General features: G+C 52.5%; 1 protein-coding gene across 2 annotated transcripts; it reads right to left on the bottom strand.

Moving 5' to 3' along the window:
• Positions 1-41,275: 41,275 nt before the first annotated feature.
• LOC125352075 (synuclein alpha interacting protein) lies at positions 41,276-103,422 on the bottom strand. 2 transcript variants are annotated; one of them, XM_048347279.1, is made up of 11 exons: positions 103,319-103,422; positions 93,231-93,303; positions 79,708-80,546; positions 76,151-76,330; positions 69,482-69,595; positions 61,815-61,940; positions 58,247-58,416; positions 52,946-53,038; positions 51,250-52,246; positions 49,605-49,675; positions 41,276-41,555 (listed from the first exon to the last, which is right to left on the bottom strand). In XM_048347279.1, exons 1-11 carry the CDS (start codon positions 103,373-103,375, stop codon positions 41,471-41,473), a joined length of 2,805 nt encoding a protein of 934 aa, XP_048203236.1. In that variant the 5' UTR covers positions 103,376-103,422; the 3' UTR covers positions 41,276-41,470. The 2 variants fall into 2 exon arrangements, with proteins under 2 accessions (XP_048203236.1, XP_048203237.1); XM_048347280.1 differs by lacking the exon at positions 76,151-76,330.
• Positions 103,423-143,064: the final 39,642 nt, after the last annotated feature.

The following is a 143,064-nucleotide window of genomic DNA, read 5'->3' as shown; positions in this document are numbered from 1 at the left end:
ATATTGAACAGTATTTCTATGGTGAGATAGTGTCCTTTTTTTGGCCTCATAAGGTATGCTATGATTTAAGAACATATATTTTGACCTTAGTTCTTATAAGAATCAGATACTTTTCTATATATTATATTTTAAAGGTAGTTGGAGTGGATCCTTGGGGAAAAAAATTTCTTACTTCATGTACTGGACAAAGTGATCTGAGCCACTTCCTTTGGTGATAACCCGGAAGCGGTTCTGTGGGCGGTGACGCCCCGGCTCTTCCACCCTTGATGGACAGCTCATGCCTCCCCTTCCTGCCGATCTTAAACCTGATTGGCTCCTGTGCCTTATATGAGTGGCATGTACTTCCCCAATAAACGAGATCTTGCGCCGACTTGACTCCCAGGCCATCTGATTGTCCTCTGGTGAGGGAGGGCTGGGTGTGGGCGGCCTGCCAACCCTTCTCTTTTCTTGGCTCGTCTGGTCAGAGCGTGCCTTCCCCGTCTCTCTCATGGGGGAGCAGGGGTGGGGGAGGCGGGGGCGGGGGGCTAAAGACCCCGACAGGAAAGCCCATGAGACTGTTGTCTCTAAGTACTAAGAATCCAGAAGTGGAGTTGTGGCTCAAGTAGTAGAGCACCAGCCTTGAGAGAAAAAGTAAAAGGACAGCACCTAGGCCCCGAGTTCAAGCTCAGAACTGGCACACCATACATACACAAATCTAGAAAATGCTCTTGGAAGTTGCTCGTGGAAGGGGTTTGAGGTTGAGAGTTGGTAGAAATAGGGAATCCAGGAGCAAAGAGAGAGACAGCCACCTAACTTTGTGGCTGAACTTGAGGTTATAGGAATAAAAGGAGAGAAGAGATGGTAAGGTTTTGGGGTTTTGTTTTGTTTTGTTTTGTTTTGCAGGCAAACTGGAAAGAATTGGGTAGTCAATTTGATTTTGTGTGGTAGGGTATAGAATTCTATTTTGATTCCCCAGTTTCTGACACCACCAACAGAAGGATACTAGCATTATTCCTAAAAATAATAGAAAAAGAAATGGCTAGATATTAATGGCAGTATTTACTAAAGTATAGAATCACTCAAGGATTTAGGGGCAGGGATGTTGATGCTTTGAAGTCGACCAAGCTTCAGGTATGTGGTAGGTCGCATTTCCCAGAGGGGCCTCCAATTTTAATCTCCTTGACACTCTTCCCCCAGTGTGAGGTACGGGGGTCCATGTCCTTCCCCTGGAGAGTGGCTGGGTCCTGGGGATTTCCTTGACCAGGATGGTGGAGTTGATACTGTGTGACCTCCAAGGGTAAAAATCCCACGCATTGGTAACCTGGCTCTCTTGTTTACTTTCAAGCAGCCATATTGGGAGGAAGTCCAATGGAGCAAGAAGAGAGGTAACACGGAGAAGTCCTCTGTGAGTCTTCCATCGAACAGCAGAACGTAGGTCCTAGACCAAAGGAGCATCAACAACTCGCTCTGTGAGTGATGACATAGCCACATCATTCCACGTGTAAGCCACCAAATGTGTATCTTGCATAGTCTCAGGTAGGGTTCCAGAGACACTACATGATAGACCAGCCATCTCTGTGATCTCTGTGGTTCTTGTTTGTTTGTTTTAATTCTGACCAGAAGAATAATCATAATGAAATTGCTATTTCACATCACTAAGTTTTGGAGCGATTTGCTCCATAGCAGTATACCTGTGAGATGGCATCTTTAAAAGTGTTCAGCATGGTAAAACAGAGAGATCCTAGCTGTACTCGAATCCAGGTTGTTCTGCTTTGGGGCCAAGTAAATTCAGGCGCTTTCTGAGTTGTCGTTTCTTCATTTATGTACTACAGTAAAATGTACTAACTACCCTGCAGGATTAGTAAATGATATTAGTTGTTGTACCAGATGCTTCATGTGTGTGTGTGTGTGTGTTTAATATATATGTGTGTGTGTGTGTGTGTGTGTTTTCTCAGAGTAATACTAACAGGGTTTGTATGTCCAATCCAGAGATAAGGAACACTGGGGTTTAAAGAGATTACATCATTTAAACCAAATTATGCAGATAATAAATGTGCTGAGAAGCAGGATTTGCATGTCTGCTGATGGCAAGGAATAGATCAGGACTCAACATATGGGAATGCTAGGTAGATGGAAAATGTTATTTTTGTTATTTTGTGTATATGCCTACACTGGGGCTTGAACTCAGGGCCTGGGTGCTGTTCCTTGTCTTTTTTGTTCAGTGCTGGCATTCTACCACTTGAGCCACAGCTCAACGTCTGGCTTTGGTGGTTAATTGGAGACAAGAGTCTCACAGACTTTCCTGTCCTGGCTGGCTTTGACTCGTGATGTTCAGATAAATGTGAACCACTAATGCCTGACAGAAAATGTTAAACTTGGATAGTGGGGTTCCCCTTTATAGGCTGGACCATAGCCTGGTTTACAGACGGACTGACTCTCCAAGGGATACGGCCGGGGTTAAGCCTGACCTTTGGTCGGGAGACTTTGGTTTGGCTATCTGTTCAACATCCCCTTCTCTAGGAAGACTTAGGCCGGGCACGGCAATCACATTTACATGACCGCAGCACCCTCTGCTGGTCCCTAGAAGAAGCGACCCGTGCTGGGAGCTGAAGACACATGACTGGGGTTGTGTGCTAGTTCAACCTTTCCCTCTGTGGACCTGTGATCCTGCCTCTTTCTACCTCCCCATCTCCTTAAGCGGACACTGTTGGGTCCTTCATTTATTTTCCATTAGAAAGGCTTCTGTGGTCTTTGAAAGCTTGTGATGTCTCAAGGAGAGGTAGGCCCAGTCTCCCCTGGGTTTCCTACGCTCTTCTCTGTGCACCCCTCCCCAACCCCCTCATTCAGAGCCTCCCCTCCCCCACTCGTTCAGAGCCCTCCCTCCCCCGCCCCCCCCCCAGCATTGTAAGGATGCCACAAGCATTGCATTCGCTGGTGAGAGAGAAGACAGGGTGAAACACCTCACTGATAGGGATCTTCAGGGGAAAAGCTTAAAAGATTTTGTGTTGATTTTTAGTGCCAGTAGTGGGGTTTGAACTCATGGTTCGGGGATCTTTAGGTTTCTTTTGCTCAAGGCTAGTGGTCTACCACTTGAAATACAGTTCCCCTTCCGGCTCTTTGGGGTGGCTGATTGGAGGTAAGAGTCTGATGGACTTTCCTGCGTGGGCTGGCTTCCATCCTCCGTTCACAGATCTCTGCTCCCCAGCAGCTAGGATTAAAGGCAGAAACCATTGGTGCTTGGCTTTTAAAGTTTTGGTTTTTTTTAAACAATCTACCAATCAAAAATGGCTTCTAGAGAAAGGGTTAGAAATATATTCTGCAGAATCTCTTGACTGTTCATCCCAGGAATCGAACAGGCTAGTGTTTGGTGGCACTTTGTTAGTAATCTTTTGAGCAAGCGGTGGTGATACGGAAATGATAAACATATTGATCAGTCAAGTCGCCACTGTGTCTGAGGGTTTAAAGAGATTATGCTTTGTCAGGGGCTTGGCGTACAGAAATAACGAACCATCACCTGGACAACACGGGACGTCCTCCCCTCCCACCCTCCTCTCTTCCTTCTCCAGGTTGGGCACGGGCAGGACTTTGGGCTGAGTGGCTGTGTGCGGATAGCAAGAGAAATTACTTTCTTGGCCTTTCTTTTCAAATTAATAAAAATTCACCCCAACTTTTCATTGATCTCTCGTTTCCTGCGAAAGGGAGGAGAAAGGGCTGCGGAGTCGTGGAGCTCAATTCCGGCGCTGACAGGAGCTGTCGATAGCGGCCTGGCGGGCATTTTCTGTCTTGTGCAAGTGGCATTTTTACCAGGAGGGACCGGGTGGCAAAGTCCTGGTGATGGATGGGGTCAGGCAGGCGCTTCTGTGGCGGCCTCCGGGATGGCGGTATTTCTGTAATCATTTCGTGTGTGGAGGTCGGTTGGTTAAGAGACGGGAAGGGTGCCGTCCGGAGCCCAGGAGCCCCGTCGGACGCCTACCTGCGGGGAAGCCATGGGCCACGGGTGTTCAAGCCCCAAGCGGAATCACAACGGCAGGAGGGCTGTTGGCCTTGGGTGTGAGGGCCACGCGTGCACGCTGGGCCCTGGGTGGAGCACCGGGGAGCTGAGTCCTCCCTCCGAGTGCCAGGCGCAGACGAGGAGCGGGCTGGTGAGATAGGACCGATCTGGAGCGGCAGGCGGGCAGCTGGGGCTCCTCGTGCTCCTCACGCTCCGGCTTGGCACCCGGGCACTGTGCCCACGGCTGAATCAGGTGCTGCGTCCAGCCTGGCCTTGGGCATCCCTCCTCCGCCCGGCCGTCCGTCCTCGATTCCACGGGGGCTGGGCGCTGGGCGCTGGCCAGTGAGGCATGGGCTGAGAGAAGGCGCTTTGCAGACAGTCCGTCCCTGCGGAAGCGCCTAACACCGACGAGCGCTGCAGCCGCACGCGTGAGAAAAGACCAGCCTTCCCCAGAGGGAGCCCAAACGAAGGCTGACTTCACCTTTTCCAAAACCAGGCACGGGCCGTGCGGAGCTGAGCTCTCCGGCGTCAAACGCGAGAACCCCCCCCCCGCCCGACGCAGAAACCCTTCCCGAGGGGAAGGCGTCCGCGGAGCAGGTGTCTCGTGGCACCAGGGACCCATCTGCTGGGATCACAGGCAGAGGCTGCGAGAGTGGGTGCTGACCCGGGCTTGAATTCCTCACGCAGGGAGGTGTGTTACAGGAATTACTATGATTATTGTGCTGGTCCAAACTCAGGGCATCGGCGATGACCTTGGCTGTTTTCACTTTAGCGATGTCCTTGTGCTTTTTCAGTTTAGCTACAGGTACAGTGGTGGCACTGGCATGTTGGTGGTTAATTGGAGATAAATCCTCAAGAACTTTCCTGTACTGGCTGGTTTTCAACCTTGATTCTTAGATGTCCACCTCCTGAATAGCTAGGATTCCAGGCACGAGCCACGGGCACCCACCTGTTTGTTTTAAGTCACTTTACTCTGGAAACAATTTGTTGTTCTGTAACAGAGCACTAATACAAAGGCCACAGAAGAAGGTGTGTGTGTGTGTGTGTGTGTGTGTGTGTGTGTGTGTGTGCTGGGGTTGAAACTCAGGACCTGGGGCACTGTCCCTTAGCTTTATCACTCAAGGGTGGCATTCTGCCACTTTAGACACAGCTCCTGCAGAAATAAATTTTTATAAGATCACATGCCAATACCAGAACAAATCAAATTTCCATCTAAACTGATAGTCTAGACTTTCCTCTCTTGGCTGGCTTCAAACTGTGAGCAGATCTCTGCCTCCTGAGTAGCTAGGATTACAGTGCGCAGCACCATAGATGAATTTTTTTTTAATCTTTTATCCTTTCTTCAGTTTCCTGGTATAAAAATAATTTTGGAACATGATATTTATTAAAAGCATAAGGTTTACATTTATTAGGCTTTTATGATGATTTCAGAAATGTCTGTTGAGAGACTGAAAATCTAGGTTCCCTAGCACAGAAATGGGGCGCGGTGGGGGGGGGGGCGGAGAAGGGCTGAGATGTAATTTTGATGGCATTTGGAGCTAAAAGAATAAATTGAATGTTTTGGTGTTCTTTCCACTATTATTCCCTGCTGTGGAGTGAAAGCCAGCATTCTGTGTTTTGTTTTGTTGTGTTGTGTTGTGTCTGTATTTCAGCTTGAACTCGGGCTGGGTACTGTCCCTTGGCTTTTCCCACTCAACACTGGCACGCTAACATTTGAGCCACAGATCCACTTCTGGTTTTGTTTTTGGTTGGGAAGAGTCCCTTGCACTTTCCTGCATGGGCTGGCTTCGAACCATTCATCCTTGGATCTGAGTCCCCCCAGTGAGCGGCCAGAATTCTGCCCCTGCTGGTATCCACGAAGCCCTGTGATTAGGCACAATGGACGCAAACGACGGTCCAAGAACAGGCCGCAGGTAACAGAGCTCACAGGCAGCTCCGTTGTCTCTGCCAGCTAGCTCTGCAGCGTTTACACTGCTGTCCTGGGGTTGAACCCAGGACTTTGCACTTGCTAGGCAAGCACTCGGCCAGTTGAGCCACACTTCTCCCCCTTTTATTTTTGTTTTGTTTTGAGATAGGGTCACTTTTGTCCAGGCTGTCCTTGAACTCAGGATCTTACTGTTTCTGCCTTGGGGGTAGCTGGGGATACAGACCTGCCCCTGGTTACATACTATTTTACAGGTCTGGAAAAATAGGAAAGTTCCCTACGGGGAGATTCTATCAGCTTAGGAGAAAATTTGATTTGCTCTGGTATTGGCATGTGATCTTATAAAAACTTATTTCAGCAGGAAAAAAAAATCATGAACTGGGTACAGAATATGGATCTGGGGCAAAACAAGGACTGGGAAACCATCCCTCCTCTTTACCTGAAAAATCACACCAGGTGCAAAGGGGTTCTAAGTGTTGTTGTAGAGTGCAGAACTACAGCACAGACCCGTAATACTCTCTATTCAGGAGGCTGAGATGTGAGAATCTAAGTTCAAAGCCAGTCCTGGCAGGAAAGTTCTGGTGTCTTATCTCCCGTTAACCAGCACTGAGTGGAAAGCCAAGGGACAGTGCCTAGGCCCCAATCCCAACCCCCCAGTACCGGCACCAACAAACAAGCAAGCAAGCAAACAACAAAAGAGAGCGGAAAGCTAGGTAATGGAGGAGGATTGTAAAGAGGATGGTTCAATCTAGGGCTGGCACTGGCTTACTGATAAACAGTGAGAGCCTAACCAAAAATCATCTCCTGAAGCATCGAAATGGTACCGAAGCAAACAGCTCTGTTCATGGGGAGAAAGCGAGCCTCAGACAAACACAGAAATAAACTAAACAGTGAGAAGTATTGGCATAATCATGAGCACTTTTCACATAAAACAGAATGATTTCTGCAAATTATACTTTCTTAGCAAAATGTGAATGCATTATTGTTGAGGCTTACCTGAGTAGTCAGGAGGTAAATGAGGCTAGAATGAAACTAGATAGCCTGTCTGCAAGCCCTTTGCAACTTGCTCTCGGAATCATAAAATTTGTTTGGAAAACCAGCGCTTATAATAAACATTTGTTTTCTCCACTCCTGCTCTTCATCAGCAATCTCCGTGTATCTGCGCAGTAGCTATAGAGCCGAGGCACTGCGATTCTCGTTGGGGGTTCACTGTTAACTTTCCTGGGGCATTTACCACACTGTAAATGTGTTCTTCCCTTCTAAAAACATGAATAGAGTCAAATTCATTTTCCTCCTGTTTTAGTGTATACTAATTGTCTAATGTGTTTGTGCAACATTTCCATAGATGTATATAATGTACTGTGACCGTGTACCTGCTCTATGACTATTTCATAGTTTCCGTTTTCTGAACAATTTTAGTGGGTTTTCATTACTTTTATACATGCATACGAGGTATTTCAATCATATTCTCCTCCTTACCCTCTCTTTTTACCCTCCCCTCTGCCTTTGTCCCAGTAGTTCTTAGTTTATGCTTGTGTCATTTTATATTTCTGATCTTTTTACGCAGTAGTTTGTCTTTTTCGGTCTGGTAGGTTCAAAGCCAGCCTGGATAGAAAAGTCCAGGAGAGTCTATCTTCAAAGTAAGCAGGACAAAGCACGACTGAATTTGGCTCGAATTAGGTAGAGCTTCAGCAAGGAACAAGAAAGCAGAAATTCTCTTTGTGTGGTAAAAAAAAAAAAAAATCCTACAGACTTGCCTTGAAGATGTTCAGCTCCTTGTCATAAAAACAAACAAACACATGTTTATCTAGCGTTGCTTTTGTGTTTGTGTCGGAAAGGATGGGTCTGGCCTAGGAGTTATGCTACCCTTCCTGTCTTGTGCCTCCGAAAGCGACGTGTTTTCCTAGCTCTCGCTCGCCGAAGGCGGCAACTAGCCTCCTAACTTCCTTTTGGGGTTTCTTTTCTTCTTGTTTGTGTTTCCAGCGCTGGGCCTCGGGGGAGGCACAAGTACTCCACCGCTGAGTTCCAGCCTCTGACTCTCTGTTTTCTTTTCTCTTTGGACGGCACACTGCGTTATGGCCCCCGATGACAGGCGCCCGGGAAGCGGGAGAGGGCACCAGGAGGCAGCCCAGCAGCCCAGCCCAGCCCAGATGCCGCGGGCTCTGTCTCCCTCTGCTGACCGCTGGCTCCTCCCAGCTCTGCTCCTGCGTGGACTTGGGCCACCCTGTGTGCAGGGACCTCCGCGGAGAGAAAGAAGCCAGTGCCTGGCTAAGGATACTCTTAAACATTAGGGCATATACAGCTTTTCTGACAGGAGAGAAGAATCGGGCGACGAAGGGCCTTAGCTAAGCATGGCTAGCGGATGAAACGCGCATCTGGAGTCTGTTTCCACCTAGGAATTTACAGCTGGTGTTTCCAAATCACATCCTAGGAAGAATGAAATGCAAGAAAAACAAGGCGATTCTCAGGTTTTTGTCCCTGGGAGAACTTAGATGCTTCTATCTTAGGGAGATTGACTCTTTGAGCCCAGATCTGACTCCAGTACTCTGAAGCCACTTGACGTTAAAGTTTTAGTGTTTATTCTGAGCCTGTTTCCTCACGTACAAAATGGAATCCGTTGCTTCTCATCCTCACTGAAGCTCTTGTGGCTGTTTAATGGGACCACATGAAACCAGGTTTTCCGAGCCTAGCCCCAAAGTCTGAGGGTCCCAATTAAGTCCGGCCACTTGCCCCCACGGGCTACACAGAGAGACGTGTGAAGGGCAGAGAAAGGAGATTTATCCTATGGCAGCCATGGGAACGTGCTCTCCAGTCATGTTCAGAGGTACAGACACGGGCTTCAGATTAAACAGGAGAATTGGGGAACGCAAAAGGAACAAGGCGTTCACCTGAGTTTTGGGTTGTGCGCGCGCGCGCACACACACACACACACGCACACACACACACACACGCACACGCACACACACACCCCGACCACTTTGTTCCGAGGAAGTGAATGTCGCATATTACCAACCCCAAGCTACTGAGCTTCAACCTCTGCGTGACGTGGCCCAAGGTCAAGGCGAAAAGCTTGCCCACGAAGCGATTCCTGGAGCCACGAAGTCGTCAGGGAAGGGGACTCCTCCCTGCAACTGTAGCTTCTGAGTTGGTTGCATCCTGGAATTGCTCGAGGAGCTCCAAACACAGCCACACCCCCCCCCCAAGTGTACTGAGACGGCTTCACAGGCTCGTGTGCCCCCCCACACCCCCGCCATGCGTACTGAGACGGCTTCACAGGCTCGTGTGCCCCCCCACACCCCCAAGTGTACTGAGACGGCTTCACAGGCTCGTGTGCCCCCCCACACCCCCAAGTGTACTGAGACGGCTTCACAGGCTCGTGTGCCCCCCCACACCCCCAAGTGTACTGAGACGGCTTCACAGGCTCGTGTGCCCCCCACACCCCCAAGTGTACTGAGACGGCTTCACAGGCTCGTGTGCCCCCCCACACCCCCAAGTGTACTGAGACGGCTTCACAGGCTCGTGTGCCCCCCCACACCCCCAAGTGTACTGAGACGGCTTCACAGGCTCGTGTGCCCCCCCACACCCCGCCACGCGTACTGAGACGGCTTCACAGGCTCGTGTGCCCCCCACACCCCGCCACGCGTACTGAGACGGCTTCACAGGCTCGTGTGCCCCCCCACACCCCGCCACGCGTACTGAGACGGCTTCACAGGCTCGTGTGCCCCCCCACACCCCAAGTGTACTGAGACGGCTTCACAGGCTCGTGTGCCCCCCCCCACCCCGCCACGCGTACTGAGACGGCTTCACAGGCTCGTGTGCCCCCCCCACACCCCAAGTGTACTGAGACGGCTTCACAGGCTCGTGTGCCCCCCCACACCCCAAGTGTACTGAGACGGCTTCACAGGCTCGTGTGCCCCCCACACCCCCAAGTGTACTGAGACGGCTTCACAGGCTCGTGTGCCCCCCACACCCCCAAGTGTACTGAGACGGCTTCACAGGCTCGTGTGCCCCCCCACACCCCCAAGTGTACTGAGACGGCTTCACAGGCTCGTGTGCCCCCCCACACCCCCAAGTGTACTGAGACGGCTTCACAGGCTCGTGTGCCCCCCCACACCCCCAAGTGTACTGAGACGGCTTCACAGGCTCGTGTGCCCCCCCACACCCCCAAGTGTACTGAGACGGCTTCACAGGCTCGTGTGCCCCCCACACCCCGCCATGTGTACTGAGACGGCTTCACAGGCTCGTGTGCCCCCCACACCCCGCCACGCGTACTGAGACGGCTTCACAGGCTCGTGTGCCCCCCCACACCCCGCCACGCGTACTGAGACGGCTTCACAGGCTCGTGTGCCCCCCCACACCCCAAGTGTACTGAGACGGCTTCACAGGCTCGTGTGCCCCCCCACACCCCGCCATGCGTACTGAGACGGCTTCACAGGCTCGTGTGCCCCCCCCACCCCGCCACGCGTACTGAGACGGCTTCACAGGCTCGTGTGCCCCCCCACACCCCAAGTGTACTGAGACGGCTTCACAGGCTCGTGTGCCCCCCCACACCCCGCCATGCGTACTGAGACGGCTTCACAGGCTCGTGTGCCCCCCACACCCCCAAGTGTACTGAGACGGCTTCACAGGCTCGTGTGCCCCCCACACCCCCAAGTGTACTGAGACGGCTTCACAGGCTCGTGTGCCCCCCACACCCCCAAGTGTACTGAGACGGCTTCACAGGCTCGTGTGCCCCCCCACACCCCCAAGTGTACTGAGACGGCTTCACAGGCTCGTGTGCCCCCCCACACCCCCAAGTGTACTGAGACGGCTTCACAGGCTCGTGTGCCCCCCACACCCCCAAGTGTACTGAGACGGCTTCACAGGCTCGTGTGCCCCCCCACACCCCCAAGTGTACTGAGACGGCTTCACAGGCTCGTGTGCCCCCCCACACCCCGCCACGCGTACTGAGACGGCTTCACAGGCTCGTGTGCCCCCCCACACCCCGCCACGCATACTGAGACGGCTTCACAGGCTCGTGTGCCCCCCCACACCCCGCCACGCGTACTGAGACGGCTTCACAGGCTCGTGTGCCCCCCCACACCCCGCCAAGTGTACTGAGACGGCTTCACAGGCTCGTGTGCCCCCCCACACCCCAAGTGTACTGAGACGGCTTCACAGGCTCGTGTGCCCCCCCACACCCCCATGCGTACTGAGACGGCTTCACAGGCTCGTGTGCCCCCCACACCCCCAAGTGTACTGAGACGGCTTCACAGGCTCGTGTGCCCCCCACACCCCCAAGTGTACTGAGACGGCTTCACAGGCTCGTGTGCCCCCCACACCCCCAAGTGTACTGAGACGGCTTCACAGGCTCGTGTGCCCCCCACACCCCCAAGTGTACTGAGACGGCTTCACAGGCTCGTGTGCCCCCCACACCCCCAAGTGTACTGAGACGGCTTCACAGGCTCGTGTGCCCCCCCACACCCCCAAGTGTACTGAGACGGCTTCACAGGCTCGTGTGCCCCCCCACACCCCCATGTGTACTGAGACGGCTTCACAGGCTCGTGTGCCCCCCCACACCCCCATGTGTACTGAGACGGCTTCACAGGCTCGTGTGCCCCCCCACACCCCGCCATGTGTACTGAGACGGCTTCACAGGCTCGTGTGCCCCCCACACCCCCAACGCGTACTGAGACGGCTTCACAGGCTCGTGTGCCCCCCCCACCCCCAAGTGTACTGAGACGGCTTCACAGGCTCGTGTGCCCCCCCACACCCCCAAGTGTACTGAGACGGCTTCACAGGCTCGTGTGCCCCCCCACACCCCCAAGTGTACTGAGACGGCTTCACAGGCTCGTGTGCCCCCCCACACCCCGCCATGTGTACTGAGACGGCTTCACAGGCTCGTGTGCCCCCCACACCCCGCAACGTGTACTGAGACGGCTTCACAGGCTCGTGTGCCCCCCCACACCCCCAAGTGTACTGAGACGGCTTCACAGGCTCGTGTGCCCCCCCACACCCCCAAGTGTACTGAGACGGCTTCACAGGCTCGTGTGCCCCCCCACACCCCCAAGTGTACTGAGACGGCTTCACAGGCTCGTGTGCCCCCCCACACCCCCCAAGTGTACTGAGACGGCTTCACAGGCTCGTGTGCCCCCCCACACCCCGCCATGCGTACTGAGACGGCTTCACAGGCTCGTGTGCCCCCCACACCCCCAAGTGTACTGAGACGGCTTCACAGGCTCGTGTGCCCCCCACACCCCCAAGTGTACTGAGACGGCTTCACAGGCTCGTGTGCCCCCCCACACCCCCAAGTGTACTGAGACGGCTTCACAGGCTCGTGTGCCCCCCCACACCCCCATGTACTGAGACGGCTTCACAGGCTCGTGTGCCCCCCCCACCCCCAAGTGTACTGAGACGGCTTCACAGGCTCGTGTGCCCCCCCACACCCCCCAAGTGTACTGAGACGGCTTCACAGCTCGTGTGCCCCCCCCAAGTGTACTGAGACGGCTTCACAGGCTCGTGTGCCCCCCCACACCCCCAAGTGTACTGAGACGGCTTCACAGGCTCGTGTGCCCCCCCACACCCCCAAGTGTACTGAGACGGCTTCACAGGCTCGTGTGCCCCCCCACACCCCCCAAGTGTACTGAGACGGCTTCACAGGCTCGTGTGCCCCCCCACCCCCAAGTGTACTGAGACGGCTTCACAGGCTCGTGTGCCCCCCCACACCCCCAAGTGTACTGAGACGGCTTCACAGGCTCGTGTGCCCCCCCACACCCCCAAGTGTACTGAGACGGCTTCACAGGCTCGTGTGCCCCCCACACCCCCAAGTGTACTGAGACGGCTTCACAGGCTCGTGTGCCCCCCCCACCCCCAAGTGTACTGAGACGGCTTCACAGGCTCGTGTGCCCCCCCCACCCCCAAGTGTACTGAGACGGCTTCACAGGCTCGTGTGCCCCCCCACACCCCCAAGTGTACTGAGACGGCTTCACAGGCTCGTGTGCCCCCCCACACCCCGCCATGCGTACTGAGACGGCTTCACAGGCTCGTGTGCCCCCCCCACCCCCAAGTGTACTGAGACGGCTTCACAGGCTCGTGTGCCCCCCACACCCCCAAGTGTACTGAGACGGCTTCACAGGCTCGTGTGCCCCCCCACACCCCCAAGTGTACTGAGACGGCTTCACAGGCTCGTGTGCCCCCCCACCCCCAAGTGTACTGAGACGGCTTCACAGGCTCGTGTGCCCCCCCACACCCCGCCATGCGTACTGAGACGGCTTCACAGGCTCGTGTGCCCCCCACACCCCGCCATGTGTACTGAGACGGCTTCACAGGCTCGTGTGCCCCCCCATACCCCCAAGTGTACTGAGACGGCTTCACAGGCTCGTGTGCCCCCCCACACCCCCAAGTGTACTGAGACGGCTTCACAGGCTCGTGTGCCCCCCCACACCCCGCCATGTGTACTGAGACGGCTTCACAGGCTCGTGTGCCCCCCCACACCCCGCCATGTGTACTGAGACGGCTTCACAGGCTCGTGTGCCCCCCCACACCCCGACATGCGTACTGAGACGGCTTCTCAGGCTCGTGTGCCCCCGCACACCCCGCCATGTGTACTGAGACGGCTTCACAGGCTCGTGTGCCCCCCCACACCCCGCCATGCGTACTGAGACGGCTTCACAGGCTCGTGTGCCCCCCACACCCCCAAGTGTACTGAGACAGCTTCACAGGCTCGTGTGCCCCCCCACACCCCCAAGTGTACTGAGACGGCTTCACAGGCTCGTGTGCCCCCCCACACCCCCAAGTGTACTGAGACGGCTTCACAGGCTCGTGTGCCCCCCCCACACCCCCAAGTGTACTGAGACGGCTTCACAGGCTCGTGTGCCCCCCCACACCCCCAAGTGTACTGAGACGGCTTCACAGGCTCGCGTGCCCCCCCACACCCCCAAGTGTACTGAGACGGCTTCACAGGCTCGTGTGCCCCCCCACACCCCCAAGTGTACTGAGACGGCTTCACAGGCTCGCGTGCCCCCCCACACCCCGCCATGCGTACTGAGACGGCTTCACAGGCTCGTGTGCCCCCCACACCCCCAAGTGTACTGAGACAGCTTCACAGGCTCGTGTGCCCCCCACACCCCCAAGTGTACTGAGACGGCTTCACAGGCTCGTGTGCCCCCCCACACCCCCAAGTGTACTGAGACGGCTTCACAGGCTCGTGTGCCCCCCCCACACCCCCAAGTGTACTGAGACGGCTTCACAGGCTCGTGTGCCCCCCCACACCCCCAAGTGTACTGAGACGGCTTCACAGGCACGTGTGCCCCCCCACACCCCCATGTGTACTGAGACGGCTTCACAGGCTCGTGTGCCCCCCCCACCCTGCCATGCGTACTGAGACGGCTTCACAGGCTCGTGTGCCCCCCCCACACCCCCAAGTGTACTGAGACGGCTTCACAGGCTCGTGTGCCCCCCCACACCCCCAAGTGTACTGAGACGGCTTCACAGGCTCGTGTGCCCCCCCACACCCCCAAGTGTACTGAGACGGCTTCACAGGCTCGTGTGCCCCCCCACACCCCCAAGTGTACTGAGACGGCTTCACAGGCTCGTGTGCCCCCCCACACCCCCAAGTGTACTGAGACGGCTTCACAGGCTCGTGTGCCCCCCCACACCCCCATGTGTACTGAGACGGCTTCACAGGCTCGTGTGCCCCCCCCATGCGTACTGAGACGGCTTCACAGGCTCGTGTGCCCCCCCACACCCCGCCATGTGTACTGAGACGGCTTCACGGGCTCGTGTGCCCCCCCCACCCCGCCATGTGTACTGAGACGGCTTCACAGGCTCGTGTGCCCCCCCACACCCCCAAGTGTACTGAGACGGCTTCACAGGCTCGTGTGCCCCCCCAAGTGTACTGAGACGGCTTCACAGGCTCGTGTGCCCCCCCCCATGCGTACTGAGACGGCTTCACAGGCTCGTGTGCCCCCCCACACCCCGCCATGTGTACTGAGACGGCTTCACAGGCTCGTGTGCCCCCCCCACACCCCCACAAGTGTACTGAGACGGCTTCACAGGCTCGTGTGCCCCCCACACCCCCAAGTGTACTGAGACGGCTTCACAGGCTCGTGTGCCCCCCCACACCCCCAAGTGTACTGAGACGGCTTCACAGGCTCGTGTGCCCCCCCACACCCCCAAGTGTACTGAGACGGCTTCACAGGCTCGTGTGCCCCCCCACACCCCCAAGTGTACTGAGACGGCTTCACAGGCTCGTGTGCCCCCCCCCAAGTGTACTGAGACGGCTTCACAGGCTCCTGTGCCCCCCCACACCCCGCCATGTGTACTGAGACGGCTTCACAGGCTCGTGTGCCCCCCCACACCCCCAAGTGTACTGAGACGGCTTCACGGGCTCGTGTGCCCCTCATACCCCCAAGTGTACTGAGACGGCTTCACAGGCTCGTGTGCCCCCCCACACCCCCAAGTGTACTGAGACGGCTTCACAGGCTCGTGTGCCCCCTCACACCCCCCCCCAAGTGTACTGAGACGGCTTCACGGGCTCGTGTGCCCCCCCCACACCCCCAAGTGTACTGAGACGGCTTCACAGGCTCGTGTGCCCCCCCACACCCCCAAGTGTACTGAGACGGCTTCACAGGCTCGTGGGCCCCCCCCACACCCCCAAGTGTACTGAGACGGCTTCACAGGCTCGTGTGCCCCCCCACACCCCCAAGTGTACTGAGACGGCTTCACAGGCTCGTGTGCCCCCCCACACCCCGCCATGTGTACTGAGACGGCTTCACAGGCTCGTGTGCCCCCCCACACCCCCAAGTGTACTGAGACGGCTTCACAGGCTCGTGTGCCCCCCCACACCCCGCCATGTGTACTGAGACGGCTTCACAGGCTCGTGTGCCCCCCACCCCCCCCCCCCAAGTGTACTGAGACGGCTTCACAGGCTCGTGTGCCCCCCACACCCCCAAGTGTACTGAGACGGCTTCACAGGCTCGTGTGCCCCCCCACACCCCGCCATGTGTACTGAGACGGCTTCACAGGCTCGTGTGCCCCCCCACACCCCCAAGTGTACTGAGACGGCTTCACAGGCTCGTGTGCCCCCCCACACCCCGCCATGCGTACTGAGACAGCTTCACAGGCTCGTGTGCCCCCCACACCCCCAAGTGTACTGAGACGGCTTCACAGGCTCGTGTGCCCCCCCACACCCCCAAGTGTACTGAGACGGCTTCACAGGCTCGTGTGCCCCCCCACACCCCCAAGTGTACTGAGACGGCTTCACAGGCTCGTGTGCCCCCCACACCCCCAAGTGTACTGAGACGGCTTCACAGGCTCGTGTGCCCCCCACACCCCCAAGTGTACTGAGACAGCTTCAAAGGCTCGTGTGCCCCCCACACCCCCAAGTGTACTGAGACGGCTTCACAGGCTCGTGTGCCCCCCACACCCCGCCATGCGTACTGAGACGGCTTCACAGGCTCGTGTGCCCCCCCCACCCCCAAGTGTACTGAGACGGCTTCACAGGCTCGTGTGCCCCCCCACACCCCCAAGTGTACTGAGACGGCTTCACAGGCTCGTGTGCCCCCCCACACCCCCAAGTGTACTGAGACGGCTTCACAGGCTCGTGTGCCCCCCCACACCCCCAAGTGTACTGAGACGGCTTCACAGGCTCGTGTGCCCCCCCCACACCCCCAAGTGTACTGAGACGGCTTCACAGGCTCGTGTGCCCCCCCACACCCCGCCATGCGTACTGAGACGGCTTCACAGGCTCGTGTGCCCCCCCACACCCCGCCATGCGTACTGAGACGGCTTCACAGGCTCGTGTGCCCCCCCCAAGTGTACTGAGACGGCTTCACAGGCTCGTGTGCCCCCCACACCCCCAAGTGTACTGAGACGGCTTCACAGGCTCGTGTGCCCCCCACACCCCCAAGTGTACTGAGACGGCTTCACAGGCTCGTGTGCCCCCCACACCCCGCCATGTGTACTGAGACGGCTTCACAGGCTCGTGTGCCCCCCACACCCCCAAGTGTACTGAGACGGCTTCACAGGCTCGTGTGCCCCCCCACACCCCCAAGTGTACTGAGACGGCTTCACAGGCTCGTGTGCCCCCCCCCACCCCCAAGTGTACTGAGACGGCTTCACAGGCTCGTGTGCCCCCCCACACCCCCAAGTGTACTGAGACGGCTTCACAGGCTCGCGTGCCCCCCCACACCCCCATGTGTACTGAGACGGCTTCACGGGCTCGTGTGGGGCGCAGACTCGAGAGCACTTGTCGCAGAACGCCTCTCTGCAGTCACAGCAGCTTAGATGGCTTTCTGTACACCTTCACGCCAAGTCTGGCAACCCGGGAACACTGATAACAGTGCATTTGAAGTAGGAGCAGCTCCAGGGGTGAGGGCTTCCGCGCCGTGTGGTTCCCTTCCTGACAGGGCCCTGCCCCTGCTCCGACGGCCTCTTCACCTGGGGCCGGTCTGTGCGGGGCACTGCAGGGGAAAGCCCCCAGGCTTCCGCGTGCTCTAGGCCCTGAGCCCTTCCGGGAAGAACTGTAGGGCCAGGCAAGGGCTGGCTCGCAGCCCCTGGGGGTTGAGGATGACAGTGGGGAGACACGGCAAGCCAGGGATCCCTGGACGAAGGGCAGGGGCGGCTGGCGAGCGCAGAGGCGCCCGGCACAGCCGGGAGCCCGGGGTGACCCCGCAGTGCCCCTGGCCTGGCCTCCCCCGTCCTCTCTGCCGGAGCCCACGTTACTGGGGCTCCATGCGCGACTCTGCCGCTGGCCACGTGGCCGGGCTGTCCTGATTCACACGGCCCCGTGCCGCGCGGGGATCGCTGTCCGTGCGGAGGCTCGAGGCGGGACTTCGTGCTGCTCATGGCTGTGGAAGCGACTGAACGTGACTCCCGCCGTTGGGCAGTAGGGCGTTTGGGGAGGGGGGCCCCCGGGGGGCCTGGGCCTTCCTCATTGGCTGTGTCCAGTCTGGAGCGTCCGTCTTGCCTCCCTGCTCTCGGGAAGACGTAGCCAGGACACCGAACCCCCTTCAACTCTCATGTTACCCAGGAAATGTATAAACGGACAAGCTACCCGTTTAGCTCCAGTCCAAGGAGAACCAGAATCAAGTGGAAATACAGTCACAGAAAAGAGAGCGCCGCTTGAGCACCTCCCCTGGGGAAGACTTCCAGTTTTCCCCGAGAAAGACCGTTCAAAGGCTTCAAAGTTTTTCATATTAATGAACATCTTATCTTCAGCGTCCCACGGATCTCACAGCTGCCACTGCTTTTCTTCATAACTGGAAACGCTGCCGGTGGGGGAGTTGTGAGGCGTGTGCTCAGTACAAACGAGGGCGTGATTAGAGAGCAGCTTGGGTGCCAATCAGCTTCCTACTTCTTACAGCGACAGACGCTCCCTCCTTGGGGTTCTGGGGGCTACTTTCTATGGGGATCTTGGGGGAGGGAGGGTAGACACACATCTCCTTCGGCAGTGCTGTGGGGATCGTTTGGAACCACGTAAGAAGACGTGATGTCTTTTAGCCTTGAAAGCCAATAGAGTGTAATAGTCAAGCCACCAGCGGTCTTCGAGTGTAAGCGAGAGAGACCTCATTCCGCGTCCACAACTGCTCACGGGTTACACCTTAGGATGCTTCCAGATAACGCGTCTTAGAGAACCTCTCCTTCGTGGACCCCCACCCTGGTAAGAGAGCTGGAATTTCCATAGCTTGGCTCTCTCCAGCTCCAAAAGGCTTTAACACCAAGGACGGCAAGGGTTGAATTCAGATTGAACCCCAAAGCCAGAGGACACAGGGCCACTCGTGTAAGTTACAGCGTTTCGGTGCTCAAGGCAGCCGAGGTAAACTCCACCCCGGCTCTCGAGATCCACTTGCCTTCCATGTCTGTTCATTTTAGGCCCTTGGAGAGATGGAAGCGTCTTCCCACCTCTTCGTGTAACCTCCCCTCTCTGCCCTTTCAGCTCTCAGGGTTCCCACATTCGGGATTTTAATCTTTCAGAATTGTCATTTTCAGGGATTTAGGGTCTAGGAATTTTAATTGGTTTGGATTTCAACATGGGGGATTATGGTAATTCGAGATTGTGATCAGCACTGAGTTTATAAGCAGAACAGTTTGCTCTGCTTAGGATCTGTGACTTTTGCTAAAGGTGTATGGTTGTGTAGCCTCTGTTTGTGTATTTTTATGTTGGTACTTGGGCTTGAGCTCAGGGCCTGACACTCTTGTTTGGCTTTCTCTGTCAAGGCTGGTGCCATGTGAGCCACAGCTCAACTTTTTGGTGGTTAACTGGGGGTGAGAGTCCCATGGACTTCTCTTCCCGGGCTGACGTTGAAGCTTGAGATGTGAGGATCCCCTAAGTAGTTATGAGTGATGACAGGCTTAACTGGTACCCAGCTTTAGGGCTCTGCTTGGACACTGGCAGTAAAATGCAATCTCGAATTTAGGTTCACTGGTTGCTTCAAATTGTTCTTTACCCTCATTCAGTCATTTTCAGCTGCTACGAATGTACCAGGGCCTGGGGATATAAGACTGCTGACGTGGCCTCGCCTTCAGAGACATGATGTTTTGGAGAGGAGCCAGCCCCGTACAGGGGAGGCTGCAGTACCAGTCACCTGCACAGACTCCGCTCCCGTTTGTCTGCTCACCTGGTATCATAGAAGCCGGACTGGCATGTCAGTGCTGGCTTTACGGGCGTAGCCGGCACACGTCTCCGTTCTGCTGGGGAGACGGGAGAGCACGTAGAGAGAGCACCAGCACCGAGTGAGGAGACGTGGGCCAAGGAAGAAGCGAGCCCTGGAGGAAGGGGCGCCAGGCAGAGCCCTGCAGCCTGGGTCTACTGCGGGGCGAAGCTGCACCTTGGACGGGAGCACAGGGAAGACGCGGCTTGTGCAAGGCCCTGGCCTCCTCCTGCTCTGGAAGGTTCTGGGAGCTTCACTGAAGGGGACAGAGGTTGCTTAGCAGATTGATGAATGACGGGTTAATGATGAGGAACATGCACGAGAGAACATTTACACAACTGCAGTCCAAGACAGCTCCAACCGGCACAGAAAAGGGGTTGTGTGCACTGCCACGGACCTGCAGGGCAGGAGGACTGGCTTGTTAGTCAGGGGAGGGCAGGGAGGGGGCCTGGGCTCGGGTACCCGCTTCCCCGCGCAGAGCCACCGGCCTGGCCCCAGGTGCTGACAGCCGGAGGCCGGGGGGCCGCGCCCAGCCTTGCGGTCCCAGGTGCTGGGGTGGCCGGCCGGGCGGGGCTGGGGTTTCCCCGTCGTGGCCGTGGCGGAGGCTTTCTGGAGCTGACGCCCATGTTCGTGCAGACGCGCCGGCCCGGCTCTCCGTGCCGCCGCCGGGCTGGGCCTCCGAGCAGGGATGGGCAATCGGAAGGACTGGAAATGCTTCCGCTTCCACTCATCCCGTTCCCTCCTTTCCTCCCTGTTGCACATGGATGGAAATCTCCACCCCAAACCAAAAGGCTGTGTGCATCCAGACGCCAGCCGGTGCTGCAGACCTCCCCGGGGTCCCGAGAGGGGAACCGCGGGAAGAACGCAGGGTTCGAATCCTGACCTTGCACTTACCCTAGATCACTTCTGTTCTGGGTGATTCCGGGCTTCTGAGGACAGGAAGGCGGCTGCTCCCCGAAGAACCGTGGCGTGGCTGTGTGGACGAAGCAGCTGCTCTACCCACCTGCGCGGACTCGGACAGGCTTGCTGGGGCGTTAGAGGGCGGGTCAAGCTGGGTGCTGGGGGCCTGCACCCGTGACCGTGGGACTCAGGAGGCTGAGACCGGAGGACCCCACTGGGAACCAGCTTAGGCAGACAGGGCCTCCACGTGTGGCCTATCTCGAATAAACGAGCCCAGATCCAGAAATGGGCTCAAGCAGCCTGCCGTGAACAAAAAGCTAGGCAGGAGTGCGAGGCCCCGAGTTCAAGGCCCAGCGTGCAAACAAAGAGGAGCTGTACTTTTTTATTCTACTTAGTTATTTATTCCCTCTCTCCTCGCTCCCTTGTTTTCTCTTCTCTCCTTCCCTCCTTTTCTCGTCCCATCTTCTCTCTATCCATTCTTCTCTAATCCTTTCCTTTGTCTCTCCTGTCTTCTCTAAGACCTACTATTCTCTACAACTCTATGATAGCACAGAAGCAGGACACACAATAACTAGAACCTAATAAAAATGGAAATTAATTTTTCTGTTTTACTGGAGTAAGCCCATATAAGTGCACAGTTCATCCGTCCTCCCTTCCTTCTTCCCTCCCTCCCTCCTCCCTCCCTCCCTTCCTTCCTTCCTTCCTTCCTTCCTTCCTTCCTTCCTTCCTTCCTTCCTTCCTTCCTTCCTTCCTTCCTTCCTTCCTTCCTTCCTTCCTTCCTCCCTCCCTCCCTCCCTCCCTCCCTCCCTCCCTCCCTCCCTCCCTCCCTCTTTCCCTTCCTTCCTTCCATTCTTTCTGCCAGTCCTTGGGCTGACAGGGCTCAGGGCCTGAGCACTGTCCCTGGCTTCTTTTTGCTCAAAGCTAGCATTCTACCTCTTGAGCTACAGCGCCACTTCTAGCTTTTGCTATATATGTGGTGCTGTGGAATTGAACCTAGGGCTTCATGTATATGAAGCAAGCACTCTACCACTAGGACAAGCCCAATTCCCAATTCCCAGCCCAAGTGCACAGTTTTATATACAGAGAGAGACAGATAGATAGATATAGATAAATATATACTTGTATATATGCATATATTTATATATCATATTTATAGACAAGCTCTTGAGTCAGCTGAGGCTGTTCAAATTCTCAATCCACCTGAGTGCTGGGATTACAGCTCTATACCAGTACACCTAGCAAGAGGTTTTTGTTTAACACCCCCACCCCCACACACACCAAGATACTTGAGCTTGAACCCAGGGTCTTCTTCATTCTGGAGGAGTGCTCTACCAATATGGAACTTCCTAGGCCTTCGAACACCAATTGTACAAAAAAAAATGGTCAAAAGGTTATTTTTTAAAGACACTTTAAATAGAGTTTTATTCAGAAACAAGAGCTGTTGAAATCATATTTTCAGAATGGCAATTGAAACTTACATGGAATAAATATCCTTTGTCACTATTTGAAAGAAATATCAGATACAGTAATAAGTAGCATTACCCAAAAAGCAGAAGGCATAATGTAGCCCAGAAGCCTTCAATTTTAAACAATAGACTTTCAAACTTCTTTAAACAATAGCTCAGAATGCGATAGAGTTCTCTTAAATAAAGATTATAAAAATCATTTTATGAGATGGGAACATTTTTTTCCAGGAGCAAAGCTTTCTACTCAGTTGCTTTCTATTTCTGATTTACTTTGCAAGTGCTAAGACATTCCAGGCTGAAGGGAATTCATGTGCAAATACCACAGATCTTTGCAGCCAAACTTTGGAAAATATGAATTCGAAGTCTTTCTTTTTCATTCTGTGAGGATCATTATGTGCTTTTCTTTTTTCCTCTAATAGAAGAAAGTGTAGATTTTCATTTTATTTACTATCTCGAAGTCACTTTCCTATTTCTATCATATTGCGGAAGTGCTATCTCAGAAGCAAACACAAGAAACTGGGTGATGACAACCAACCTATATTTTAATGTTTTATTCCAATTCCTTTAGAATTTTTTTATTGTCAAGTATTAATCTCTCTGACCAAAAGGAAGACTTAGCCTTGGCACAGTCACTTCAATGCCGTGTCAGCATACTGACAGCATACTGAAGTTTCTTTGTGTCTGTTGGGCCAAAGGATGCTGCCTTGTGCCAGGAGAATCTCCCCTTCCCCCATACAAAGTCTCCCTGAGGAGACTGGTTTGCACAGCTGCCTTTAGTGATAGCTACTCATTATAGATAGGATAGCTTCTTTTTAGCAAATAGCAAACTCCCTTCTCAGTAATCAGGATAGTTTCTTCCCATAGTAAACAGAGAAGTCTCCTCTAGGTGCATAGAGCCCTGGTCAAGGTACGGAGCAAATAGTAGCTAGGTAGTAAATAGTTTGGCCCTAAATAAGTAAACTCTCTTCGAAGCGGTAACATTTTGTAGTAGATAAACTTCTATGTTAGTGTCCTTCCTCCCAGAAATGGCGTTCCTCAAATTCTTGTAGTTATAATGGATAATATGCTGTGTTAACCTTTGCCCTGAAAATTGCGAGTTGATTTCTAATGATGTATAAACCCTGGGCCTCCTGAAATAAAGTGTGCATTGGTTCACTCGCCTTGCGTCCCCCGTGTCCTGACTACGGTTGCAGTTCCCGGGTCCAACAAAGATGGTGTACAGGGGTTACAGTTACATCCTTAAGGCAGTGAATACATTTCTTGTCATACTTGTTACCCCCTTTCTTATTTTTCTCCCGCCCTCCCTGCCTCCAACCCACGCCCCTTTTCTGTTCCTTCTTCTTCTCTCATTTCTTCCTTCTGCCCTTGAGTTGCTTGGTCGGCTCTCATCAGTGTCCTCTGCAGCTGTTGGGCCCCCAGTACTGATTTTCTTCCACCCACTTTCCACTCACTGTGCCCTCCTCCCGGCTTCCCTCAGATGTGCCCGTGTGTACACCCTATGCGAGACTAATTAACATGAGGTCCTTTGCTTCCTGACCTTTGGAGTTCTTTTCAGTCTGGAGGTTATTTTAGGTACATATAAAGCAGTGTTTGGACTTTACTTTTCGGTGCCTTTCTCTAAAGACTGACCTTTTTTTCCGTCTCTCTGTGAATTGGTATCTTGGGTCCCGTTTTCTTTGTCATGCCTCTTTGTTATTTAATTCTAACACCTGCATGTCAGGGAGACCAGGAGAGAGTCTGCCTCTCTGTTCTTGGTCTTGCTCAATGTGATTTATTCTATCCCTGTCCATTTCCCTGCCAATGTCATTATTTTTATTTTATTTTTTTTTAGAAATCGCTATGTAGTATTCCATTGTGTACAGGTACCACATTTTTTGGATCCATTCATCTGTGGAGGGGCATCCGGGTTGTTTCCATATCTTGGCTATTGTGAATTGTGCAGCCATGAACATGGAGGTGCAGGTGTCCTTGTCATATCCTTGATCCTGTTGTTCAGGAGGATAGATGCCTAGGAGTGGTATGGCTGGGTCATAGGGTAGGTCTATGCTGAGTTTTTTGAGGAACCTCCATACTGCTCTCCAGAGTGGCTGTACTACTTTACACTCCCACCAGCAGTGCAGAGAGTTCCTCTTTCCCCGCACCCCCTCCTGCATTTGTTGTTGCCTGAGTTCAGAGTATAGGCCATTCTAACTGGGGTGAGGTAGTACCTCAGGGTTGTTTTTATTTGCATTTCTTTTATTGCATCCAGGGATGCTGAACATTTCCTCATGTGTTTCTTTGTTATTTTTATTTTTTCTTCTGTGAAGTCTCTCTTTAGCTCCCTTGCATATTTAGTGATTGGTTTATTAGGTTTGGAAGGGATTCCTTTCTTGAGCTCCCTGTACATAATGGATATTAGGCCTTTGTTGCATTGCTGGTGAAGATCTTTTCCCAATTGGTTGGCTGTTTTTCTAGTTTAGTGGCTGTGTCTTTAGCTGTGCAGAAACTTTTTATTTTGTAGTAGTCCCATTTGTTGAGTCTCTCTCCTAACTGTTGTGCCCCTGGGACTCTATTCAGGAAGTTCCTGCCTGTGCCTATAAATTCTAGTATCTCACCTACTCTGTCTTTCAGTAGTTTCCGGGTTTCAGGTCTGCTGTTGAGGTCTTTAATCCATTTTGAGTTGATCTTGATGCATGGTGATAGGCTAGGGTCCACTTTGAATTTCCTACATGTGGCTGCCCAGTTTTCCCAGCACCAGTAGTTGAAGAGGCTGTGTTTTTTCCAGTGTATGTCTTTGGCTCCTTTGTCAAATATCAGCTGACTGTAAGTATTTGGTTTTATTTCTGGGTCTTCTACCCTATTCCATTGATCTTCAGGTCTTTTTTTGTGTGTGCCAGTACCACACTGTTTGTTATTATGGAATCTGTAATAAAGTTTGATCTCTGGTATTGTGATACCTCCTGTGCTGCTTATTTTGCCTAGCGTTGCTTTGGCTAGTCTAGTCTTTTGTTGTTCCATATGAATTTTTGGATTGTTTTTTCTATTACAGTAAAGCATGTCATTGGTATTTTGATGGGAATTGTATTGAATGGTCAAACGCTTTTGTTTGTTTGTTTGGTTGTTTTGCATGATTGGTTAGTTTTAGTTCTTTAGTGTGTTCAGTACTTAGGATCCAAGGAGGAGCAAAACAGACAGCCTCTATAACAAAGATGTAGAGAATCTCAGAGAAGAGAGAACAGATATAAAATTGTCATGAAGATTAATTAGAAATTGATTAGGGCAATGCTAATATAGAGAAAGTGGTCATGAAGAACAAGTGGAAGGATAGGAGGAGAGAGGAAGGAAGGAAAAAGGAAAGAAGAGAGGAAAGGGGAAGGGAGAATATGGAAAGAGGGCAGAAGGAAGAAAGAAGTAGGGAGAGAGGAGGAAGGAAAGATGGGAGGGAGGGGAGGAGGGAGGGGAGGAGGAAGAGGGAAAGAAAGGAGGGAGGAAGGAAGCAGGGGAAGGAGAATTCTAGGAGACAGTCTACATTAAATAGGTTAAATTATAAATGACGTGACAAGACAGAGTTTTAGGAATGTAGAGCCCCTGCGAGCATAGATTAGTGAGGGTAAACATCGAGAGACACATGAAGTGTCTAATGGAGTAGAAACAGAGGCCCCCGTGTAGCAGAGACATTTATCAGACAACATTCTACCAAACACGAACACTTGAGTCGCTAGAATGTTCTTCTCAGCTTACAAGTTATCAAAATGATGCAGCAAAACAATAAACGCATTGCTCTTCACAGAGTAAGAATACAAACACAGCAGCCCCTCTCCCACTGTGCTGTGGGGATCACGGAAACCGTGTTGCTGCTCAGTGTCGTAAGCAGTTTGAGAACAGAGGAGTCGAAGAGAGGCTGGAGGAGGGAGCACTCTGCGTGGTGTGAGCATTCTGCGTGGCGTGAGCACTCTGCGCTCTGTGGGGAGCACTCTGCGTGGAGCACTCTGCGTGGAGTGAGCACTCTGCGTGGCGTGAGCACTCTGTGCTCTGTGGGGAGCACTCTGCGTAGTGTGAGCACTCTGTGGGGAGCACTCTGCGTGGAGCACTCTGCGCTCTGTGGGGAGCACTCTGCGTGGCGTGAGCACTCTGCGCTCTGTGGGGAGCACTCTGCGCTCTGTGGGGAGCACTCTGCGTGGTGTGAGCACACTGCGCTCTGTGGGGAGCACTCTGCATGGTGTGAGCACTCTGCGTGGCGTGAGCACTCTGCGCTCTGTGGGGAGCACTCTGCGTGGCGTGAGCACTCTGCGCTCTGTGGGGAGCACTCTGCGTGGCGTGAGCACTCTGCGTGGTGTGAGCACTCTGCGTGGAGTGAACACTGCGTGGAGCACTCTGCGTGGTGTGAGCACTCTGCACTCTGTGGGGAGCACTCTGCGCTCTGTGGGGAGCACGCTGCGCTCTGTGGGGAGCACTCTGCATGGCGTGGGGAGCACTCTGCATGGCGTGAGCACTCTGCACTCTGTGGGGAGCACGCTGCGCTCTGTGGGGAGCACGCTGCGCTCTGTGGGGAGCACTCTGCGTGGCGTGAGCGTTCTCACGCAGTGCTCCGGAGCCCAGTCTCGATTCCATGTCCCCGAGGAGGAGGAAGATCAAGTGGCACCGCGTGGCCTGCCTGTCGGGCAGCGCTGTTGCGTGTTGCCCGGTGTGTTTTGCCCCGGGTGGCTCTCCACCGCTGGGGGGTGGGGGCTTCTGGATCTCGGCTGGTGTGAGACTGTGGGGAATGTCTGCAGTGTGATCCCCGCACCGAGGGAGCCGCTTCCCCGCCGCTGGCAACGTCTTTGCGCGTTGGTTCAATTCCTGTTGGTATGAGGAGAGGAGGTGTTTATTAGTGAAGGCTCACAGTAAAGATGTGTCGCGTGCGAAATAGGAATTTTTTTGTGTTTGTCTAGGAAGTTTTCCTTGCCGTTATAAGGAAAGGCCAACAGATGAAAACGACCACTGCTTCTTCGTGAATAACGTTCTGCCGGGCTCCCCTCTCCCCGGAAAATGGTTCACGGGGCTCTGACGGCTCCCCCGTGCCCCGGGGTGCTGTGCTTCCTGGGCCCCCCCGGGGCCTGTGCGGTGGCCCGCAGATCCTGTTTGTCACTCGGTGACGCAATCTCTGATCTGTGGTCAGCACCGCACCCCGGGGTCACGGGCGCCGCGTTTCTGGGGTGTCCTCCGCAGCGGCTGGTTCCTGGGTCCACCCGGGATGGCGGAGCTGCCCCTGGCCTGCCAGGCCCCGGGCCGGGAGCCGGGGGCTCCTCTCCGGCCTCGCCCGGAAGACTCCGGGGATTGTGCACGAGCCACGCCACTGCCAGAAGCTCAAGGCAAGACGTGTGCAACGAACAGCGGCCTGGTTAGAAGAGACGCGGGGGGCCGGATCGCCCCGTCCCGCGTGGGCCGGTCCCCACGTTCACGGCTAAAAACCTCCAGGCAAGTCCCCCGGGACACGAGTCACCCCGCTGCTTTGGGGGGTTCCTCGTCTCGCTCCAGCCTGCTTTCATTTTGTGATCTACTTCGTGATGCGTCATAGCGGGGACTCTGTGATATCGCCAGGGGAGACTTGGACGTTTGGGGTGACCTTTCGACGCCTCTGTGGGGTTTGGCAGGCGTGGGGCAACCATAGCCTTGGCCTTGAAAACTCTTTCTTTCCGTTCTACGTTCCCCCCCGGCCCCCGCTCCTCTCCAGCCCTACACGCGTGCACGGCTCTTGCTCATTTCCGCCTCCGCCTCCTATCACTCTGCCTCGTTCACGGTACGCGCTAGCCACAATGCCGTTGTCCTGTAAATATGCCAAGCTCACCACCACACCCGCAGCGGTGCGTTCCGGCTCCTGGCCCCTCCCCGTTCTCCTCCTCTGTCTCCACCCCCCCACCCCCTCTGTCTTCTTCCCTCCCTACTTCTCTCTTTTGGTCTAGAGTACCGTTTCTAGATTTCTACCTAGTTCATTTCTCCCTTCATTTACATGCCACCAGTGGTGTATGTCTGGAGTCTAAATGAGGCTAATTTAGGTACAATATGAGGAAGTACTAGGATAGTGAATCATGGCTTACAGAACCTACAATCCCACACTGAGAACAATTCATGGAGCTGGGGCAATAACTCAAGTTACAGCGTTCCACATTTTTTTTTTCTCCTTTACGAAAACAGAGAAAGAACAGCTTGGAGCTTGTGGTTCAGCTGCTCAAGAGGGGGAGACCAGGAGGACCATAGTTTGAGGCCCGCTTGGGCACAAGCTCAAGATCTCATTTCAGTCCGTGGCCAGGCCTGGTGAGGTGCACCTGTCATTGTAGCCATCCCAAAACGGAAGCCAGCGGATGGCAGTCCAGGCCGGCCTGGGGACGCATGCTCTTTGCTGTTTTCAGAAAGCAGTAAAGGTAAACGGGGCCGGCAGAGTGACTCAAGAGGCAGAGCACCTGCCTAGAAGGCCTTCAACCCAACCCAAGTACCACGCCAAAGAAGAACAAGAAAGACAAATGTGTGGAAGTGAGCCTCAAGGGAGAAAATGAGCAAGCGGTACTCGGAGTCCTGTCTCTAGGTCTTTCGGATTCTGATCACACACTAAAAGCTTAATAGTTTGTAGTTAGGAATAAATGATTTCAAGCAAAGAGCTGAAACTTGACAATGTCTTCCAATGTCTTTCCAACGTCTTCCTAAGTTCTTTAAATATTTTAAAATCCTAGAAATGTTATCCATTTCATAAAATAGAGTGTCCCATCCACATTCCTGAGACCCTGGGCTAGGAAGTCCTGTTGGGTGCCATAGACACAGATGGGGAGTTTAGGCACGTGGTGAGCCTGTTATTGAGCCCACCTCACTGGAAAGAATCAAGAGGATATAAAGAAGAATTTGAGCATTTCACTAGTGAAAATCACATTCAGCCGGGCGCCAATGGCTCAGGAGAGATCCTAGCTACTCAGGAGGCTGAGAGCCCAGGATCACGGTTCCAAGCCAGCCCCGGCAGGAAAGTCTGTGAGACTTTTGCCTCTCACCCCTAGAAGCCCAGAAGTTGTGCTGTGGCTCAACGTGGTAGAGTGCTAGTGAGCGCAAAAGCTCAGGGACAGCACCCAGGCCCTGAGTTCGAGCCCCATGGACCAACAGCAGCCACAAAGTCACATTGAGTCACGGCGCGTGTGTTCTTGTGTTCTGCGCCTTCCGCAGCAGCCTTGTTGGCAAGTAAGTCGAGAGCTTTGCGAGTTAACCGCCGTCAGCAGCAGGCTGCAGGGGAGGGCAAGCTTGCGTTCTGCCTTCCAAACCACCCCGTTCTTTCTGAGCCTGCTTTCACCCCAGTTAGGTGCGCTCTGGCTATCGAATTTCCTCCAGCTGTCCTCTGCCTTCTGCGCTGCGGCCTCTCCCCGACGGCTCCACTGATCCGCACGGAGATTTGCCCTGCTTCTTCCTCGCCGAGCTAGCACGTGCCCCATCCCAGGAGCTCCCGTCAACTGCGCGCTAGCCCAATCGATTCAAACATTGATATTAAAAGTTCTACAAGGTCTAAAGAAAATTCGCAGTTTGGAAAAAAAAAAAAAGTGGTCCAACGGCATACCTGGTCCTCGAGGATCTGCAATTAGTAGTTAGGCTTATACACAGACACAAGTGCACACACACACACACACACACACTCACACACGTTTACCTTCTTAGGAGAGGTCACGGGGAAGAGCCATGGTTGTCTACGTGTCAAAAACCTCATGCCCATCTTGAACTCATTAAGTTTGGAGGCACAATTATTGACATTTTTTTCTAATCAGACTAAACTAGCAAATAATGGTTTTCAGACAAAGGGATTTCCCACCCACTGCAGTTTTTAAGGTTTTGTGGCACAGACCACAGTAAATATTCTTGTGATTTAGCAATATACTTAAGCAGTAAGAATTCCTTAGTCATCTTGACCTGGAACCAGGGCAGACATCTTCTTTGCTTTACCATGAAAGGATTTGCGTCCTCAATCCTGGGCCCCAGAAAAACAGCTTGAGCTTCTACTTCCCTGACACATCATCACAAAGAGCGAAATTGCTCCTCACACAGACACAATCTCCTCCGGAGACTCTGGATCATGTACAGGGAGAAGATTCTAGAAATGCTCTTTTTATTTGTCTAGGGCCCTCATAACCTAGTATATTAATGATGAGTGACATCTTTGCCTTCTAAGCTGCTTAAATTTGGAAAAAGGCAGTGATGAAGAAAGTAGGGTCAATGGTACCTCACACAGGGGAAACTGAGTCCAGCTAATGGCCCAGATCTAGTGGCCTGTGAGTCGGGGCCACCGCAGGGTTTGCCCTTGCCTTGGGTGTGAATGAGAAGTCAGACCAGCATTTTGGGGGGCCGGGGACAGGGATCTGCCTCGTATGCAAAGCCAGATCTGAGATCCTTCCGGAGGATTCTAGCGCAGTTCAGGGGGGTGTCCCCATCCCTAGGGACAGAAGAGGCCCTCCCTGAGCCTGTAGCACCCAAGAGGGCCCTGCACAGCCCTGGGGCAGAAGTAGAACACCCTTTACCAAATATTTTAAGAAATCAACTTCCTTCAGGAATCAATAGTAATCAACAGGTAATCAATAGAATGCACCAACTTTAACAGTCCGATGAGTTGAGAATCTCTATATATGCATCTGAATAATAACAACCCCGGTTCACGATACAGAACATTCCCAGCACTACGGGAACGCGCCCTCCGTGGTGGTCCACCCACTCTGGTCTGATCTGCACACTGGACGCCCACTGTTCTTGTTCCCGCTGGGACAGATTGCTCTTGTCCACTCTGAAAATGCGGGGGGAAACCACGCAGCATCTTTCTTCAGCATATTTACTGTGTTCTTATAATTAAAAATCATTTTATGTATCATTGGAGGAATGGCTCAATTGGTAAAGCACCCGCTGTGAGCAAGAAAGCCAAATAGGGCATCCAGGCCCTGCGTTCAATCCGTCCCCAGGACAAGCAGAATAAAATCAGTTACCAGAATTACACATGGTGGATATTTTATCGGTGGCAAATGATTTTAATTTTGCTCAAACTTAATTTCTCATTTGTTTTTCATTTATTCCTTAAAATATAATTCATTGGCTGTCTGTAATGTAACAAGATCGCTTAAGCTGTATCTTTCAGAACCAATTATTTTATCTTATGATCGTTCAGTGGTGGAACAAGGGAGTTGCCATTGAACAAAACAGTTTGTGAATGCGGCGCATCTTGATCAAGGTCACCCCTTCAACATAGAATCAATTTTAAGCAATTTCTTCGCAAAGATAGCCCTTCTTCTACATCTCTTGGTGTATTATCACAAATTTACTGTGTTTTGAGAAACGTACACTTATTAAGAAATATTTCGACAGCCTCCAGGAACAGGGAAGAAAGGAGAGGCGGGCAGGGAAGGGGGAAGTGTCTGGAAAACAGCCTGCCACCTCCCCGGCCGACAGGAAGCTCATGGCGGCGTGCACCCCGCCCTCCTGAGCCCTGGGCTGTGTTGGGCGTGGGCCTCGGCCTGAGGTCTGTGTTTAAACGGAAGCATGATGCCCCGAGCCTCTGTGCAAAGGTGACGTCCAACGTCGGGGCTGGTGCTCAGAGCGTCCGCACACCCCGTGAAGGCTCCTCCTTCCCAGGGGAAGGGGGCACACCCAGCGTACCCAGATCCTGCTTCCTCGGCCCTGCCATGGCCCAGGGGTGAGGACAGGGGCCCAGCACGGTGTGATCAGAGCCGCTGTGGATGGGGTCATTCATCCTGTGAGCTCAGACGCGCGCTCTCTGCTGCCGTGGCTCACCTTGCTGTCGTCGCTGGACAAAGCACAGCCCACTTCTCCAGGTGTTTGTTTCTGCAACCCCCAAGTTTGCAGGGTAGAACCTGCGTGAGGAATAATGCGAATCAGGCGTAAATACAGCTCTAATTCGCCATTCCAAACCCTGGGACAATGGACGCGGTATTTCAGCATATGTTCTCAGTGCCAGACTGGTGTGTTGTTGTGGCCCCTGCCATTTCCTTCTCCAAGAAATTGTACATCTGCCAGAGTTACCTCCCGCAGGAAACAGAGAAGCGTGCCAGGGACCGCCGGGCTTTTGCTTTTATAGTCAAACATTTATTATTCTTACTGTATCTCTAGAACTATAGAACTATCTAGTCACATACCTCTCAGAATTTTTTATTGCTCAGTTTGAAGGGGCCATTAAAGTTATAGCTATTACCTTTAATAGTTTTTCCTTATTTCTTTTCTTTTTTCCTTCCTTCCCTTTTTTCTCTTCCTTCCTTCCTTCCTTCCTTCCTTCCTTCCTTCCTTCCTTCCTTCCTTCCTTCTCTCTCTCTCTCTCTCTCTCTCTCTCTCTGTCTGTCTCTCCCCACCTCCTCTTTTTGGATGCTGATGACGGGTTTGAACTCAGGGTCTGGATGCTGCTCCTTAGCTTTTTTTGCTTAAGGCTTCGCTTCTGACTTTTTGCTGGTTAATTGGAGTGAAGGCTCTCATAGACGTTTTTGCCCTGCCTGGCTTCAAACTGCAAGCCTAAGATTCCAGCCTTCTGAGTAGCAAGGAATGCGGGAGTATTTTTTAAACAGCAGTTTTCCACAGCACAGTTAAGTGTACGTGCTGGGATCCAACGACGCCTGTGGGATGTCTGCCATCTAGCGCCCATCCTGCCCCGGCAGAGAGAACTCTAAGTACCAGATCCATTTCCTGATTCTTTGTCATCCTAAGCACAGAGTTTTCTCTGGCAGGACAGAAGTGAAGTCAGTCTACATAAAATATGCTACAGAAAAGACGAGTGGGAGAAGACAGAACAAACAACGACGAATCAAGAGAAATGATGGGCAACTGTGAACTGAAAGGCATTGTATTGGCATAAACATAAGGGTGGCAGATGAGTTTTAGTAAAAAATTACTATGGCATTTGTAAAATTTGGATGTCCTGTGTAGTTCTTAAGACTCTTCAATAAAGGGGTTATTTGGAAATTACTTTTGGCTATGGGGACTTGGTTCTCGACTGCAAGCCGACCCCGGGACTGTCTGTGTGACCATGTGTCCCAAGTGTCTAACGTCCCAGTGGTGTTGCAATGGGGTTTTCTTATTCACATGGCTTGGGCTGTGCTTGCATTCTAGTCGGTTGCTGTTCACGAATCCGTACGCACTGGCCACCTGTTTAAACAGATTGAAGGTTGTTCGTTCTGGCCTACAGTTTCTGTGTACTTCTTTTCAAAAGCTCCCAGACTTGACAGTTGAAACAGGCTCTTCTGCTCGCTTTCCTGGTTCTATTTCTCACTGTTTGGTTTTTCTGGGGTTAGGAAACCCACATTAGAGGTCATGCTGCTTCAGGCTCTAGGATTTGATTTCTTAAACACTTCCCAGGTCAACCAGAGTGCTCGAGTTTACTACTCTGCAAAGCCCAACCCTTGCCGACGGAAGACGAGAAGGGTATGTGTAGATGAAAGTGCTTGATGTTAAAATCTGATCGTTTGTTGACATTTTATTGCTCAATGCAATTTCTTCTACCCTGCAGGGCATTTTGTTCAATGCTTTCCCAAGAGCAGCAGGATGAGGCTTCAATGCAGTTCCAGCAACAATGCGCTTATTCGTGTTTATGTAGCCACACATCCCAAGCCTTGTATAAAAAAGAAGTGTGCCTCTAAACACACTGAGAAGAGACAGAAGGTTACGTTAACAAGCTATACGGGACGTCACACAGGAGTACGGAACTAGACCAGGTAACTCCCACGTGGGAACTAGCAGGTGGAGAGGTGAACCTGAAGTGGCTACGTGAGAGTTTAGTTACACGATAGTAAATTCATTCGAACATCGCTGTTGCCGGTGGTCTGATTTTGCTATTGGACGCGTATTTGTCCTTAAGAACTGGCTGTGTTGGTGTGGTGCTTGAGAGCGTTGAGTTGTTAAACAACCGTCAGAAAGACAATACATGGCCCCCAGAAATTTGTGTTTCATGCTTACTCCATGGGTGACAAGGAATAGGAGATGTTGATTAGCCTTTCTAAAGTAGCTTTCACCTTACTGAACCACATACACAGCAATAAGCCATGGTTTTATGAGGAGATACATCTTAGATCTTTTTATGAATTGCTAAGTCTTACACTTGAAGAGTTAGTCTTTCTTGTAGCAACTCTTCTCTGCTTCTGGAATGGATGATATTCTTCTTCTTTGACATTTGTGCTGGACCGGGAACTTGTCATGGCCAAGTGGGGCTGTCCAAGCAGGAGACTGCGCGCCTGTGGAGACCCGGGGCTGGAGGAAGACCCGCCCGGCGTGGTGGAGTCCCCGGCCCGAGAGCAAGGTGACGGGAAACGCAGGCGTGCAGGCAGAGCTGTCAGAGTGACGTCCTTGCGGATGCTTTCTCACAGGACCCTCTCCCAGCCCAGAAACCAACTCCCACCAGAGCCGCAGAGCCAGGGGGCTGCAGGGGGCTGAACTCATGCCTGGTAAAGTGCTGCTCCTCGCTTGAGGCTTCCTCCCACTGCCGTCCTGTGACGCGCATTGAGCCGCAGAGGAAATCGTCAGCACGGGTTTTACCTTTCCTTCTCTTCTGCGGGCTGAGGGGCAGACCTCAATGATATTCTCGCTGAGTTTCCCCCAGGCAAAGACATTCCCTTAATTGGGTGGCCAATGCGAAGCCCCGTTACTGAACGTTTTACAGAGGGCGGGCTGTGTGTTCATGGAAGTGGGGCGTCTGGAAAACAAAGGGAGTGGGAAGAGGAAGCTCAGCCTGCAAGCGTGTCTGCAGAGGCTGAAAGGGAGTCAAGCGAAGCATCTTGGGGCCCGCTGAGCCAAAATAAATTCCAGAAAAATGGTCCTAAGATCAGAGGTGCGACTTTCCCTGCCTGTCCGCGTCCGCGTCTGCGGAGCCCTCTGCTCGGCCCTCAGCGGGGCTGCTGCTGCTCTCTCCTCTCTCTCCAACTTCACGCATGTTTTCTGCTGGAGGCTTAACTCAACCTGGCAATTGCTGTGAATGGGAAATGGCAGGGTTTTCGTTTTTTGTTTTGAAATCCTAAGTCTGTGTGTGCAGATACGGCTCAAAGTGGCAGTCTCAGCCACGATCCCAGGAATCCAGTTAGAAGGGCCATCCATAGAACGGTTCCCTTTGTGGACCCTTGACGGGGTTTGGAAATCGTTATAACAGCGACCGAAATCCTTCCCATGAGCCACAAAAAGCAACCACCATCAATCACAAGGGCTAGAAGCTTCTCAGCCTCACGTTACAGCCTTGTTAGGTACTCACTGTCTGTTTTAAGTTCAGTAAAAGTGAGTATTTTAAAGGTCTGCCTCTTTACATGTTGAATTGAACCTCCTTTGTACAACCGCTTAAAGATACTTAATAACGTTTTAAGTCTCTTTAAATACAGGTAAGTGTAAAAGAAATCAACGCAACGAGAGGGCAGCCAGTCATCTGCTTGTGAGTTCTTTATACTAAAAATGAACATCAATATGGGCAACAATGAAGCGAAGGAAAGGAGTGTGTGTTATTCACCTGTGAAGAGCAAGAGTTACTCAGGTAAGGGACAAGGGGAGGAGGAAGGGAGAGAAAGAACTGTGAACGCGCAGGGCAGATTCGCTTCCATCCTTAGTGAACTTTTTGTTCTTTGAGAATCCAGACGGTGTGTTTGAGCTGTGCTCTAGGGCGCGTTTCTCAATCACATTCCACGTTCCCCACCCCACCCCCTTCCCCCAACGTTCCCCACCCCACCCCCTTCCCCCCACGTTCCCCACCCCACCCCCTTCCCCCCACACCACGCAGCCTTTGTCACAGAGCCGGAGCCGGGGGAGGAGACAGAGCTGCTTCTCCATGAAGCTGCTTCACGGGATCACCTCTGCTATCCCAGAGCCTCACCTGCTCCTACCCGCCGGGGCCCAGCCTCGGGGGGGGGGGGGGGGGCCCAGCAGGGGAGGAGCCCGAGACAGCAGACAGCAGGGCGAGAGCAGGAGGAAAGGCCAGAGGAGGGACCGGGAAGGATGTCAGCTCAGGTCATCTGAAGACAGCCATCAAGGGGGGCCAGGCGCACGGGAGATTTATGGGAGGCCCGCTGGGGTGGGGGGGGAGGAGGGGGGAAGCCCGGGCAGATCCCACGCAGCGATGCACGTCTGGTTCTGTGGGAAGATAGGGAGGAAGCGTGGACGAGGCAAACTTCTGAGCGCGGCACGTTTTCGAGAAGGTTTCCTGGGGTGGCAGGGACTCCCGGGCCCTCCCTGGGGAGGAAGATGCGCCCCGGGGTAAGGTCTGTGCTGGGCTTAGCTACTGACTGAGGAGATGGGGTGTCGTTGGGATGGATCTCCTAATGGAGTTGGAGGGAGCTCTGGGGCGTGCGACTCACAGCTGTTCCAGGAGGGCCGCGCGGCCCCAGACCGCGGAGGACTCCCCAGACCGCGGAGGACTCCCCAGACCGCGGAGGACTCCCCAGACCGCGGAGGACTCCCCTCAGACCGCGGAGGACTCCCCTCAGACCGCGGAGGACTCCCCTCAGACCGCGGAGGACTCCCCTCAGACCGCGGAGGACTCCCCAGACCGCGGAGGACTCCCCTCAGACCGCGGAGGACTCCCCTCAGACCGCGGAGGACTCCCCAGACCGCGGAGGACTCCCCTCAGACCGTGGAGGACTCCCCTCAGACCGCGGAGGACTCCCCTCAGACCGCGGAGGACTCCCCTCAGACCGCGGAGGACTCCCCTCAGACCGCGGAGGACTCCCCAGACCGCGGAGGACTCCCCTCAGACCGCGGAGGACTCCCCTCGGGATCTCGGCTGGCTGCAACCCGTCGCTGGGTCAGAGCGAAGGCTGAGCGCTCCCAGAGCTCCGAGGGTGGCGGTCCGTGGACGCGGCGCCCGCCTGCCTGCTGGGCACCGGGGCCCAGTTCCCTGCCGGCCTCTGCGGAGCGTCGGCTCCACAGACCCCCTGCCCACCACGCTCAGCGCCGTTTCCCCATTGTCTCAAGAAGATCGCCCCCGGCCCCCACCACCCTCACACCTGACGTCCGAGTGGGTGCGAGTTCCCTGTCCTCCGCAGACAGCACGGCAGCCAGCGGCCTACGTGCGGAATTAGTATCACCTTGCAGGGAAAAATTAAGAGAATGAGCAGGATTCTCAGGGGAGAAAGAGATAATAGGAACCTTGATAGTTATTTCAACCTACTTATTTTCAGAAGGTCCAGAAGTAGCTGATGAGAGAAGACAAAGATATATTTCAATGGAGGAGATGGTGGGAGCATTAGCTATTTAGGAGGCTAAGAACTGAAGATCAAGGTTTGAAAATAGCCTGAGCAGCGAAGCCCAGGAGACACTGATGTCCAATTAACAAGCAAAAACCCACAGGGACGCCGTGGCTCAAGTGGCAGAGCACCAGTCCTGAGTGAACAGAGCCACGCGTGAAGCCCTGAGTTTGAGACCAGGTATGTACGTGTGCACGCGCGCGCGCACGCGCGCACACACACACACACACACACACGTACGAAGGAAGTGGAAGTGGAAAAAACAGGTATTCTATTCTAGCCTAAGGATCGCTACTGCGATTGAATGGAAACGATTTTTATTTTGTGGCAAGCAAGACAAAAAGGCAAACACAAGTTATATAAGGTTCTTATTAGCTCATAACAAGAAGCATGCTAGTTTGTCTCGAGAGGCTGATTTCTCTCCTAACAGGAACTCCATGAGGAATTTATTTTATGGCCTTTTATAGAGCCATTCGTTTCTTAAACACTTGATGGTTTCAAGAAGTTTTGTGAAATATATGGAAACATTTTCCCAACATGGCTATTTTTATATTGATTTTTGATAAATGCCATAGTGCAGAGAGGATGCTCTATGGAGACTCGGGATCTATCCCAAGTCGGCGATGAAACAAGGTTAATGGGTCACATCTGGGCCTGGAGCTGGAGGAAGGAACCTAGTAACGTGTGTTTCAATAACAGTGACCACAGGCTGCTAGACTGAGTATCAACTTGACATCATTAGCAAACAACTGAAATTATATTCACCTAGAACGTTAACTTGGGCTACATTTTTTAAAATGAAATTAGTCTAAATAGTTCTCCATTGGCGCGCACACACACACACACACACACACACACACAGAGTTTGATTTGATACTGGGACTTCATAATAATAAAATGGTCTGAATTTCATGTATGTATCCAAAATGGATTTGAATGTTATTAAGAGAAAACTACTGTAAGGGAGGTAGTGTTCTTAAGGAAAGACTCCTTGGATGGAGGAGTCAGTTTAATTATCAAAGACACCGAAACAAATTTCTTTGGGACGTGAAGACTTGAGCGATGAATTCAGGGGGCGGCATTTCCTAGAACTGCAACCTGTGAACTTCACTTACCTCTCGTTGGCAAGACTGGGCCACGTGGTCATTTGCAGTTTCCAGGGCATCTGGGAAGGTTGATCTAATTTCTTAGATCTCAAACTGGTAGTAACTTTTGGGTTGTTTTGTTTTATTTTTCAATCCAAATAGGGTGTTTAGCACAGGGCTTGATTCTTAGCATGGGCTCCCTTGGAGTTGGTGAGCTTCATCAGCGTACAGAAAGATGCTTTTGGGGTGAGTGCAGTGGCGTCAAGCCTGTAAACCTAGGTCCTCGGGAGGCAGAGATTAGGGGGAGGTCACCCCTGGGAGAAAAGGGTCTGTGAAGCACTACGGGAAAGACGGCAGTCCAGGCCGGTCCCGGAACAAAGCACGATCATATCTCCGAACATAACCCGTACAAAAAGGTCCAGTGCCATGGCTCAAGCGGTAGAGTCTCGGGACCGATACTCACAAACTGCTTTGTCGAGTGGAAACCCATTTGAACAACTAAAGACAATAAAAATATACTTTAAAAAAGAATACCGAGGAAAGAACACCAGCAATAACATAGGTTATAAAGGCAAGTCGGGCAACAAAGGGTTATGCGCAGTAGACACAGTGAACTCCACTTTCCATGAAAGGTGGTACTGATTCTTGCCATGAATTCCTTATTCTTACCTAGCTTTCTCAACATCCATCTTAGAGTGGGGATGGCTTGGTATTTTGTTACCTTTCCTATGAAACCTTCTTAATTTGATGTGCGGAACTCTGACAATACAAGTCCCTTTCGAGTCATAAAGGAATCCAGTCTACACAAGATGCTGACATATGCCGTGATGGTGGTTTTGTTTCTACAGTGGATCCAGGTTTGCTACTCTGCAACATGAAATTGGGCAGGCAGATAGAGCTGCGCTCATTTTACCAGCTCAAAGGGAAGGGGTTGGCGCTGGGGCCCCAAAGCTCGACTTACTAAAAGGAAACCCACTCTTCCGTGAGCGTGTAAATGTCTCTCGATTCCTATAGAAAAGTGAGTTGGTGTATTCATACGGAAAGTGCTGCACAGAATGGAGTTTTAAAATGAGAAATAAAATGATCGTCTCCACGAAACCCAAGGGACCCTAATTTGCTTGTGTCGTGAAGAATTTGAACAGTGAAGGTGTGCATGTGTGTGACTGAAAAGCCACACGTGTTTTTAGTGTCCTAGCAACATCATGAACTACAGGCACATGGAAACACTCTTTCATGGCCTGCGGATCTGCATCTGCTCAAGCTTTCTGGTTTCCCTCGTTCATTCTTTGCTTCTTTTTGTACTTGGTGCTACAGGAGCTACAATGTCACCTGCACTGAACAGTTGAGTTGGCAGTTTTCTGGAAATGTCCTCTGCTATGTGTGTGTCTTTGTCTTGCTTCGAAGCTCATTTCACAAGGCCCACACCCTTTGTCTCTCTCAGGGGAACACAGAGTTTCAGAACAAACCTGGGGCCTGGGGGGTGGGTGGTGGAGATGGCACTCTTTGGTCCCCTTGCTTTACAGGCCCCATTCTTGGCCAGGTCCCCAACGGTGCCTCATCGAGTGATTCATGTCCCTTCCCCTGCCCCGGGCGGAGGACACAGGAATCCACATTTCCTAGGTCCTTTCCATACGCTTTGTGTTAGAATCAGGAATTGGGAGGAAGCAGTGAAAGGGGACAGAGGAGGCCCAGGGCACCTCGCTCAAGAGCGAGGCAGCGGGAGGCTCACAGCACCGCGCGTGGCACCCGACTAGAAGCAGCACCCCGGGACTCAATAAACGAGCCGAAAAGTCACAGACACGTCGCTTTAGAAAAGCTGGGCGGGATCCATTTCCTGGAGGTGTACATAGGTCAATCTCTTCCAGACTTCTTAAGGAGACGATGCCTAAGACCAAAGAGCTGTCCAGAAGCGGAGCCAAGACCCAAACGCACGCGTCTCTCTGTACGATGCGCGGCGACAGCCTGGTGGCCCAACAGGGCGGGAGAAATAAGCAAACGTGCGCAAAAGTCTCCTCAGGTTTACGTTTCCACTCTATAAGATTGATAGTGATGATCATTTAGGGGTGTCTGGTACGTATTAAATCCCTTCTCTATGCCTCTGCATCTCAGCATGCCCCAGTGCCCCGCCTAGGTAAGGTCACCTCTAGATTCAGTTATTCACACCGGGACCCAGAAGCGTCCATGGGGGGGGGAGGGGGTCGATAACCCTGCGAGTCACGGGAACAGCACACAGCACTCTGTCCTGCATTCTTCCTTGAAACGAGAACTCGACAGGCCTTTTATAGGCCTTGCCAACACTTTGAAAACAAAACTCTTGAAGTTTCAGCAGAAACATATTCTTACACGATAAGAAGAAACCTTCTAGAACTTACGACTTGCATGGAATGGAAGGGGTGGCATGGAAAATACGGCTGGAATGAGCTTGGGTCCCACCGTGCCTCCTGACGGGATTAGGCAAGCCTCGTAATGTGTTAGGGGAAGAAAAAAAAAAAAAGTGAACCGAGCAGGGGACTCAATCCTGGGTCGTCATTAGCATTTTCCCATGTTAGCTCGGAGAGCTGAGAAGGCAGGAGGATTGGCTGACATTACGTGCTTGTCTGACCCCTTAGTACTTAATAAAATGTAGAATGTTTTATTTGACCCCCTGTGGGAAAACAACTACATGGGGTAGTTTGTTCTTGAAATCAAATATCAGCAGTCAAAATACTTCCAAAGCCCTTTAGAAATCAGAACATCCTGGATTTATTAGAAAGTAGGCACCCGAGCTTATAAGTGGATGTTAACATCGTTTTATTTCCTTTATACAAAAAAGTAGAAATGACAGAAAAAAAAACCACTCTTGACAATACCACTGACCTGGTGTCACTGGAGAGCTGAGCCAAAGCTGCCTGTGCGATGGGGAAAGAGAAGTTCAACCACCATTAGCAAACATTCATGCGACAGATGGACCAGGAATGGCGTCAGTGGTTTGGCAAGTATCCTGCGAATAGGTTGAACCAATGCGATATTTAAAAAAACAGCCGTTTGCCCAGCCACGCTCTTAAACAACTCTTAAGAACCAAGTTATATATATACATATGTATATATATATATGTATATATACATATCTATGTGTGTGTATCTATACACACACACACAGACATCACCCACACATGTATCTTATTATGGTTGCATACTGTATATGGACTTAAGGCATCTGGATCTGCTTTGCTGGTGGGCGTGGGGTTCATGGGTCCATTTCCACAGTGGGTCGTCCAGTCATTTCCAGTGAAGTCCAGTGGGGAACAGGGAGGACATTAGAAAAGGGATTTACAAGAAGAGTTCTTTGGACTCTGGCTCAGCAATGTGCTTGATGCTGTTGGATTTCTTCATTTTTCTACAGGTGTCATTATGCCTAAGAAAGAAGAAAAAACACGGGCCAAAATTAGATTCAACTACGACCAAGCTACCAGGCAATGCCCCCAAATAGCTCACTGCAGACGGCACTGATTCATCCTCCAACCACACCGAAGACTACCTCACTCCCAAAGGCAAGTTGTTTTCTCTACATAAAAACGATGCTTTAGAAGCAATAAAAGAATCCTGCGGCAACACACTGCCTGGACACATTTGGATTTGGTTCCAGAAGTAATTCTTCCACCGTACTGACTGGAACCGAGACAGCACAGAGTCGGGGGATTGGACCACAGTCCGGCGAGCCAGAGCAGCTGGCGGCCCTGCTTGGGGAGCGGCAGCGAGAGGACTCTCTATCTCAGGTCGACGTCGGTGGCGACACTTTCCCCCCCCACAGTGAGCTTGAGTCTTAAAAGCCTGAGAAGAATGCCTTGTGTTTGCTCGTGGGATAACTCAGCGGCACGCGAAAAAGTCACTCGTGAGGTGTTTTTCCCTCTCGCGCGCTGGTTAATAATCCCGTGCTCAGGCAGGGGCACTGGAGGAGAAAGGCTGCTCAAACAAGGATCGGAGAAGCACGCGTGCAGCGGTCTGCTGCGCGGCCCAGGGACAGAGGCTTTCGCCAGAGGGGAGGAGGGGAAAGAAAACGAAACCGCGCGTTCGAGAATTCCGCGGGAGCCAGGAGCCGGTGGCCCACACCTAACGGCTCAGTAAGACGAGACCTGAGGGCTGTGGTTCGAGGTCAGCCCCGGCAGGAAAGTCGGTGCGACTCTGACCTCCGATGAACCCCCAGAAAACCGAATAATGGAGCTGTGACTCAAAGTAGTGCGGCACTAGCCCTGAGCACCAAAGCCCAAGTACAGTGCTCAGGCCCCGGGTCCCAGTCCCGGTACACACACGCGCACACGCACACGCGCACACACACAGAGTCCCAGGGAAAATAATTTCTGTATGATATTCCACACCCAGCCAAACGCCCCTCATCCAGTAAGTTGAAGATATACTAGATCTACAAGGCCCCCCAAACCCTCATTGCTTGCCATCTTCCTGGGTGTGTTTGCCAACTCACAAATAAATAATCAAGTGAAGAAAGGGAAAGGGAAAAGGCAGCCTGGCTCGGCTAGCAGTGTCTATAAGGGTGAGAAGCAAGAGGAACTCCGGGGAGGCCGGGGTGGTGGGGACTTGGGGGGGGGAGGCCCTGGGGCCCTGGGGTCGAGTGGTCGAAGGTTCAAGGGCAGGAGGAGGCCCCGCCCAACAGAGAGAAAATGAAACACTTGAGTTGTCTCAATGCAATCAAAGCTGCGCTTTGTCTTAAGCCAAGTGTTTGATTAATATGTTGTAACCTAAGAAAATAATTATTTTCAGGAAAAAAATTAAATCATATGAGAAGGAAAAAATGTAATTTAATGTATCCCATGAAACCACTGTGATTAATATTTAAGGTCAATAACAATAATACACACTAAATCCTGACCTGAGCTACGGATGATTTAATTGAAAGGGAAAGGGAGCCGGATGCGAAAAGCGAGCTAGATGTTCTTTTGATAGCTCTTTGTTAAGAATAGAGTGTCTGGAACCAGACTGGTCCAGTCTAAATCCTGGCTTTACAGCCAAAACCATCACTGCTGGGTAGTCAGTCTCCTGCAGGCCCCACCACCCTCTAGGGCCCTTTCTAGTTTCCAAAATTTGGGCAGTAATAGTTTCTGTCCCAGATGTCACTGTGAAGATTGAACCGGTAAACATTCAGAAAGCATCTGGACTATCCTCCGGGCTATTTGGGATGCGGCCGTTATTTTTCTCTTCTTTAGCAGGACGTCAATAGGTAACGAGGATGGTAGCTGAGACTGAAAACGTCCACGCGCACGTTACCGAGACCCGAGGAGCCCTGAGAAGATACCGGGAGGAAAAGCCAGCAACCCGTTCGGAGGAGGGGTGCGGTGGGGATAAAGTGGGGACAGGGCCGGCCAGCGTATCAGAGCCGTAAAAGGGCAGTGGAGTGCCACTCTCCTATGCGTCACATCACTTGGGCCCCAAAGGAAAAGATAATGCTGGACGGGACATTTCTGCTTTAACGTGGGGCGGGGAGGGGGGTGTGCTGTGTCCGAAAGCCCCCCCAAAGCTGTGTGAATCCAGGTTCAGAGCCGGCCAGAGCACGAATGTCCTTGAGACAGCATCTCATCCACGGCTGGGCACAGCTGCACCTGCCTGTGGCCTGTGAGCGAGAAGGCACCCAGTGGACCGCGGGGGTCAGAAGCCACGCCGGGTCACTGCCCCGGGTGCTTCCGGGGCGCCTCTGGGGTTTCAGCTCGCTCTTTCCTAGCTCTCTTTGATCGCGACCTCCTAGTCCAGGAGACCACGGTGCCTCAGTCTGCTTTGGCCAAGTCCGAGGACGAGGTCCGGGGAGGGAGGCTCCTGCGGGTCCCGGCCTGGCGGGGCGTCGGCCTGGATAACGCCGGGGCGTTGGCGAGAGCCGCGCGAGTTCAGGCGAAGTCTCCACCACCAAGACTTCCCCTTCCAGAAACTCCGACGGGGGCCCGGAACGCCAGCGACTCGGGAGGCTGGAGGTTCAAAGCCGGTGCGCACACCAACCCGAGAGAGCCGGTCTCCGACGAGCCGGCAAACAAGCGGGCGACGCGGCCGCGGCTCGAGCGGAAGGGGCCCCTCGGGTGTTCAAGGCCAGCGCTTGCGCAAGTAAACAACCACGCCCACAAACAAACAAACAAACACAGAAAGAAATGAAAAACTCTGCCCTAGAGAGCTCGTCGGTGAGTTGGGCCCTGAGCTGGGTGCGCGTGTGTGCACGCGCGTGTGCCGCCGAGGACTGAACCCGAGGTCCTCGCGCTCGCTGGGCCGGGGCTCGCGGGCCGCGCCCTCGCCGCTCCAAGCCGGGCTCCTCCTCGCCTCGCCCGGGTCGTCTCTGCACACGCCGACGGCCGAGGACGCGCGGACACGCGCTCCGGTGCCCAGCGATGTCCCCGGTGCCACCCACCCGTGCCGTCCCCGGGGCGCTGCCGGACGCGCTCCCCTCGGAGCACACGCCGTCGGGGGGCTCCGGGGAGGCGGAGAGGCGAGCCCTCTGCTCCCGGGCGTCCCGGCTCTGGGACGCCTGCGGGGAGGGGGGGTTCTGCGGGGACCCCGGGCTCCAGCGTGGCCTTCGCTGCGCCTTGCACGGGGCACGGAGCCCACGCGCGCGCTGGCTTCCACGACGCTGTCCGGTGACCCGGAGTCTACGCAGAGCATCTGGCATTAGCGTCTGCTTTCGGCTCTGGGCGCCTAACGCCACCGTGACCAATTCACTGACCAGGAAACTCCTAACGACGCGGATCACTTCTATCTGAAGGAGTCTCCCCTAATGCCGGAGCCAGGGTTAGGGGCTACGGGCTGACCACCACTCACACAATAGGGGGGCTCTGTAGTGTGAGAGGGTGCACCGGGCGGGGGTATCCAGGGTTACCACCCATGACCCACGGGTACCAGGGTTCCCCCCTCTCCCTGTGGGTGCCAGGGTTCCCCCCTCTGCCCTGTGGGTATCAGGGATACCCCCTCTACCTGTGGGTGTCAGGGTTCCCCCCTCCCCCTGTGGGTGCCAGGGTTCCCCCCTCTCCCTGTGGGTGCCAGGGTTCCCCCCTCTCCCTGTGGGTATCTGGATCATTCACCTCCTCCCTTATAGTTTGCAGATACATTTTAAACTCTGGAGAGAGGAGTGCTTCCTTGGCATATTAAGAACATTAATTGCAAATATTTGCTTCAAGTGCTAATAACTCAAAATCAACTTATCTCTTGTAGAAAAAAAAAGTTAAGATCAATCTGCTTGTTATAAACCAAGTCATTTTCCGCAGCTGAAACATACTGGGAAAAGCTGTTCAAAGTAATAAGGTTGAATCTGATTTTAAATGGTGTTAAGAAGAAATTTAGACTCTCTGCTATCAAGCTGTGTCCAATTTAGAAAAATAAATAGCAAAGCCCTCCACAGAGCTGACATTCTCTAAAATGTTTCGTTTATTGTCCCTATTTTTCCTTCACCGGGATTTTTTTTTTTAAATTTCCAAACTAAAATGTGCTTCCAGTGTATGGAGACACGGAGCCTCCTTCCCGGGGCTCTGAGGGGCCCCTGGAAGCACGGTTCTTCCCGGCTACCCGAGAGGAGCCGCCTGGCCCCCCGGCCAATGCCCGGGCCAAGATGGGAAGTCCTCACTGCAGACGGATGGATGCCTGGGCTCCTTCCCTTGGCAAAATGAGGCCCGCACTCTCCACACCACCATTCCACGCTTAAGTTCTTGAAGAGATCTTCATTTTAAGTAGAGAAAGTCACCTTGGTTTATCTTTTTTGTTGTTGTTGTTTCGTTTGGTTTTTGCTGGTCCCAGGGCTTGAACTCAGGGTCCGGGCACTGTCCTTGAGCTTTTATGGTCTAGGCTAGCACTCTACCTCTTGAGCCATAGCTCCACTCCTGACTTTTTTTTCCTTCCCAGTCCTGGGCCTTGAACTCAGGGCCTGAGCACTGTCTCTGGTTTCTTTTTGCTCAAGGCTAGCACTCTGCCACTTGAGCCACAGCGCCCCTTCTGGCCATTTTCTGTATATGTGGTGCTGAGGAATCGAACCCAGGGCTTCATGTGTACGAGGCGAGCGCTCTACCACTAGGCCCTATTCCCTGCCCCAACACTTCTGTCTTTTTGACAGATGGGGATAAGTCTCTGTTGGACTTTCCTGCTTGGGCTGCTTTGTAACCATGATCCTCAGATCCTCAGCCCGAGTGGCTAGGATTATAGGCGAGAGACAGCATCGTCCGCTCCTCCACGATTGGTTTAAGGAATTGTCTGTTCCACCTGCCTCTGAAGGATTCTGAGTTACAGAACCATTTTTTTCTCTTTAGTATGAAGAAGGAAGGGAGATAGAAGGAGAAAGAGAGGGAAAGGAAGGAAGGAGGAAAGAAAGACAGACCTAAGAATTTCTTCCATCTCTTGTGGAAGACACATGCCAATCTAAAACCGTGATAGAGGCTAGGTGAATTCATAGCATGGCGCTGAGAAGATGTCAGGATGCTATTTATTTAATACACTGCTTATCTTTATTTTGTAGTGCTAGAGTCAAGTTCTGCTAGCCCGTGAAGCCGTGAGTCTGGTGGTTTCAGCCCCCAGTCTTTGGAGTGCTTTCTTAAGTGGAGCACGAAGGTGTGAACCTGGCACAGGTACCCGAGCAGCCCCACGCTTCGTCCAGCGCCCGGATTCCTGTACCCCCCTCAGAGGAAACCCGCTCAGCTGTGTTCCCGGGCGGGGAGAACGGATCTCTGGCGAGAGAAGCTATGGTGAGGCTGTCTTGGCAGCAGCTGCTGTAGAAGCCTGGGAGGAAGGGGAGGCCTGCTCCTTCCTGCGTCCGGGACACAGCTCGTCTTCCGGCGTCCTGGCCGGGGTGCTGCCTGGGCCTCAGGCCTCAGGACAAAACCCAGAATTTCCCAGGCACCAGAGGGCACATCCAACCCCGAAAGGGGGGGCTTGGGTGGAGAGACACATCGGTGGGCTGGGCCCCATGCCTGGCGGCGGGAGGGGTGCTGCTTCCTCTTCCTGTCCTGAGGGTGGGGGGAGGATGCTTCTTCCTCTTCCTGTCCTGGGGCGGGGGGGAGGATGCTTCTTCCTCTTCCCGTCCTGAGGGGGGGAATGATGCTTCTTCCTCTTCCCGTCGGGGGTGGGGGGGAAGGATGCTTCTTCCTCTTCCTGTCCCGGGGGGGGGGAAGGATGCTTCTTCCTCTTCCTGTCCCAGGGGGGAAGGATGCTTCTTCCTCTTCCTGTCCCGGGGGGGGGGGGGAAGGATGCTTCTTCCTCTTCCTGTCCCAGGGGGTGGGGGGGAAGGATGCTTCTTCCTCTTCCTGTCCCGGGGGGGGGGGAAGGATGCTTCTTCCTCTTCCTGTCCCAGGGGGGAAGGATGCTTCTTCCTCTTCCTGTCCCGGGGGGGGGAAGGATGCTTCTTCCTCTTCCTGTCCCAGGGGGTGGGGGGGAAGGATGCTTCTTCCTCTTCCTGTCCCGGGGGGGGGGGGGAAGGATGCTTCTTCCTCTTCCTGTCCCAGGGGGGAAGGATGCTTCTTCCTCTTCCTGTCCCGGGGGGGGGGGGAAGGATGCTTCTTCCTCTTCCTGTCCCAGGGGGTGGGGGGGAAGGATGCTTCTTCCACTTCCTATCCTGGGGGGGGGAAGGATGCTTCTTCCTCTTCCTATCCTGGGGGGGAAGGATGCTTCTTCCTCTTCCTGTCCCGGGGGGGGAAGGATGCTTCTTCCTCTTCCTGTCCCGGGGGGGGAAGGATGTTTCTTCCTCTTCCTGTCCCGGGGGGGGGAAGGATGCTTCTTCCTCTTCCTGTCCCAGGGGGTGGGGGGGAAGGATGCTTCTTCCACTTCCTATCCTGGGGGGGGAAGGATGCTTCTTCCTCTTCCTGTCCCGGGGGGGGAAGGATGCTTCTTCCTCTTCCTATCCTGGGGGGGAAGGATGCTTCTTCCTCTTCCTGTCCTGAGGGGGAAGGATGCTTCTTCCTCTTCCTGTCCTGAGGGGGAAGGATGCTTCTTCCTCTTCCTGTCCCGGGGGGGGGGGGAAGGATGCTTCTTCCTCTTCCTGTCCTGAGCGGGAAGGACACTTCTTACCTACAGACTGAGGCTCCAGAGCCCTTCCTCCAAGGTCCTCATCACTAGTGAGACTCCGAGGGCACCCCTAATAAGACCCAACTTCCCTCCAGCCCTATACAGACCTAAAACAGATGAAGTCTGATTGGGCGAGTGTGTGTGTGTGTGGAGGTGTGTGTGTGTGTGTGTGTGTGGTAATTCGTTTCTTTCACCTTAGTATTCTGAGCTGAATTGTTCTATGGTTATTTCACATATGTAATATCAGGTTTTTGTCACCTCAGATTACCCAACATAGACATTATAGCTGAGCATATTTTGATGATGTTGTTAATTTCTGCCACTTTAAGACATAGTGTAAAGGTGATGAACAGGGGGGTTACGGTTACGAAAGTAAGGTAATGAGCGCGTTTCTATTTAAACTCTGCTACTCCCTCCCTCATTTTCTCCCACTTACGGCTCCTGAACTCCCCTCAAGTTGTAAAGTTTCCAACATAGTGCCTAGTGAGTATTGTTGTTGAGTTGAAATTTATATACAACACACACACACACACACGCACGCACGCGCACACACAGAGCACTGTCTGTATCTGTCTGGAAGAGTCTGGAAGAGCGATGAATGGCATGTCGCCATCTCTTCAGTTGCTCACATGATTTGAAAGGAATGATTTCCTTGCAAAATGAATTTGCAGTTTCACTCTTCTCCGATAAACCAGGCAGGAGTCGCCGATGGCACTGACTGTGCTGGTTGCTCTCTTGCCAGTGTCCCCCCCTGCCCCCCGCCCCCCCGGCCGGGGCCTGGTCGGCACAGGCCACACACTGGGCTGCCGGGGGGCCTCTGCCCCCCGAGATGCAGATACCAGGCTCGGGGGACACGGTCCCCGCTCCAGTGCCCGCGACCCATGCACTTGGAGCTCTCAGCTTTTGGGTAAGGAAGCTCCTTGCTTCCCGGGGTCTCCCAGCTTGGCTTCTGGACGGGAATTGCGAGCGCGTCAAGCTGGGCGAGGGAAGCTGCCGTGGGGTGAGCCCGCCCTCCGGAGGCGGGCAGGAAGGCACGGGCGAGTCCTCCAGCCGGCCCTCAGGACCGACAGGCTCTCCGGCTCTGGTGCTCAGCTCGGATTCTAACCGGAGGCTCGCTCCCTCCACCCAGGGCAAGGCGTTCCCACTCACCTGGCACCTGGTCCCCTTCAGAGGAAGATGGAGAGTTAAACTCACATAAGAAACTCGGCGACAGGGTGAACGGAGTCGATTCTCCTGACTACTGCTAGAATACAGTCTCTATCTTCCAAAGAGCTAAGTGCCACCTGCTACTTCTACTTGGGGAAGCGTCTCAACTTTCTTCTCTTGCCTCCTCAGTGTTATCTCCGCGGAGGGCGCTGCAGGGCCCCCGTTTGCAAGCTCATGCAGCTCCAGTAAAGGGATTGTACCGCGGCAGTAAGTCCGGGGCCTCACGTACCGTGCAGAGTTACGCAGATACTCTTCAACCAGTGTGTTAGAAGAAAGATTGAAGCAGCTGCTGGACATCTCCTAAAGAGGCGCAATTAAAAATCAGTGGAAAACATGCAACAACCCAGCACATGCACAGGTCTCAGAAAACGTGAGGCATGCTCGCAAGAGGCGAGGGAATCTCGGAAAACGTGAGGCATGCTCGCAAGAGGCCAGGGAATCTCGGAAAACGTGAGGCATGCTCGCAAGAGGCCAGGGAATCTCGGAAAACGTGAGGCACGCTCGCAAGAGGCCAGGGAATCGCAGCGAAGGGGCCACTGTAAGGAACAGGGAAAAGCAGGGGCGGGGCAAGGTTCTTCTTTTATACCTATCCAGAGAACCTACTGAGTTACTCAGAAAAAAACTGACATATAGCAGTTTTAAGTTCAGACCTATTTAACACAGAAGGTCTGGTCTCTTAACCACAAGTGCACCTGCTCTAGATTTCAAAATAAAGACATTGAACTGAATACTGACTGGGTAGAGAGGGCGGAGTTTTATACCAAGGAGCATTGACAGGAAGTGGTACGCAGCTCAAGTGGAAGAGCGCTAGCCTTGAGCAAAAGAGTTCAGGGACAGCGCCCCGGCCTGAGTTCAAGACTCACGATCGATGAAAAAAAAAAAAGAAGGCCTTTAGAAAAACAAACAAGGAGCATTTACAGAGGCAACTGGTTTGTAATTTAAAAGTGCAGTCAAGGAGATACTAAAACTTGACTTGGATAAAGAATTGAGATAGTTCTTAGACTTCGCTTTAGTGAGATTTTAACGTTATAGGAAATAATAAACTCTGGAGACGCAGACCCTTGAGTGAGTGTTTTATCCAGCAGCGCAGTGGAGGATTTGAGTCTCTGCTTTCCACAGAGAGTTTTGCACTGTGGCGGCTACACTGTGTTTTCATGACGTGGGTCGCACCCAATATGCAGATAACGTCGCTTAAGAGAAATGTCTGTATCTGTTATTTGCTGGCTGCGAATCACAGATTGGAGTGCACGGGCTCCCCCCTAAACGCAACCGTCCCCTGCAGGGCATGGCGCTCCCTCCCGCGCCCCGGGCCCCCGGCGGCTCTTCCCCTTTCCTCAGCCCCCAATCGACACGTCAAGGTCTGGGTTAAACACAGGGCAGCGTGGAAGGTCCCCGTCTGCTCCCGTCAGAGGCCGCCTTGTGCGAAGCTGAGGTAGTGAAAAGCCTTTAGAAATGAAGCGCCTATTTATGTGCTTCTGACACTGGGCCTGAAAAGGAACCATCTTGGCCCCGTGAAGAGAGCCGAACTCTTGCCCGGGCCCAGCGGGTGCCGACGCAGGACCTGGTTTTGCGTTCACTGGGCGGCTTCGCCCAGCCCCTGCGAGCCCCAGGTGAAGACATCTGGGGAGCCTGAGGGACCAGCGTCTCACCTCTTAGGATTCTGCCTCTCCACGGGTTTCCCAAGGGGCTCTGCCCTCTGACCTGTTCCAGGAGAAGCACACGGACGTGGCTCCGCACATGGACGTGGCTCTGCACGTACCCTGGTGGACTGCTCCTGGGGAGTCCCTCCGGGTGGCACAGGTCGGGGCCCCTGTTACCGCGTTAGGACGCGCGCGATCGGGGCTAGGCAAGGGGGTTCTGGAATGAGAACTCACGGCCTTGTTCTTCGCGCTGCTGGCGGGGCCCGCGGGGTTTCCCTTGTCCGGCGTCTTCCTCCCGAGCGAGGTCGAGGGCAGAGTCGAGGTCTTGAGCTGGTGGGCCGCCGGGCAGTTGTTGTTGTTGTTCTGGTTGCCGCTGAGCGTCTCCATGATGGACCGGAAGGTTCCGAAAGGCCTCCTGGGCGGTTCCCCGGGCTCGCTCCCCGCCGGGGCCCGCGGCGGCACGGTCCTGCCCTTCTCCCTGTCCCGGTCTCCGCCCGGCTCCGGGTCGGGCTGCTCCCCCTGCACCAGCGGCTCCTCGAAGGTGACTCTGAGCTTCGAGTTCTGCGAGGTCCTGCGTTTGGAGGACGGGGACTTGAGCGCGCTCTTGGGGCTCGTGGCCGCCTTGGGGGCCGCGGGGCTGTCGGGACCGGGCTGGGGGGGCTCCCCGTCGGGCTCGCTGCCCTCCGAGGTGGGCGAGGGGCTGTGGCCGTGGGCCGGTCTGGGGGCCTTGGCGCCGAAGGGGAACCTGCGCCCCGAGGACGCCGGGGCGTGCTTCTTCGCGGCGAGCGGCGGGCCCTCGGCGCCGTCTCCGGGCTCGGCGCTCTCCGCCTTCCTGGCGGGCGCGGCCCTGGGGTCCTCCGAGTGGCTGGAGTCCGTGTCCGACTCGCTCAGCGACCGCTGCATGAGCTGCCGCAGTCGGGCGAGCTTCAGCTCCCTCTTCTCCGGGGGGGTCTTCTTGGCGCTGCCGGAGGGCGCCTGGGCGTCCTGGAACTCCAGGGTCAGCTTCTCCCGCGCGCACACCTGCTCCGACATCTCCTTCCCCAGCAGCTGTCTGAGGACCTTGTCCGGATCGTCGTCCTTTGCTTTGGCCCTGGCCCGGCTGGCCGCCCCCGCCGGGCTCCCGAGAACCTGAGGCCCCTCGAGGAGGGCGGGTCTGCTCCTGGCCGCCGCCTCGTCCTCCGCGTCTGACGCTTTCCACTGGGGCTTCCTGGAAGCTGGCGAAAGCGGGGAACTGAAAGGAAGAGGAAGGATGAGAGGACTTCCCACGCGGTCCAAATGACCAAACCCTGAGCCCATGCACCGCATCTGATATTAAATAAGAAGGAAATCATGGGTGGTCGCTTAAGGGCTTTCCAAAACAACCTTCAAATGCTCCCCTGTACGAAATGTAGCCAGAGGACTACATGCTTATACTGATGACTAGCAAATGTGTGCATTTCATGTCATTGTTTTTCTCCTGCAACGGGCAGGGTCTCCCTAGGTAGCAGGCTCAGGCTGGTCTGATCTATGTAGTCCAGACTGGTCTTGAACTTGCGAACCGCTTGCCTCAGCCTTTCAGGTGCTAGCATCACAGGTGTGTGCCACCAGTCTTGTTTAGTTCACTGTGATCACGTGAATTTTACATGGACTTTTTCGATTTCCTTTACAATAGCCTTATGACCTATATATCCTTATTCCCGTTGTTCAGGCCAACACACGAACAAGTAAGTGACTTGTTTGTGGGAAAAGTAAGTAGTAGAGTTAGAGATGCGTGAAGTTCAGAGCCTAGGCCGGCTGACGTTTCCTGTGATGTCTCACTTTTACTCTTTGTACCAAAAGAATAAAACGTTTCCCACATCGTGGTCCTAAAAGACACGAAAAGGAAACCCAGAAGCGGGATGAAGGGTTTAAAAGACTGAATAAGTTCTTATACCAACCTGAGCAGTATTACCTGGGTGAGGAAGGAAGCGATCTGCCCTCTGGTTTCTGGGCCTCGAGGAGCTGCTGGAGTTGTTTCTGCAGCGTCACCCGCTCCACGGTCTGCCTGCGGAAGACAACCAGAACATCAGCTCTCCTGTGCACGCCGCCTATCGGCCAGGGTTTCCATGGTGGCAAATTCAAAAGCCCTGAAACGGGCAAATCTTTGCACTCAGAGTTCAGAAAGTTTCCTAAGGAAACAACAATCAGAAGTACTTATTGTTCATTCATGAACTCTGAGCAACTTGCTCTTCATCAGACTAGGAAACAAAGTGCAATTATTTCTATACGGATGTCTATGAAAGTAATAACATAGATGAGTATCTACGGAATAAAACTGCCATACATATATATATATATTGCTTTAATACATAAGTAAAAATAAATAATATAAAGTGCTATATATAGTACAATTTCATTTGAAAGAAATCTCCCTGCCTGTATCTCTATTTTTAACTCTATATGAATAGGAAATATTCTGGAAGGATGTATTTCAAAATAATACTTCCTCTTCCTAGATTGTGAATTTTAAGTAATTATACCAATTTACTCATCAGAAAAAAAAAAAAACCTAAAGCAAACAAATGCTTTCCACTTAGGTTAGCAATGAACTAACTTGGTATTTTCTTGTAGGAGAAAACAATGGATGGTAACAGTCCATTTTCCCTGGACACAGGAGTATGCACACTAGAACGTGCTTTGAGTTAAGGAGAAGGCTAAGTACCACAGGTTGCAGGAAGTGCACGTAACACACAAGTTGAAAGACGTGAATCACGCGTCCTGCGTCCTGCGGAGGCCGGCCTGGAACCGCCACCCTGCGGGTCTCAGCCGCGTGAACGGGTGAGATCACAAGGGTGCCGCCCCCGTGTCCAGACTATTGTTCTTGTGGGGAAAACAGAACGGGGTCCATGGCTGGCCCTCTGCACTCTGCCGCGCTTGCCACCCTTCCCTCGACTCTCGAGGGGGAAGGTCAGGGGTGAGGTGTGGGGTCAGGGGTGAGGTGTGGGGGTCAGGGGTGAGGTGCGGGGGTCAGGGATGATGTGTGTGGGGGTCAGGGTGATGTGGGGGGTCAGGGGTGATGTGGGGGTCAGGGGTGATGTGGGGGGTCAGGGGTGATGTGGGGGTGTCAGGGGTGATGTGGGGGTGTCAGGGGTGATGTGTGTATGGGGTCAGGGGTGAGGTGTGGGGGTCAGGGGTGATGTGGGGGGGGGGTCAGGGGTGATGTGGGGGGTCAGGGGTGATGTGGGGGGGTCAGGGGTGATGTGGGGGGGGTCAGGGGTGAGGTGTGGGGGTCAGGGGTGAGGTGTGGGGGTCAGGGGTGAGGTGTGGGGGTCAGGGGTGATGTGTGTATGGGGTCGGGGTGATGTGTGTATGGGGTCAGAGGTGATGTGTGTGGGGGTCAGGGGTGATGTGGGGGGTCAGGGGTGATGTGGGGGGTCAGGGGTGATGTGGGGGGGTCAGGGGTGATGTGGGGGGGGGTCAGGGGTGATGTGTGTGGGGGTCAGGGGTGATGTGTGTATGGGGTCAGGGGTGATGTGTGGGGGGTCAGGGGTGATGTGTGGGGGGGTCAGGGGTGATGTGTGTATGGGGTCAGGGGTGATGTGTGTATGGGGTCAGGGGTGATGTGTGTGGGGGTCAGGGGTGATGTGTGTATTGGGTCAGGGGTGAGGTGTGGGGGTCAGGGGTGATGTGTGTGGGGGTCAGGGGTGATGTGTGTATGGGGTCAGGGGTGATGTGTGGGGGGGTCAGGGGTGATGTGTGTATGGGGTCAGGGTGATGTGTGTATGGGGTCAGGGGTGATGTGTGGGGGGGTCAGGGGTGATGTGTGTATGGGGTCAGGGGTGATGTGTGGGGTCAGGGGTGATGTGTGTATGGGGTCAGGGGTGATGTGTGGGGGGGTCAGGGGTGATGTGTGTATGGGGTCAGGGGTGATGTGTGTGGGGTCAGGGGTGATGTGTGTATGGGGTCAGGGGTGATGTGTGTATGGGGTCAGGGGTGATGTGTGTATGGGGTCAGGGGTGATGTGTGTATGGGGTCAGGGGTGATGTGTGTATGGGGTCAGGGGTGAGGTGTGGGGGTCAGGGGTGATGTGGGGGGTCAGGGGTGATGTGTGGGGGGGTCAGGGGTGATGTGTGTATGGGGTCAGGGGTGATGTGTGGGGGGGTCAGGGGTGATGTGTGTATGGGGTCAGGGGTGATGTGTGTATGGGGTCAGGGGTGATGTGTGTATGGGGTCAGGGGTGATGTGTGGGGGGGTCAGGGGTGATGTGTGTATGGGGTCAGGGGTGATGTGGGGGGTCAGGGGTGATGTGGGGGGTCAGGGGTGATGTGGGGGGGTCAGGGGTGATGTGTGGGGGGGTCAGGGGTGATGTGTGTATGGGGTCAGGGGTGATGTGTGTATGGGGTCAGGGGTGATGTGGGGGGTCAGGGGTGATGTGGGGGTTGTCAGGGGTGATGTGTGTATTGGGTCAGGGGTGATGTGTGTATGGGGTCAGGGGTGATGTGTGTATGGGGTCAGGGGTGATGTGTGTATGGGGTCAGGGGTGATGTGTGTATGGGGTCAGGGGTGATGTGTGTATGGGGTCAGGGGTGAGGTGTGGGGGTCAGGGGTGATGTGGGGGGTCAGGGTGATGTGTGGGGTCAGGGGTGATGTGTGGGGGGGTCAGGGGTGATGTGTGTATGGGGTCAGGGGTGATGTGTGGGGGGGTCAGGGGTGATGTGTGTATGGGTCAGGGGTGATGTGTGGGGGGGTCAGGGGTGATGTGTGTATGGGGTCAGGGGTGATGTGTGGGGTCAGGGGTGATGTGGGGGGTCAGGGGTGATGTGGGGGGGTCAGGGGTGATGTGTGGGGGGGTCAGGGGTGATGTGGGGGGGTCAGGGGTGATGTGTGGGGGGGTCAGGGGTGAGGTGTGGGGGTCAGGGGTGATGTGTGTGGGGGTCAGGGGTGATGTGTGTATTGGGTCAGGGGTGATGTGTGTATGGGGTCAGGGGTGATGTGTGTATTGGGTCAGGGGTGATGTGTGTGTGGGGTCAGGGGTGATGTGTATGGGGTCAGGGGTGATGTGTGTATGGGGTCAGGGGTGATGTGTGTATGGGGTCAGGGGTGATGTGTGTATGGTGTCAGGGGTGATGTGTGGGGGGGTCAGGGGTGATGTGTGTATGGGGTCAGGGGTGATGTGGGGGTCAGGGGTGATGTGTGTATGGGGTCAGGGGTGATGTGTGTGTGGGGTCAGGGGTGATGTGTGGGGGGGTCAGGGGTGATGTGTGGGGGGGTCAGGGGTGATGTGTGGGGGGGTCAGGGGTGATGTGTGTGGGGTCAGGTGGTATGTGGGGGGTCAGGGGTGATGTGGGGGGGTCAGGGGTGATGTGTGTATGGGGTCAGGGGTGATGTGGGGGGGTCAGGGGTGATGTGTGTATTGGGTCAGGGGTGGGTGTATTGGGTCAGGGGTGATGTGTGGGGGGGTCAGGGGTGATGTGTGTATGGGGTCAGGGGTGATGTGTGTGTGGGGTCAGGGGTGATGTGTGGGGGGGTCAGGGGTGATGTGTGGGGGGGTCAGGGGTGATGTGTGTATGGGGTCAGGGGTGATGTGTGTATGGGGTCAGGGGTGATGTGGGGGGTCAGGGGTGATGTGTGTATTGGGTCAGGGGTGATGTGTGTGTGGGGTCAGGGGTGATGTGTGGGGGGGTCAGGGGTGATGTGTGGGGGGGTCAGGGGTGAGGTGTGGGGGTCAGGGTGATGTGTGGGGTCAGGGGTGATGTGTGGGGGGGTCAGGGGTGATGTGTGGGGGGGTCAGGGGTGATGTGTGTATGGGGTCAGGGGTGATGTGTGTATGGTGTCAGGGGTGATGTGTGTATGGGGTCAGGGGTGATGTGGGGGGTCAGGGGTGATGTGTGGGGGGTCAGGGGTGATGTGTGTATTGGGTCAGGGGTGATGTGTGTATTGGGTCAGGGGTGATGTGTGTATGGGGTCAGGGGTGATGTGGGGGGTCAGGGGTGATGTGTGTATTGGGTCAGGGGTGATGTGTGTGTGGGGTCAGGGGTGATGTGTGTATGGGGTCAGGGGTGATGTGGGGGGTCAGGGGTGATGTGTGTATTGGGTCAGGGGGTGATGTGTGTGTGGGGTCAGGGGTGATGTGTGGGGGGGTCAGGGGTGATGTGTGGGGGGGGTCAGGGGTGAGGTGTGGGGGTCAGGGGTGATGTGGGGGGTCAGGGTGATGTGTGGGGTCAGGGGTGATGTGTGGGGGGGTCAGGGGTGATGTGTGGGGGGGTCAGGGGTGATGTGTGTATGGGGTCAGGGGTGATGTGGGGGGTCAGGGGTGATGTGTGTATTGGGTCAGGGGTGATGTGTGTATGGGGTCAGGGGTGATGTGTGTATGGGGTCAGGGGTGATGTGTGTATTGGGTCAGGGGTGATGTGTGTATGGGGTCAGGGGTGATGTGTGTATGGTGTCAGGGGTGATGTGTGTGTGGGGTCAGGGGTGATGTGTGGGGGGGTCAGGGGTGATGTGTGTATGGGGTCAGGGGTGATGTGTGGGGGGTCAGGGGTGATGTGTGTATGGGGTCAGGGGTGATGTGGGGGGTCAGGGGTGATGTGGGGGTCAGGGGTGATGTGGGGGGGTCAGGGTGATGTGTGGGGGGGTCAGGGGTGATGTGTGTATGGGGTCAGGGGTGATGTGTGTATGGGGTCAGGGGTGATGTGTGGGGTCAGGGGTGGGTGTATGGGGTCAGGGGTGATGTGTGGGGGGGTCAGGGGTGATGTGTGTGGGGTCAGGGGTGATGTGGGGGGTCAGGGGTGATGTGTGGGGGTCAGGGGTGATGTGTGGGGTCAGGGGTGATGTGTGGGGGGGGTCAGGGGTGATGTGTGTATGGGGTCAGGGGGTGATGTGTGTATGGGGTCAGGGGTGATGTGTGGGTGGGGGTCAGGGGTGATGTGTGGTATTGGGGTCAGGGGTGATGTGTGTATGGGGTCAGGGGTGATGTGTGGGGGTCAGGGGTGATGTGTGGGGGGGTCAGGGGTGAGGTGTGGGGGTCAGGGGTGATGTGGGGGTGTCAGGGGTGATGTGTGTATGGGGTCAGGGGTGATGTGGGGGGTGGGGGGGGGTTCAGGGGTGATGTGTGAGAGGTGACGCGCGTGGGGGTCAGAGGGTGCCGTTGGGCTGGCGGCTGCGGTGACGGGCCAGGCCGAGCCCCCGCCCCCCCGCCCCCCCCTGCCCCCCCCCCCGCCCCCTCCCCCGCCCCCCGCCCCCCTCCCCCCGCCCCCCCTCCCCCCGCACTCACTCCTTGAGCTGCTTGGTGAGCTTCACCACCTGCGAGGCGAGCGACATGCAGGTCTCCACCACCACCAGGTAGCGGGCGCAGAGCGTGTGTCCGCGGCGCTCGGCGCTCTGGGACGGCTTCTCGCCGGCGCGGTTCTGCGCGGTCACGTTGGCGCCGTACTCCACCAGCGTCTGCGGGGGGGGGGGGGGGGGGGGCGAGCACGGGGCGTGGGCTTCAGACGGACCCGCCGGGCCCCCCTTCCCGCCCGCGCGCCCCGGCCTCCCGCCCTTGCCCACGCCGTGCCCGGTGGGACTTTCCCACGCGGGGGGGGGCGGGGTCCCGGGCCCGTGACCTCCGGCACGCGTGGCGGGGTCCCCCCCCGCGGGGGCCACGGGGCGTCCGACTGCCCTGCCGGGAGCTCCCGTCGTTCTGGCCGCACAGCGTCCCTGGGGCGCGGCGAGTGGGGGAGACGTGGCCCCCTCCATGCCTGCGGGTGGGCAGGTGGCAGGGACCTCCAGGCAGGCCGTGGTGGGCAGGTGGCAGGACCTCCAGGCAGGCCGCGGTGGGCAGGTGGCAGGGACCTCCATGCCTGCGGGTGGGCAGGTGGCAGGGACCCCCAGGCAGGCAGACGCCTGACCTCCTCGTCGTGTCTTCACGGAAGCCTCGGTCTGGGCGATGAGGAAAGCGGGAACAACTCACTGGGTCCACGGGTAAGAGTCAGGTGGCGGCACGCTCTTCTGCATCTTTTAAAACCAGTATCAGGGCTTGAACCCAGGACTTCCATGGTGTTCTGTCATCCATCCCCGCCTCTAGCCGGGCTTTTCGAAGATGATCTTGGAGATGGAATCTCACAGACGTCCCGCTCAGGCTGGCTTCGAATTGTGACCTTCCCATCTCAGCCTCCTGAACAGCTAGGATGAGCGGCGTGAGCCGCCGGCACCGGGTTTAGGGTAAACTTTAACAGCCGAGGGCAAGCCGAACGCCATAGAATGTGCCAAGACCATAGCCGTAAGGAGAGGGAGACTCGCCGGGACACGATGGAAGCGGGGCACCTGGAAGCGCAGAGCGGCCTCGCGTCGGCGCTGTGACAGCCCTGGAGCACGCGAGAAAGCTCCTCCGTCAGCGTGCGCCACTCTGACCGCACCGTGGGGGGACTGCGGACGTCTCGCTTGGCTTCGGTGGCGGTGATTCTTTCCACCAACATCCTTAACTTACAGTTAAATTCATAGACTTGTTAGACTCACAAGTCCTTAGATGCGGAGGGCCATCTTCCATCTTGGTTTGTGACCTCCCACTGCGCTAGCATGGCCTCCTCCCTCACGGGGAGCCCTCGGCAGCACCCCGACCCCGGCCCTGGCAGAGAACCAGCACAGGGGCAGGCGCTGTGACCTTCACCCCTGACGCTGACCTTCCAGGCGCCTTCCCACTGCATCCCCAACCCCAGCCTCCCCCACGGCAGATCCGTGCTCAGCCTCAGTCTCCCCAGGGTTTTTCTTTCCTCCCAGTTTTATCACCAGTGGCCCGGCCACCTTCTGAGATGACCCCAAATCCCAAACCCGAGACACGTGCTCCGCAAGGACCAACTGCCTCTCTTCACACATGAAAGGGAACAGCAACCTACATCTTAGACGGAGTTGGTAACACCACCTAGCTCTCTTCAGCTTCCAATTACTCACTAGCTGGTTAAGGAGCTTATTTCGTGACCAGTAAATAGTAGAATTTTGTTGTTGGAAAAGTATAATTTGCAGGCTTTGTTCAATCTCACTGCCTCCCCTCTGAAATCATGTTAGTTCTTTCAACCGTTCTGCGATTCTGTTAGGAATTTATGCCTCTCTCTCTCTCATATCCATACGTTCCAGGTTCCTACCACGGCTTGCGGAAGACGGTGCCTGAAGTTAGAAGATGCGTGGTTTGCCAACACACACGTGAGACTGTTCAGGCACTGTGAGCACTCCCCCTCGAGCTAGCTCTCCGAAGGGCAGAGCTGTGGGCGGACCCTCCCGACGGCTTCCTGCCGTCACCTCTGCCTTTGGTTGTCGTGAGTCTCTCCTATTTCTGTTTTTGATTCGGCCACATATTCTTCCGTTACTTTCTTCCTACCTTCCCGCTCACCTGGTCTTCATGGCCCAGTTTTCTGTTTCGGCTAGTCCATGGTGTACACAGTAGGACCTCAATGGGCACCTATTGTATAAACAAGCACTCTGGGACTTGCCATAAAGAAAACAACGCATACACAAGTCAAAATATGTAAGTTGGGAAACATGTAGTATGTATGTTATATATACGTCACATATTGCACTATATGAAATCACCGAGGTGGAAGTATTTTTTCTGCATCACAGACTTCAACCAGATGTTGTCTGCTTTCCTTTCCCTGAGATGTGGGAACAAATCCATAATGTTGTTTTTCAGTCATAAGAACGATTTGATTGGTCTGGTTCGGGTAACTATGATTTATTGTCGTGATTATTTATTGGAGGTTGCAGCTTGCTAGCAGACTGCTTGCCTAGCACGTGAACAAAGGCACCCAGTTCAGTTCCGCAAAAATAATTTCAAAAGTAAATGAAATTCTAGGCCTACCCTCCATTTCAATAGTTTTCCATTCACCCCTTTTCTCTCCATCCTCTCATTTGCTCCTCAGTTATCCGCCCTTCATCCTCCTCTTCTTCTTTCCCCTGTCCCTGAGAAAGGAGCAAGGGGGCCACGTGGTTTCTAGGTTCAGACCTGGAACTTCCGCAGAGCTGTGATCCCGGCCGCCCTCCCCCGTCTGGGGCTCTAGAATCTTCTGACGTCACTGCATACTTAGAAGATGAGACTACTCGGAGGGACTGCTGCTCGGAGCTCGGAGCGTGATGCCACTCGAGTTCTGGGGCGGGGCGGTGGCCGGGCGGGGCCCTGCCTAGCCTGCCCAAGGCCTAGGAGGACCCGTGAATCTCGAGGCTGAGAGACATGCTCCTGGGAAACAAACAGCCCTTCTAGGGAGGGGACAGGAAACCAGAGCGCGCCACTGCTCTCTGCTCCGTTTCTCCCTGCTATGACAAATGTCTGGATCCAATCCAGGAAAATCTGTCCTGTGCTTTCCTAGGCCGCAGAAGGGGGAGGACAGAGGTGCGAACGGAGGTAAGAATGGCGAACCATTGAGACAGTGCGTCCCAGGGCTGTCCCGCTGTCTTGAGAATATGGAGGTTAATGTCTACCTTCCCTTCCCTTGACACTGAGGCTCAGAGTTGGCCTTCCTTCCTTCCTTCTTTCCTTCTACCCTCCTTCCTTCCCTCCCTCCCTCCCTCCCTCCCTCCCTCCTGCCCTCCCCCCTCCCTCCCTTTCTTTCTTGGTCTGCATGGGGACTCAAACTCAGTACCCAGCACTTTCACTCACTGGCTAGCCCTCTGCCAACCGAGCCCTGCCTCCAGCCCCTACCCGTGGCCTTCCACACCCTCTGACACTCAGGGAGAAGCGGCCGGGCTGACGTGCTGACCTTTCACGGGGTTTTGGAAACACGAATGTACGATTATGGTTCGTCCCTGCTGACGGTGGCGCGGAGGCCAGTGCGCCGGGTCCCCGCGTGTGTCCGCTCCCCCGCGGCCCGTACCTGGATGCAGCCGAGGTGGCCGTGCCGGGAGGCCGCGTGGACGGCGCTGTTGCCCTCCTGGTCCACCTCGTCCAGGGAGATGCCTTGCTCTTGCATGAACTGCAGAAGCCACAGAAGAATCTTCTCCTGCACACACAAAAGCAGTGACACTCACGGCACGGTACACACAGAAGCGAAGCGTGAACTCAAGGGCCCGCAGCGCCGCGGCGTGGGAAGGACGCGCACGAGCACGCAGGCTCACAGTGCCGAAAGCAAGCTCCCAGCGGGAGCCGGGAAAGCCGCGAGTCTGACTACAGTGAGCCAGGGGATGACGACCGAGGCTGTTTGTGTGTGCGCGTGTGCACACGCGTGCGCGCGCGTAAGAGATGCCGCAGCAGCCTGAACTGGGCTCGGTGCTCTTGTGTATTAGCTCTTTCCACGCAAGGCTAGCACTCTACCACTTGAGTCACACGGCCGTGTCTGGCTTTGGGCTGGTTAATTGGAGCTAAGAAGTCTTCTTGGATTTACCTGCTTGGGCTGGCCTCGAACCTCCATCCTCCAGCCCCAGACTTCCGAGAGGAGGGAGGACTGTCGGCACGGGCTGCTGGCGCCCGGCTTCATGATGGAGGGCTTTCAAAGCAGGGGGCTACCTGGGAAATGTGCTCGTTCTGCTTCCTTATTTTACGGGACACCAGACCGCAGGAAGTCCGAGTCTTCCTTCAAGACTCGGATAGAAAGAGCCCATGCCGGGAAGAGAAACCAGGTCTTTGGATGACAAGGCTCTTTCGAGGCAACGTCCTTCTCGTTGTGGTCCGCTGCCCGCAAGCTTGAAAACCCCGGGATGCCGAGACATCCCAGCTTCCACTTTCAAATCTCCACCTCGGCCTCACAGGCCCAGGCCCGATTCACAGACTTAACAACGAGAAGCAGCTCCTTACACGCCGTGAAGTATAAGGCATCTCATCGAAACACAGGACCTTCTGTTTTTCTCTGAGCAAACGCTGGCAGTGTTTTAGAGGTAGGGTTGTTGCTGATGCCAGTGACTCTGCGCACAAACCCTTCTGCAGGAGAGTAAGGGTGGCTACAGGATGTCTCCTCCCAATCTGTTTGCCTTTTACCCGCAGAGTATTCTGTTATGTTTGGCCTTTGTAAAAAGCAGGGGGATGGGATTTCATTGTTTTAAAATAGAAGAATCAGAAAACAACAGCACAAAGTTTAGAGGGTGGAATGTGACATTTAAAGAGATGATCATGTGTTTGAAGCAGCCTTGCACTTCTTTCTTTCAAAGGGTTTTTTTCCCTAAGTTATTTGCTCAGACTGGTCATGAACTTTTATGCTTTTCTGGATTAAATTTGCCTTCCTCTTCGGAACATGCCAACTCGTCTGTTACAGGAATGTTGGCCAAAGAATAACCAAGTCTTTCAACATTTCACTCCTCATTATGCTAGGGAGTCGGGTGCCGTTTCCGAAGGTATCTGAGATATTATGGAGGGATATTTGCACCACAGTTTTTCCAAATGAGCAAGCAAGAAATCAGACCCTTAAAGAGCAAGATGAGAAAAAAAAACAATGAAATCCATGCCTTGGACCTCCCAGAATGCACCTGGCAAAGCAGGGCGTTCAGCCCCTGGAGAAAGGGGAGCCCCCACTGAACCCCAGAGAATGAGGGGCAGCAAAGCGGGGAGCTGGTTGAGAATACTCTTGACACGCTCTGTTAATCCTCAGAGGCGAAACCGGGGGGACGCTGGGCCAGGTTTGTGTTTGAGACAAAACTACATCCTCCACTTTTTCGACAAAGCAGGGGAAAACATATTGCATTACTTTTTTTTAATTCCGGAACAAGTGATTATACTATATAGTATAATCAAGGAGTGACAATACCTCAAGATAAAAGGCCTAACCACTTGGCTTGCAGTTGATGCCGAGACGTGGTAACTGCAGGACAGTCTCTACTCGGAAAGGGAGAGTCCTCTTCCAGGAGCCATTTCCAAACTTGAGTGGCGTCAGCTTGCCCCACGAGATTCAGCAGTACACTCACAAGTTTAGACTGGCAGAGCTCTGAGAGCATCATTCAGCCGCAACAGCTTTACCTTATAAACTGGAAAACTTAGGAAGGACGACTGCTTATTCTCATTTCTACCAGCTTCTTTACCAAGCAAAGCTGAGAGGAGACGCTTGGAAACATTGTATCTCTACTTTCTGGTCATGCACACAGTTCCTATCTTTTCAGACTTAAACTGCTATAGCGCAGATGTGTATTACACACCCAAGATAATAATGTGCTGAATTTTAGGAATGGGGTTGCAGGCAATGCAATACCACATTTCATAAGACTACGCGACCGAGGAGGAAATGTTCACATCTTAATCTGGGCTTGGAAATCTCAGCACACGAGACACTTGGGGTCTCTGTGAGCTCCCCTGGCCCCTGAGAGCCCCCCACCCCATGCCAGCTTGAGCCTGTATTGCTAGAATAACTTCTTCATGGTGGTGGTTGTTTAAAAATGGGGAGCAACAGTTCCCTTAGACATCACCAATTCAACATGCAAAAATTACAGTTAAAAAAGACTTACATTTTCATCCTTGCAAAAGTAAGTTTTCACCCAGTTCCTCAATTTCAGTTCTTTCATAAGAAGATATACAATTGTCTTGTCCACTGGGATTTATGGAAATTACAAAAATCTTCCCTATTATACTATACAGAGGAATATTTGCAAAAGGGATTATCTAACTATATACTTGATCTTTTAGCAGCATACACAGGATTTCTGGGGTGGGCATGGAGACGGCTGGCATCTCTGATTTTCTCAAAAGCATATTTAGAATCACTTTCAGAGAAATTCTGTTTCTGGAGAACATATTTGTGGAAATGCAGAGTTTTACAACTGAAACGGTGACTTATTACTTCAAATACCTCACAAGGAGGACAAAATACACATCACCATTTTCTTCAACTCGGAAGGCCCTAACCAATGCATGTATTTAATACATATACTCAATACACATTAGGTATTTACACAATGGGGTGTACCTCTCCTGTAGCCCCTAGCCTTTTAGTGCATTCTGTCTGTCTCTGCTTTTCTGTTTCTCTGTCTCTCTCTCTCGAGTTTACTCCGTTTCCCCAGGAATATTGTTTTCAGAAAACATCTGACACAATCATATCATGTATTTCTGTGTCATAGAATAACCTCTCCAACTTGAATTTTATCTACCCACCATCTGTTCGCTTGGGTCTACTAAGAACTTTCCTTTGTGTACTAATTTCTTTTCCTGGAGATTTTCTGATCAGTTGGTAGCCTGTTTTTGTGTGTGTGTCAGTCCAGGAGATTGAACTCAGGGCCTGAGCACTGTCCCTGAATTTTTGTGCTCAAATCTAGTGCTCTACCCCTTGCATAGATCCACTGCCTGGTCACTTATTTTATGTGCTCCCAAAGCAATGCAAGTTGTTTAAAGGGGAAATTAATAATGTAATTTATGAGACTTGTTGCACAAAGTCTAATAAAAATTAATTGAAAAGTATGTCACAGTTATTGCTGGTATCAATAAGATCTCTAGAGTTTGTGGCATAATCATAACTTCTGAAGGAGTCTGCTTTGTTTGAAGTCATAGATCATCAAGTCTATTATGCCATCAATTTTAAGGTTCATTCCAGTTTTTGAGATGTTACAATGTGACGAAAGTCAGCAATAAATCCATAATGTTATTTATTGTATGGTAAATGTGGCACCCAGTGAGAGTAAGATGTAGGGAAAAATCCATGTAAGGATTGATTAAATAGGTTGAGATCTAAATAATTCTTTGGCAAGTTTCTCATAGTGTTTACTTATGGTGAAATAAGTAAATAAATAATACTGATGGGAATAAAAACAACAAGTTGCAAAACATTTAATAATCCTAGCAGCGGAATTTGTCTAGTGTCTGAATCGGGATGGACAATGTGTTTTTTCTAACACGGTCCTCAGAACAAGCTGATGAGGAAGGGTCTTGGGGAGACCTCCTCTCCCTTCCTCTTCTTCCACGAGTGCATCCAGGCCACCAACACGGTAGCTGGTAGGGGCAGGGCGGCGTCCCAACAGCCTGAGCCCTATGTTCCTCGCGCATCCGCTTTCCTGTCTCCGTTGGACACACGCAACTGCTGCTTCTCTCTGGCCACCTCCACGGGACACGCCCGCTTCGTGACGTAATTGCACGCTCTGAGACGTCAAGTGTTGAGATGAGGGAAATCAATTCCTATCACCCCCAAATCTACCCATCACTCTGGGTCTGGCCTCTGAAAGCTGCTGGCTGCCTACCACAGCAGAATCTTTAAAGGTAATATTTGTAGGAAAAGACCCACAAATTGGGAGTCAAATGGAGTTCCTACTTTAAGAAACTAGAGGACGGGCAAAGGACGACTAAAATACACCGAGATGAATTGTCCTCATAGTCTATTTTGCAGTATTTATTGAAAAAACAAAACCAGAACTCACTCAAGTGCACGCCTGATGTAGAAAACCTTGCATGTGCTGAATCCACTATGAAACTGCACGACAACAGTCTTCCTTGTGCAAATATTGGCCTTGTGAGGGCTCCAAGCCCCAGGTCTCTGCAGGTTATCTGTTATGTAAGGGGCTGGACGAGAACTGGCCGATCTCAAGGGCTTCCTTCTCTGCTTCCCACCGGGTGAGGAATGCTCTGCTCCTAGGAGAGCCGCCCTGCTGCCCAGACCTGCGTCTGAGGTCACACAAGTGCTGACTGGGTTGAAACAACCACCTCAGGATCGTTATTAAATGCACGAAACAAATGTCTGACACAGCTCCTCAGATGGGTCACTAATTCCCATACTTTTCTTGAGGTCATCTAAGCAAACCACCCAGTCCCTCAAGCAGGGCTTCCTCTGCTCCAGCCCAACAGCTTAAGATGACGGGAAGCCTGCTAGGACCCCTGGGTAAAGAAACGAGGTGTCTCAGTGGCATTTCCCAAGACAAAGACCGGAAGGGCCGGCGGGTTACTCGAGCCTCAGGACACGCCTGCCACCCTCTCCTGCTGTCCTCTGTCCAGCGTGGCTGCAGGATGGGCAGACTTTCTGTGTTGGGGCTGAAATGCGCGAATATCCGTGGAGAGAGATGTTAACCCATTCTTCATGTGATTGTGCAAATGATTCGCGTAGACTGGCAGTGATCACATCCTTGTGGTGATCTGCAGTTTCCATTCTCCCCTCGGCCAGTGTGACAAGAGGGAGAATCACTAGCGAGCCTGTGAACTCTCGTTTGGCGGAGGACGGACGTTGTGGGAAGGATTAGCAAGCATACACCCTGAAGGAAAGAGTGTAACACTTCAGGGACAAATCCTGAGCTTTCCTCAGACCCCTTCACTTCACATATTTCTGTCGCTGTTCACTTCCACGTAGGAGGCGGGGCTCTCTGGGTTTCACAGGGTACTTACTGCTGGATGAAATTGTAAAAAGTGAAAGTCTTCAGTGTGGGCACCAGTGGCTCACGCCTGACACCCTAACTACTCAGGAGGCCGAGATCTGGGAATCACAGTTCAAAGCCAGCCCAGGCAGGAAAATCCATGAAACTCTTCTCTCCAGTGAACCACCAAAATGCTGGATGCAGAGCTGTGGCTCAAGTGGCAGAACGTCAGCTTTGAGTGAAAAAAACAAAGAGACTACGTCTAGGCCATGAGCTCACACCCCCCTACTGGTGAGCATGTGAACACACACACACACACACACACACACACACACACACACGCATGCGCACGCAACCTCAGCTTTATCACTGTCAGCACTGTCACAATGAGCACAGATCACCAGTCCCCGTGGTGACAGAACCAGGCTGTGATGTCAGGGGACCGAAGCTTCAATCCAGCCTTCGCTCTTCTCGGACACAAAGCCAAATGTGAGAAATTGAACATTCTTTCTTCAGTCTCTTCAGACCAGGGGTTGTTTTGAAATCAGGTAATACACACAAAATCCAATGGCATGGAGTTTATAGTTTGTATATATGTATGTAGTTTTATATGTATTGTATATACTATAAATAAAACTAAAACATAAACTACACATATAAACATAAATATAAAGAAGTTATATGTACAGATACATATATATGTATATATGGAGTATTTCAGTATTTAAAATGAAGTTACTTTGGTACAAAGTAATCATGTGGTATAACTCCCACTGAAGAAACCGCTTATTTATTTATTTGTTCCCATCCTGGGGCTTGAACTCAGGGCCTTGGCACTGTCCCTGAGCTTTTGTGCTCAAGGCCAGAGCTCTACCACTTGAGCCACAGCTCCACTTCTGGCTTTTCGATGGCTAATTTGAGATAAGAATCAAATGGACTTTCCTGCCTCGACTGGCTTCAAACTGTGACCCTCAGATCTCAGCCTCCTGAGTAGCTGGGATTCCGGGCCTGAGCGACCGGCGCCCAGCTAGCAATGGTAATTCCTCAGCCTTCTATTGTTTTGAATGTGAGATTGGCACTGTTGAGGAAGTACAGTATGATCTCTTCCTAAAACATAATTTGCGGCCACTGGGAAAGTTTGTGAAGCCAGAGGCCACTGTTATGGGTAGGAGAAACAATTTTGTGTCACAAGCAGGTATGATTAGATCTATTTTGATACGGCGCTGACTTCATTATTTTTTCAGGCTGAGATGGGCCTTTTGTGGCTCCAGTGTTTAGAAAACATAAATTACTGTCATGCCCTCAAAGGGAGGGGAATGGTATACTGGGGTGTGATTTGTGCACATTAATAAATAACGCTGTGATTTTCTAGTGTGGAGCCTGTGTAAGTCATCTAGTTAGAGCGCATGCCCATCTTCACTCCTGCGAGACTTCCTTGGTTTATGTCTTATGAAGATTTTCCTCCTAGCTTCGGGTTTGATGTGTCCTTTTTCCGTTAGGTAAATGTTAAAACTATGATACAAATCCTGAAAAGTGCAGGCGAAAACAGCCAGTTATAACTCTACAGAAGTGAAAGCAAGTTTGAGGAGGCTGGCAGCAGAGTTGTCTCTAGTCAAACTTTCTAATTTTTTTTCTTTCAGTTTTCGGGTTTGAATCCAGGGCCTTGCGATTCCCAAGTAGGTGTTTTATGGTGGAGCCTTGCCTCTAACCCCTATTTCTTTTCCATCTCTCTGAAATTAAAAGCTGATTTCAAGTTTTAGGAATAATTGTATATCATATTTTAATTGATTTTGTGTAGTGAGCATTTCTCATAAAATTCTACCATATGGACACAGCTTCTTTATTAATTTACCATTCCATCTGCTAATATCTAGATTTAAAACTTTTCTTCATTAAGAAAATGCCACAACAAATATTACTGCTTATCTGCTTATATATCTTTGGGGACATCTCTCTCTCTCTCTCTCTTTATAATCTATCTATCTATCTGTCTGTCTGTCTAGATAATCACCTGTCTACCTTCTCTTGGCTTGCTTGCTCACCAATGGCACTTTACCTGTCAAGCCATACCTCTCTCTTAGCTTCTTGCTAGTCAACTGGAGATAAAAATCTTGAAGACTATTCTGCTCAGGCTAGCTTTGAATCATGATCCTAGGAATCTAAGTAGCTAGGAATGCATGTGTGAGCCACTGGATAGACTTTTGGTAGTTTCTTATGTCTCAGTTTTGATTAACAACTAATAAAAACGGAATAGACTACACAGCACACAGCAGGAAGATGCTTAGACACTGCGTACCTGGCCGTGGCAACCAGCGTAATGAATGAGGCTTGGGAAGTCCTTGGAACAACTCAACTCTGCGATGGCTTCTGTTTCGCTCACCATCCAGCGTACACACTCCAGCTGACCATTCTAGATTTCAGAAAAGAAGGGAGAGAAAGAAATCCAATGTAAAACTTAGACTCGAAAAAAATCTTAAGATAAAAATTTTACCAAAGAAAGATATCTTGTATCGGGTTTAATTTATTTGCCATATAAATAAAGCACATGTAGCATTCATCACCTGTGGCTCTGGCTCAAAATCAATGGCAGAATTTTTACTTAAATGCATTTTTACAGGTTTTACTTTGACAGCACGGGGGTTTGAACTGGGAGCTTTGTGCTTACTGGGCAGACCCTCCACCCTTTGAGCCATGTTTGGCCTTTGGGGCTCTGCTTGTTTTTGAGATAAGATACTGCTTTGTGCCTAGCTCTGCCTGGACTGCAGTCCTATTCTATTGCTTTTAATATAACATGCACGGCCATTCCCTGCTTTTTTCCCCCCTGTTGAAATGTTCAGGCTGGACTTGAACCTCAATCCTTTCAGTCTCTACCTTCTAGGTGGTAGAGTAGTTAGGATTATAGCATCCAGCCTTTAAAAATTTTTTTTAAAAATAATTTTAACCTGTTATTTTTAAAAATCATTCTATTGTGGTGGAGTATAGCTCAGTGTTAGAGTGCTTGCCTAGCATGCACAAGACACTGATTCAATTCCTAGACTGTATAAATAAATAAATAAATGTATGTATCATTTGTAAGTTACACTCTTGTAACTATATCCCTAATTAAGGTAGAGACTACTTTTATCACCCCCCCCCCAAACTTCATACTACCCATTCCTCTCACATTTGCCCACTGTTAAGATGTCTGCTACTGTAGAATAGGTATGCTCTCTGATGTAGAAGAAACACGACAGCACAGAGATTCTGCCAAGCTACCGCTTGGATCAGTTACTTATACCCTTTTATTGCGAAGAAACACTTTATCATATCACTTTGTCACTATTTATTTATCCTGCTGATAATAAGCTATGGTTAGACATTTGGGTTGTTTTCATTTGGGAGACATTATGAATAAAAGTTGTTATAAATTCTTCATGAATTTATGGTTTCATTTCTCTCGGACAATTCTCTGGAATTTCTGGGCTATATGGTATGTGCATACTTGACTTTATGAAGAGCTGCCGAACTGGCTTCCAACGTGACTGATGATTCTCCATTGCCACAAGCAACGTGTGTGCATTCAACTCGGCCCATGAGCAAGCCCGCACAGTTATCTGCGGCTCAAGTTATATGACAGAGCAACTGCGTATCTGACCCCCAAATGCAATGGTTTCCTACTTGTTAATAAAAAATTACAAATTCAATCACAATTACAAATTGAAATATTTTTCTCATCGAGCAACCAGCTACGTCTTAATCTATAAAATCTTAAAAAAAAAAAGGGAAGATATTCTTCTGAAAGGATTGTCATTGATTAATTGGAGATTAAGAGTCTCATGGACTTTCATAACTGGGTTGGCTTCCGGAGACCCTCAGATCTCAGCCTCCTGAGTTGCTAGGGTTACAGAAGTGAGCCACCAGCACCCAGATACGACGTGTGTGTGTGTGTGTGTGTGTGTGTGTGTGTGTGTGTGTGTTGCAGGGCCTCACAAATGGGAGACAAGTACTCTACCACTGAACTACATCCCCAGCTCTAACTTGTAAGCTTTTTAGGAAACAAAAAATATTCCTTGTGAGATTAAGAGAGATAGCAAAGTATAATTAGTCTGAAGAAATTAGGAGGGTTTTCTTGGACTCCTCTGTAAGGGATTTTATAAAAGCAGACATTATTTTCAGTTATTTTAAAGCTTAACTCTCCTTCCCATTTTTAAACCATTACTGGGCGTATACAGTCAGGCACTGTGAGACTTGCAGACACACAGTGTGGAGCGTGGAGCGTGCTCACCGCCATCTGCGCAGTAGTGTAGGAGGAATGGGTATCATCGGTTGTCTCGTGACTAGCGCTCAGACAGGCGGGGGAATGTATTAAGTGGCTAAGTCCAGCTGCCAGTTCACAAGACCTTGTCCACTTAAGTTACTTTACCTTCCTGAGCAGCAGTGGCTCACACGTGGAGTCCTAGCTGCTCAGGAGGCTGAGATCTGAGGAGCGTGTCTGGAAGACCGCCCAAGCAGGAAAGTCTGTGAGACATTCATTCATCTCCAATAAACTACACAGAAAAGGCTGGAAGTGGCGCTGTGGCTCAACCGGTGGAGCACTAGCCTTGAGCACAAAGGAGCTCGGGGACCGCGCCCAGGCCCTAAGTTCAAGCCCCGGACAGGCAAAACCAAACACCCAAAAGCAGCAGCAGGAAGTAGATCTGTGGCTCCAGTGGTACAGTGCTAGCCTTGAGCAAAACAGGGAAGTCCGCAAGACCGTCTTCAGTTAATGAGCAAAAAGCTGGAAATGGAGCCACCGTTCAAGTAGTAGAGTGGCAGCCTTGAGGGAAAGAGCTGAGAGGTAGCACCCGGGCCCCGAGTTCAAGCCCCAGTACTGGCAGAAACACACAAAAACGACCACACACTGTATGCTTTATGTGTTCGTGTAAGAGCTCGCGTGATCGCACAAGGACAAAATCACCTTCGCGAGTGCCGTTCAGCTGGCTCCGGAGGGCGCGCGGCTCCGCTCGCTGCACGCCGGGCGGGAGCTTGGGCTTGGGCTGGGCTGCGCGTGGCCGCCGGGGCCCCGGGCAGCACTGGGAGGCTGCGGTCCCCTCCGCGCGCTGGCCAGCTGGACGCCTTCACCGGACCACGATCAGCCGGCGGCCAAAGCTTTCCCCTGGGCCGCCTGGCCTCAGGTTCCGGTAACACTCCTTTCCCGCTCACCCCTCCCGTCTGTCTGTCTGTCTCTCTCCTGTCCTCGTCCTTCTCCTTCCTCCTCTCTTCCCCTCCCCCCTCCTTAGTCTAATTCGGTTAAGGGGGTTGCCCCCATTGTTGTTCAGAACTCTGGTTTTCCTGGCATGTGGATGTTTTTCTACTCTCTGGCGCTGGTTCCGGCTGTCGTTTTGTGACTCCCGTCTTCGGCTCGCTGTGGGGTTCCTGTGCCCCTCCTTTCCCAGGTTCCTGAGGGGACTCTCCCTCTCGCAGGGCTTCAGCTGACGCTCTAAGTATTCATATGCTGTGTTTCATTTTCCTCCATCTGCAGATGTATCCTCCTATCGTTGGTGGTTGGTTTTCTGACATATTAATTAGTGGTGTCAGTTGTACACACTTTTGGATACCCCCACAATTTCTTCTTATTAAAAAAAGGATTTTGGCTGGCACCGGTGGGTAGCCTTGAGCAAAAGAAGCTCAGGAACGGAGCTTAGGCCCTGAGTTCAAGTCCCAGGATGTACACACACACACACACACACACACACACACACACACACACAGAACTTTCTGTTGTAAGTAGCTGTCCCATCCATCTTACACGTTAACCATACTTGTTGTTTGTATTAAGAGGCCATATTGCAGCTCTATTGATTAATAATAATAATTGATATCTATTTGCATCCTATTATAATCAAAAGCCACAAAGCTTTGCATTTCAACCCTCTTTATTAACTGAGGTTATTTTATGTATCGTATCCTGAGGAATGTTTCCTGTGCCCTTGCGTTTGCAGGGTGGAATGCTCTTAGAAGGGTGCTAGGTCTAGCTAGTTGGGTAGGCAGCACTGAAAACAAAGTGTTGTTTAAAAAGCAGAAGAAAATGTCTCCCTACTATGAATTTGGGACCAGTTTCACTTGCCATAAATATAAATACCACCAAGTAAAAAGGTCTTGAGCTGCCAGACGCCCGGGCCAAGACTCTCTCACTGCTAAGAAGAAATGTCGGCAAGCGTCTGTGTCTGAAGTCATCCTACCTCCAGACTCACACACCGCCTTGGCTTTAATCACAGTGACTGAGGGGGATACGGAACGAGAACCAAGGTTAGTTTTTTCCACATCTCTTTAGGTCCAAAAATAATGTCTTCGGTTGGTTCCATTTTAGATAACAGCCAGCTTTACAAATCTTCCTTTCCACTTGCTTTGCTTAACCATTTCCAGAAGGTGCCTGACACTGTCCTGAATGGCACAGTGGCCCATCTTGGGTCCCCCAGAAAGCGCTTAATGATTCCGCATCTACGTGGCACAGTTTATTGTGGAGAGCAGTTAAAGCACGCAGGAGTGCTCTTACGTGCGCGTGACTTTACAGCCTGTTTTCTTAGGTAATCTCTTGACCTTATCTCTGAATCTGCTTCCTGTCCTCCAGGCTGGAAGTTTCCAGATCTTCAGCTGTTTGGACCAAGTGTGTCAATCTAGAACGACTGTGGGGTTCTTGGAACTGCTCTGCAAAGTGAGCCCCTAGCCAAGGGTGGCTACTGCTCCCAATGAAGTCCAACCATGACTTCCTGCAGTCCAATCCGTGTCACCAAGGTGCAGCCAACGGGCTGCGGCAGCAAGCGTGTCGGGACGCGCTTGGAAAGGCACGGGCTTGCTAAAATAGTTGTGCTGACTGGCTGCTTTCACAAATCCTAGAGCAGGGATCAGAACAGAGCAGGGTTGCTACTTCTCAAATCGGCAGCTAAGTCCGTAAGAGCGCGTGAGTTCCATGGGTTTGATAAGTGTCTTTCATTCAAACAAATTAAAACAAAACTGGTATTTTAAAGTTTTGAGACTGCTTTGCGATGGCCGCACCACGCTAACCCCAGAACCCCGAGGACGAACTGACACCTAATACACAGAAACAGTAAAAAGAAGTTTCCACTGGGGCTTGGCTTAATGTTCACTAAGTTTCTCACGTACATTCCTATTCCGGTTTTTAATCCATTCAAGCAATCACTACAGTTTATAAATTAAAAAAAAAACACAAACGCCGGGCACCAGTGGCCAAGCTTCTCAGGAGGCTGAGAGATGAGGATCACGGTTCAGAGCCAGCCCAGACAGGAAAGTCGGCGAGGCTTTCGGCTCTAATGAACTATCAACGAAGCCAGGAAGTGGGGCTGTGGCTCAAGTGGCAGCTCAGCAGCCTCAGGACGCACCCAGGGCTTCAGCGCTAGGACCGGCAGGAAGAAAGAAAAGACTAGGTACTGTGGCGTATGAAACTGCCAGCCCCTAACAGCGCCAGCCCCTAACGGCCGCTCGCAGATCTGGCTCGCTGGCATTTTTCTTTGTCTCTACGCTGACGGCCGCGGCTCAGCCCTGAACTGGACAGGGCATGAGTGGCAACCAAGGGAAGGTGAAATGCACCATACACGTGGATTCCTCGCTGTCTTCATGGCGCTCACGCTCATCTGATGTTTCTGCCGAAGGCGGGCGCTCTGCCACTTGCGCCACGCCTCCAGTCTAGCTTTTCCGTCAGTGAACTGGAGGTTCGAGTCGCGAGGACTTTTCTGCCCAGGCTGGCTTTGAAACAGAGATCCTCAGATCCCAGCCTGCCCAGGAGCTAGGATCACGGAGATTAGTTACTGGTGACAGGCTCAGATTTCATACTTTACAACGGAGCAAAGTTAAATAAAATAGAACATGCTTTAAATGTATAAAGCTTTACTGACTGGTAAGCAAATAAAGTTGTAAAAAACTTAGTTTTGTTTAGGAGACATATTAGGAGACCTGGAATTGATTATTGAACTTTTTTTTTTTGAGACAGTCTGATATGTAGCTCAGGATACGGTTAGAACTTCCTATGTAGCCCAAGCTGGCCTTGAACTCTCAAACCTCCCTATCAGGTGCTGGGAATACAGGAGTGCACACCTCATCTAGCCACCACGTTCTTTAATGAATTCACAAGTAGGTGTCTTTAGCCAGGAAATCCCCCTTGATATTCTAGTAGCAATATAATTCTATTTATTAAAAATATGATTGTGCAATTTTAGAAGACACAATTATTATGTACAGCAAAGTACACATGAAATGCAAGTTTTTGTATCTTTCCCAGACCTTCACTCTGGCTTTTCAGTAAATAAGACTGAATTCTACATTTATTTGCTAAAGATCTTACAGGTAATTTTAGCCTAATTGCTTCTAGTGCTGTGCTGTCTTTCACTGTAGTGCAATAAAAGTCTGTTTTCTTTTACCATGCTTTCTCACTTTTAACTCTGCCCAAGTTGGCATTAAATTGTGGTTTTTGACAGCTAGCATACCAGCTAAATGCAAAATCCAGACTGATATTCTGTTTGCTTGTTTGTTTTTGCCAGTCCTGGGGCTTGAACTCAGGACCTGAGCACCGTCCCTGGCTTCTTTTTGCTCAAGGCTAGCACTCTGCCACTTGAGCCACAGCGCCCCTTCCGGCCTTTTCTGTATATGTGGTGCTGAGGAACGGAACTCAGTATGCTTCCTGCGTGCTAGGCAAGCAGTCTGCCACCAGGCCACGCTCCCAGCCCCAGGCTGATATTCTGAACAAGTGTGGGCACTGAGCACAGTGACCTCATATGTGATCCACTGAACGCCTGCTCTGTTCACTGGATCCTCGTGGGTGCTCTCGTCCCTCAACACGTCCTTCCTTCACTTGTCACGCAAACTCTGATAGACCCAGGTGTGCACCTAGCTCACGGGAGATGCCAGGCAACAGCCACAAAACCCCCCAAACTAGACGACACCGGCCTAGAAAGCCAGCCTTCCCGCCCCCCCCCCCCCCAGCCCCGGTCACCTTGACGGCCAGGCCCGCGGGCGTCAGCTGGTCCGCGTTGCGCTCGCTGAGGCCGTCCTCCCCCATGAGAGACGTGAGGTGCTGCAGACACTCCGCGTGGCCCCGCGCCGCCGCCAGGTGCAGCAGGTTGTTGCCGTTCTCGTCGTGGATGGTGTCCAGGTCGTCGGCGGCGAGGTGAGGCTGCAGGAGCGGGAGGAGGATCAGCACGCCCCCGTCGACAGGGCCGCACGGGACGCGGGGGGAGTCTGCGCCCGGGGGCCTCGGTGGACGCAGGGAGACACCGCAGGCTGGTGCCCCTGCTCTGATTCTGCGAGGACGGGCTTTGCGGCAGGAGCTCTCCACACGTGCGCGCACGCACACGCACGCACACACACACACACGCACGTCTGCCTGCAGGGCTGGGCACCGGGGCTCCGGCTCGGACTTTCCCCATCACAGCTGCGCCATTCCCTGCTGCTGCACATCCGCTGGTGAAGAGCCCGTCGGCTCCGCGGGGCGGGCCCCTGGCTTTGAACGCGCTTCGGGATGGTGCACCCAGGGGCCCCCGGGCCTTCGGTTTCCCCCACGGCTGGCACAGGCTGGGGGGCGGGGGAGCGAGTGGGGTTAGCATGCGGGACAAACAGAAGAAAGGGGAAACCTGGGCACCGCTCGCCCGTCCGGTCACCCCGGCTACTCGAGCGGCTGAGATCTGGAAGACTGACTGGAGGAACGCCCGGGGGCGGGGGGACTTATGACAGCCTCCTCTAACAGAAGCACAGAACTCTCATCCTAGCCACGGTCGGAAGTACAAATGGGATCCCAGTCCAGGCCATCCTGAGCACCACGCGTGACCCTACCTCAAAAAGTAACTAGCAAAAAGAGCTGGCGGCTCGCGTAGAAGAGGGCTCGTCCAACAAGCAGGCGGCTCTAGAGTCACTCCTGAATCCCTCCAAGAGGAGGACAAAATAGAATGAATCAAAGAGGATTAGAAGAAAGTGCCAGGAGAGACGGAAAAGAGAGTGTCGGGAGCAAGACAACCACCCAAATTCAATCATATCGTCCTGCTAAATAATATCTGTGGTAATTAAAAAAACACATGGCACTTCATACATGGCTTCCACTAACTAGAATCGCAGTGATGGCCTCTGTGTTACTCTGTGCCTGGAGCCTTTGGAGATGCTTCCCATGCTCCCTGGACAAGCAGAGCTGGAACCCAGTAAAAACTTCCTGGGGTCAGAGGGCACGCGCGCTCTGGGTAAGCTCCCAGCGGCACATGTTTTTCAAGCAGCCTGCTCCAGCTCTTCTGAATAATGATCAGGACTGAACAGAGACTCTGTTCACCTATCTGGCAGGTCCGCTGTCAGCAGCGAGCTGGCCTTCCCACGTGACTGAGCGAGGGCATTGGGAACCATTTGGTGAGAGGGAAAAAAAAGGACATTAAAATTCAAGCTTTAAAAGAAACGGTTGGGCTCTGTTCGTTCTTTTGTTTTAGATGGAATGTCTTTATTCTAGAGGAATGCATGCAGCATTAAAATGAAATAACACCGCTTCGGTAGTCACTTGATTTCCCTGTCTTAACTCCTGAAATTTTTATTTTGAAATTCAAAAGTAAGCCTGGCATCCGTGGCTCCCACCTGCAATCTAGCTGCTCTGGAAACTGAGAGCTGAGGATTGCGGTTTGAAGCCAGCCCAGCCAGAAAAGTCTGTGAGATTCCTATTTCCAACCAATTCCCCCCAAAAGCCGGAAGCAGAGCTGTGGCTCAAGTGGTAGAGCACTAGCTTTGAGAGAGAAAGGAAAAAAAGGCGGCTGGGGATATAGCCTAGTGGCAAGAGTGCCTGCCTCGGATACACGAGGCCCTAGGTTCGATTCCCCAGCACCACATATATAGAAAAAAAAACGGCCAGAAGCGGCGCTGTGGCTCAAGTGGCAGAGTGCTAGCCTTGAGCGGGAAGAAGCCAGGGACAGTGCTCAGGCCCTGAGTCCAAGGCCCAGGACTGGCCGAAAAAGAAAAAAAAAAAAAAAAAAAAAAAGGATCCAGGACAGTGCCCAGACCTTGAGTTCAAATCCCAGGACTGGCACAGAAACAAATCAAACGCAACCCAACCCTCAAAAGCTGGATGTCATCCGAGGACCAACGTTTGAAGCTGGGCAGAAACGTCTGTGAGATGTTCCTCCAACTGAAAAGGCCAGACGCAGAGGCGTGGCACAGTGGCAGAATGCCAGCCTTGAGAGGAAACGTCAAGGTAGAGCTCACGGCCCTGGAGTGAAAGCCTGGGTACCGACACCGACACCACCACCACCACCACCATCATCCCGGTACCGACACCACCACCACCACCACCATCATCCCGGTACCGACACCACCACCACCACCACCATCATCCCCGGTACCGACACCACCACCACCACCATCATCCCCGGTACCGACACCGACACCACCACCACCACCACCATCATCCCGGTACCGACACCACCACCACCACCACCATCATCCCGGTACCGACACCGACACCACCACCACCACCATCATCCCCGGTACCGACACCACCACCACCACCATCATCCCCAGTACCGACACCGACACCACCACCACCATCATCCCCGGTACCGACACCACCACCACCACCACCATCATCCCCGGTACCCACACCACCACCACCACCACCATCATCCCCGGTACCGACACCGACACCACCACCACCACCACCATCATCCCCGGTACCGACACCACCACCACCACCACCATCATCCCCGGTACCGACACCGACACCACCACCACCACCATCATCCCCGGTACCGACACCACCACCACCACCACCACCATCATCCCCGGTACCGACACCACCACCACCACCACCATCATCCCCGGTACCGACACCACCACCACCACCACCATCATCCCCGGTACCGACACCACCACCACCACCACCATCATCCCCGGTACCGACACCACCACCACCACCACCATCATCCCCGGTACCCACACCACCACCACCACCACCATCATCCCCGGTACCGACACCGACACCACCACCACCACCATCATCCCCGGTACCGACACCACCACCACCACCACCATCATCCCCGGTACCGACACCACCACCACCACCACCACCATCATCCCCGGTACCGACACCACCACCACCACCACCACCATCATCCCCGGTACCGACACCACCACCACCACCATCATCCCCGGTACCGACACCACCACCACCACCATCATCCCCGGTACCGACACCACCACCACCATCATCCCCGGTACCGACACCACCACCACCACCACCACCATCCCCGGTACCGACACCACCACCACCATCACCACCATCATCCCCGGTACCGACACCGACACCACCACCACCATCATCCCCGGTACCGACACCGACACCACCACCACCACCATCATCCCCGGTACCGACACCGACACCACCACCATCCAACGCTCCCAATTAAAATCACGGGAAGTTTAACAAAAACATTGCCCTGTTGTTATCAATGTGGCCCCCAGGCTGTGTGTGTGTGTGTGTGTGTGAGTGTGTGTGTGTGTGTGTGACTAGATTATACCGGTTATACTCACCAGGAGCGATATCTGTCCCTCTTTCACGATGTTCAGGATGCTCTTGACTTTCTTCAAGTGCTCGGTCCTTTCTTCGGGGCCCTGGGGGCCGGGCCAGGCCAGGCCGTGGAGCCGCTCTTCCGGCCTGGGCTCGGCGGTGGAGGGTGGCGGGTGAAACGAGCGGAGCTGGCACTCGGGCGCTGTCTTTTCCGTCTTGCGGCCCTGGGGGTCGCTGGAGGGCCCGTGTGAGAAGTCTCTGCTCTGGCTCTCGGGCTCACACCCGGAGCCGCAGCTGCGCAGGGGAGGCGAGCCGGCGGCGTCTCCCGCGGAGGGCTGGCGTCTGTCCCGGAGCCCAGCGGGCGCTCTTCTGGAGAGCGGGCTCTTCACGGGGGAAAGGACGCAGCACGGGGTGGCGCTGGGGGGCGAGCTCTCCCCGCTTCCCGCGGCGCAGGCTTTGCCGGCCAGGCCGTTGATGGCGGCGCACAGCCCCAGAACCCTCTTCTCTGAAGCGGCCTTGGCGAAGGCGGCCAGCGGCGGGGCAGACTTGATGTAGGGCACGTCGAGGATCTCGTCCATGTCCAGGTCGTAGTGCTCCGGCTCGCCGCCCTTGCCGGCCACGCCCCTGACCCCATCCTCGGCGCCGAGCCGCTCCGGCCGCCCGGGCTCGCCCCCTTTCCGGCAGTCGGCTTCCTGGTTCTCGCCGTCTTCGTTCTCGTTGCTCTCCAGAGTCTCGGGCTGGTGTTTCAGAGGGGACACGCGCTTCACGGGGCGGAACTTGCTGTACACGTCGGCGATGCCCGTGGGCTTCTGCGTGTTTGCGGTGAGGGTCGAGACGCCACAATTCCAGCCAGAGCTAGACACTGGGTTTAAAAAAGAAAAATGTTAAAGAGGAGATGATTACGCTGGAATGGCGGCCCAGCAGGCAGATGGGGTCCATGTAAGATCTGCTCGGGTGAAGAGCACAACTTCTCCGTGTCTAAGGGGACAAGGAGAGGAAGAAAACATGTCCACGGAACACACAGCTCATACTGGCCACCGGAAACAGCGAACAACGAAAGAACGCCACGACGCACAGACCCCCAGCCCACGGTCGCAGTAGCAACGGTAAGCGCAGAAAGCTGAAGGGAAGAAAGGCTCACCCTGTCACCCAGCCCCTTAGGAGACTGAGATCCGGAGAACGAGGGTTCAAAGCCAACCTGTGCCGAAAAGTCTGCACAATTCCTTCTCTAAAATAGCCACCATAAAACCAGGCCGGGAGCATGGCTCAAGTGGAAGAGCACCAGCCGAAAAGCATAAGGACTTGAATTCAAACCCTGGGACCAGCAAAACAAACACAAAGCAAAACAACGCAGACAGACGACTAAGCCCATTCACTATGGTTCTAGAAATATTTAAACATTTATCATCACCTTGACAATCAGCAGTAAAGGATTCTCTGTGCTAAGTAAGCCTCCAAAGTAAGTCAGGAATATGCACGCACACACACCCACTGTATCCAAACTGTGCCGGGGCATCGTAAGATATTTCCTGGCACAGGACCCAGCAGCCACAGAGGCACGATTCCCATGTTTCACGTTCTTCTTTAATTATCCCACTCTCCCCAGCAGAGAGAGGAGGTTCCAGGGCATTCCCTCCAACTAGAGACCAACCAGCTGCCTCGCTACAACAATAAATAGCAGGCAGGGGGGCTGCGGGAGAATCCACACGTGGTCCTTGCTATTGGCACAACCAAGAAGCGCAAGAACCGGGGACAAGAGTACAAGTTCAGATATGGAACTTCTACAACGGCCCCTCTCTGGGGTCCCTATAAGGTTCCTTGTGAAAGCCCCCTAAACTGAGGTACAAGTTCTTGTCATTGGGACCTGTTCTAGGACTGAAGAGCTCTGGAGCCAAGAGAAGGGCAAGTATTCCGAGCCTGAACATGACCTGACGGTGAATTTTATCTCCCAATGGGCAAGGGGTTGGCACTGGTGTTCAGGAAGGTCTGCCGGGGAGGGTAGGCGGCTTCCTCCTCTGGAAGACAATGGCGGTATCTAGATCGCTTCAGACTGCCGCATTCCTCCGAATGGCCGGTACACGCAGTTTACACGGCGCTTGGCCCAGAGCAGGCAGTGAACACAGCCAACAATGACACACTTGAATCTCAGGTTGCACAGCTCATTAAATATTTTAAAATGCACGAGGCGAATCCCGCTTAGGGATTTATAGCTGAGTCTCACAAGGGACAAAGTCTGGCTAATAAATTTAGAGGAGTGATAATCACAGATAAGATTAGATTTAGTTATTTATGGAATGTAATTATGCAGAGGCAAAGACTAATTCCAGTTGGTCCCTTATAAATTTCAATTTTCTATCTTTCATATGTTCTTTTCTCTCTAAAATATGAAGCTATGAAAAATTAATGTCTGCCAGACATCTCTGCAAAGATGTTCTCTTGTCCTTAAGAACAGATGTGTAGCCAGATGCCCTGGGCTCGTGCTTGTCACCCTAGCTCCTCAGAAGGCTGAGATCTGCGGATGGAGGTTCGAAGCCAGACTAGGCAGGGACGTCGGTGAGACGCTCACCTCCAAGTAACCACCAGAAAGCTGGAAGTGAGCTGTGGCTCCAGAGGCAGAGTTCCAGCCTTGTGCAACAAAATCTCAGGGACAGCACCCTGAGTCTAAGACCTAGTATCAGAAAAATAATAAACAACCCCCAAACCAAAAAAAAAAATCCTAGATGTTCACTTACACATAACAGCAGAGAGAGGGAGCGGACATAGAGTTTAGGAGGTATAAACATGCTTTTAATTCTTTTCATCCACTTTCTGAAAACCTTTAAAAATGGCAGGAAAATGTATATTCACAGACATTTCTGAGATGCATCCTTATTGTAAATATGGTGTCTGCTAATATTTGGCCGCTGATTTTTCTGGCAATTCTAAGAAATGTGCATCTCTGAATTTATTTATTCGCTTTTTAACGTTTCAAGCCACATGACTTAGTGGGTCAATACAAGGAGTGCATTGTGCTGATGTATTTATGTACCGTATAAGGTCACGGGTTCAAAGGGCTACTCTTTTATGTTGGCTTTATTTACATGCGGAATTTTTTCCAAGTGATACAGGGAAATGGATACCAGATGTCACCCAGCTGTTTTGTTCTGACGGGAGCCATTGAGAATGCGCTATGGAAATGGATTCTGGGTCTTACAAAAACACTTCTTTCTACCGAAGGGTCTTGAAACTGAAGGAGGAGTGTCAGCATTTAGGCTGTTGTCCTTCCCTTATTCAAACGAGTGATTCTTTTTTAGACTCAGAGTGAAATCTGTGCATCCTAGTCTGAGTCTTGAGGGCAAAGAGAACACTGTTAGTGGAAAATGGGTTACTCGATGGCTTTTAGTGAGAATGCCCCAATTATTTGCTAATATTATGTACTTGGATAAGAAAACCTTTTATGCTATAGTCAAAAGAAAAATTCAATTAGTTTATTTCCTCTAAGCTAGACAAACACGCGAGAACAAAAAGAACTAATCGCTTAATGGCTAGAATGTCGCTTCCAATTCCTCCCTCCCTTTCCCCTTCCTTTCCTCTCTCCCTCCCTCACCTCCCTCCCTCCCTCCCCCGTTCCTCCCCTCCCTCCTCTTTCCCTCCTTTCTTGCTTTGTGTGCCAGTACTGTGGCTTGAACTAAGGGACTTGTTTTCACATTTGCTTTTTTTCACTCAAGACTGGGGCATTGCCGTTCGAGTCACATTTCTGCTTCTAGCATTTTGCTGGTTAATTGGGGGGGGAGGGGGAGTGTCTCACAGACGTTTTTTCTCAGACCGACTTTGAACCTAGATCCTCCGATCTCTTCCTGTGCAGCTAGGGTTACAGGTGTGAGCCCCCAGTGCCTGGCTTCACTTCCAGGTCTTCATGTCTGCTGACAAACTCATTCATACTGTTCTATCTGAATGCTATATGACATTAACTACTGTCTACAGAAATAAGTGCCACAACAATTATACTTCTAAGAAGGCTTCTGAGGCTAGATCTTCTTTCCGGAGTTGATGAGAAAATTCCTAGTACACTACAGAAGTTAGATCCCTGGGAACTGGGTCTGTCTTAGAGCTACAGGCAGCATGAGAACAGGACTCTCTGTCTAAATTTCTCTCTGTCCCTCAAGGCCTCAAGAAGACTACTTCCCTTGATTCCGCCCTTGACAACTTTTGGGGTTGAAAGGCTTCGTTTTAGCATCTCACGGTGTTGTGACATCGTAGGACGCCTCCCATGTGGAGTCTGTTCATCTGGTCTAATTTTCGACGGTGGCCAGTGAGCTGAGCAGACCTCCTGGAGGCTGACTGACAGCCCGCGCTGCTGTCTCCTGGCCTAGCTGGCGTCTGGAGTGCTTCTGGGTGTCACCGCCCAGGCACTGCTGATCCTTCTGTCTCCCGCTGACCCCTGCCCACCTCCCTCCGGCTCCCTCCCTGGGATTCACCCTGGGGCACGGTTGCCTCGGGGCTGCGTTCTGCACCTTCAGGGCGCTAACGGGGTCCCGTGGAGGCCTTCTCTTCCCGCGGCCCTCATAAGACTTGCCCCGGATCTGTGGATCCCCTGTGCACGCCCCCGTGACAGCCCAGAGCACCACCCAGGACACAGCCCGGAGCACCACCCAGGAGGACACAGCCCGGAGCACCACCCAGGAGGACACAGCACCAGAGCACCACCCAGGAGGACACAGCCCGGAGCACCACCAGGACACAGCCTGGAGCACCACCCAGGCCACAGCCCGGAGCACCACCCAGGAGGACACAGCCCGGAGCACCACCCAGGAGGACACAGCCTGGAGCACCACCCAGGAGGACACAGCCCGGAGCACCACCCAGGACACAGCCCGGAGCACCACCCAGGAGGACACAGCCCGGAGCACCACCCAGGACACAGCCCGGAGCACCACCCAGGACACAGCCCGGAGCACCACCCAGGAGGACACAGCCCGGAGCACCACCCAGGACACAGCCCAGAGCACCACCCGGGACACAGCCCGGAGCACCACCCGGGACACAGCCCGGAGCACCACCCAGGACACAGCCCGGAGCACCACCCAGGACACAGCCTGGAGCACCACCCAGGAGGACACAGCCCGGAGCACCACCCAGGAGGACACAGCCCGGAGCACCACCCAGGAGGACACAGCCCGGAGCACCACCCAGGAGGACACAGCCCGGAGCACCACCCAGGACACAGCCCGGAGCACCACCCAGGACACAGCCCGGAGCACCACCCAGGAGGACACAGCCCGGAGCACCACCCAGGACACAGCCCGGAGCACCACCCAGGACACAGCCCGGAGCACCACCCAGGACACAGCCCGGAGCACCACCCAGGACACAGCCCGGAGCACCACCCAGGAGGACACAGCCCGGAGCACCACCCAGGAGGACACAGCCCGGAGCACCACCCAGGACACAGCCCGGAGCACCACCCAGGACACAGCCCGGAGCACCACCCAGGAGGACACAGCCCGGAGCACCACCCAGGACACAGCCCGGAGCACCACCCAGGACACAGCCCGGAGCACCACCCAGGAGGACACAGCCCGGAGCACCACCCAGGAGGACACAGCCCGGAGCACCACCCAGGAGGACACAGCCCGGAGCACCACCCAGGAGGACACAGCCCGGAGCACCACCCAGGAGGACACAGCCCGGAGCACCACCCAGGAGGACACAGCCCGGAGCACCACCCAGGACACAGCCCCAGGGCATGGCGGCTCGTGCACCGAGGACCCAGCACCACGCACCGCAGGAGGACGCAGCCTGGGGCCGCCCAGCCCAAGGGGCGGCTGGGAACCCCGCTTTGTGCGGCCCACCTCACCACCCCCATTCCCGCAGCCGCCTCCGTTCCCGTTGCAGGACCGAGTGTGCGTCCTCGTGAAAAACCAACAGGAGACGCTTCCGACGTGAAGAAGGCAGGAGGCCGCCCCGAGGGCACGCCCGGAACTAGGACACACACCCCCCGACACACGCGCAGACACACCGCTGGAGGCCGATGCGGAGAGAGCCTGGCTCCCACATGCTCTCAACACTGGGCGTGTGTGCACGTGTGTGCGCGTGCGTGCGTGTGTGTGCACGTGTGTGCGCGTGCGTGAACTCAGGGCCCGGGCACTGTCCCTTGGCGTCTCCCCCGAGGCTGGCGTTGACACGGAGCCGCCTCTGCTTCCAGGTCTTTCCGGTGAGCTGCAGGTGAGGTGGCGCACTTCCCGCCGTGACGGGGCCTCCGGCTCGCGCGTCCCTCCGTGACGGGGCCTCCGGCTCGCGCGTCCCGCCGTGACGGGGCCTCCGGCTCGCGCGTCCCGCCGTGACGGGGCCTCCGGCTCGCGCGTCCCTCCGTGACGGGGCCTCCGGCTCGCGCGTCCCGCCGTGACGGGGCCTCCGGCTCGCGCGTCCCGCCGTGACGGGGCCTCCGGCTCGCGCGTCCCGCCGTGACGGGGCCTCCGGCTCGCGCGTCCCTCCGTGACGGGGCCTCCGGCTCGCGCGTCCCTCCGTGACGGGGCCTCCGGCTCGCGCGTCCCTCCGTGACGGGGCCCCCGGCTCGCGCGTCCCGCCGTGACGGGGCCTCCGGCTCGCGCGTCCCGCCGTGACGGGGCCTCCGGCTCGCGTGTCCCGCCGTGACGGGGCCTCCGGCTCGCGTGTCCCTCCGTGACGGGGCCTCCGGCTCGCGTGTCCCTCCGTGACGGGGCCTCCGGCTCGCGCGTCCCTCTGTGGCGGGGCCCCCGGCTCGCGCGTCCCGGCTCAGCGTCCCGAGCAGAAGGCGCCGGTGAGCCGGTGAGCGGCCATCGCCCCCGGGCATCCATCCAACGCCCCCCCAGCCAGGCCCGGCAGAGCCGCGGGCACAGCCTCGCTCCCCGCTGTCTACCACGCGCAGGGTGGGGAGCGCGGGGCCCTCGGTGGAGGCGTGGGAAAGACCCGCGGCCTGCACACACGGTGGAGCGCTACTCGTGAGGGAACACAGAGAATCCACGACGCCGCGTCCGCCTGAGCCGGGGACAGGCTGCGGGCTTCCCCGGCTGCGGGAGCTCCCGGGCGCCCAGGAACGCACGAGGGCACGCGAGGGTCACGCACGCGCCGGCGGAGGCAGCACAGTGGGCAGAGCGCAGGGACCGCGACTCCGCAGACAGCCGAAGCCACGGCCCAGCGGGGCAAAGCCCCGGGCGGCAAGCGCCCCGCCGCCACGCGCGGCCTCCGAAGACCAGGAGTGGGGAGTCCTCCCCCCGCCGCGACGGCGATCCCAGGGGCGCGAGGAGCAGCCCGAGCTAAGCCAGGAGAGGAGAGTCCTCCCTCCGCCGCGACGGTGATCCCAGGGTGCGAAGCCAGGAGAGGGGAGTCCTCCCTCCGCCGCGACGGCGATCCCCGGGGTGCGAAGCCAGGAGAGGGGAGTCCTCCCTCCATCGCGACGGCGATCCCCGGGGTGCGAAGCCAGGAGAGGAGAGTCCTCCCTCCGCCGCGACGGTGATCCCAGGGTGCGAAGCCACGAGAGGGGAGTCCTCCCTCCGCCGCGACGGCGATCACCGGGGCGCAAAGAGCAGGGGCGGGAAGACTGTGACAAGAGAAAGACTCCAGGGGCTCTGCGTTGACGGCGTGGCTCAGGGCAGGGCCGGCGTCCCCCCTACAGGAGCGGCCACCCCACCTTCCTCTGTGCCGAGGACACAAACAGAAGGAATGTTCTAGACGGCTGACCTCCTGCTCTAAGGGGGCCCTGGCTTGTCGGGGGGTTGTCGGGGCTCTGAGGCCACGCGCGCCCCTCCCCCGTGGGGGCCGGCTCACGCGCAGTCGCTCGCACACGCGTCCCAGCGCGCTGACGGCACGCGCGCCCCTCCCCGTGGGGGCCAGCTCACGCGCAGTCGCTCCCACACGCGTCCCAGGGCGCTGATGGCACGGGCACCCCTCCCCGTGGGGGCCAGCTCACGCGCAGTCGCTCCCACACGCGTCACAGGGCACCGACGGCACGTGTGCCCTCCCCCGTGGGGGCCAGCTCACGCGCAGTCGCTCCCACACGCGTCCCAGGGCGCTGATGGCACGGGCGCCCCTCCCCGTGGGGGCCAGCTCACGCGCAGTCGCTCGCACACGCGTCCCAGGGCGCTGACGGCACGCGCGCCCCTCCCCCGTGGGGGCCAGCTCACGCGCAGTCGCTCCCACACGCGTCACAGGGCACCGACGGCACGCGCGCCCCTCCCCCGTGGGGGCCAGCTCACGCGCAGTCGCTCCCACACGCGTCCCAGGGCGCTGATGGCACGGGCGCCCCTCCCCGTGGGGGCCAGCTCACGCGCAGTCGCTCGCACACGCGTCCCAGCGCGCTGACGGCACGCGCGCCCCTCCCCCGTGGGGGCCAGCTCACGCGCAGTCGCTCCCACACGCGTCACAGGGCACCGACGGCACGCGCGCCCCTCCCCCGTGGGGGCCAGCTCACGCGCAGTCGCTCCCACACGCGTCACAGGGCACCGACGGCACGCGCGCCCCTCCCCGTGGGGGCCAGCTCACGCGCAGTCGCTCCCACACGCGTCACAGGGCACCGACGGCACGCGCGCCCCTCCCCCGTGGGGGCCAGCTCACGCGCAGTCGCTCGCACACGCGTCACAGGGCGCTGACGGCACGTGTGCCCTCCCCCGTGGGGGCCAGCTCACGCGCAGTCGCTCGCACACGCGTCCCAGCGCGCTGACGGCACGCGCGCCCCTCCCCCGTGGGGGCCAGCTCACGCGCAGTCGCTCCCACACGCGTCACAGGGCGCTGACGGCACGCGCGCACACGTGAAACGGCCAGGACAGCCGTCACTGTCGTGCTCTTAGCACAGATTGGAAACAGGCGTGGGTGCTCCGCACCGCCAGCTCCGCGTGTGACAGCCGTGTCCGCAGGGTAGATTTCACGCACCGCCAGCTCCGCGTGTGACAGCCGTGTCCGCAGGGTAGATTTCACGCACCGCCAGCTCCACGTGTGACAGCCGTGTCCGCAGGGTAGATTTCACGCCCGTTTAGTACTTGAAGTGACGGCTGAGAGCCTTGACACTCTTCCAATTCCATGTAAGTATTTGTTTCCGTGGGTGTAGGCTTTGTCACCAAGGTTGCACGCGCACGCTCTAAAAGTCGGCCATACTTGAAATACTTCAATTACGTGCCCAGAATAGCTTTTACAAGATACCAAGTTTTAAAAAAACCAGGGTGTTTTTACCCATGGTCATCCCAGTGACACGCTACAAAACCCTCTCAGAATTCACCCTTGCAGGTATCACCGCCTGGGTGCTGGTGGCTCAGCAGGCTGAGCCCTGATGATGGGGTTCAAAGCCACCCCACGCGGGAAAGTCCGAGAGACTCTGATCCCCGACCAATAAGCCAAGTGCCGGAGGTGGGCATGGGGCTCCAGTGGTAGATCTCCGTCCGGCCTTGAGAAGCATTGCGACGTGACCGCACAGAAGCCTGGAGTTCAAGCCTCGCCACCGACCTGCATAGGTGTGCCCGGGCACACGCGCGTGCGCGCACATGTATCGAAGGGTTATTTACTGTTACAGAATTGAATCGTCTCATCTCAGTGCATCTAAGCTCTCAGATACAAGACCGCATTGATATTTATTTGCCTTCTTTTAAAAGAAAAATTTTCCACTGAGGTGAGCAGAATCATGTTTTGAAAGAACCACAAGACATTTAAAACACGGTGAGCACAATCAAATGTGTGTGGGAACATCTAACGGACACTTAAAAAATGTTAGGTCCATGGGACGGAAGATGTTTTGATTTGAATAGCAGATGTTGCCACGTGCACTTTTATTCTCCCTTGGAGAGACCCGCAGAGCCGCGTGGACATTCGTGGTCTCGTGTTGTCCTCTTTCCTGACGTAAGCAGCAGATACTCAGCAGAGAGAGCGTGAAGACACGTCACACTTAGCTCTCCTGTTTTCAAATCCTTTCCCTAGGTTCCTTGCTACACACGGGTCCTTGGGTCCAATACTGACGGGGTCCCTGCAGAGGGAAGGGCTGGTGTCGATCTACTTCGAGCCCCCCAGACGTTGGAAACACATCGACTCTCTGTAAGCCTCCGTTCCTTTATCAATAAGATGGGCTATGTGATGGTATTCTCTCGAATTATCGTGAAGACAAGCAAGCTGCCAGAGTATCTGGGGCTGAGCCTGGAATGGTGAACACCTAAGGAAACAACAGCTCAACCCCTGGGCAGCACCTGTCCCGCGCCAGGCCGGGCCGGGCTGTGTTCTTAGGTCCCCGGTCCTTTGTCCAGGAGGGAGAGTTACGAGGAGAGACGAAGACTGAGGAGTGGAAATGCAAAGGTCACCGATTCTGCTGAATACCACAGTGAGCCTTTACGGATGGGCTGCGTCATAAACTTTCGGACGTCTTGTCACCGAGGTGATGAAGCGCAGGCTAGGTGACCCAGGGCTCGGGACAGTCACGCCGCCGTTGCTTCATCTCGGCCTCAAGGCTGAGAAGAGACTGGGCTGACCTCCAAAGGCCTTGCAACCAGGTCGTTGTAAACCCGATCTCTTCCTCCCCCTCCCTCTCTTCCTTCCCTTCTGCCTCCTTATCTCCTCCTTCCCTTCCCTTCTCTGCCTTTCCCTTCTCCTTCCTTCCTTCCTTCCTTCCTTCCTTCCTTCCTTCCTTCCTTCCTTCCTTCCTTCCTTCCTTCTTCCTCATTCTCTTTCCCTCACTCTCTCCCTTGTTTCCTCCCTCCTTCCTTCCATCACTTTAGTCACACCCCAACCTTTTCTGCTTTAGTATTTTTCAGAAAGGGTCTCATTTCCTAGGCCAATGAGATCCTCCTACCCGTGCCTCCATCTAGCTGGGATCACAAGCAAACCACATCACAGCTGGCTTACTGGTTCATCCGGGATCTTGCATAGCGAGGACTCAGGCTTAGCCACCTTCCCAATCTCTGCCTCCAAAGCAGCTGCATTACAGGTGTGTACCAGGTGAGCCGCAGCTCTCTAGGATGACTGGGTCGATTTGAGTTCCCCAGCCTACAAATGGTCCTTCAAACTGGAGTTCTCTATGTCACTCTTTCAAGAGGTGTAAGTCTTTCCCTGGCACATAAATTTCTTGTCACATCTAATTATTGGTTTGTTGGTTTTTGGGTTTTTTTTGGCCAGTCCTGGGCCTTGAACTCAGGGCCTGAGCACTGTCCCTGGCTTCTTTTTTGCTCAAGGCTAGCACTCTACCACCTGAGCCACAGCGCCACTTCTGGCCATTTTCTAGATATGTGGTGCTGGGGAATCGAACCCAGGGCCTCATGTATACGAGGCAAGCACTCTTGCCACTAGGCCATATTCCCAGCCCACATCTAATTATTGTTAATCACCTGGGTCAAGTTCAAAAGATTCTGAACTTGAAGCAGAACTCTTCCACCATGGAAGAAAAGTCTAACACTGCTCTTGCAGAAGTAGTTACACCTGAGAGACATGAAAAGAATGGATTATACCATACAGACCCAGGAAAAATAACCGTCCAAGTTTCTGTGTATCCTTGTGAACTTGGTTAGAGTAGCTAGTCAACAGAAGCAGGTGTGGATGTGTAACGGCGGGGCGCGGGGCTGATGATTTCAAAAGCTTTAAAAGGATTCTACGACGACTTCTACTACCATTACTACCACTGCCTCTACTACGTCCAGCGGAGAGGTAGGAGATAGAGAGCACAAGACGTCCTAGAGTCTGACTGTGACGTAATCACTGAGGTTCCCAGTGCTCTGTTCTTCCATTGTTTGCTGATTGATAATATAAACAACCCGAAAGAATCTAGCTCGCCGGGATGTAACAAGTGATTGAGCTATGTGCCTATTGATTGAGCAAGTGCCTATGACAGTACCTACCACATTAATGGCACCTGCTTCATTCAGAGTGGATGAAACATTCGTTACGATTGTTTTCACTCTTGCTTGACACCCCCAATTAAAAAAGAAAAAAAAATCTTAGATTTCCAGTGGGCCTTCGGGTACTGCACCTAGCCGGGGTCCTAATGATAGCCTGGTGTTCACGGCAGAAGCGTTTTCTCTATTTTATAGACAACTAGTGCCAACTCAAAGTCATGTGGATGAGAAATGCATGACTTCTAACTTGAACCCAGGTTTTTAGGCTGTTGCTCTCTGCTACAATGTGCAGCCTGGGATTTGAGCGGAGAGTAAGCATTTCAGTTCTGGAAAAACTACCACCTTGAGGAGATAAATCCGTAAGAGACAGACAGCAGAAATCCTCTCTTATACTTGGCATTAGCTGAAGTGTTTTGAAGTGTAATCCTAGCTACTCAGGAGCCTGAGATCTGAGGCCCAAGGCTCAGTGCCAGCAGAGGTAGATTAAATCTGAGAGACTCTTATCTCCAAGTGGTCAGTAAAGAGCTAGAAGTGCAAGTGGGACTCAAGTGGTAGAGCACTAGCTTTGAGCTAATAAAGCAAAGGGCCAGCACCCAAGCTCTGGGTTCAAGCCCCAGTACTAGCATGTGTGTACGTGTGCGCGTGGGCACACATGCACACGCGTGCGCGCACACACACACACACACATGACTTTTATTTGAGCCTGAAACTTCCTTCTGTAACAGTTCTGACCCTAGCACAGATGCTTTACTTTCACCCTTACACATAAGACACAACAACAACAAACCTATAAAGACAAATTTTTCTGGTCTCATCTGGGCAAAATGTCAAAAGAAAACAAGCATTCCAGAGAAAAGGGCATTACCTTCGCAAAGTCCTTTCAGTTAGAAACCTAGATGACGAGCTGCTAATACAGGCAAGAGATACCTATTTACTTTCAATCACGATACACAGAACTTGACGATTCTCTTCATCCTCCCACCGATAACCACCTCAGGATAATGTCCCTATCGTCAGAAGGAGGCCAGTGTTGGCAAGGTTAATGATGATACCTTCGAGTGATTACTTGGAAAAAATAAGACATCATTTCCTATCTTACCAATCAGGGTATCATTTCCATCCGTGTCCCTTCTTGATTTCATTTTGCTCATCACAGAGAGAAAAGCAGAGAGGTTCGGTTTGATTTATGGAGGGAAAGACAGCCAGCCCTACGCGGGCTTTTTATTCGGCTGGGCGAGGGGGTGAGGAAGCAAGGAGGAAAGGTCAGGCAGCTGCTCCCCACCCTGTGGCCGCGCATCTGTTTAGTTTCTAGCGCTCAGCTCCGGTGCTGTTCCCGGGCAGGTCGATCCCTGACAGCCTCGCTGGCTGGCTCAGCACGACCCTCAAGCTGGTCATTACCATATGGGTAATAAAAGCATCCAAAAAAACCTTTTGTTTTTTTTTTCCATTGGCGCCTGTGTCATTATGCTTTGTTACCAATGGTTTCTCGGCTTTTCAGTCAATTGCCGCGTGCACTGTGGTTTGGAGACGCCAAGGTCTCCGCGCTTTCGTGCAGAGCCAGCCCGGCCCCGCCGCCCTCCCGAGGGTCCCACTGTGGCTGGCGGTGGAGTAACGGAGAGATCACAAAGGGAAAAGAGAGCATACAGTAGGGGCAACCCGTGAGGGAACCCCTCTGCCCAGGGGCCTCCCCTCTGGGGCGGGGCAGGAGGGCAAGGAGCCAAACGTACCTGGTCTGTCTTCGGTTTGGGAATCACATCTCCGGCAGAGCTCTGGGATGGTCTTGAGTGATGTGACTGAGTACTGAATGAGAGACCAGAAGAGAAGGACGTAAAGCAACAGCTCAAAACGGGAGCACTGAGTGAGGAAGAAGGGACGTTGCACTCATCAACTGGCGTGTTGGCTTGAAACCCCTGTCACGATGACTTAAAATCAAGTAAAGAAATAAGGTGGAAGCATTCACTCAAATTGCCAGCAAAAAGGCGAACCCAAGAACCTGCCACGGGCTCTGGGGAAGTCCGGCAGCCCGCCATGTTTCACCTGGGAGCACCTTCGCCGTTGCGGATACAGAGAGGGCTGGGGCCCTTTCTCTAACGTGGGGGTCCGCAGGAGAGTCCTGTCTCTCTGCCTTTGTGCCCCTGAAAGTCAGCATGAGCTGGCCTTGTGAGGTCACCGACGATGGCCATGATCTATGCACGATGCTCAGTTTCACGTGTGAAAGCCCAGTGCGGGGGCCCTGAGCTCCAGGGCAGCGGGCAGGGGTGATTACACCCACGCTGGCCGGCTCTGAATGCCGCCCCCCTCCCCGTCACCTCCGCAGCCTCCACAGAGAACAGCAGGGCAGTGTCACCACCAGGAAGGGGCTGAAAGCTCATCTGTCTCATGTATAGATTCGTTTGAATGGAGAGAAACCACCTTTCAGTCTGTGTCCCCCGTGCCAATTCCGGGGCTGGCTCTCAGGATAACGAACGATGACGCCAGGGGGCACGGAAGTGGAAGAGCTCAAACAAATGTAAAATCAATAGCTATGATTTATGGGAACTACGTTTGATACCGATCAATCTTTCTTTAGAGAAGCGTGTGTTAAGACAAAATAAATAGGATGCGCTCCTTCTTTAATCAAAGGCAAAGTCAGGGACCGTCTTCAATCATGCTCATATCCTAATTGGTAAAACGCGGCTCGGCAAAAAGTGCTTTTCTCTGCCCCTCTAAATAAATGTGTGTGCATCACGGATTACGCCTCCCATACAAATTGTTTCTTTGGTTGGAGGGGTGGAAGGAGGCAGGGATTGAGAAAATATTTACTCTAAAAGAAAAATGACCAGAGAATAGACATTAAGATTTTCCCAGCATCACAAAAGAGGAATGCGTAATTAGAACACATTTTACAATTGGAGGGTTCTGGAGTTGGCTTCACATTGATGGATGAAATATCAACACGGAGCTGTCGGGGGGATGGGGGGGGAGGACGGGGGGGCGGAAGCTATAGTCAGTTTGCCCGTTGCATAGCACCAACAAATTTCCAGCATTTCTGAGTGGAAAAAAAAATAAAGTCTCTGGTGACTAATTAAGAGAAATGGCTCTTACCTGTCTGATGCAATAACACCTTGTTTATTCGGGCACCCCCCAGGGGCTATGGCTGCTTTTGGAAATCCACTGCCTATGTAAATGGGGGGGGGCTGCCTCTCAAACCAAAAGCGAACCTCCACTAACTTTTCCTTCTATATTATGTTCTTCCAACGTCCAGGATGACAGCGGTGGGAAAGGCACCTTTTGGGGTATCCATGAGGTACTTGTGTTTCGAGCCAACTCCCAGCTCTCTAAGGAATCCGGCAGCTTCTCGAGACCAGCTGGTACATGGGAAATAATTACACAGTCCGTCATTCAATTAAAAGCAGGCCTTTTGCTCTGGTTGTTGTATACCTTACAAACCTTGGCAACGTCTAACCCTCTCTCCTTTTCTCCCCCGCTTTTCTTCCAAGGCACAATTTTAGAAAGGAAATGTAAGAGTCTGTTTCAATGTAGTTCATGATCAACGCAATAAGGTTTGCTTATTTGACTTGAGATGGGCGGATTAAAATGGGTGGGCTAGGGCCCACTCCAGCGGGACGCTCTAGGACCTCGGCTTTGTGAGCGTGGCTCCCGGTCCTTGCGTCAGCACAGAGGTCCGCGGCGGCAGCCAGTTCTAACTGGACGAGGTTCACCTCTGAGGGGCACAGGTTCCCGCTTTGGCAAGGGGACCGAAGCTGCCTCAATGGGCGGTGCTCATGGACTGAGCCCACGGGACACACTGTGGCTCTGCTTTCCTACCCACGGGTGTGCCGTGCGGGTTTTTAAAAACCATAGACATGTCAAGGAATAATAAGCTTTAGGAAAAAGTAACATTTTGCTCCTGAGAATAGAAATAAAAAGCTTAGTGACCTAAGATAAAGATGGTGTGTTGGTCAGGAAATGCACACTGTGTATAAATTTAAGGCCGGATGGAATCCCCCACTGAACAGAAACCGAATCTATGGGTAAACCCATCATTATTTGTAACGGCACCAGTAAAAGGAGCAATATGTTGATCTGTTTCGATAAGTATGAACACTTTACTAGGATAGAAGGTGTCTTAAGGAAATGCCACAAGGCTGAGAGAGCTGTCATGTTAGGAAATGCATGGGAAACAAGTCACAAAACATTACGGACACACATCTTCTTATTTGAAGATTTGGGAGTAGGCGTACACCCCAGGAAGTCTCCTTTGCAAGATTCTACTGGGCCACCATCTGGAAGCCGGAATCAAAGACCTTCAACCCAATTCAGTGGACAGATGGTCTTTTGTACGGAGGTGTCAGACAGCCGACTTACCGCATCCCCAGGACGACGGCCAGCAGTAACGACGGTTGCTTTAGCCTATCAGAACCAAAGCTCAGTGCCTCTGTCCTGCGGGGCCCCCCTCCCCCCCCCCCCCCCCCCCCGCAATGGAAATGCGTAGCTGGTTCCCTTGATCCCTATTCTCCTGGGTGACGAAAAAGGAGAGGGCCTGGGGCTATTTGACAAGCATTATGCCATACTCCCCTTCACTACACGTCTCTAGTTAATTCCTCTTATTCTGCAGGAGGTTATGCCTGCAGGATTGGGTGCAATTCTCTCACTTCTCTACCACGTCTCAAGAGGACTCCTACCCCCCCAAAGGTTGGCCAGTTGCCTCCAGCTCCTTCAGCGTCCTCCTCTATCCAAGTTATTCTGGGCTCACCTGCTTCCCTCTGGGCACACCAACGGCCCCGCGAGTGCTCTGCCTCCTCCACGCAGCCCTGGCTGACGGTCCACTCTCGCCCGTCTTTCTCTTTCCTGCCCTCCGTAAATACCACCTTGCCTGCTTGTTCCTTCTCTGCACCAACACGCACATGCCTTTTGCTAAACCCTGGTCATGATATACTGATGTTCAAAGGAGCTTTCTCGTGTTTAAGTAATAAGATGAGCACTTCTTCCAAGCCTGCACATTGACACTGGGATGACTCTCTTTATAAAGCACAAATTTGACCTCAGTTTGCTTCTGTTTGAAATCCTTTAGTGGCTCTGAGGACCCCGCAGGAGGAAGACTGAGCGCCTCAGCGCTGAAGGACCTCCCACCTCTGCCTCTGATGCCCTTCTCTAGATTATGCACTGGCAAACACCTTGAGGGGCCCTTCCCTGCGGACGTCTTGGTCTATAATGATATCCTGCCATCTCACTAGGTAAACTCCTTTGGATTCTTCAAACTCTGCCTGGGTAACATTTCTACAGGATCATCTCTGACTCTCCCAGAGGGAAGTAACATCAGATTTCAAACTGTGGTCACGGGACCAGTGAGTCAACATCATCCGGGATATTCTAGGAACTCAAAGTCTTGGGACCCATCCCGGAGCTACGGAGTCGGGAATCTGAATTCGGGGCCCACCAACCTGTCTTTCCTAAGCCACTCAGGAGAGTCTCGTGCGTCATGTAGTTCAAAGATCACTGCTGTGTAGTGTTTCCTTCTAGTACAGAATCTAGCCTATTATATTTATCCCATATGTTTATATAAATGTTCTGATTGATTCCTGAGCAGGTGGATAATACTTTATTCACATAAGAAGCTAGGAGATTGTTAAGCCGAATTAAACAAATTAAGTTATTAAGCTGAATTAAATGACTTAAGTTTGGATTTATTTCTCTCAGTGAAGCCTATAATTCAAAGTCTACCAGTAATCACGTGTGCTTACGAGAAAGCAATACTGAACCCAGGGCGGGCGGGAGTGCTTGTGTATAAAGGACAAAGGAGGAGCCCGAGATCGGGATCTACATTGTTCCTCTGGCAGTTATGACCTCTGTGGCCTAGACAAAGAAGTCAGTTCACATCCCTGGCGCCCAGTTATCTGTACAGTACGGAAAGTCGTACGCGGCAAGGAAGCTGAAGTCCCGCGGAGGACGCCGCTGCCTCTCCTCCCTCCTCACCTCGGTTCCCTCAGGGTCTTAAGCTCGCAGGCACAAGATGGGAGACAAAGAGGAGCCAGGAAGAGAGGGGCTGAGCTGGGGCTGGGACTGAGAGGGAGGCGGGCTCGGCGGGCTCCCCTAGCTTCTCTTTATTCTTTCCTCACCCGAGAGAGGGTGGAGTCCAAGCCCAGCTTCCTTCACAAGCGCCCAGCAGAGGCCGGGAAGGCCGGTCAGCCTGCCAGGCGGACCCCGGTCACGCGCAGGCTTTAGGGTGACGGCGCACGGGTTCGGCACCGTTCTCCGGAGGCCCCCGGCCACCCTGGAGAGGCTCCGGACTGCAAAGCTTGGGCACGCATTCCACAGACCTGGAGCCAGTTGGGTGAACGAGCGGGAGCAGGCCTTGCTCACACGGCAATGAGCAACAGAAAAGGCGACCGCAGCACCTCGCCTGCCTTTCCAGGCTGAGGCCCCGTGCCGTTTCCAAGAGAAACCTTGAGTCGTCACTCAGACGGCTACCCAGCAACTCCGCTTCTCCCCTGGAGCTTCCCGACACGCAGGCCGGCCTCTCCCTGGGCACCGATCCAGCACGCGGACAGGGGAAGGAGACACAGGGCTGAGGACTCCGCGCTCCTCAAATCCTCTTCGCCAAGCCCTCGGGAAGCGCACCCCGACTTGAAGTCGTGGCCCCGGTCACCTGCTCCCGCATCCTCCCTGCCGGTGGTGTTTTCCTCGTCTCCACCCTCCTCCTCATCTTGCCCTGATAACCCCCCCACACCCATTCTCTTGGAATTGATTGCCTCCAGGGATCCTGTGAAAGCGAATCGGTCTCCCGCCCCCCTGCAGGGCCCCCTCCCCCCCACCGTGGACTTGCCCGCTCTGCTCCGCAGCTCTCTCCTGCCCAAGCACGGCCCTGCTCCGCCGCGGTACCCTCCTCTCCCTCGCTCTGCTTTCTTCTCCAGCGGCCCAACGTCCACCTCGTCATGCCAGACACTGTGTGGTCATGGGCACAACAGGGGCTTAGCCAGAAAAGGCCAGCCGACATCTTCCAGTCCTTCCAATCCTGTCTGCTACCACTGACGAGTCCCTTCCACCCGGCTTCCCTTCCCGGCCCCCTCGGCCTCTTCCTTCCTCTCTGAAGCTTTCCTTCCAGTTTCCTCCCCAGCACAGGGGCTGGTACAGGTCTTTTCTTGGGACACCTTCTCTTTCCACAGTAGGTAGCTTCACACGGGGGGGGCACCACGCCCCTCCAAAGAACAGACGTGGACGAACTGTGCTTTAATTCATCTCTCCTGTTGTGCTTTCCTTAAATGATATCTCTTCTCGGCCATGAGGATGAACTGACGAACATGATCGTAATCAACTCTGTTCTTAAAAAATCAAAATGCGTGTGTTCTGGTTTCTTGTCTTATCTTCCAAGATGACATCTGGTTTCTCCCAAGATGATTTAAAAAAATTACTGTTTTGTTAGCTATTGTTTATGGTTAATATTTGAGAAAACTCGGTCATACTTTTAGATGGTTTAGGGAGCACACTGGGAATGACTGCATTGTAATACTGATGCAATTAATGTCACAGCCAAGGTGATAAGGTGACGATTACCATTTTACAGAAGAGAAGGTTGAGGCCTAGTAAAATTAAGAGATTTGATGAAGTTCATTGTACTTGGCTTTATTTCTTTTTTAAAAAGAAGTAATAGTAAAATCGACAAGTTTGAAAATTTGACCAGCTTATTGCTGGGATTTTTTTTTTCTCCCCCAATAAGCCAGATAATGTACTGACTCTTTCTTCTTCTCCATCTGGTTTTGCTGTGTTTCTTTCCAGTACGCCCTAGCCTCACTGCCGGGTGGAGCTGGCGGGGAGCCGGGTGCCGGGACCCTGGCGCTGACCTCCCTGGAGCCTTGGGAAGGCGGTGCTTCCCCCCTCGAAGCCCTAGCTTCCTCCGCTGTAAGACGGGATGGAGACAGAGCCTTTCCCTCCGAGTGGAGAAGAGGCGCGGCGGCGGCAGAGCTCGGGTTAGCGGGGGTCAGGACCCACCTGCCAGGGGCGGCAGCCGAGGACGAGCCGGCTCCCCAGACCCGCCAGGCAGCCTGGGCTCTGCGTGCACAGCCCAGTGCGTGACCCGGCTCAGGAACAGCCAAGGGGCCGCTCGGGGGCTCTGCTTGTTTGATGGATGATTTTTTTTGTGCCAGTACTGGGAACTGAACTCAGAAACTGAATGCTGTCCTGTAGCCTTTTCACTGGAGACCGGAGCTTTGCCAGTGGGGCCACAGCTCCGCCTTCAGCTTTTCCCCAGTGAACTGAAGATCAGAGGCTCGCAGACTTTCCTGCCCGGGCTGGCTTCAAACCACGATCCTCAGCTCTCGGCCTCCTGGGCAGCTCGGAGTACGGCACCCAGCGCCCGGCAAAGCTGGCCTTGCGGTCAGTGCTCCGCGCTCTGCTGTCTGGCGGGGCGGGTTACAAGAAGTTAGCGTTAAACTCTGCATTTTGCAAGGGATGCACATCGTTGCCACGTCTGGAAAACTTCAGAATAATTCGGTTGCCTCTGGGTTTTGTTTTTTTCAGGGAAAGACAAAAGAAGTTCTATTTTGTAATACCAATATACAGCTTGTGCTTTAATTGAGACAAGAACCAGGCTTATGACGGAAGGAAAAAACTATGACATGCAAGACCTAATAAACTATGAACACGGCCAGGGTTTGAAAGCAGAAAGAGATGTTTTGAACCCAGGCAAGAGTTTTGTAAGCGTCTTCTTTTCTCCCCATGCCTGCCACTTGACCAGGAAAGAAAGAGGCAAAAGTGCCCGCAAAGGGGGAGATTACAGAATCCTAAAAATAAAAGCACATTTGTTCGTGGGAAACTGCATTTCCTTTCATACCAGTGAGTTCACACACTGAAAACCAGCTTATGTTTCAGTTTTAACGTTTGAGTAATCCCCAATTTAGTCCTTAGAGCAGCTGTAACGTTCATCGCTCCTAGGTTTTGTAAATAGTCTGAGAACAGTCTTTCCCCTATTAATGAGGAGATGGGCTCTTACTCTGCATGAACTCATTAAACAAGAGCAGTATAATTCTGGCATGTCTCAGATATTAAACCTGGATCATACTGAGTTAAGATAAAACAATCCATCTGCCTTAGAGGTTGTCAAAGTACACAAGAGCATTAAGCAGAGCAGAATTTAATGCTAGAGAAAATGCCAGACGATTCCTTGCTGTTGGAGACTGTCTTGTCCACCGGAGGATGTTCTAGAAACGTGTCTGGTGACTCCGGTCAGAGGCCAATAGCACCTTCCAGTATGGCGATGAAAAATGCCTGGAGGTAGAAGCATTACTGGAAGACAGGCAGAATCTACCCTGAGGTGAGCCCTGACGATAAACTAAACTCATCTTGGACACGTAGTCGAGTATCGCAGCGAAGCGTACGATGCTGAGGATGGAGCGCTCCCCCGCAGCTTGACCCTTGACCGCTGATGGGAGGTCATGGCCACGCTTCCCCTCCCTACCGGCCAAATGGGGTTGTTTGAAGGACGAGGGGAGATCATGCCTAGCCTAGAGCACACGCCCGACAGATGCTAACCGCTGTTATTGTTTAACCAACTCTACGGGATTTAAAGCCTGGTCGTGAGGCAAGTTAAAAATCCAAACACTGGAAACATGTTTAAAGTTTCAGTGCAGTTGCCGTCTTGAAGATGAGCACCCTTATTACGACTCAGAGAGGTCAAGCTGTAGACGCTCAGCGCTTGCATAACTCTGTACCTCATTTGCTAACTAGCCCCAGTTCCTGCTGGACATATTTTATCTCTCAAGTACAGCTTCCTAATTCATCCAAATTAGGGGCTTCTGCCAGCTGATTCTTCTGCAACGACAACCGCTCTGTTGTACTTAAAAAAAAATCTTGACATTATGCCTGGTCTTCTCCCTTCAGCTCTTTCTTCACCATTGGTCCTATAAATATTATTATATTATTCATTGAAATGATAACAAAAGCTACCATTTTGAAGAGTAACTTACTGTGTGCCAGGCTAAGTTGTTTCTCATGCTATTATTTCACCTAACCCTCAAAACAGTCAAAACTAGGTGAGTATCTCAGAGAGGTACAGCGAACAGGTTTGCCCCGAATCAGCCAGCCAGCAAAGGTCAGGATAACGGAGGAGCCTGGGCCAGCTGCCTCCCAAGCTGTGTTCTGAAGACACAGCCGTGTCATCAAACCTCAGAAATCCACCGTTCTACACACGGCCCAAGCTGCCTTTTCCAGGACACTTGCCGTTGCTTCCACATACCCTGCACTACCACTTCCTGCCTTGGCCTTCCCCACTCAAACCAGAGCCACTGAGGGGCGGGCAGTGCTCGGAATCCTCCCACAAGTGAAGCACAGTGACTGCGAGACAGACAGACAGACAGACATCGAGGGAAGGAGGAACCTCACTTGACATTAGTCTGAATGAAGATAGGTAAAAATTGTTAGGAAGATGAGGAGTTGAACTGACATGTGTTTAGTACAAAAAAACAACACAACAAACGGCTCATCCAAGATTTTCCAAAGCAAAAGCTTCATCAAAACTATCTCAGGGGGCTGGGGATATAGCCTAGTGGCAAGAGTGCCTGCCTCGGATACACGAGGCCCTAGGTTCGATTCCCCAGCACCACATATACAGAAAACGGCCAGAAGCGGCGCTGTGGCTCAAGTGGCAGAGTGCTAGCCTTGAGCGGGAAGAAGCCAGGGACAGTGCTCAGGCCCTGAGTTCAAGGCCCAGGACTGGCCAAAAAAAAAAAAAAAAAAAAAAAAAACTATCTCAGGGGGCTGGGGATATGGCCTAGTGGTAAGAGTGCCTGCCTCGGATACCCGAGGCCCTAGGTTCGATTCCCCAGCACCACATATACAGAAAACGGCCAGAAGTGGCGCTGTGGCTCAAGTGGCAGAGTGCTAGCCTTGAGCAAAAAGAAGCCAGGGACAGTGCTCAGGCCCTGAGTCCAAGGCCCAGGACTGGCCAAAAAAAAAAAAAAAAAAAAAAACTATCTCAGAAATCTAACGTCATGTCTGGTACAGGCAGTTTGCTTCCAGGTGAGCAGGAGAGGCACAGAACTGCTTCCGGAGTGATGAAGCTCATTGACTGGGGACAGTTTACAGTCCTGACACGAAAGCTCCAGGCCCTGAGAGATCTAGAGAAGATGAGGTCGGAAATCATGAGCTCCTAGGAAGACAAGCCACGCCAGGTTCCAGAGACGGCAAGCTTCTCTCTGCTCGGGCACGCGTCAGCATAGCTGTTGCTGGGGCAAAACTAACCGCGGCCCAGGATGAATCACACGAGGCTCGGAGCAAGGTCCAGGTAGCAAAGCCCTCGGAGAGGCCACGGGAGCCCTGGAAGCAGCAGCTTTGAGCAATATGGGCGCGAAGAGACCGGGGAGCCCAGAACTGCAGGAGTCGGCACGAGTTCAGAGTCAGCCAGCAGCAGGGATCAGGGCAGGATGCTTCCTTGAGGATACCAGCGTCTTGAGACGCCAGCCAAATGCCAGCTTGCCGTCAGTCCTGTTTTTTCCAATGGAGACGATACTGGTGCGGAGCCACAACCATGTGAATAAGATGGGGTTAATTACGTGCACACATCAGATCTAGGTCAGAATCAGCGATTCTGACACCAGGGAACAATCAGGAAAGGGAGGCTCGGTGAGCTTAAGACTGAGTTCTACCCCAGGTCACAGATAACCAAGCGCCATTCGGTTCTTGGCTCAGAGACCCACAAATCACACAGTTTGCAGAGCGCCCTCTCCGTCTCAAGTCCTAACTGTAGTTTGAGGAGTTGGCCTATGCAGTAACACACAGAGAGCAGCCCACGAGCAGACAGCAGGAAAACCCCAAAGCATCGCTCAGAATGAGTAATACTTACAGATATGTCATCACTAAAGTCGATCTCATCCAAATCGAGGTATTCAGGAGCTTCCATTATTCTTCTTTGCACATCTTGTGTAAGATTAAATACTTATGATTTCCTAGACAAGACAGAAGCAGAAAAGGAAGGCAAAGATGTTAACTGTTTGAAATGAGAAATATTCCCTGCCTACAAACACACAAAATAGAACATGATGACGGTGCTGCATTGGAAAACATTTCCTCAGTGCACAGCCCCCGGCCGGGGCGTCCGGCACCGCAGCCTTCAACACGGCTCCCCAGGCGAGCCCCCAGAGTTCTTTGCCGCGCGTGATGTGTGTCTGCTTGTCTAGAATGTTCCCTGATGACCAATAGCAGGATTCACGGCAGCCCACACTCGACTCTCGTCAAAAACATAGGCTTCGGGGAACGGGAGAGAGCCTGGAAACCATAGGAAAGGGTGGGCATACCCTTGGGGTTCATGCATAGGAGATGGGTCTCCACAGAACCCTGCAAGTGCAAAACGCATCGCCCAGTCAAGGTAACAGAGACCTTGGAATTCGTAGCACAATCTCCAGTGCAACCCTAGGAAACAAGGAAGTGGGGGAAAGAGAGGAGAGGAGGGTCTGAGTCCATAGTTAAATAACTGAATCGTAAGCGTCGGTACTCCAATCACTGCCTAAATCACTGCGTGCGTGCGTGCGTGCGTGCGTGCGTGTGTGTGTGTGTGACTAGAACTCGGGGACTGGGAGCTGTCACTCAGCTTCGCTGCTTACAACTGATGCTCTAGCGCTGGAGCCATAGTTCCACTTCCAGCTCTTAGGTGGTTGACATTGGCGGTGAGAGTCTCCTGGAGTTTTCTGTGCGGGCCGGCAGATCTCAGCCTCCCGAGTGGCTGGGATTACAGGGCCAAGCCCTCAGCCCGCGCCTGCCCCGAGCTCCCTGACGTAACGTACACCGCCTCCCACTTCGCGTCCCATCCCTGACGGCACCCACCGCCGACACCTGTCAACGACAGAACTGTCCTTCTCCACCAGCACCTCGCCGAGCGGTGACCTCCTGGCTCCACCCAGACGACAGAAGCATGTCCCGTTTCCTACACCCTGTCTTTCTTACTATAAAAACTGTCTTACGCCCCCAGCTTGAGTTTCTGAGATTCACTGTGCCCGGCTCGGGTTCTTGAACCTTGCTGAACGGAGAAGAGACACCGCTGGAAGACGAAGTTACATCTCAACTGCTGGGAATGGGCCTCCCGGCATGCGATCGAGGGTTAAAGGAAGCTCTCATTCGGAACGCAGAGCTTTTGTATTTTGAGCTCTTCCTTATTTTAAGCTAGAAAACGGCATAATGTTGATGAACAGAATAACATATCCTCCAGAAATCTGCCACCTAATTTTTTACCCTTCCCCTCCTTCCCCTGACCGGGCGCGTCTTCTTCCTCTTACATGGTCTTCGGGCGTCCATCAACGCAATCATTCGTGTCACCCCACGCTCAAATGGCATTTGTCATTTATGACACGTCGATAAAGTCCCTCTGAAACCACACTAAGTCTCTTTACTTCTTTTTACTGTAAAGCTGATGTACAGAGGGGTTACGGTTACGTGGGTCAGGGACTGAGCACATTTCTTTCTGAACAGTGTCGCCCCTTCACACATTCTCTCCCGACTTTTCCCTGCCAAACCCCCTTCTCCCGAGTTGTATAGTTCATTTTCAACAGAGTGTCTAGTGGGTGTCACTGCTGAATTGGTTCAAAGTAGGTTTTAAAAGGAGTAGAAAATCCATTGATGTGTGCAAAAACTTTTTTTTTTAATGCCAGTACTGGGGCCTGCGGTCAAATCCCGGCCCTCGCGTGGCTTGTTCACGCGAGGCTGGCGCTGGCGCCACTTCCAGGATTTCCAGCTCTCCTCCGGGTCTTTGGGGGTAAGATTCTCGTGAATTTGCTTCCCACGTGGTAGCTTTGAGCTTCAGTCCTCAGATTTTTTGTCTCCCGCGTAGTTACATTATAGGTGCGAGGCACCGGCTCCAGGCAACAAAAACATTTATTATTTTAAGATCTTATTACTGATACAAATTTAAAAATAGGTTCTCAGGCAAACAGCATGGTGTAACAATGCGTTTCTCTGCTGGCCCCGATGGCTCAGGCCTGTAACCGATCAGGAGGCTGCGATCGGAGGATAGCAGCTCCAAGTCATCCGGGCAGGAGAGTCCATGCGACTAAACTTACATCGTATCTGTCAATAACCACCAAAAAGCTGGAAGCAGAGCTGTGTCCCACACGCTGGAGTGCCAGCCTTAAGTGCAAAAGCTCAGGAACAGTGCCCAGACCGACACACGCACGCTGCTTTCTCTCTAGCCCTCACATGGCTTCTGAGAGGGACACACACACACACACACACACACACACACACACACGCACACGCACACACACACGCACACACACACGCATTCTCCTAAGTTACTCAACAGAACTTTATCCCAGCCTGGTGGATTCTGAGACAACCCACATTGTTTGGATTCCAGTTCCGTTAACAGACTGGCTTCCAACCCCATTTCTTCTTGTTGACTCCATCTCCTGGGGTGAACTGACCTACAGATCAGTCTCGTGGCCTTGGTTACTGGTCTAGAATGGTGCGCAGTGTCCAGACTGTTGCAGACAGACGCGTAGCATCCTAATCCTTTCTTGGATGGGCTCCTTACCTACTATAATTATGTAAAAATGTACATGCCCGTGAGAAAGAGAAAACATAGACAATTAGATTTTTTTTCTGTTTATTGTGTTTATGCTTTTGGAGCTTCACAAAAGCAAAAGCACAAAATGAGGAAGTCGTGCATTTAAGATCACAAGGAACATGGAAATTTACGGCAGAACACACCCACGAAACCTACATCGGAGGTGGGGAACGAGCGGATCTTCAAATATATAGGAGGACAAAATGTAGGTGAATGTTTCTTAATTAATCAGATCAATCACTGAGCCCCAATTTGACGTGCTTGGACAATCGGGGGGCAATAGTCACGTGAGTGTAGCCATTCTAATAGAACCTAGCCACTGGGGTCAAGACAGCAAAGCGGAACGCCTCTATAGGGCTATTTGGATGACAGGGAGCTTCTTTATCCTGTGGACCAGAAGACCAAAGCCCTGGGTCACTGCTCCTGTCTGCGGAGGTTAGATGACCCAGCCTCAGACCAGGGACTCCTGGCATCCGGAACGTTCCGTGACTCCCTTGAAGACGGCCATCTGCTCAGTGCCAGGGCCAGGGCAGGGCAGCTCCTGCAGACCAGCAACAGGATGAGGAAGTGACGCCGAGCTCTGCTCACTGTTCTCTCACCTTGCTCTTCTGCGAGGACGGAAGCCGGGAAGCCCCCTCCCAGGAGCAGACACGCCAAGGCCTGGTTCTCACCAAGCCCAGCCACCCAGGGCGCAGCCGGCCCGGGCGCGGGGTCTGGCCCACGGAGGGGGTGGCTTTGGCCTCAGGGGTCGTTTCAAAGTCAAGTCGGCTGCCCACGTGGGGACGCTGGGTGATTTCACGCAAAGTTCTCCATTTCTGGTTTTGCTTTAAGAAATATCTGTGGTTCTAGCCACGTCTTCATGCTGACAGCACAGGCGGGGATGTGCTCAGCTGCTGCTACCTGCCAGGAAGCGCCGGTCCAGCCACTGGGACCCCCACCTCCCGCGGGGCCTGGCTGGGGGCCTGTCCAGACACCGGAGCCCCCCCACCTCCTGAGGGGCCTGGGGGTTTTGAGTGTTTGACTCTTGGAAAGCATTGAGCATGAAACAATAGACACTACTACACCGCCGCAGGTGCGACACCAGCCCTGCTCATTTGTCATTGGTTTCCCTGCTGAACACGTGGACTCCACTTGTCTTCAAAGACTGAAGGTAGCTCAAGTCCATCCGCCATCCTCCCGACCCAAGAACAACCGCATGAAAACTTCTCGCACGCCCACTGGCTGCGGCGCCATTCGGTGCTTTCCGGGTTCTCTCCGGTTCTATGGCTCAGGACCGGGGCGGGAAAAGCCCTCGCCGGCGTAACCCCGCGTTGCGAGGTGCCAGTGCGTTCCCCTCCCTTCGCATCTGGAGGGGGGAGGGCCTTGTCGGGTGGTGGTTGCTGTCGTGGGAGGAGGGAGGAAGTCGAGTCTCCGCCATCCTGGGCACCGGCCTCAAAGCCGCCCACTTCAGAGGCAGAGGGATCCCCGCTCCGTCCCCCAGAGTGGCCTTCTCCCTCCCAGGCTCCCAGAAAGGGGGTGTCAGCCTCAAGGCCCTTCAGTGAGGCTCCAGCGCTGTGTCCGTGGCCCCCCCCCCAGGCCTCACCCCTCCGCGCTGGGGAGTCGGTGCAAGTCCTGCAGCTCTCCGGAAGCTTCTGTTCCACTGGAACTGCTCCATGTCAGAGCCCCGCTCCACCGTCCACCCGAGGTGACGGACGGAGACCACGGGGCTCCAGGCTCTCCCCTGCACTGGTGATGTTAATGTGTTCCTTGGTTAGGTGGCGGGTCTGTGACGGGTTGCACGTTTCTTTTTGAAGTGAGGGGAAAAAGACGCAAGTTGAGCAAGAGGTGGATGACAAGAGAAAGGTAAAGGAAACTTTAAAAAAAAAATAGTCTAACTTTCCTAATGTGGGCAGAAAAACTGACAGGGAGAGAAAGGAATATTAGAACACAGAGGCGCAAAGGCGGGCGTCTGGGACCTGCATACAATGCACACGGTCGGATGCATCCAGGGTACTGGAGGAAGCGTTTCCCAGCTTCCAACGGATGCGTGGCTTGAGATGACAAGGAAGCCAGAAGCGGCCAGCCCCAGTGTCCGCCAAGCGCAGAAGCCCTGTAAGGGCTTGAGTGCATGGGGGGTGGGGGGGAGGGAGAGGCTTCCCCCTAACGCTGTTCACCTTCTCACGAGTGACTTCAGATGGGGCCCTGCTGCTTCCTTCAAGGGAACACTCAACGGCGAAACGGCTCAGAGTTAGCAAGGACCAGACAGGTGAACCAGAAGGACCACGTTTCTGTCGGCCACTGGGGGCTTAACCTGAGAAGCGTCATTCAAGCCAGTCCAGGCAGGCAAATCTCGAGACTCCTGTCTCCAATCACCTAGCCAAAAGCTATGAAGGTTTGGAGCACCAGCCTGGAGCAAAGAAGCCAAGCAAGAGCGCACAGCCCCGAGTTCAAGTCCCGGTGTAAGCATGATTTTTTGTTTTGTAAAAAAAAAAAAAATAGCTTCACTCAACTATGATGATTTTTGGTGATATTTAAGTTTATTTTTGTTTTTTGCTGTAATCTGAAAACAGACTGTGACAAATTATTCCAAATAAATACTCCAAAAAATCTGGCAGGCTCACTGGAAAAGGCTTGGAGTAGTTTGGGAAATGACCTTCACTGTAACGTGCACATCCTATTGTGCTGGGTCACCAGGGGCCCGTTGACTTGTGTCTGTAGTCCCAAATCAGGGCCGTTTCTCTTCTGAAATTCCTTTTACAATGTATCGCCGCCCTCTGTTTTATAAGGAGCCAGGATGGACTCATTCCGAAAGCTCACGTGACACGCCTTTCTCTTTTCCTGCCAAAGTCACTCTTCTTGCATTTACCAGTCTACTAAGAAGCCCAGTGATTAAAAATAAGCTGAGCTTGTCAAAATACACGAGCAGGGTATGTCTGGCGATGAGGTAACTTCAAGTGATTTGCATGACAACTTATTTCTTTCCCCTTTCACTCACCAACACTTGAGGGGGGAAAGAAAAACCAGTCAGTTCCCATACCGTCTCCCTCAACACGCCACGGCCCAATTTATACTGCGATGCCGTTTCAACCCGAAAGCCTGCGCACAGCCACTGGCCTCGCTTCAATGTAAGAACCCAAAAGAAATTACACACTAGGAACTGGAAGGCTGGGGTGGAGGCTGCCGCCCCCGTGGGCTGGCAAGGCAGCAACTCGTTCTGAAAGTTGGCTTCGGTCCCCTCTGCGCTTCGGTTCAACCGCGGCCAGAAGCATGGCGGTGGCTGAACGCCTCGCCTCGAAGCAGAAGAACGACGGCGGCAGCACATTTCCACCAGGGAGAGGCACCCGGAGGGGCCGGAGGGAGGAGGACGCCCACGGCCCAGCCCCGCGGAGCCCACAGAGCAGTCCACGCTCCCGGGGCGCCGGCTAGGAACCAAGCGGAGACCACGACAGGCGGGCACCCCGAAAGCGGGCGGGTGGAACTGAGGGCGCAAGGAGGCCCCGTGAACGGGAGGCAGGCCACCGGGGCAGGAAGAAGCCCCGGGAACGCTCCCGGCACGCGCAAAGCAGAAGACAGTGATTTAGGCTCTAGTGCTGAGCTGTTCCCCTAAAGGAAAGATATTACAGGGTCAGGACAGGATGAGTGACCAAGCAGGGTGCTCAGGGGAGCACCTCCAAGCTGTAGTCTACCTACTCGAGAGACGGAGACCTGAGGATCTCGGTTCAAAGCCAGCCCATGAAGGGAAGGCTGTGAGACCCTTATCCCCAACTAACCAACACCTAGTGGGCTGTGGGGCTGTGGCTCAGGGGGTCGAGCGCCAGGCTCGCACGCGGAAGCTGGGGGGCCGCGGCAGGCCCCGGTGATCGAGCCCCGAGAACAGAAAGGACAGAGAGACCGGAGCACAGTTGTTAAGAATGCTAAGTTTTGTGGGATGTTTGGGAAAAAAAACCAGTGAATATTTTATATGAGGCAAGAGACTCCTACGTAATAGAAGCATGCTTATTATTATTATTATTATTATTTTATTCCATATAAACATGCTTGCAGTTCTGAGGGGGGGATACTACATTTCCTCCTGGAAGTGGAAAAAAAATTTTTTTAAAACTAACAGAAAAATCTGAAGAACCCTCAAGATGTAGGCCTCACGGCTCCAATCTACACTTACACACGCACTCGGTCTCACAAAGACCCTGGGAGACACACATCTTTCTATGCTCCATGATGGAGACCAGGGAGCCGGGCCCTGGGAGGCTCTGTAATGGCCATGGCTTTTGATTTTAAATTCAGTGCCTTCGCTTTGGTTCAAAGCTGATGCTCTATCCATTGAGCCGCATCTCCATTTCTGGGGTTTTTTGGGGGGCTGATAAATGGGAGACGAGTCTCTTGTATTTATCTGCCCAGGCTGCCTTTTAATTTTGATTCAGAGATCTCGGCCTGCAGAGAAGCCAGAATTACAGACATAAGCTCCAGACCTCGAGCTAGTACCTTTCTTATTTATTTCAATTTGCCAAAACTGCATTGGCAAAGTAATTTGCTATCTGTATGAAACGTTTTCTTTTTCCAAATCATCTTTGACATGTTTAATCTGATTTTATTACAAACTTGTGAGGGAGACAGGAGGGGTGCATGATTAATTGCCATTTCCATTCTGCTTTATATAGTGGTCAAGATTATTTACTAACAAGTAAGTAGCAATTAAGCCATTCAACACAAATCACCTTCAGCTCTTGTTTCACCTCACTGTTCCGAAATATGCAAGTGTCATGAACCTATTTACATCAGAGTTCCATGGAAATAATCTGCGTCGTATTGCTTTGAGTATTCACATAGCAAAATATATACAATATTCCAGCAAAATATACACAGAAATATAGACATGATCACCATCATTAAAGGAAAATATATCAACGTTCATGTCCCTAACTACCTGATCCATAATTTTTAATCAATGCTTGAAAAATATACTCTATCATCAGTTGGTATAATATTTCATCTTCAAGAACAAACTGGATTATGAACAATGTTTCTTACGTCTTATTTAAAAGGCACTTAACAAAGCACTGTACTAGAAAACTGCCTGCTAGGGATCAGGATTTCTCTCATAAATCCCTGTTAAGGATTGTTCTTCTGCTTGTAGTTTTGAGCCCTGATTTTTAGTTTTAAATTCTTCCAAATGATCTGGGGCGGGGGGGGTCACTTCATGCATTCTGACATCAGAATGAACTTACATTAGAACTTCACAGCTTAGAAAGAACTGAGATTTCAAACCTAGGGTTTTTGTTTAACACTTTTAATCTGTATTTGGGTCTGGATGTGATTTAAGAGATGAGTTTAACATTTAAAATTCTTTTTGAGGGAAGGAAAGAACCCACACTTGCGGCCACTGTTCAAGAGGAGATAAAACATGTACAGTTAGAAAACATACTCAGAAACCAACACACAGTCAAAGAAAACATAAGACTGTTCAGTGCTGGGTACCATTGCTTAGGAATGTAGGAAGACAGACGAGGGAAGCCAAGCTCTCCCACAGTTGGGAACTCTTGTCTTAGGTAGCACTGCTACGGAAATGTCTACCTTGGAGAAGGAACAACATGCATTTCCCAAGAATCTCAAGACACAGCAGCACACCAGGATTAAACTTCAAGGACAGTTCTTGGGGAAAGCTTCAGAGATGTCAGGCTCGGAAAATAGTTCCCCAGAATGGGCTTAATGGGATAAGGTGCTTTGCCACTCCAACCAACCTCAGCAAGACATTCTTCAGACTGAAGTCCGGAGGTGTCCTCTGAGAAATGCCAACTCCCTCCGGGAAAGAGGGCTGGATGGCCTTCTAACTCCACAGTTCTGTGTGGTCCTCACAGCAGGCCTGACTCGCTCCTCCTCCCCTCCAGAAACCTGCCGGGAGGACCATCTCCACCAATGCCTCTGCTGTGTGGATTCCCATCCGAAGTTTGAGGCTCAGGAGAAGGAAAAAAGAGTTGAGAAACGACGAATGGAAAATAATTTTTAAAAGAGAAGAGGATGTTGTTCGTTCCATGAGCATATGTCGTATGGATTCCACAGGGACCAAACTATGATCTAATGGGGAAGGGAGCAGAAGGAAAATACCTGGAAAGAACAAGGCAACCTTTCTCGCCCTGCGAGGCTCACCGTGGGAGGGAACTGTGGGAGGGAACCGTGGAATGCTCTGGGAATTGGTTCCTTGGTGATGTACAGGAACCCATCCAAATACAAGCTCCACATTTCTGGCTCACCTGCGGCGGTCATGCTTTATTCCTGATTTTGAAAAAGTGGCTTCGTTTCTGGGGCACATTTGTTTGTTTGGCAGTTGCTGTTGCGGATGTATGGAACACAGATGGTCATCCCGACTGCCGTTTCTGAAAAGAAGTAGACGTAGCAGCAAGGGGCATGGAGAGCAACTGGAGACAACATCTTGAGTCCGTGATCTTGGCTTTATTTTGATCATTTGTGGGGAATAAACTTTGGACCAACCCGGGAGGAGTGGTTCTCAAACTTCACTGTGCATGCGGCTCACTCGGAACGCTCATTAAAACAGATTCCCAGGCTCAACTTGGAGCTTCTGATTCAATGGGTCTCAGGCGGGGTCCAAGAATCAGCATTTCTAGTAAGCTCCTGAGCAATGCGGATTCTTCTGGCTTCAGAACCACAACCTGAGATCAATAGCCAGTCCCAGCTCTGGGTACGTCTGCATGTAATTAAATCCTCCATCCCCAGATGGTAACTTCATTACACAGGATCCATGCCCAGTGCCCTTCTGATTCAACTGCCTCAGTGGACTGGGCTAAGCTTTTCCCATGGAGACCACCCGGAAACCTCAGAAGGCCTGAAGTCTGGTTTGGTGGGTTTTTTTTTTTTTATTTTTCTCTTCTCCTTTCATTCCCTTTATAGTATAAAGGGCAGACATTGGCCTGCAAAACCCTACAGAATTTGAGACTTAGTTACTTTAAAATTTCCTTCCTCTGGCGCTTCATGGCAACAAGGCTATTCTAAGTCTTTTCTATAAATGAGATCCAGATTTATAATTTTTGATACAGCTTTTTTTTAAAGCAAGGATCTCAGTTTCAAGCGACCCATTCACTAGGATTATGGCATAATAAATCCCAGGTTTATTACTACAGAAGGACATTGAAAACACATAAGAGTCTGATAAGAATTAGGCTAAAATTCAATGTGTATATAAACGTATGCATGGATATTAAAAATAACTATTCACTCTATCCAAAGCAGTCCAAATGTTACACCGGTTGTGAAAAGTAACCCGGCTATGTGTTTTTAATTAGAATTATAATGTGCTTTCTCAGTTAAATTTAATCAGAAACAAGATTACTATAAGAATTAATGACTTCTTATCATCTGTAAGTATACTAGTGTGATGGCCAAAACAAGTAATAAATTCTCTATCAAATACGTGTACTTTTTGGAGAAAAGGTATTATCTGATGTACACTCAGGCCATTATTAGGCCGCGTCAGCGCGCTACATAGGTGTAGCAGCCAGCCATCCGCCCATCTACGCACACCTATGGGCTGCGGTCTAGCGAACACAGCTTCTTTCGGACGATGCTTTTGCCTACTCAGAATTTACTGCGGGACTCGAGCTGAGCTCTTCTAGGCGTAGGGGGACGGGGTGACGCCCGCCCCCCCGGCCCCCCCGGCCCCCCCCCGGCCCCCCCGGCCCCTCCCCGGCCCCCCCGGCCCCCCCGGCCCCCTCGGCCCCCCGGCCCCCCCCCGGCCCCCCCCGGCCCCGCAGAGGGCCGCCAGCCTCACCCTGTAATTCACCAGCACGAGCAGGAAGGGGCTGAGCGCGGCGAAGCCCGAGGACGGGGTCGCGAGCGCGGCCGGGAGGACGGCCCGGGCGGCCAGGTCCCTCAGGAAGCGGACCAGGACCAAGTGGGCGAGCCGGAGCGGCGCCATCAGCAGCGCCGGCCCCACGCCGACCCCGGCCCCTCGGACGACTTCCGCTTCCGAGGCGTCGCCGGGGGTCCTCGTCCTCCTCTCCCAGAGGAGGACGGACGTCCGGACGCAGACCGAGACCAGGGCGGCCAGCGGGAGGGCGTCGACCAGCACCGGGAAGACCCGGCCGTAGTAAAGCTCGACCCGCCGGGGCGCGGCTCGGGGGGCCGGGGGGGCCGGGGGGGGGCCGGGGGGCCGGGGGGGGCCGGGGGGCCGGGGGGGGGGGCCGCCGCCGCCGCCGCCCGTAGGCCAGGGCGAGGCGCAGCACCAGCCAGACGGGCAGCGACGCGGCGAGCGCGGCCGTGAAGCGGAGCGCCCTGCAGCCGGCCGCGTCCGCCGCGGCGCCCCCGGCGTGCGCCGCCCTCGGGGCGTTCACCACCAGGCCCTGCCGGCGTGCGCCGCCCTCGGGGCGTTCACCACCAGGCCCTGCCGGCGTGCGCCGCCCTCGGGGCGTTCACCACCAGGCCCTGCCGGCGTGCGCCGCCCTCGGGGCGTTCACCACCAGGCCCTGCCGGCGTGCGCCGCCTTCAGGGCGTTCACCACCAGGCCCTGCCGGCGTGCGCCGCCTTCGGGGCGTTCACCACCGGGCCCTGCCGGCGTGCGCCGCCCTCGGGGCGTTCACCACCAGGCCCTGCCGGCGTGCGCCGCCCTCGGGGCGTTCACCACCAGGCCCTGCCGGCGTGCGCCGCCTTCAGGGCGTTCACCACCAGGCCCTGCCGGCGTGCGCCGCCCTCGGGGCGTTCACCACCAGGCCCTGCCGGCGTGCGCCGCCCTCGGGGCGTTCACCACCAGGCCCTGCCGGCGTGCGCCGCCCTCGGGGCGTTCACCACCAGGCCCGGCGCCAGGTGCGCCGCCTTCGGGGCGTTCACCACCAGGCCCGGCGCCAGGTGCGCCGCCTTCGGGGCGTTCACCACCAGGCCCTGCCGGCGTGCGCCGCCCTCGGGGCGTTCACCACCAGGCCCGGCGCCAGGTGCGCCAGGGCCAGGCTCGGCCTGAGGAGCGGCGGCGGCGGCGTCGGCGCGCCGGCAGCCGGGCGCCTGCGCGTGGAGTAGATCAGGCCCGCGTGGCCCGCGACGCTCACGGGGACCAGGACGGCGCGGGCGGCGACCTCCAGCGCGCCCGCCGAGGGCCGCAGGGCGGACGCCGGCCGGCCGGGACTCCCGGGGCCTCCGGAGGCGCCGCCGCGGGGCAGGCCGGCTGCGGTGATCTCCCCTGCTCGGTCCACGCGGCCCAGGCGGGCTCTCCGCCGGCGGCGCTGAGGACGCGGCTGCCCCCCGAGGGCGGCGATCCCTCCCCGGGGCCGGGCGGGGCGGGGCCCCGACGGGGAGTCTCGAGTACCGGTGCCTAATGAAGCGTTCTCAGCGCCTACCGTGGCTCCCGGGCTAGAGGAGGACAGCGTTTCCCACAGGCATGCGGGGAGAATGAAGCGCCATGCAGGAGAGAAAAGGAACGGCGGGTAGAGGTCGGAGAGAAGCGGAAGGTATCTGAACCGCAAAACGGTAAGAGGGAGGGCACGGCAGGTGTACGCAAGTGAAATGTTCTAGTTTCTATGGCTTCGTGAGGCTTTTACTTTTTGCCAGGACTGGGGTTTGAACTCGGGGGTTTCATGCTTGCCTGTTCGTAATCGGCGCTCTACTGCTTGAGTTATGCCTCCAGTTTTCTCTACCATTTCTGCAAAACACTCTAAGATTTTTTTTCTTGATGACCCTATGGGTTGTTAGAAATACAAAAGAAGTCGACAGAAAATACCTGTCCAAAAAAAGTGGGAAGGAGGAAGAAGGAGAGGGAGAAAGGGAAAGAGGAAGGAGGTGATCACCCCTACAAATACTAACAATTAGGAAGTGATTAGAGGGCCTTTCTCTCCTGGAGCATGAGATACCAAGGAAAGACTTCTAAGAATGATTAGAGAACACAGCACAAAAGCAAACGGCACACTCGGCAGGCTGAGTTGACTCAAGCCTCGCATTCTACCACTTTAGCCACAGCTCCACTTCCAGCTTTTCTGGACATGAGTCTCACGGACTTTCCCGCCTGGGCTGGCTTTGAACTGTGATTCTCGGATCTCCGTCTGCCGAATAGCTAGCTAGGATTGCGGGCGTGAGCCACTGGCCCCCGGCTCCGGTGGCCCCTTTAAGCTCTCCCCGCGCCTGCCTGCCCGTCCCAAAGCCATTGTACACGTTCAGGGACCCTTACAGCCAGGACCCCACATCTTAAAACTCCTGTTTTTTACACTGGTCCATTTTCCATGACTAAAACAAACGACCTGGCGAGGGGTTCTTTCCAGAGAAGAGACGTTTACGCAGCTCCTGGTCTGGGACGCCCAGGGCTGGGGCAGCAGGGACCATGCAGCTCCCGTGAGAGCTCACGGTGGACGGCGCCCCAGTGGACAGGAGAGACGGTGTCACAAGGAAGGGCCAGCCCTGGAAGGACGTGCCATCCTCTTGTTGGACAGCCCCCTCGTGAGCGCCAGCCAGGGCCGCAGAGAGCCGCCCATCGGCTCCTCCCCACCGAAGCGCTCTCCGTGACCTGGTTAGCTCGCTTCCCACTTCCCCGCACGGCCGCGGAGAGAGCCAGCTCCGGGGGGACCCGCTCACGCCACGGCCAAACCACCGCACCCACCGGCACAGGAGATGCAGCTGCAGGACCACAGACGGAGCAGCGATCTGTTTCTCAAAGACGCCCAAATAGAAACCATTACGGCAGAAAAAATACCACACGGCCACACGCATGGTTCCAGGTTAAATGCAGAAAAATAAAAAACTGGGCAAAAGTACAAAACAATGCGCCAGAATTTTTCTTGACAGTTATGTAAAACAGGATAGTACAAATGCAAAAGAAACAAAATTAATTTTTGTATTTGTTTAATGGACAGATATTTTGTGAAATGTAAGACATGAGAATGAAGAATTGCTTACTGATAACTTACTGTGTCCCCTGCTCTGCCTGCTAATCACAATAGCATGTGAATCATGTTTACACATTACATTATCTTCCATGCACACGTATAATAGCATCTAGGATATATTGTTTATGGATTAAACTAGCAAGCAATAAAAACGAGCAATTCAACCTAGCAAGCCGTATGGCTATGCGTACTCGAACAAAGTACTTAGAAAGCGAGGATGTGGGCAGGCAGTACTATGGTTGTGGCAAGAATTATTTTTTATTTTACTTGCACAGAGGGTTTCTACTGTGATATTCGCATGCACGTATAGAATGTATAGAATGCTCTCTGATCACTCCTGTTCCTTTCTTATACTCTCTTCTTCACACTGCTCTACAATGTGACTGAATTGCATTACGCTGTTTTAACACATGCGTATAATACACTTTGGTCACCCCTATCCGTCCCCCTTTTGACTTTTGTATCATATATATATATATATATATATATATATATATATATATTTGAGATGCTGCATATAAGAGAAAAATCTGATACCTGTTTTTCTCAGCCGGCCTGTTTTTACTTAACTTGATGACAAAATTGCATTCTTTCTTATGGCTGAATAGGAGACCACTGCCTGTATCAGCCTCAGCTCCTTGATCCACTCGTCAGCTGTTTTTCACCTAGTTTGATCCCGGAGGAATCAATGGTGTGGTTACCACGGACTGTGCCATAGTACAATAAACAGGAGGGCGGCATTCTCTCCGCTGTGTTGCGCTGACTTAGCCCTCCAGCTCAAAGACACTGCGCACGGAGAAGGCAAAGCACTTTCCCTCACCCGCAGGAGGAGCTGGCATGAGCTCCCAGCCCAGGCTTCCCTAGGGGCTTGCTCTCTTTTTTGAGAGGGAAAACCCGAGCTGAGCTGCGACGCGAGCTGTGTGCTGAGGAACCCCAATGCCAGCCCCGAGGACCTCTGGCTACCATGCTGAGGGCTCCTCCTCGAGCAGAGAGCCTGCCGCGTGGAGACACCCACAGGCGCCAAGCCAGAGAGCCCGGGAAGCAACACCCCCGCCTCGCCCACAGAAGCTAAGTGACAGGGACACCTCCCCTTGGAAGCCAAACATGGGCTCTGCCAGTCCAACGCCACGGAGATCGCTTGAGAACTGAGGGGTTCGTGGGTTCTACCGCTTGCATTTACCTTGGCGTGAGATTTAACGGAAAAAAGAACTGAAGGGGGATTACATGGCCCAGGCGATTTTCCAAATCTCAAACTGCTACACGTTATTTCGAATTTACCCCAATAAACTTACAATCACACGGAAAGTGGCGCAGATAGAAATGCTTTTGGTGTGGCTTAGGCAATCTACATTTCCTCCAACGCACTCGGGAGCTTCTGCTAGTAAGGACTTGGGCGATCTCGAGAAGCCTGGGCTCCTGCTGAGTAGAGGCTGCTGTTACCTGAGTGACGCACGCGGGGCCGGGCGGGGGCGGAGGAACACGGACCACCTTCATCTGCGTGCTCACAGTAGCGCTAGGACAAACAAACCTCACCCACGACGGAGGGAAGGCATTTACTCCTTTAAATCGAGTATGAAATATAAATAAATGTCTTCTCAAAAGAGAGGCCTGAAACTTGACGCTAAGCCCGACTCCACGCGAGGGCACCGGTTTGATTTAATGAGGATCAGGAGGAGAGCTTGCTCTGCTCTCGCCAAACCGGATAACTCACGCACAGAACGAGTGGATGTGTCTACCGGCCAGGAGCAAATTAGCATTAGCATTTCTATATAGAGGCAAAGGAAGGAATGATCAAATGCTTTACTTGTACCCAATGGCTGCCTAAAGTTAATTTCAATTCTTTCTGAGACAGTCAGTGACTTTGTGACCAGCCAGGGACAGGAGTAAAACCTCTAACCTCAAATTGGAAGTGAATGGTGAAGAACTTCCAAGTTGGCGTGGGCCAGAGCAATTAACTAGTAATTGCCTTTCAGACATACTAATGTTGCTCTCGATATTACTGTGCTGAGCACTGGGAAGTGTGCATCAGAGCTTCAGGCCACTCGAGTGGGAGACGGGGAAAGATTTATGAAGCCTGGCACCGAGTTGGCTCTTTCACATCCGTCATCTCCTGAAACCCTCACCGTACCCCTACAAGGGGCTCCAGTAAGGCCGGTAAGATCCGATATGACTAACTCCATCAGTTCCGGATGGTTCTGGACCCGGCCGGGAGCCCCATCAGATTCCCGTGGCTCCAAAACCCAGTGGGTCGGCAAGACCTTGAGTGAAAAGATAGAAGCATTTCTGCCTTCTGGACACGGCGTTCCGTCACGGGAGGAACAGGCAGCAGAGGAAGATGAGAACGTTGGAGTAGCAGATCGTCATTTTCAAAGCCTCTAAGCGCGAAGACCCTAGAAGCATCTTGCCTGGCACGTGGCGTCCTGAGAGACCACAGGCAGCGAGCGGGAGAGGAGGCCGTCCCCACCCCCTGGGCTCCCCCCACGGACGCCACCGGGCCAGGGTGCCCTGCTGACCGGTGGAAAGGCCCAGTGAACCGGAGGGAAGGGAGGGAGGCGGCAATGGAGCAGAAGAGCATTCGGCTAAGGACGGCCTGGGGAATGGAAGCATGGAAGAGGCGGAGCCATCGGAGAGGGGTCGTAGCTAATTGGCTCAGTCTTGCCTGCAAGGAGGTTCTTGGACACAATGCAACAGAAACAGGTGTGTGTGTGTGTGTGTGTGTGTGTGTGTGTGTGTGTGTGTGCGTGCGCACATTCCTGAGATCCAGCACACAGTACCCGAGGTGCTGGTGCCGGGGCTCCTGGCCAGCAACTGGACTCACAAAAGCACCGACTTTGCCGCACAGCAACAGCGACTGCCGGGAAGCTGTGCCAGGTCCCCCGGGTCGCCGGGTCTCGGGTTCGGAGTCTGCCCCCGACTGAGCTCCTGGGGGCTGCTCTGCTCTGAGCTCCAAACACCACCCTCATCGCCCGTCGTTCACTCCCGGCCGCGCACAAACTCAACTCTCACCAACTCCGCGGATAAAAGCCCACCTCCACGTGGGATCCCGTCCCGTGGATCGCCACGCTCGTCCAGACTCGCCGCCGCCGGGGCCGCCACGGTCCCCACCGCCGCCTCCTTCCTGTCCTCCCTTTTTCTTAACTGAGCCCTCCCCTCAGCTGATTCGGCTCAGGTTCAGCCTTCCGTCTCCTCCACTGAACCCCACACACCCAGGCCCGCCCCACCTCCCTGCTTTGCCTCTCCGCATTTTTATTTCCTATGCTGAGAAGACGAGGCCCACGTGCCACGCGGCCCCGTCTCCATCCCCGTCGGCTCCCGGCTCTCATCGGATGGGCCTTGTCTCCCAGCTCAAACTCCAGCTGATGGCCACGGAGGGGCCACTGCCTCCTCCGCCTGCACCCCGAGGCTCAGTGCCAATCACATCCTTAGCATTTCCAGCCTTCCGACCACTTTCTTACTGTGGCTTCTCACTGGTTCTGCTTGCCAGCTGAGTGTCTGCCTTGGGAAGTTCAAGATCACGCTAAAAAACAACAACAAGCAGTCGATTTTTCCTTCTTCAAATCCTCCTCTGAAAACCGGGCACCAGTCAGCTCGTATCTGCAGTTCCAGCTACCCCATCCTTCTAGAAGTCTGAGATCTGGGGATCGCAGGGAAAAGCCAGTCCAGGCAGGGAAGTCTGGGAAACCCTTATCTCCAAGTAACCATCAAAGAGTGTGAAGCCGAGATGTGACAGAGCACTAGATTTGAGTGTGAAAGCTAAGGGACAGCACTCAGGCCGAGCTCAAGCCCCAGTACTAGAATATCTGAGTGCATGTGTGCACGCGCGTATGCACGCACACACACCAAACACGCACACCGCAAAACCGTGCCGCGGATCGGCACAACGGTTTCAATGGCCCAAAATATAACTATGGCTTTGCTACATTTTCTGAAAATACTGCAGTGTTTCGCACTGAAGATAGGTAGCTCCTCTACAGGTGCCACAGAGCCCCTCTTGCTGGGTGCCGAGAGCCTGACTTTCCTCCTTAGCACTGTCCCTTCTCTGATTCAGTCAGGAAATTCCCGTCACACTGGCTTTCTGTGCCTCTTCCGTACGCTGCCCTGCTGTTTTGGCTTATGTTGTTGATATCTCTGTCTACACCCTCCTTCTCTCATGACCACACCAAACCATCCAATCCAACTCCCAGCCTTTGGCCTTTCACCTGCCAAATGAATGCATTTCTGTGCCTGTATGCTTGCAAAAATCCATTCTCTTGGGACTCTTTGGTGTTTTCTAAGCCACTTTGCCAACAGGATGTGTACTGGTAGGTCTGGTTAATGGGACATTTGGGCAGATCAGAGGGACTGAAGGGTAGGAGAGCTTTGTATTTCTTTGTTGGCTCTATTTGTATGTTGCAATAAAGGAATAAAAATGTGGTCTACATACACAGGAATTTTAATCAGACAAAATTAACAAAATGATGTCATTTGCAGAAAAGTATATGAAACGAGACAGCATCATCTTAAGTGGATTAAGCCAGACTCATAAAGACAAGTATCCTATGTTTTGTTTTATATGTGAGGTTTGGCAGGGGGTGAGAGAGAAAAGAATGCAAGTGAAGGAAGAAACACTGAGGATGTAGGGGGCACCTGAGGGGAGGCAGAAGAGGGGGTAAATGTTACAGTGTACAATGTACACTAAAGACATGACGGCACGATCACTTCTGTCTATACGGAAGGTTGACTATATATGTCTTTTTTTTTCTGATGCAATGCATGGTATTCCCAATTTCAAACCATTTAAGTTAACTAAGAATTTTTTTTCCTCTTTTTTACAGTTTCCATCATGCTTCTATTTCCTGTAGAAGGCAAAAACTTCTCCTTTCCTGTCTTCTTTCCCTCCCTCCCTCCCTTTGTTCCCCCTGATAACTTATTCTAGTTTGACAGCTGACTCTTACAGGTAGCAAAGCTCAACCCATAGAGACCTAGTCAATCCCAGTCACCATACAAAGGCCTCAGGGAACTGAGTCCAACACTCTGGAACCAAGTTCCTCCCCGAGGGCATTTCCCACCTGCAAGTCAATATACAAATGGTAACTCCTTGAATTACTGGCCTCGAGTTGCCACCACAGCAGCAAAAGAACAGAGCCATGGCACCTGAAATCTCAGGCCTATGTTGACCACTTCTTTTGTGTGGGGCTTGGACACTTATCAAACTCTTCAGTCAAGAATAGGGAATTCAGTGTGTTAAGGTCATACACCTCTTACAGATCCTTTCAAGAACTCCATCCCACAAGATGAAGCAAGCTGGGCCATATCTTACTGCATTACTGCATTTGCATGTGTTTGTCATTATTGTATCGTTAGGAAGGGGACATTGCCAAGGCCCCTCCATTGTGGTTCATGCTCAGTTCAGACTCACTGGACCCTCAGCTTCATTCCAGTAAACTCTGAGTTCTTGGCGCAAACCATTTTTGTTATCTACTGAAATGTAGTGTAGGTATTCGCCACCCCCTCCTCATCCCCCCCCCGCCCCCACCCCCTTCCGCCCTGCACCATTCCCTAGCTGATCTGATTCTGAACTTGGTAACTAGAACACATTCCTTTCAGTTCTCTGGCTTGAAACATTCCATTTCTACTGATAAGCCTTAAATTTTCCCTTCTAACCTACTATATTTCCCTTCAAGTCAACGCTGTAGTTCCTCTGAATGGCTGGGAGTTTAACAGAGGGAGAACGTGACTCTTCACTACTACTCTTTCCATCTGTTCCATTCCTGGGGTCAAAATCACTCAGATTCTTAAATCATCTACGTTCCCCACGTGCTGGGCCAAATCATCATCTTCGTTGTTCTAGTTCTTTGTACTTCAAAGGGCAATAATGGTATCCATCTTGAACTCATGCCAGATTTCTACCCCTCACCCAACACCCGCAGACCCTGCAGAGAGGGAGGCTCCGTGTCCTCATCCGTAGAATGGACACTTTACCATGCGGAGGACACCCTTTGAGAGTACCGTAAAGGCTAAATGGGATTTCGTCAAAAGCCAAGTCCTTAGAACAGCAACTGGAATAATCTCCCAGCAAATGACATTGCTATTTTGTTACTATTCCCATTTGATTACAATAGTGCCCATTGATTAGGCAAGTAGAATCACTCACAATGGCCAGGTCTGACACATATTATTCGCCCCCCCCCCCATTTTTGATCCCCTAAATGAATCCCTTCCCCCAGGAGGAGAAAATGACCAGGATTATTCTTTCATAGTTATTACTAGCCAGTTTCGTTTCTTCTTTTTCTTTTTTAATTAAAATTATCTGGTCCACTTCACAGATGCCTAGAAGTTGCCTGTGCTGTTGTGAGCTATCTTTCCTCTTTCCTCCCATGGGTAGGTTTTTCCCAGGAGCTGAGGATGCAGAAGCAGAGGATCAAATGGTGCTGATGGCAAAGTTATTCTGGAAAGCCCGGGGACAGGAGGGGCAAACCTGCCCAGCAAAGACCACCGCTGGGGCACTAGGCTAGGGGGTGGCTCTTCATCAGATCCAGTGATCCCCCGGGGGTCCTGGCCCCTCCACTGCCCACAGTTTGGGTGTCGCATAAGGATCGAAAAGTCATCACACATGAAAATAGGCCTGGGTTGGCTGTTAGAAACAAAGCACCCCTTCCACCCGATTACAATGGCAGACGTCTTTCCCACCCTTCCTTACCGCCCCCCCCCCATCCTTCGGATCACGGTGTTTGCAATCTCGCTGACCTGGGAGATTCCAAACCCTTCCCTAGCGCGAAACAAATAAGATGCAGGTAGGACTCACTCGGGTGACATTGCAAAGTGTGCAGAACACACACCGCACAATTCCCGAAGTCAGAAAGTGAGATTGAGTTACCTTAAATACACGTGAGGGAGGGGGAGGGAGGGGGAGGGAGGGGGAGGGAGGGGAGGGAGGGGGAGGGAGGGGGAGAAGGAGGAAGGAAGGGGAGGGAGGGGGAGGGAGGGGGAGGGAGGGGGGGAGGGAGGGAGGGGAGCGCACTCTAGATCCTTGGCCCGCAGGCCGCCCCCCCCCCCTAAGGCCGGCGCCCCCGCCCCCCTCCAAGCGCTGTCCAGTTATTACGCTTAGAAGCCTCGGACCTCCAAGGCACGGGAGGGTCGGGCACAGCCGGGCTCCACCGCCCCGCCCCACCCGTCCACTAACCCGCCCTCCCCTCCGTCCATCCCTCCCGCAGAGCGGACGCCCACAGAGCCCCACCCACCCGCCCGCACCAGGACCCCTAAGCTCCTCCCCCGGGCGCCCCGCCCCTCCCAAGCCCCGCCCACACCTGCGCGACCCAGGCGCACGCACGCCTGCCACGCCCTAGACCGCCCCGCCACGCCTCCCTCAAGCAGGGGGGGCCCAGCTCACCACGCCTCCACCCAGATGGCCACGCCTCCCCGCCCGGCCACGCCCCCCACCCACCGGTCCACGCCTCCCCGCCCGGCCACGCCTCCACACACCTGGCCACGCCTTCACCACCTGGCCACGCCTCCACCCAGATAGCCACGCCTCCCCGCCCGGCCATGCCCCCACCTACCCGGCCACGCCTCCACCTACCCGGCCACGCCTCCCCGCCCGGCCATGCCCCCACCTACCCGGCCACGCCTCCACCCACCTGGCCACGCCTCCACCCACCTAGCCACGCCCCCACCCACCCGGCCACGCCTCCACCTACCCGGCCACGCCTCCCCGCCTGGCCACGCCCCCACCCACTCGGCTACCCCTCCCCACCTGGCCACGCCTCCACCCACCTGGCCATGCCTCCCCACCTGGCCACGCCTCCACCCACCTGGCCACGCCTCCACCCACCTGGCCACGCCTCCACCCACCTGGCCACGCCTCCACCCACCTGGCCACGCCTTCACCCACCTGGCCACGCCTTCACCACCTGGCCACGCCTCCACCCAGATAGCCACGCCTCCCCGCCCGGCCATGCCCCCACCTACCCGGCCACGCCTCCACCTACCTGGCCACGCCTCCCCGCCCGGCCATGCCCCCACCTACCCGGCCACGCCTCCACCCACCTGGCCACGCCTCCACCACCTGGCCACGCCTCCACCCACCTAGCCACGCCCCCACCCACCCGGCCACGCCTCCACCTACCCGGCCACGCCTCCCCGCCTGGCCACGCCCCCACCCACTCGGCTACCCCTCCCCACCTGGCCACGCCTCCACCCACCTGGCCACGCCTCCACCCACCTGGCCACGCCTTCCCCACACAGCCACGCCTTCCCCACACAGCCACGCCTCCCCTACCCGGCCACACCTCCCCCCACCCCTTCCCCCCCGGGCGGGGAGTGAGTGTGAGAGCGGGCGCCCGGCCCCGCTCACGCGTGGGGTGACACGCACGGGGCACACCGGGAGGGGAGTGAGTGTGGATCCCGGCATCAGCCCGCCGGCCCCGGACCCTGGAGCCAGGGGCAAGGCGCCCGGTTCCCAGAGCCCCCGGGCCCGGGACGTGTGGGAAGCGCGCCAGCCACGGGCGTGGACACGGGTGCGGGTGAGCGTGCAAGAACGCGTGAGCCAGATGTGCCAAGCGAGTGCAGGCGGACCAAGAACGCCTCCCACTTCAGGGCTGAGGGCGCGTTAGGGAGGAGACCCCCGGCCACGACACGACACGACACGACGTGACACGACACGACACGACACGACACGACGTGACACTGCCGCCCAGCCCCGCGAGTCTGCAACTTAACCCCGCGCCAGCCCGGGCTGTGCAGCGGCGCGGTGACTTCGGCTTCGCTGGAGCACCATGCAGGATAAAGGGCAGCGTGTCCATGCAGGATAAAGGGCAGTGTGACCATGCAGGATAAAGGGCAGCGTGTCCATGCAGGATAAAGGGCAGCGTGACCATGCAGGATAAAGGGCAGTGTGACCATGCAGGATAAAGGGCAGTGTGACCATGCAGGATAAAGGGCAGCGTGTCCATGCAGGATAAAGGGCAGTGTGTCCATGCAGGATAAAGGGCAGCGTGTCCATGCAGGATAAAGGGCAGCGTGTCCATGCAGGATAAAGGGCAGCGTGTCCATGCAGGATAAAGGGCAGCGTGTCCATGCAGGATAAAGGGCAGTGTGACCATGCAGGATAAAGGGCAGCGTGTCCATGCAGGATAAAGGGCAGTGTGACCATGCAGGATAAAGGGCAGCGTGTCCATGCAGGATAAAGGGCAGCGTGACCATGCAGGATAAAGGGCAGCGTGTCCATGCAGGATAAAGGGCAGCGTGACCATGCAGGATAAAGGGCAGTGTGTCCATGCAGGATAAAGGGCAGCGTGTCCATGCAGGATAAAGGGCAGTGTGTCCATGCAGGATAAAGGGCAGCGTGTCTGTACGGTGGCGGGAGCTGGAGATGCAAAGAGGAGCGCAAGACGTGAACTCGAACCTCCTGCTTTTGTCCTCCGAATACAAGTCTACGTTCATTTTTGTGAGGCCTTTGCTTATACAACGTGTGGACAAGAAATGGGGGAGTCTTTGCGAGGAGCTCCGCAGAAGGGGCTGTGGCCTGATGTCAGGTGCCTGAACCAAGAATGCATGGCCCCCGCCCTCCCCTAGGAACGCTTCTCTGCTAACGACTCTAGGATCTCCAAGCCCAAGCACTCTTTCGGCATGTAAAAATCAGAATTTATTTCCTAGTACTTGCTAGATTTGGGAATAATGCCTAGAGACACAAACGTGTTTTCTTTCATTAGTCCTGAAGGAAAAGAAATACAACTGGAAAATTAATAATGTTTAAAAAGGCAATAGAAAGCACTGTTCGGATATACTGAAAAAAAATTGAATTTGGGGTATGCTTTAATCTGAGTAAAAAGTATAAAAATAAAGACCATTCAATCTGCTTTAAAAGGCCTATTCCATTTACTATTTTTGATGAGTGTTTTGCTGGTATTTAGCCTCCTACTAGGCTGATCATTGAAAATATCATATAACTCGAGACACATACTATTAACCTGATTACTTCACTATATAAGTGCTCCAAGTCAATCAGCTCAGTCTGGACAACCTTCCTTTCAATTGCCCTTACTGAAAGGCTGCATAAACATCCCAAGCCAGTTAATTTCTTCCATGGGCTTCAGGCCTCATTGACATGCAGATGAAAGCTGATCAAATGACAATCCAGGGAGCCAAGTGGTGTGACCAAATCTACCCACACGGAAAACTGGCCGCTCTCCCCGGAGCCCAGAGGAACGCGGAACGCGCAAAGAATAGCTGTGTTCTCATCAGAGTCCCTACAAGGCTAGGGTCTCTTGTAAAGCCTACCAAACCATACTCAATTCTCAAGACATTTTTCCTTAAACGTAACAAAACAGCCAACAAGCAGAGGAAGAAGAGAAAAAAGGAAATCCTGTCTGCACCTTAACAAAATGAAATGTTTACCTTTCTGAAACAGGAAAATGAATGTCAGTGGAAGAAGTACAGTCTCAAATGTGGGCAGACAGGTCATGTAAATGGGTCCGGTTATGTACATCAGTTCATGTAAATGAATTCCAAACTCTGTGCTCCGGGCCTGGCTAGATGGGTCCGGTTTCTTATCCATTAGGAACTCTGGACCATGTCTGGGACATGGCACACACCGTACAAGTTACTGAGTGCACTCATCAAGTAGCTGTGTAATTTTGGTTACTCAAAGCCTCTGGGAAGCTCTGCTTTCCTCAGCTCTGGAATATAATTATTCAACCTGTGATTGTTCCACTAGCTTCTCTCCACCCTACCCTGCAGCAGCTGACTCTGCTCCTCGCCCCAAGAATTTCACAACTGTTACTACTTGAAGCTTTTTGATGTTATACAAAATTTGGGGCTGGGAACTGTGGCCTAGTGGTAGAGTGCTTGCCTAGCATGTATGAAGCCCTGGGTTCGATTCTTCAACACACATAAACAGAAAAGGCCAGAAGTGGTGCTGTGGCTCAAGTGGCAGAGTGCTAGCCTTGAGCAAAAAGAAAGCCAGGGACAGTGCTCAGGCCCTGAGTCCAAGCCCCAGGACTGGCACAAAACGTCACCCAAAAGTTATACAAAATTTAACTGCACCTCTTAGTGAATTGCTACATATTGAAGCTACCTCCTTCATGCCTCATTTCAGTCACTATAACCCTTCTCCAAGGGGTAGGTCAACATGAATCTCAATATGATACAGTGATCTGCCTTAATTTTATGCAAATGGAGTCTCACAGGATGTTCTCTTATGCCTTTAAAAATATTCTATTCAACATAATATTTGGAAGACTCATCTATACAGTTTTGGTATGGGTGTTGATTTCTCCAAGAGCTTACATTTTACTGATGTTAGTAATTAACCAACTACGGAAAACACCCAGGCAGAACCACCGGCAGGTACGCCTGCTGTGTACTAAGTAGTCAAGCATTTCCTATTCCGCTGGGGTTCTATAGCTACTGACCACCAGTGGCCAGAAGCTGGCGGGGAATCCGGAACTGTGATAGTTAAAAGTTTCCAGTTTCTGGCTAATGTACTTAGTAGAAGCCAGGGACTGTGAATAACAGAACGCGTGTCTAGGAAACAAGGTGATTGTAGCTGCCTTTAACTCATTTGCATGAAGACAACAGCAGCAAAATGAATGGATTCCAAGTTGTATCGTCATGTTGTTTGTTCATACTATTAATAATATTTTCCTTTTGTCTTTATAGATCTGAAGCCTGACCTTTTTTTTTTTGCACAAAGCTCACAGTGGAGTAGAAAAATCTAAAAATTTCCATAGGTTAAAAACATACAATGAAACCCTCCAATAATCTTTTTTCTACTGGAGAACAAAAAAAAATGAGTCTTATTTAAAACACACACACACACATACACACACACGATGTTTAATGGAAAGCTATGATACAGTAGAATCATATAAATACTAAAGAAAATTCCATATTTATAATTGGTACTTTGACAACAGTAGAAAACATGGCAATTAGAGAAAATAACTTAGTCCAACTAGTAAATTTTAGCCACAATAATGAGTTTAATAGAAACTTCCATAACATGCAAAAAAACCTGAATATTTTAAACAAAAAGAAAGGCTTAATTGAAAACAAAGGTTTTTTAAATCACTGGGAACTTGGTAAAGACCTCTGAGTTGGTTACGCAAGCAGCGGTGATCTCCTTTGACAACTAGAACAGGTAACTCTAGGCGTTATTTTCTGGGATAGTCTGGCTGAAATCTGTTAAGAGGACCAGAGACAAAAAGATAACTGGTTTTCACCTAAAACACCACCTTGACTATCTTAATCCGTTTGTGAACACCACGTTTACAAACACCGAGTATGCGAGGTCTTGTTAGTTCTAAGACAGTCTGGAGACCAGCAGGACCAGGCCTACCTCCGGGGGGACATCTGTTCAAGGCCAGTTCCGAGCACCCTGCTCTGTGGGAGGCAAGAGGTCAGTAGCCCTGTGGACAAACCCCTCCTCAGCAAGGCAGCATCTACGCTCCAGCTATGCAGCCGACTGGCTGTATACAAATCCACTTGGTTTTGGTTAGAGCTGGCCAAACTTGCTAAGCAGCCAGCCGTGCCGGATGAGGTCAGCACAAACATCCCAGTTAAAGCGAGCAGCCGACACAGACAGAAAATGCTGTATGTTGCTGATTACTGCTCTTTGTGGAGGCCTGGCGGGGTCCTCATGACATTAAACGCAAAACAAAGAAAAGCTGCTCACTGGCTACGCTAAGTATACAGAAGAAAACATGTCTTTAATCAGCTCATACGCTTAATTTTCTTTTGGGAATCAAGGACGCACATCTTTTAATAAGGGAAAGATGTAAAATGAGAGAAGACATTACAAAACAGAATTTAGTAGGGCAGAAAGAGCCTAAAAGGGGTAATAAGGTTTATAAGCAAGATATCAGAAATGAAATGGGCTGAATAATTAGAGGAGTGCTGGGGGTATAGAGATAATACCCATTATATATACCTATACATGTACTAGGATTATACGTCATATGTTGTATGTTATACAGAGAGTAAAATTTGATCCTGGTCATAATATCTGATGTGCTAAGCACATCTAGTATGATCTAGACTATCAAAAAGAACACATCCTAGATGTCATTTTAGCACAATGTCCTTAATATTCTAGTCACTTTGTTAAGATTGTAAAACAACTGTATATTTAATTATACATAAATACACAAATAAGATCTATATATACAATTTATATGTAAATATGTATAAACAATTATATACAGTTGTTTCTAGTCACCTTTTAAAAGACAGCCCCTGACTAGTCTTTCACTTTATCATGAAAAACACTCAAATCTCTGCCGTCTCTCCATGTGCTCCTGCCAAACCCACTGTATGGCCTTCAGGCTTGCCACGCTTCAGGTTGCCGCCACCCAATCCTTGTAAGTAAACTCGGTGAGCAAGGGCCTGGGTGAAGTCACGGTAGGAGCTAAAACCCAGAGAAGTCATTTATAAGACTTTTCTACTAATCAGTGCTGATTTATGCAAAACTCTAACCCTTCCAAATCCTTTGTGTTGTAGTATCTGTGCACGAAAGAAATGCATAAGCCCAATCTATAATGTCTACATAGTACACAGTATAAAAAGATGAGGTAAAAGATGGGAACTTACTACAAAACTTTAAGCATCCACTAGTTGAAACTAATTCTGGGAGCTGAATTGAGCAACAATCTTCTATAATTGGGTGAAACTTAGTTATTTCTGGTGTGTCTTTCCTCAAAGATTAGCATGCTTGTTTACATGTTACAAATCTTTTTGGCTCAGAGAGACTTCTACATTTAGTTATTACCATGCTTAACTTATTCCAAATGTAGAATTGTGACATGACCAAAAAATGCAATTCTTGAAATAAATATGCATAAACTTTTATTATACTGAAGTGAAATGACGAGATCCTTCCCTTCTCATTACTGATGTTTTTCTAAAGGGGGAGAGTTATAACATCATCCAGGGAGGTATGCAGTGAAGCTGCTCGTTTATGAAGAAGTCAAGCTGTACCAGGGCAGAGATGGAAGGTCCGTGTGGGCTGAGTGCGGGAATTAACAGGGAGCTTCGTCCAAAGCATTTCGTCCTGATTAATCATAATTCACCTCTTACCAACGGTGAGTGTGTGTGGTTAGGGTGGATGCGCAGTGTGATGGAGATTAGAAAAGATGGAGATGGGAGGAGACTCCTTAACAGGAGATGCTGCAAGAGTAAGGAAGGCCCCTGCTGCCAGGCTTCACCCTCTCAGAAACAGAACCAACAGCAATCGGATGTGCTCTCAAATCAGCAAGTAATTACAAAAAAACATTTGCTGCAGGGGAGAAACACCCAGTTCAAAATACAGAAATGAGGTGACTTGCTCAAGGATGGTCTCTTTCTTAGCCCGGCACTGGAGGCTCCGCCCATCACTATAGCTAGCTACTCGGGAGGCTGAGATCTAAGGGTTGCAGTTTGAAGCCATCGCCGGCAGGAAAAGTCAGAGAAACTCCTGTCTCCAATTAACCACCAAAGTCAGGAGTGGAGCTGTGGCTCAAGTGGTAGAGCGCTAGGTCTGGAGCAAAAGATCAAAAGCATCTGAGGTCCTGAATCAAGCCCTGGTACTGGTACCAAAAAAAAAAAAAATTCTTTTTTTTGTCAGTAACAATCTAATGTGTGTGTGTTATTTTTTTAAGCTGACTCATAGAAAGGAGCACCCGAAAACCTGAGTGGTTTTCAACTTCTTTAACTAGTGCGGATGGGGTGCAAACGTCTCTGTTGTGGAGTCTTGAGGAAGACAAGACAGTTCATTTCAAGCCATACTTAACCAGAGATTTTGATTTAATTGTGCTGGAGCTGAAACCTGGGCTGCAGTATTTTTAGACATCAGATAATTTTAATATGTGACCGGAATTGGAAATCACTGTTCTAAATTTGAAGAGAGATAAATCAATAACTTGAGGCTTAAATCCAGGGGCCAAGTGAGGGTCCATTATATTCATAACTTACAGTGCTTGAAAACTCGCGCTTGCGGCTTTACTCCAAAGGTCTTTAGAGACTAATTGATAACAAAGAACCAGTCAACACATTTTTTTCTTGAATTAGTGAGCAGGACCTCACTGGTATCTTAAAGTCATTAAGGAACAAAGTGTAAATATAACTGCAGCCAGTGAGTAATGACTGAATCAAGTGGTTTTTGTTTCAGAACATGCTCTTTTGTACAAAATTATATTAACAGATCAGTTAAGACCAGAGCTATTATTGCAAAAACACTGAAAACGTCATCTCTTTTCCCCAGAGCTTCTCTTATCCTTTGATTCTGAACTCATTCTCGTACGGAACCTCCGCTGGTGATCTCGCCAGCTCTCGTGCTCTCACTTTGAATTGTTCATTGGTCTAATCCTGCTGACTCCTCAGTGATCAATGGATGGGATTCAGGCAGCTTCTCAACCTCAACTTCTGTGAACAAAGTTCTTGCAAATCTACTTGCTTTGTGACAGGGACGTTACGTTTATTATTCACTTACCATTGCATTTTTGCACTAAGCTACTGTAAGCATCTTATTATAATTGCTCCAAACTGATGAACAGAAGCATTACCTTGAGGGGGCTTTTAGAAGAAAACTCCGTTAGTCAGCAGCAACTTAGTGAGTGAGTATTTCTGTTCCGGTTCGCGTCTGGCACTGCACCACTTGAGCCACACCTCCAGATGTGCGCGTTTCCAATCAATGCGCCTCATTCCTAGCTGTGGGGGGCTGATGCATGCCTGACGCCGGTCTCTCTGCCCAAGACCGTGAAGGCAAGAAGCAACGGCCGCCGTCTACACCAGCCCCACAAAGTGACCCTGGTATACACCCCGCGCCCTTTCCTTCTCGTCATGAGCAAAGAGCTTACCAAATATGAAGGAATAGGTTTTATAAGTAGTTGTTTCTGTGGTTCTTTTTTTAGGGAAATACATAAAGCACTTGGGGATTAACGATTTTCAAATTGCATCTTACTTGTTAAAATATTCTGAATGAAAATTAGTGACCTCTGTAATCTGAAGTAAAGGGCCATATCCCAGAAATTTGAGCAAAAATTAAATAGGATCGTACTTCTAGCACTTTTGTGTGTGTGTGTGTGTGTGTGTGCCAGTCCTGGGCCTTGGACTCAGGGCCTGAGCACTGTCCCTGGCTTCCTTTTTGCTCAAGGCTAGCACTCTGCCACTTGAGCCACAGCGCCACTTCTGGCCATTTTCTGTATATGTGGTGCTGGGGAATTGAACCCAGGGCCTCATGTATACGGGGCAAGCTCTCTTGCCACTAGGCCATATTCCCAGCCCACTTCTAGCATTTTTTTAAGCATTGGAAAACACTATTGACTTAAGAGAGAGAAATAAAATATCTATAGTTTGGCTCTCTCACAACATGCTTGATAATGTTTAATGTACATTGGCTGAAAAAAATGGGAAAGCAAAGGGGAAATTCTACTTTTGAGTTATTAAAAACGGTATCAGAAGAAAACTCAAGATATTTCCCAACTACAATATTTCTCCCCCTTGAAAAGCTTCACGGGTTTATTTTAAATGCAACAAAACAAAACATAAAACAACCCAAACATAAGATACCTCTTTTGTTTCTCAGTATTCTCCAAGACCTAGATTTATTTCAATAAAATGCTATTTAAAAATGTAACGTAATTACTATATTTAAAAATTAAAGAATCTGTAGAAAAACTGAAAACTTAATCGAGAGAGCAAGAGAAATCACATGTACCCATATGTGGGAAGACTTTGAAGTTATCCGGAGCTATGGAGCACGTTCTAGGGTTTAGCATGCTTTACACACGAGTACACACGCCCATTCAAAAGTATGCACCTACTATTGTTATTTCTGCAGACTGGCATTACGCACGGAAGCAGGTCAAGAGAGAACGAAATGGTTCTCCAAAACACTGCAGCCGGAGAAAGCGAGCGGAGCCGGGAAGCAGATGTTCCCTACGGTGAAGTTGCTAGGAGGGCCACTTCAGCCCAGCAAGCTTTGAAAAGCCTTTCTCCACAGAAAGCTGCAACATATTAAGGATGGGAACAAAAATTCATAGTCTGTTTCTTTTTCCACATGGTTTGTGAGTAAAATGGAGCCAGGAAAATAATAATAATAGATTCTTGAAGTTCCTACCGAAGTACCACGCTTGGCGCTCCAGCAGCATTAAAACACTGAGTTATCTCTAATGCCGTAATAAAAATGTGCTCACATCTAGGAATCATTCCTACAAGACTTCCCTCAAACTCTCTTTTAATTATTGGGTAATATAGTTAATGTGACAGAAAACGGCCCTACCCCATCCAGTGGCAACTGCTTTCATTATATCCATAATTACATCCATATCATTAGTGTCTCATAACCTCAAAGTTCAAATATCTCAGTAGTCAAAATTATTACTTTTATGTGGCTAGAAAAAGGATTTTAAAAATTGACTTCCTGGCTCTTACTACCGTGAAATGGAAATGTCAAAAGACTTGCAAGTAGATCATTTCAACCCTACTTCCATTTACCCAAATTCGAGTAAGTCATTGGGACTGAATGTGACACTCCTCTTGTTCCCCCATTAGAGGCGCATGTGTGCTAAGTGTCTGGATTCAGCTGTCTGGATCATCTATAATTTCACAGCTCTAGCCTCTATTAGTCCACACGTCCATTCTTTGAAGCAGGCATGTTCTAATTGACTGGTCAAATTTTCTTCCATCTGAATTAAAGAGGATTTTGGAGGGGGGGGGGCGAACCTTGGAAAAGTCATGGGCTATTTAAAGCCCAGCTCTACTCTCTCATATCTACCCCTGGAATCCTCCTTACAACCTTTAGTGATGTTATTTTATGATTTACAGATGCCAATGTACCTAAGATAAATGAAATACATTTGGGAATTTAAAAAGAAATCCATGAAAGGTGAATTCTAAAGAGTAGTAAAAATGCTGCTGGCTAAACCACTTTGGAGTAAGCCTTCTGTTTAGAACCTGAGCGTCCTGGAACCATGATTCCTTGGCGTCTCGCACTCCCAGAGAGGCCTGCGGCTCTGGACTCGGCAGCCCGTGGGCTTCCTGGACGGCCAGGCCCGCTCGATTCATCGTCACCACACTTGCTTCCCTTCACAGAAACCTAACGCGTCTACTGACTGATCACAGGATTACACGATCAATAGCACATCATACACGATATGACAGCCCTCTACTTTCTTTAATCTCTACTCGTATCATCATCATCATTACAAGGGGATGAGAGAGAGTTGTATCCTCTTCCTCCTCCTCTTTCCCCCTCCCCCTCCCCCTCCCCCCTCCGCCCCCCCCCCCCGAGTTGCAGGCACGGATCTACCCCTCACTCCCTCTGAGGTTGTGGAAACCAGTTCCTTTGCAAGACACAGTCAATACGAAAGAACACAGCATTCTCACTGGTTCCTTCAGTTCTGCAACACATGGGCGATAAGAAAAACTCAGTTCCCCAGCCTAATGGCTGCCCCAGACGCCGAAGGACTTTGCCTATGTGCCAAGAAGCAGTGCGGAGGAAAGGAAGCAAACCAAAAGTCTGGCATTATTTCTTATTCCAGCCCTGTTTCTGGCCTATCTCCATGGCCATACTGGTTATTCTTTTTGCTTTCTTTTAACTTAAAAATATTTGAGACGGGGTCTTACTTACCTTCCCCACGACGGTCTCAAATTCATGATATTTATAGCCTACTCTGGCTTTGAACTCAATAAGTAGCCCAGGCTGGCTTCAAAATGTCAGTCTTCCTTCCTCAGCCTCCTGAGTGCTAGGATGACAGATGTGAACCGCTACACTCTGCCTAATCCCTCTCGTTCTATAAAATGTCAGTACCATTCAGTACATAGCTGTAGAGGATTCATTCCTCATCTTCCTGGCCAACATAGCCATAATTCTTCAAGACCAAAACACATTTGGTGGGGTGTGCAGCTTTACTATTGGCCTAGCTTTTTTTTTTTTTTTTTGGCCAGTCCTGGGGCTTGGACTCGGGGCCTGAGCACTGTCCCTGGCTTCTTCCCGCTCAAGGCTAGCACTCTGCCACTTGAGCCACAGCGCCGCTTCTGGCTTTTTCTGTATATGTGGTGCGGGGGAATCGAACCCAGGGCCTCGTGTATCCAAGGCAGGCACTCTTGCCCCTAGGCCATATCCCCAGCCCTGGCCTAGCTTTTAAGATGTAACCATTTTATTTCTAGGCTTTATAACTAAGCCGATGATTTTGCGTTCCAGTTTCATCACAGAGTGTAGATTTCTTACTAAAGACAAATACGTCAAAAATTTGGACATGAAGGTACGTACAAAAGCAAACAATCTGCCTAGGTGAGGGGGTGCGGGAAGCAGGGATGGCAGACCACAGTGGCAGACCGGCCCGGAGCAAGGAGAGTTCTGGAGATTCCGCCTTGAGCCATGGCCGGGCGCGAAGGCACAACCTACGGCCCCAGTGCCTCGGGGAAGCACAGGAGGAGATCACCCCGATTTACTCCAGCCTCAGGCCAAAGCAAGACCCCACCTGGAAAACCATCCACCCCAAGGCACTGGGCTCCACCCCCAGTACCACCACCACCAAAACGCACGTGTGTGTGTGTGTGTGTGTGTGTGTGTGTGTGTGTGATTCGTAGAGCTGATAAAAATCAATGCAGAATAAAGAAGGTTTTAAAAAACACAGTAAAAGCTCTGCAGACGCTAAATGGGTCCTCTGTTGTTTGAAATTCAGAACACTGGGTTGTTGGTGATAAAGCTCGAAACAGCAAAGGAATGCTGTGCTTGCCCTCCCAGCCTTCTAGTGAAGCCACGAAAGACGCGTTAGGCCGTTCCTGCTCAGCCCCCACTGGCTTTCCTTCCCCATTTCCTCACCGCGCAAAGCTTTCTCTTCCCTGAAGCCATTGTTTGCCGGACTGAAAAATAGACTAGAAAAACGAATTACCTAAAATGGGGGGAAAAGCTAAGTCTCAATTATGGGATAATTAATTATAAAGCTATTAAGAAGAATAGCCATACTCCAAGCTTTTCTTCTTCAATAAAAATTGTCTCCACAAATTATTTTTAGCTACCTTTGTGATCTTTAATATGCATGCTCTTACCTTTTGAACAGCAAATGTCAGTAAATAATTGACTCATTTAGCCAACAATTACTTGTGGATTGCAAATTGCTTGCCAGGCATTGATCGCTGCTCTCACATTATTGCCACGAATGAAAGAAAAATGGCCTGTGCTGGGAAGCTTGCATTTTTACGGAGGATGCGGTGTTAGTGTTATTTATAATTTCTGGGGAGACAGAGGCTGGGTGGGCAAAGACAGTAAGGTAGGGCAGAGGGTGACTGACACACACTGGCTCTGCTGCTTTCAAGAACCAGTCAGGGGAGGCGAGAGAAGGTGACTGGTGGGCAGAAGGGTAAAAAGAAAAGGACAGAGACAACCCCTTGGCCTCAGGTCTTAGCCACACCAGAGCCGACATGCTGACGTCTATTGTGGCTGCCCATCGAGTTAAGAACCCCGGAACGAGGCGTCTGAACCGCTCATGCTTCTGCCTCTAAGAGATACTAGAGACATTTCTTCCACCTGGCACTCCTGAAAGGAGTTTGTTACACTCAAAGCTCAGAAGCCAACGATACTGTTAAGTGTTCTACACTCTTAGTCAGCTCTTCCTCAACCTCAACAAACGACCTGGTCCAAACACTCGGCAGGACTGGCGCAGACACCCTGTCAGGAAGGACAGGCAGCGCGGGCCCAACCCCACCTCCCTTCCTAAGACGAAGCATAAACAACGGACTGTGGTCTAGTTAGCACCCCAGCAGCTCTATGGACAAAGCATTCTTAGTGATCCGTTACACCAAGGTATCATTACTAATATTTCATTACTTCAGCTAAAACACTAAAGTCCATATGCCTTCGTTTCAAATAGTCAGTAACCATCATTCAAATTTCCAGTCTCTAATTCAGTGTGTGTGTGCGTGTGCACGCGCACGTGCGTGCGTGCGTGTGTATGTGTATACTGAGGCTTGAACTCCGGGCTTCATACTCTCACTTGACTTTTTTGATCAAGGCTGGTGCTCTAACACTCGGATCACACCTCAACTTCCAGCTTCTGGATGTTTAATTGAAGAAAGGAGTTTTATGATTTTTCTCCCTGGGTTGACTTCAAACTGTGCTCCTCAGATCTCAGCAGCTTTACAGGTGTAACGCACCAACACCTGGCACACAAGTCTCCAGTTCTAATTATTCAATTTGTAAAACTGTATTCCAACTTCAGTGACATGCTCTTATTTGAATAAAAACATCTCAGACAGTAAGAACTGAGAACTGAGAAGAAAAGCGAGGTGAAGAGGGAGGAGAACGCTTTGGTGAACAGGAGGCTCCTCCACTCTATGAGCAAACACTGAACTCCCTGCAACTGAGGTGAGCTGAGAGGCAAGGAAAAGAACTAGCGGACTTAGTCTGAGACCAAGCACCTCTGTGTCGACAAGAAAGATGTCATATTTTTATTGCCAGTGGGAAATCTGCTCGGTATAATCTTAACTTATGCACATATTTGCTAAGACCACTTGAAGATGCCATCTGCCGTGGCGTCTCCTCCGGTACGGAATAAGCTCATGGTTAAGAGGAGGGGAAGCAGCAGGGACGCCCCACTTGGTTTCTTAGTTGAAACCACCACGGAGATAATGATTCACATGCAGTGGCAGGTATCCCTCGCCCACCCATCCTCCTCCGCGCCGATCCCCACAGCACTACCCAGAGAACGGGCCGTTCTTTAATTCCTGCCTCCTTCCCCCCCACACTAAGGGTCTCCTCTCATCCAGTATCTCTAATACGTCAGGGCGGATCTCACATGATGCTATCTATGTCCGGAAGACAACGGAAGGTCCTATGGACAGAGGAGTAAACACTAGAGGTGTTCACAGTCTTATCTTATTTTAATCAATTCATTTGCATCTGTCTTTGCTTGAGATTGAACTCAGGGTCTCCCGATGGCTGGGTGGCACCCTTCCACTTGAACCACGCCAGTTCTTGTTACACTCGGTGTTTTTAGGTAGTCTCTAACGTCTGAGTGGACTGGCCCTAGACGGAGACGCTCCTGCTCCGGCCCCTCAAGTCGCTGTGATGAACCGGGGTTGCCACCATGCCATGATTATCCTCTACGATGGCTGGGGGTCTTATTAGCTTTAGCGGGGGGTGTCCCCAGATCTCAGTCCCCCCAGCTCCAGCGCCTCGAGGGAGTGCAGTACGCAATGCCACCTCCCCGCCACAGGGCCACGGTTCTACACAGTGAGCAGAGGCGCGGAACACCATCATCACTCTCCAAATAAGGGACCCAAATCAGCACCCGACAGAGCAAATGCCAGACCCTGCCTCGGGCTCATTTCCTGCCAACTGAGCCCGTATCTTTAAGTGGATTAATTTCCAAAGAAGTAAACGGAATCTTCAAGTGAGTCTGTCTTTCTAATACACGAAGAGAGCTGATCAACAAACCAAAATGAGAAACAAATGGGTTTCCTGGGTAAAAGTAATATCACACGTAAAAAAGCAACAGTATGAACATATTTTTTTTTTATATTTCAAAGTGTGTGTTTTCCTATTTCTATATACTAGCTAGAGTACACGATTTATTTAACTGACCACGGTGCGTTTTACCCTGACATCTGAGAACGACTCACGTTTCCAAACCTTCGCAAGGCCAGGGAATCGAGACTGCCAACCGGAGCTCTGCGTCCTTGCCTTTCAACACTTTAACCGTGTTCCCCGCACGTTTTAAGTGATTATCCTCACTGGTTAGCCAAGGCATGAAGTACAAATTTCTGGCATGAGAGAGTCTAACTTTGTGTCTTTCCTTACTCAAGCAGGCTCTTAAGCTTGAAAGCCAGGGGGAGGTGGCACTCCAGAAAATTCATTAAAACCCATTTTTCTTCCCTCAATTTGTGGATGATTAATGCCACTTAAGCTTAAATCCTTAGATACTAAGGCTAATTTATGAGAGGCTGACGTTGAAATCAGCTTAATAAACAGGTGTTGCCCTCTATGCTCAAGTGCCTAATTTATCTAAACACAGGTAGGTGATAGGGTAGTAAAGGTTTCTTTATATTTTCCACAGAATTATTATACACCAGTGTTATGAATCATGTCAACATTCAAAAAGAGATCATGAAATAATTTTTTTTTTGGTATAAGGCAATACCTTCACAGTATTGACAAAGTTGATTTCTTTAAAGGTCAGATTAACTAAATTATTTTCATTTACCTTGAGGTGTCACCAATTCTGTGTATGTGTGTGTGTGTGTGTGTGTGTGTGTGTGTGTGCGTGCGTGTCTGGACACCAGTACTGGGGCTAAAACTCAGGGCCTCACATTTTCCCTTGGTTTTATCATTCCAGGCTGGTGCTCTACCACTTGAGGCACACTTCCTCTTATTATTTTGTTTGTTGGTTTTTGTTGTTGTTTTTTGCCAGTCCTGGGACTTGAACTCAGGGCCTGGGAACTGTCCCTGCGCTTCTTTTGCTTAAGGCTAGCACTTTACCACTTGAGCTACAGGGCCACTTCCAACTTTTTCTGTTTATGTGGTGCTGAGGAATCGAACCCAGGGCTTCCTGCATGCTAGGCAAGCACTCTACCGCTAAGCCGCATTCCCAGCCCCTGTTGGTTTTGATGAAGAGTCTTGCATACTTTTCTGCTTGGGCTGATTCCAAACCATGATCCTCAGATCTCAGCCTCCTGAGTATCTAGGATTACAGGATAAACCACTGGTACCTAATGGATTTTTATCTATTTAATTGTAAAAGTGATGTAGAGAGGTGTTACAAAAGGTAACGAGCGTATTTCTTACAAGCAGTGTTACCCCACACCCCTCCTTTTCTCCTACTTTCACTCCCCCTTCGTGCCCCTCCCCCCAAACCCGTTGTCCCACCATTTCTCTGATTCTGCTCTGCTTCCCCCAAGATCAACTTACATACAAGACAAAGGGCACCAACATCAGAAATGGTGACCGTAGGGAATAAACCACAGGAGGAAGAAAAACGAAAGACAAAAGAAATAACTGCAAACAATATGCTAAAAAAGAAAAGAAAAGGCACACACAGAGAAAAACGCTCTTGTTTCCGTACCGAGGTGATGACTTCGATTCGCATCTGTTATGCGGTCGTATATAGGCACATAGTTACTGGACTACTGTGAGCCTCCGCCAGGACCGTGCTCATTACTACCAAGGAGGAAAGCCTGGCGCACTGCTTCTTCGGGTCTGGCTTACTTCACTTGGAGATTCCTAGGACTGTTGAGGAGCGCAGGGAACTGAGGCTTCCCCCATGGAGGAGGAAAGAGGTGTGTGCAGAGGACACTGGAATATTGTCCGTTACTTCTAGACATCTCCACCTGCCGCTCGGTCATTCTTACCAGATATCTTAGTAAAACGAGGGGGGACGGGGACAGCTCTCCGTGCTCCCATCTACAACCCGGATACAGAACTGCCGGTGTCGTTCCCAGCTGTCCCTGACGACTGCAGACGAGGCCGTCGCTTCCTGACCTCCTCCTCACCTGGCGCGCTGAAGAGGCTGAGCAAATTCCCACACCTTCTGCGGGACAACCAAGATGAAATCAACACATGGAGAAAAAGACCTCCAGAGCACGAAGGGAAAGACTCTCTTTCCAGTTTCCCAGCCCAGGTTTCATAGTGTCTTTTCCTAAAGTGCTTGGAAGGCAATTTATGAGTTCCTGATGACTATAACACATTGTGCTCTCGAAAAGAAAAAGGTAATGGTTGTTTGGCTTCCTGTTGGTATTCCATATTTTACAGATTATTACACTGTCTTCAAGTTGCATTGAGTCCGCAATTCACACAAAAAATTAACCCCATGTGCATCTATATGTATTTATTTTCCATTTTCATTCATCTTTTCCCTCTGCCCCCGCAGACAGACTTGCGAAGGAAGAAAACCTGTGTTCAATAGTCTAACACTCGTGGTGAGTTCCCAGACTTCTGTTCCACAACTGAGTATCAGCTGACTGGGGAAACAACTTGAGAAATCACAAGAGACCCTCCTGGACAGCCCGGAAGCTTGCCTTCTACAAACAGCACTTGCACCTTCTGTTTAAAACGTTATAGAAACTATCAAGAATAGACAAGAGACAAACAATCACGTAAAGCTGACCACAAAGTCTGAATCAAGACAGGAAGTCTCACGCTGAGACATGAGTGGGAAAGAGGAAATTCAGTATTCAGTTTGGGCCCAATCAATCAATAAATGTCAGTATGACAATTAAGATCCCAATCACTTCCTCTCCTGGTTGATAAGTAATATACGTAACTTGAACCATAAACCTACAGAGTCACTGCATTTTTCACACCTGAAGAAAAAAAAAACAAACGGACTCAAGGTTGGTTTTGATTCCGTTTTGCGGCTCCTGTTACAAGAATTAATTTCCTGCTAGAAATGTCTTGGCATTTCCCACCTCATCCGGGGCTCTGGTCTCTGACAAGGCTCACGTAGGAATGAGGACAACGGGCTACTGTCGGTAGCTCACGGAAAAGAACTGACCTGATCCAGTAAGTTTTTGAGAAACTGGGACCTTTCTACAAAATAGCCATGTGTTTCCTCCTGTTGAAAACAAAGAGATACAGAGAAAGCAGCACTGGGTTCCAAGTGACCAGAGCGCGCCACGCACCAGTCCGCGCAGGCTCCGAATTAGTACCCAAAGGCCTTCTCGAATGCCCCCTGGAATGCGGGGGAACCCGGCCACCAGCCCACAGGTGCAGACCACTTGGAGGGTTTAGAAAATGAGCATTCACTCAGACCTCCGCCAGCCGACTTGAACGACAAACTTCCTTCAGACGCGGTGGGGATTTAAAACCTACCAGAACCTGGGAGTTTCCATTCCATCACGCTGAGTTCTCAAGGTATTATGCTAACACTGGACTTCTCCTTTCACAGAGTCAAGGAGAACTCACAAGACTGCCTTACCTTGACTCACATGCACAAATCTTGACTTATCCAGACTGACTTAAAAAAATCCTTAGACTTTACAGCCTTGGTAGCGAGAATCCAATTTATAGACATTCAGGTTAATACTAATAAATCATGAGTGTGTGTCTGTATGTATATATGTATATATACATATATATGATATTTTTTTCTTGTTCCCATTTCCTGGAGATGAATTTTTTAAGGTTGACAGCACTTTTAAAAATAAATATGCATGTATGTGCTCATCAGGCTTTAAAATCCTTATCTCTGCATGCATCGAAATCCCTCTTTCTGTATTTCAGAAGGAAAACAT

Source organism: Perognathus longimembris, chromosome 5 (assembly GCF_023159225.1).
Source record: "Perognathus longimembris pacificus isolate PPM17 chromosome 5, ASM2315922v1, whole genome shotgun sequence".
NCBI lineage: Eukaryota > Metazoa > Chordata > Mammalia > Rodentia > Heteromyidae > Perognathus > Perognathus longimembris.
Note: the sequence above shows the minus strand (reverse complement) of the source record. Positions and strands in the feature narration are given on the sequence as shown.

What these genes read in the sequence shown, in the direction of transcription:
- LOC125352075 (XM_048347279.1), bottom strand. Translation starts at nt 103,375, where the DNA reads ATGGAAGCTCCTGAATACCTCGATTTGGATGAGATCGACTTTAGTGAT. An exon ending in CCGCGGGCCTGGCCGTCAAG is followed by an intron (nt 69,596 to 76,150) that starts GTGACCGGGGCT and finishes TCTGAAATCTAG; the next exon opens with AATGGTCAGCTGGAGTGTGT. An exon ending in TATCTGCGTAACTCTGCACG is followed by an intron (nt 41,556 to 49,604) that starts GTACGTGAGGCC and finishes CTTCTTTCTTAG; the next exon opens with GCATAATGACACCTGTAGAA.